At 42.4% G+C, this 144,179-nt stretch overlaps 1 protein-coding gene and 1 pseudogene across 7 annotated transcripts; both read right to left on the bottom strand.

Annotated features, from left to right (window-relative positions):
• Nucleotides 1-35,463: 35,463 nt before the first annotated feature.
• LOC147458624 (dihydroneopterin aldolase 1-like) lies at nucleotides 35,464-77,356 on the bottom strand. 7 transcript variants are annotated; one of them, XR_015187765.1, is made up of 5 exons: nucleotides 77,200-77,356; nucleotides 48,804-48,994; nucleotides 38,016-38,090; nucleotides 37,702-37,890; nucleotides 36,070-37,544 (listed from the first exon to the last, which is right to left on the bottom strand). XR_015187765.1 is itself a non-coding variant. In XM_086510090.1 (3 exons), the coding sequence occupies exons 1-3, from the start codon at nucleotides 77,254-77,256 to the stop codon at nucleotides 35,793-35,795; spliced, it is 441 nt and encodes a 146-aa protein (XP_086366216.1). In that variant the 5' UTR covers nucleotides 77,257-77,354; the 3' UTR covers nucleotides 35,464-35,792. The 7 variants fall into 7 exon arrangements, 2 of the variants coding, with proteins under 2 accessions (XP_086366216.1, XP_086366217.1); XR_015187764.1 differs by lacking the exons at nucleotides 36,070-37,544; nucleotides 38,016-38,090 and adding an exon at nucleotides 35,848-35,985 and having other exon boundaries at nucleotides 37,702-37,886; XR_015187766.1 differs by lacking the exon at nucleotides 38,016-38,090.
• Nucleotides 77,357-82,219: 4,863 nt separating this feature from the next.
• LOC147458623 (chlorophyll a-b binding protein CP24 10A, chloroplastic pseudogene) lies at nucleotides 82,220-82,954 on the bottom strand (annotated as a pseudogene).
• Nucleotides 82,955-144,179: the final 61,225 nt, after the last annotated feature.

Raw genomic sequence — 144,179 nt, 5'->3', positions numbered from 1 at the left:
TAGAAGTTGTTTCACAAAGCAGTATCAACATACAACAAACAAATCAAGGGGAGAAAAAGTATGCCAACCTACTTGACAAATGGTGGCATCCAAGGACCAAAACAATGCAAGAGGCCTAAATCTCAAGAACCTATGGAATTGAGTTTTTGGCATTGAGAAGGTACGTCCAAGTCGCCATTAAAAATACATAGCATAAGAGCCATAGTTGGGCAGCTAAGCCACTAAATGAGTGAAACATTAGTCTCAAAGCTTCAAGTAATATTCTATGTGTTCGAAGAGTCTTAGCTATTCTAGGTACTACTCAAGCTAGAAGAGTTGAACATATTTACATTATGTTGCTCATTCTGTTGAACATATTTACAGGTACTACTCAAGCTAGAAGAGTTGAACATATTTACATTATGTTGCTCATTCTGGTATAGGTGAGTATAAGAGGAAAAATCTATTTATTTTGAGTCTATTGAAGTGAAGGAGGAAGTCCAAAAGACACTTACGCATTGAGCACATTGAGGTATGAGTGGGGAAGCTTCTTTATCAAAGCCCTTCTTGGAAATGTAGAAGCTATTGCGACATCCTTTGATGTCACATTTGCTATATTTGTTCCTTGAAGCACCCAGTAACTCCATTTTTCACACTGTAAGCTTTTGTTTGACAAATTTCTCGTATGTATATAGAGTGTTCCATAATTGACACTTGCATTAGACACTCCTCCTTTGTTTATCACAAGCACTCACCTTGCATGAACAAGTACTTAATGTCCAACTGCTCAACTCCAATAAGAGCGTATACCAAAGGTTTTTTTTTTCCACCAGGTTTTTTCCCTTTGGTCATCAAGGTTTTAGATGCTAAAATAGAAAACCTCATCACTATCCTCTTGTATATATTACTTCTACATCAGCAATAAATAATGGCTACCCATATCATTTATCAAAGAATCAAAGCAACAACTACATGTCTCCATGTGCTTGTCAAGAGCAACTCTTATCTTCTACTACAACATCAAAGCTCCATTAAAAAACTGCAAGTTGGAGAATGGCATTCAAAAACAATTGGCAAGCAATGACAAACTCAACAATAGGACTATGAACAACGATCATAAGGCGCTCACATAGTGCTTCCAAGTTAATGAAATATAGCGGAGAACTTACATTACAATGGAACATGTGGGCAAGATCCATCATAAAGTCAACGATCCAAAGAGGCTCAGTTCCCGAAAAGGCAGATGACAGAATAGCCATCTTCACTATAAAAAGTTGCAACTCAAAGGAGAATGTGCAACCAGAGCACAAGAGATATCAATCACTCAAGGAAGGAGGGAGTGCCATCAACTACAAAGCAATTTCAAAGTTAAATTCCAACCTTCAAGACGAATGTGAAGATAACCCATCAGATTGCACATGGTCGTGTCAAGGGATGACACAAACTAGGAAGGGGGGAGTGTTTGGCAGATTTAGCATACGGGCGCCCGCCTAATCGAACCCCACATTTTTAATGAATTTGCACTCTGTTATTTTTTCAAGCTAGTATAGTTACAATGTGTGTAAATCTAATCCCAGAGTAGTAAGTCAATTCTCTAAGTTGTAATTCTGTCATGATATGTGTAAAGACCCATGTGAGCTGGCCATTGTCCATTTAGAAAGCCCTAGTTATAAGAGACAATAACACTTCAAACTCTTGAACTTGAACTAAGCATAATATTCATAGTTTATGTGACTCTTCTCCATTGCCTTAGCACCTTGTCTCACATTTGAAGGGAGCGGGGGCTAAGCCAAATGGCCACAAACATGTGATCACTAACAAGGGGATAGGATCAAGCATGTATGGGGTATGGTTTCTTCTTTTGGTGAAGAATGTGGTTTAACTTGGGGCAATATGGGTGTTGTAATGTGTGAAGAGCAACCCACTTGATTCCTCCAAAGCCATAATACATTGGTGTTGTAGAAAGTCTTTGTTCACTTGGGATTGACACCTCATGTAGCATGTGTAGCACATCCCATCTCCCAAACCGCTTCTTTATCCCTTACATCCATCTCAGTTCAAGATCTTGCTTTAATGCATCTTTTGAACTTTTTTTCGTACTTCCCATGCAATTGTACAAAGTTGATGTGAGGGGTTTTGATGCATCTTTATCATATACTCCACTACCCTTTCCATGCCCATAACATCAATTGGAAGAGTTTTTGGATCAAGAATTAGGAGCATATATGGTGTTTGTGTCTTCACTTGGAGAAATTTTGTAAGAAAACGCTTTTGAATGTTCTCAAACTCTTTCCAAGTAGGCTTTGAGATGTTCCTAGCCCACACTTCAACTCCATGAAGAAGAAACGATTTCACCAATGTGTCAAAAAGATACTTCTTGAGAACCCAACATTTGACATGCATGCATCCCCTGCATTACACATGTTCTCAAATTTTATAGTGTGCTCTCTTCCCAACGTCCATATGATGCATAGCACATTCATGCCACTTGAGATTGATTGAAACCTCAAGGCCAAGATGCTTAAATCTCTCAACAACTTCAAGTGTCTCATTGTTGTAAACAATGCTTTGCTTTTCCTAATTATTTTTTGTTGTCACAAGCATAACCTTTGTTTTTGGATTCATTCACTATCAACCCACTATGCAAGAAAAATATATCAAGGACAACCATAAGCTTTTTTGCACCTTCTAAAGTATGTGATAGAAGCAATTCATCATCTACATACAACAAAATCATGATTAATGCATTGCAAATAATAACCTCTTCATTGCCTTCTTGTCGAATAAAGTCAAGTACCATTTGCCCAATCGATCAATGCATGGATTAAAGAGATTTGTTGACAATTGACATCCTTGTTAAATCCCGATAGTGCTTGCAAAATTTTTTAAAATTCCTCTTCCCGTGCAAAATTCACATATCACCTTCTCATAGGTATGAGCAAGGATATGAGAAACTACAAGCATAAACTCACTTGACAGATGGGATTTCTTCCATCCTTCTCCACAAATTACTACATGGAATCGTATCAACGGCTTTCTTGAAGTCCTTGAAGCAACAATACAATCTTTTGTCTTTCAAAAAATTGAGTTGTTTCAGTGTTAATGGTTGACATGAAGCAAATGAGGTAGTCAAAACCACCACATGCAGGCTTCCCCCCCATGTGGCTTGTTCGTCAACCAGATTTTCTCCATGAGAACATGATCCTTTGACATGCACAGATGCCTGCCTATCCTTTTACATGATTTCTATTCTTTTTAGCCCATTCACTCAATTTTATCTCCATTATGTACTCAAATAACTTTTCCATAAGAGAGTCAATCATTATAGTCCACTAGTTAGTTACATTCTTCACATCCCCTCCTTTACACAAAGGCTTGACCCAATGATTTCTCAAATCATAAGGCATATCAAGTTGAACTGAGGGGGGGGGGACGGAGGGGACACTATACGTAAAACTTATACTTGATTACTCTAGGGATGGTTATGTTCATTATGAGCCAATTGCCACATTAGGAGGGTTAAGAGTTGTCTAAAGGAAATAGTGTAGGTGGGACTTTCTTTCGTTGTTGAGCTTGCTGCTACGATAGCTTTCCTGCCCTAACACTATGTGTTCTTGCAATATTCTTCTCTTTCTTGGAGTTCTCTCTGTGGATTTTGTGTGGATGCGAGCATTTATCTTGGTGTAAGGATTTTCATTTAGTTTCTTGTCGAGCATCTTGCTTGAAGACAAAGTTTCTTGTTTTTTATGTTCTTCTTAAGCCATGTGTGTGTGCGTGCGTGCGTGCGTGTGTGTGTGTGTGTGTGTGTGTGTGTGTGTGTGTGTGTGTGTGTGTGTTTGTTTAAATCTTAACTAATAAGACATAATTGAATTTTTACATTCAAAAGACAGCTGGCCAAGGAACAATGAATAGATAAGTACAAAAATAACTCAGTATTAGAATTATTTAGGTACAATGATTGTAGGAAAGAGATCCTCTTCCAGTTAAACAAGTAGTAAAAGAACTTCCCCGGTCGTCAGTGAATGCTTCATTAAAGTAGGGTAGCTTGCCAAAGAAAAGAAAAACCCTCCAAGATAAGATAGAGTCCTTACCTGCATCCATATAAACAAGACAACAATTCAGTTAGCCTTAGATGTGTTTTACAGGTATCAATGGACCATATCAGTTGGTATCCATGTCCATCTTATAGGTTTAAAAAATTTAGACAAGCTAGGTTATTCATTAGAACTTGTATGTTAGCAGTCTTTTCTTATTACTTCACAAATGAGTGGTACAATCTACTTTCTAATCTGAGTGGTGAAGTCCACCAAGAGTCCAACCATTTCAAGAGCCATAGCTCGGTAGCTATGCTTAAGCCCAAAAAAGCAACCATATACTTACCTTCAGAATTAGCAATCCCATGGTATCATTGGTATCCCTTTAGACAAAGAGATGTCATGTCCGACCTTTTATGTACAAGATGCCTAATCATTTAATGACTACTTTTTGACAACCAACGATATCAGATGAGGGTGATGATTACCTCATTTTTATAACCAATAAGACACCATTATAACCAGTCAACAGAGTCTCTTTTTAATGTGGAACCTCATTTTATGAGCCATACCTTGGAAGCTATACCAAAGTCAAAAATACCAGCCATATACTTACCTTCATAATCCCAACATGTCATACTACTTAATAAAAAGAGAGTAAATTAACGTGCTACAGCGGCTAAGAACGGAGCCCATGTAACAACCAGTATGCGCACAGACAACGTGTTAAAAAATCAATAGATTAACGTCCTATAGCTGCTACAACAGAGCCAATATGTCAACCATTAGTGCAAAAACCTGTAGCGGCAAAAACCAGAGCCCATAAAACAACCCTTAGCGGCTGAAATAGAGCCCATCCTGCAACTCATAGCAGCTACAATAGAGCCAACCCAACATCCTGTAGCGAAAGAAACCACTCCATGCATGTGCTTGACAGAGACACTACCGCTTTTTGTGCAAACGAGGTCTCAAGACCCAAAAAAACCCGGCACAGCGTTTTGTGATCAAGACCAATCAATAGTATATACAACAACCAGTATAGTACCATAATCATGCATAGTACCACAACGGAAACAAACTGGAACTGATAGTAAGGTAGAACAAACACAGCACCTGTGATGTTTGAGCAGCAAGCTCCATCGCTCAGCAAGTTTAGACAGTAACGACACACAACAGAGAGAAAAAAACCCCAATCCAAGGCTAAGTGAAGGCCAAGGTGTGCCCTCACCTCTGTTTAAATAGGTTGGCATGTACGCTTCCAGAGTGGGTGACGTGAATGCGCCCGGCCGCCCTCTACTGTGAGAGCCCCGTTCTCGGCCTACGAGTGCCATCGCCTGGGGAGGTCTATAGTCAGTGAGCAGCAGGGGCCGCCTTCCCCGTATAATGATGGCATGGTCTTATTTTCACGCTTCAGTTAAGCAAGGGCATTGCCCCATTATAGTGTAAGTGGCATAGCAATAAAGCTCTATAATGCCTATTTGGGGGGGGGGAACCCGAAGGGGGTGAGAGATAGGGTTGTAGCAAGCAATCACGAGTACTTTTGTGTGTGTGTGTGTGTGTGTGTGTGTGTGTGTGTGTGTGTGTGTGTGTGAGAGAGAGAGAGAGAGAGAGAGAGAGAGAGAGAGAGAGATGGGAGCTACAACTAAGTTGTATTCAAAGAGGGCATTGACATTTGAGATTCTGACATGGCCAGATGAGCCCTCCATGTCATCTTCTTTGCACAAGTAATAATCAGAGCTACAAAAATTGTTTAATGGCCCTCATTGCTTCTGCCCTCACCTTTGTCAACCTATGCCTTGGATGAAGAACCATAAGGACCATGCTCTAAACCGACGAGGTGCGTATTGATGAATTGGACAAGCGCATGCGACCTTGAATAGAAGAAACTGCGCAGTGGTGTGGGTGAAGCATTGCAAGCATGATGAAGTGAAGAACGTAGGGTCGTGTGCTGGTTCTTTTTGCAACTATTTTGGAAGATCTGAATAGGGGAGCTACTGCATTTTGTTTGGCGAGAAGGCAACATGAATTGCATGCACATGCAGTCGACAACATTTTTTACTATCCACAAGATTGTGACGGTCATTGCTTGCTAACCTATAGGGCTATGTGCACATTCGTGACAATTTTTGGGAATCGCCACACTGCACAAGACTCCAGGCCATTTACCTATCGCCCTTAAGTTTGACTGGCGGGAAAACTAATCAATAAACCAGCTGTTTCACATTTTTCTGAGAGGTTGTTAGCATTATAAAAAAAAGGTGCTGGCCCTGAAAAAGGTGGAGGTTATTTAACCTTATTCTCTTGAAACTTGGCAAAGCTCCTGTTCCCACAACATGCCGGCTCAAAAAGGGGTGATTTATTTATTTATTAATCTTGGCAAGTCACAAATAAGAGGGTAGAGAACTCTACCACTAATAAGTGAAGTGATTAATGAGGCTAAAGTGAAGCTATTAATTTTGAAACCCACATCCCATGTATAATTACTTGCAATGTGTGTGTGAGTCATAAAAAGGGTTTAGACACTGCCAATGTGATTGTGCACTTGATAAGACCAGCCACTATTCTTTGTATGCCATATTTAGCTTCAAAAGGCTCTCATGTGCACAATTAGACATTGCTCTTGTGTCTAGATGCACAAGTAGAAATACCTTTGTGTTCACACAAATTCAAGGACGAACATGGAAAAGAAACTTGATGAAGTGATTGCTGCACTTATGGAATTTGATTTAAAGCACATGATCGAGCTTGAAAATGTGGCTCTTGCAGAAGCACAAAGAGATCGAGCATTTTTTTTTAAAGGAGAGTTCAAAGGAGGAAGAGCAACGAGGACCAGAGGAAGGGGATAAGGCCGAGGTGGGGGCAGATGACAATTTACTTGCCACATATGTGGACATCCAGAAAACTTTGCTCAAAATTCCCCTTAGCAGGAGGAAAATTTCATTTGAAGAAGAGAAGAAGAAGAAGAAGAAGAAGAAGAAGAAGAAGAAGAAAAGGCACTAACAAGGGCAGAGGCTTCTAGGATTGTTTGTGCATATGAAAAATGCTATGTGTGCTATGTTTCTCATGACAACATTGATACAAGATTAAGAAATCTACATCACTTAGCCTCAGATGAAAAGGTTGTTGACTCTAAGGAAATAAACTACATGGCTAATGCGTTGGGGATGTTGCCTTGTCTTGTTCTAAATACCTAATGTGGCACAAAGAGGCATCGCATCTAAATTGGTATGATTGGTGTTGATATCTTCTCATTGCTAGTATTTGGAATCCTTTTAGGGCTAGAGTTCATGGAGGCAGGCAAAGCGGCCTCAACTTATGTCTATTGTCGGTAAGTTGGAAGTGTTTTGGCTCACTCTCAACAATGAAGTGAAATTCTCTCTATCCATAGTAAGAGCGGATGTGAATGGGTGGATTAGTTGATCCCACAAAGGGTTTGGTGCTTTTACTTAGTCATTTACAGTTTTAAAGTTATGGTATACCTAACTTTTGATAGCATAAATTCATTATTTTCTTGTTTCATTTAGATGTGACATTGAAAGACTCTCTTTTGCAATTCTCTTGTGACATCTATGCACTATATTTTTCCATCCACTTCTCTCTCTCTCTCTCTCTCTCTCTCTCTCTCAGCAAACCCTAGCTCTGTCTCTGCCTCGTGCCTCCCTTAGTCTCCCTATGGGTGAGGGGCTTCCCTATGGGGGGCATTAGCCTCTGCCATTCCCTGCATAAACTCAAGCAACCCCTAGCCTCTAAAAAACCATGCTCCTTGCCTCCATTCTCTTAGAAAACTAGCACAAACAGCGGCACTCACAAACCAGACCAAGGCAACAGCCTCTGCATCACCACACCTCTTGCTCCCATTCTCTCAGCAAACCCTTGCTTCCATAGTCACACAACGGTGGTATTGCCATGACGGCAATGTGGTGTGCCCATGGGATGCCTGGAGTTGGATGCTCCAATTGACTTTGATATCCACTTCCACAAGGACAGAGTCCCACAAGTTTTCATCGAGCTTCAAGGGTGCTCACACCCCTCTCACAACAGTCAAGGTTTGACCTCCACTTCCACAAGGGCAGCCATAGGTTTTCATTGAGCTTCAATGGTTTTCACACCACTCCCACAACACTCAAGGTTTATCTGAGCCATGTCTTCCTTCAACACGCCGACCCCCAACATACACAAGAGTTTTCTTGTTGTGGCAGTTGCACCCAAGAAGGATCCCACCACTCACCAAGACGTGAGGATCATGGCCCTAGAGGCTCAGATCCAAGCACTTGTTTTGGAGAACACTACACTCAAACAATGCTTGAGTAAGCTCGAGGATGCGGCAAAGGAGAACAAAACTCTGCTCGCAAAAAAACACGAAATGGAAGCTTCTCTCAATGAGACTATCAAGGGGGCTCAACAAGAAGCCAATGCAACAAGTGCGTAAGAAGATTGACAGTGAAATTCAAGCAGCCTTACAAGAATGCTAGCTACAAGAATCCCTTGCCCTCAAGATTAGAATTGGAGGACTCTCCTCACCATGGTGCACCAAAAAGGACACCCTCAAAGAAGCCATCACCAAGCTCAATGACACTCTTCAACCAATCAACATTGAGCTCGACAGTGTCTCTTGGATCAACGACACACATAGGCATGTACCACCTGGCCAATGCATCCTCACTTTCAAAAACAAAGAAGAACGGACAAGGCTGCTACGTCAATCCTACCACCTCAAGGGGACAAAGCTTTGGATCACCGAGGAATTGACCGGAAACCAACTCAAGCATAAAGCAAGCGAGCTCAAGAAGATGCATGAAGCTCATAAACGAGGTAAATGGGTAGTCTATTGTGGTGGTAAAGCCATCATTCAGGAGTTTCAAACTCCCAAGACAACTCCCCCTTTACCTAACCCCCCCGTAGGTTTTGATCTTGTTTCTTTCCCCACTAATGGACCCTCAGTCCCTAACTGATATGTATTTAACACCTCCACCCCAAAAGAACAGATGTAATGTTTTGTTTTGGTCACATGGGTCATACCTGACCTCCATGGATGATAATCAATCTATCTATCTATCTATCTCTATTCCTACAATGTGGTGTACATATATATTAACCCTCCACTTGGTCATTTCTCTTGAGTACGATTCATTCATACACATTCAGGCATAACACTAGTCGTTAGGTACCTTTAGATGAAGTCCAACTCATGGCTTGAACTCCATGTGAGGTCAAGTGTTGAGAGCTCCTCCCTTATGTTATTGCTTTTGTACTCTAGTGTATATTGAAATATTTATATTAATGGAAAAATGTAAATTGTATAATTCTTGCATAGACCCCATGGGGAGGGGGATCTCATTCAAGACTAAAGTAGTCTAAGTAGGTCAGAAGATTATGAGCGGAGCTCAAATTTTCTAGTTGTTCTCTAAGTGAGACATCAAGGATGTTCTATAACATCTACAAGATGTGCAAGCCTAATAAAATGACACTATGAGTGTGCAATTTTACTTATATCATTGATCATATGTACAATCACAATTGGTAGTTTATGGGCTATGGTAGTCTAAGCATACATGTTGTTTGATCAAGAGAAAGTACAACTTGTGTTTTTAGTTTTACTTTTTAGTAAGTCTATTGGAGTGTATCTAAAAGATGATATGGTATACTGTGAAAGAATCTTGAGCAAACTGCACACCAAGATCATTTTCTCTACATCAAGACACTACGTGTGTGCACAGTCATGTTATTAGTTTTGTTTCACACTAGTATCTCTCTTTCAAATATTTTTGTGTATATATGGCTATGACATGGCACAAGGTATGTGGATAATTTTGTTTTTTCTTAATAGCATTACTATTTCAAGACACTACGAGTCTATAGTTTGAAGTCATCCTTGACTCTATCTAGTATCATGTTTGGTTACTCAAACTAGAGGCAATACATAGCCATAAGGGCACAAAGTTTTAAGCAAAGGGAAGCTTCAGATATTTTGTAGCCTTGCTTGGGCACACTGTACCATTACTTAGATTGTTGAGTTAAAAGGTTAAGGGATCTTGTTAAGTAGAAATACTCCATAGAAGTCTCTTCTTCTTCTACTCAAAACAACACCAGCAAATCTAAATGCTCATCAATTGCTTGATTGATGTGCGTTATTAAGTAGGCATTCCATTTTTTGGAAGGAATTTCTTGAGAAGAGAGAGCAATAAGTTTTTCTCAATTAGAGCATCTCGATTAAGGTAGGCTCTACTGCTAGTATGAACTCCAAGTAAAGGCTCCTTTTAGTCAAAGGGATATTCTCTTAAAAGGATGTGTGATTCAATTCATTTAGTTCAAGTTTTGCTACAAGGAGGTAGTTCCACATATGAGTACAAGTTTTGGTAATTATCAAGTGGTTTAGATTGGAAAAACATTGATATTCATACAAAGAGTTGTTTCACTGATGTTTTGGAGGATGGAAACTCTCCTTTTGTGGGAGTAATGTCAGTACAAAAGTAGGACCAAGGGGAGGCATGGCCCCTAGGAAAGTCTAGATAGGCGTGCAAGTTCAGGTGCTCTTAAAGATAGGTTAAGTGGCCTATAAGAGGAGGTGGTTTGGCGGAGAAGAGCATGCACTAGTGTCCTTATGTATATTCATTGATGTGGTAAAATAATCTCAATCAATGAAGAGGGCAAGGAGGGGTAGCATGTATGATTAAGAAAGGATTGGAAGATTTTTCATCAGTTGTAAAATATGAAAACAAACAACTCTATGTATAGCTGAAATTTTGTAGTTGATTGCTACATTTCTCATCTCATGAGTTCACCTTTTATGCTTATATGGATAGAGATCAGCCATTTTTTGATTTAGAGGAGGACATGCTTATTTTAAAGGCAAGGGTGATGTTATTGTCTTTGAAGATTTAAATGCCCACCTAAAAACCTTGCAACATGAAAGCTAAAAAATATATATGCCATTCATTTCAAGGGAATTGGAGGAAGTTTGTTTGTATGATCGTACTTCAATGGATGAGAAAGAGCCAGATCTTTATGGAAATATACTTCTACATATGTGTAATAGACGGGTATGTACATTGAAAATGGTGTATCTTTATGAAGTGGAACCAATGAATTTTCATGTTAAAAATTTGAATAGGGATGTTGTGATTGGACTATATGCTACTATTTGAATCCATTTTGTATCACATGAATTGTTTTACACTGGGCCAATGGAGCATGAAACCATACCATCAAACCTTATTACATGTTAAGAAACAACTAAAGGTGAAAATATTTAGCCCAATTGAAGAAATGTTTTCTCTTTCCATGTATTTCAAACGAGCACCAATGTATATTGAAACGATGATGGAGCAAAAGACGTCATGCACACACTCACACACCGAGATAACTCAACACAACACAAGGAATTTACTTAAATTCCACCCACACACACCACCACTCAAGATCTCAATGAAAATTCTCCCCATAATCCCTATTCAAACTCCAAACACCTCGACCTACAAGCGCTTGCCTGCCCGCAGACACTACAAGGTGAGTCGACTTGATCAACACTTGAAATCACACTTTATGGTGACCAAAATATACAAGAAAAATCATAAAAATTTCAAAAACTCCAGCCACAAAAGGCCCCTCTCAAACCATCGTAAACCCTTCACCAAACTCCACCCTCTTGGACTCTTTGGAGTAGCCCCAACCCTAATGGCACCGATACAGAGTCACATAGTCTTGCAAAAAGCCGCACCTTCTTCCCTCAATTACTCACACACACACACATCCATGGAAAACTCAAAACTTCCATAAACTCTCCCAAGTGCAAAATTGAAGAGAAAAATCTCTCATTCACTCCTCCACACACTCAAAAATAGGATGCGAACACGACGGGACTGCATTAGACCACCTGTAGGAACCCTGCTTCCTCCCACACACAGAGAGGTGAAAGTGCCAAGAATCCACTCCAAAAATCCTCCTTCAACTTGAACACACATGGCACCGTGAGTGAAGCCTTTTCACACCATTTTCGAACATTTCTTGACCTTTTTAGCCCCAGCTTTGACCAAATTTGACCCTGGACGGCGGGCATTTTTGCAGGTAAAATACCAAACGAACTCCAAAATCCACCAATTTTTGTAGAGTTGGTCCTTGACACCCAAAAATCATTGACAAATTCTCACATACCATTTTTGACCACTTCTAGGGACCAGACACCGCAAATAGACAATTACCGCATGTGCCAAACTTCCCAGGCGGGATGAGAGTGCCCACACTTGTTGCTTGCATTATTTACATTCTAAAAAGCTAAAACACATTCCCTAGAGAAAAAATAGGGACCACATCCAAGGCTTTGATACCTTGTCCAGACATGTGCATGTGCCTGACCGTTAGCACGCAACATGACTATTTGACATACATACATCGTTTGTCATCCTTGAAACCAAATATCACATTAGAAAATCTTGAAAATGCATGTAAGCACCTCTTTTTATACACATTTCCATGCATATAATCGCTACTATGTACAGACCAAAAGTGGTTTATCATCATTGCCCAACCCCAAGTTGAGCATTTATGCTCAACACTTGCATCAAACAATAACATAAACCCTCGAAAGTGACCCCAAAGCTCCTCTTGGATCATATGGAAACTTATCCATCTACGTAGAGTCAACTACATGCTTAAGAAAGACACCCCTATCAAAGAGAAAAGCATCCTTTTTTTGGCCAAAATGCCACCGCCCACTTGGATCCCAAGCATGATATGGATCACCTCAAAGGTTGTTACACGACATCTCACACCATAAGCTATCACAATCACTCAAAATGCATCTCATGACTTGAGATCATCCCATTGATAATTATAAATCTCACATCACCTCCTTGACGCAATAGTTGCTCTTCATTTCCCATGTCCAAGAGACCATCACTCCAAGCATTAACAAATCCACTGCAAAATTGAAAACGCTCTTCAAAAACACTATCTTTAGCATCCTCTTCTTCCACAGAAGGAATCTTCCACTTGAAAAGTTGGAAACATGCATACAAAGCCACATAGCACATCATAACCAATTCCTCATCATGCCAACCTGCACCAAGGCTCACTAATTGCCAATTAAGATCTTTGTAGATAAAAGGATATGGCCCATACATACATTGAAGCATGTGAAATGCATTCAAAAGATCGCTGTGTAAGAAAAATATCACTTACACCTCCTTGTCTATCACATCCTCAAGATGTTATATTGAGCAACCACATGGCACGTATCATCGATGACATTTCTCAGAGATGGCACTAACATCAAATCCTTGCACACATAGATCTCATTTCTATCACCTTCATGACCCAATACCTTTGCATCACAACCACTAGAGGGTTGCCCAACACCTAGCTTTGGTAAAGCACATGTACCCAAGGTCAAATTACCCAGCATAGCATCACTCTCTTCTATGTCATCCTCACATAATGTGGAAACCCCACAACCATAGCCCATCATCTCATCATCAACACAAGTATCCATGCCATGTTGCTGAAAATCTCCTTCCCAAAATATACATTGCTCTTTGTGCAAGGCTATCGTATCCTTCAATGGATCTAGGGACTCTATGTCATCATCGCACCAACTCTCACAAGCATCAAATGTGTCACCATCATAGGTTTCCTCATCCTTTGTCAATTTCACTCTCATCATCTTCACTTTCCATGCTAGTGCTCAAAAATTCACATTTATCTATTTTGTCATTTCTATTTAACACCATAGGCACGTGTATGGTCTCCAAAGTTGCTTCTTCTTCATTTGCATAGCCTTTGCGCATATGGGCATCCACACGTGTATCCGAGGTATTATCCTTGCTAGCATGAGTACATGCATTTGTGATTTTATGCACATAAAGGTCATCCACACTATCCATAAATTTCATGCATGTAGCAACGCACAACTTTCTCTCCTTCCGTAGAGCTATTTTTAATTCTTCACACATAAAAGTGGGCTCTTTCTCTTGCAATTTCATCTTAAGGGCTGTCGGCCACAACAGACTCGTTAATACCTATATTCTTTGGCTATTTGTAAAAGAGGAATAAAATTCCTCTTTTGACATGGCTTCTACATGCAATAGATCATCTTTCCACATTCTCAAGGAATCATCAAATCTTGACCGAAAAATTGAAACAGACTCATGCTCTTGCATAAACAAACTAGAACATGTTTCCATGCATCTTGCTGAAGAATCACCTTCTTCAACCACTTCAAAAAGCATCTCTTAATAAGCATGTTCCAATTCAGTTTGTCATCATGTGACAAGCCCTCAAACCATTCTCTTTCATTCACTTTGACCACCAAATTGATACCTTCAAGTTTTTGCGCGTCGCTTGGAACTGCACCGCATAAACATGTCAAGTCGAACTCATAAGATGCAAGCCAGTCGTCTGCATCCTCGCAACCTGTGAAAATTGATGGTTGGAATGCACTACCATCTTGAAACTCCCTTCAGTACCCAAAATGTAGATACATCACCGCTTGAACTCTAACTTCTGAGTGCACAGTCAGCAATTCTCCGCTCCCCAGCAGATCACCAAAGGATGATGGAGCAAAAGATACCGTGCACACACCCAGACAACTCAACACAACACAAGGAATTTTCTTAAATTCCACCCCACACACACCACCACTCAAGATCTCAATGAATATTCTCCCACAATTACTATTCAAACTCCAAACACCTTGTCCAACAAGCCCTTGCCTGCCCGCAGACACTACAAGGTGAGTCGAGTTGATCAACACTTGAAATCACACTTTATGGTGACCAAAATATAAAAGAAAGAACATAAAATTTTCAAAAACTCCAGCCACAAAAGTTCCCTCTCGAACCATTGCAAAACCTTCATCAAACTCTACCCTCTTGGACTCTTTGGAGTAGCCCCAACCCTAATGGCACCGATACAGGGTCACATAGTCTTGCAAAAAGCCGCACCTTCTTCCCTCAACTCCTTGAACACACACATCCATGGAAACCTCAGAACTTCCATAGACTCTCCCAAGTGGAAAATTGAAGAGAAAAAATCTCTCATTCACTCCTCCACACACTCGAAAATAGGATGTGAACGCGACGAGACTGCATTAGACCACCTGTAGGAACCTTGCTTCCTCCCACACATAGAGAGGTGAAAGTGCCAAGAATCCACTCCAAAAATCCTCCTTCAACTTGAAAATTCACATCACCGTGAGTGGTGTGGAGATTTAGAGCCTTTTCACACCAATTTTTTTACCTTTTAAGGCCCAGTTTTGGCCAATTTTGACCTCGGACGAGCATTTTTCGCGAGAAAAATACCAAACAGAATCCAAAATCCACCAAATTTTGTATGATTGGTCTCTGATACCCAAACATCATTTCCACATGCTCACATACCACTTTTGACCACTTCTATTGTGGTGCACGCATCATCGCAGGCTAGACACCGCAAATAGACAGTCATCGCATGTGCCAAACTTTTTGGGCAGGATGAGGGTGCCCACACTTCTTTCTTACATTATTTACATTCTTAAAAGCTAAAACACATTTCCTAGAGGAAAAAGAATCCACTTGGGACCACATCCAAGGCTTTGATACCTTGTCCAAACACGTGCTTGTGCCCGACTGTCAGCACGGAACATGACTATTTGACATATGTACATCGTTTTCCATACTTGAAACCAAATATCACATTAGAAAATCTTCCAAATGCATGTAAACACCTCTTTATATACACATTTCCATGCATATAACCGTGTACATACTAAAAGTGGTTTATCAACGGTTGAGCAAAAATTATGGATGACAAAGCTCCAAGATGATGCACCATTGAAAACTAAATGGGAAGATTTTAAGTAAGTTATTTGTCCTTGTGTACCAAAGAATGCTCTTCCATAAAGCATATCAACGGCATTAACAAAAGAAGTGTTGGGGTATAAAGCCCAATGTGGTCACCAAGGTAAGTGGGCGGGCCGCCAGGTATGTACACATATTCTTTTGTTAAAACCTAATAAGAACTCACTATGCTCTACACATTACAGTAGAGCGAGTTCACCATATCGTCGTGCTCTTCTTCTCGCACTCTCTCTCGCATCGCACTTCCGCTCGTACTCCTTCAACTGGTATCAGAGCTCAGATCGAGGCTCGGGGCAGCATTTGCAGGAAGCCAGAGTCACCTGCTCAGATTGGAGTGAGATTCGACAGACGAAGACACGGCCTCAAATCTTGTGGGAGGGCCCCAAGGGCTTGGTGTTCTCAGAATTTCATTCTGAGGTCATCTCGGCCACCGTTTGGCTTCGACAAAGTTCTACGCAGGCCACTTTCGACTACGTGGTCTTGCCGGGTGCACATCTGACTCTGCAAATTTGGGGTTTCGGCCTACGACTGCAAGTGCTGAGGATATATGCACTTCCAGAGTGCTAATTTCTGGCTGTCTACACAACGAAGAACGGCTCGCAGTTCTTGGAGGCGTGTCACATACGACACGGGCGCATCTACACACAGACTGTAGGCGACATCCATTAGTTCATCAGGTAGCTTGTGTTTGCTGCTTGATATTCCAGATTTCATCCTGACATTGCAGGTACTTCCACATGGGATGTATTGTCAGAGATGATGTATGTCTGTTGAGGGTTTGCTGGCTGTGAGTCACGCAGCAAACAACCGCCGCAGCAATTACAACATACAATGGGAAATTTGTGGATGTATGACTTTGTGGGAAGTCTATGTACTGTCAGATTTACTGCAGCCTTTGTTGAGGGTCGAGTGAGGTTTTATTGATCTGGGGGATTCTCGAATGTTGAGATCCTTTCGGTGATACAGGTCTTTGAGCGATCCCTCAAGCACCCTTAGATAGGCAGCTAGGATGTATTGACTGTGAGTTAGACAGTTGGGATTGCGTCTTTGCTTTACTGCCGTTGAGGCATTGTCGTAGTCTATGCTTACAGGACAGTGACAGGACAGTGACAGGACAGTACAGGTGCAGGACAGGTTTACCCGCACCTTACAGTGTTAGAGAGACAGTGTTTTTGAGCTGTTTTTGGTCTATGTTTTAGTACACCAGAACCATTTTACAAAGGAGACTCTGCCAAAATTTCTGCAGAATATGAAGCTTTCTTGGTTCATTTGACAGGTTGATATTGGTTCAGAGGTCAGTTTACAAGGGAAACTCTGCCGAATTTTTTCCCAGGAAAGTAAACTACTGTGAAGTGTAGCTATGGCTAGATCAGAGGACACTGCTCTTTACAATATCAAGAAGCTGGATGGAACCAATTTCCCATTGTGGAAGAAGCAGATTTGGCACGTGTTGGTACAAAAGAAGCAGATAAAACCTATAAAGCTCAAGGGGATAAAACCAGAGGATATGGACGAAGATGAATGGAGCGAAATGGATGAGTTGGCACTTTCTACCATTATGCTGACTTTGGCAGAAAGCGTTTACTTCAATGTAGCAGACGAGATGTCGGCTTATGAAGCATGGACAAAGCTGAGTGATCTTTATGAGAAGCAGAGTGCAGCTTCACAGGTATACTGGCTTAAGAAGTTTGTTGAATTGAAGATGAAAGAAGGGACACCTATGTCCAATCATCTGAATGAATTCAACACCATCTACAGTCAGTTGTCAGCTCAAGGTGTCAAGTTTGATGAACCTGTTAGAGCTATGTTCCTGTTGATCATATTGTCGGAAAGTTGGGACACTTTTCGCATGGCTTTGAGCAATTCAGCACCTCCAGATGGTTTGACCATAGCAGGTGTAGAAGGCAGTCTACTTACTGAAGAAACCAACAGAAAGACAATGGACAAAGGCAAAGGAACAGCCTTGTTTGTCAGGGGAAGGACCAAAGAAAAGGACAAGGGTGGAAAGAGGAATCAGTCTCGTAGCAAGTCCCGCAGTGCTAAAGGCAAGAGTGACATAGAATGCTACCATTGTGGCAAGAAGGGTCACATGAAAAGAGACTGCAGAGAATGGAAAGCAGAAAAAGGAAAAGAGAAAGCTAAAGACCATCGTGAGAAGAACAAGTCCTCAGTGAAGATTCAAGAAATAAATGTGACAAACACTGTTGCAGAGGATGACAGTCTAGTGTCAGGAGACATCTACTTCTTGAAGAATACAATGGACTCAGCTCTTCTTACAGCATCTGATGGACATGCACTGAGTGAGTGGATTATAGACTCAGGGGCATCCCTTCATGTGTCTCCAAACAAGGAGTGGTTTACCTCTTATGTGACCACTAAAGGTCATGTTCGGCTAGGCAATGGGCAGACATGTGAGATCTTAGGTGTTGGAGATGTTCAATTGAAGTTTCAGAATGGCTCTTCTTTCACGATAAAGAATGTGAGACATGTACCTGCAACTACAAAGAGCTTGATCAGCACAGGTTTACTTGATGATGCTGGCTACGTCACCACTTTTGGACAGAACATGTGGAAGATATCCAAGGGTTCTATGACAGTAGCACATGGAGTAAATTCTGGAGGACTTTACATGATTTATGTATCAAATGTCTCTAAAAATGTAATCAATGTAACCGAGAAGCCGAACGTTTCTTTGTGGCATAGCCGGTTAGGACATATGTCCAAGAAGGGATTGGAAATCTTGTCTCGTTCTGGTTATTTTCCTAGCTTTTCATTTAATGATTTTGAATTCTGTGAACATTGTCTGTATGGTAAGCAAACACAGCAGCCACATAAGCATAGAAGCAGTAGAAGAGATACACAATTGGAACTTGTTCATAGTGATTTGTGTGGACTTATGCCTAACCTATCACTAGGGGGAGCTTCTTACTTTATGAAATTTATAGATGATTACTCGAGGAAAGTATGGGTTTACTTTCTCAAGCACAAGGATGAAGCGTTTAGTGTTTTCAAAACGTTTGTGACACTTGTGGAGAATCAGAGTGGCAAGAAGCTTAAATGCTTACGCACTGACAATGGTGGAGAGTATGTTTCAAAGGCCTTTCAGGACTTTTGTGAGTCAAAAGGTATAAAATGTGAACTTACTCCTCCTCAAAATGGTGTTGCTGAGAGGATGAATAGGACCATACAAGAAAAGGTCAGAAGTATGTTGTCTAATGCACAGCTGCCAAATGGGTTTTGGGCTGAAGCTGTATCAATAGCTGTTCATCTTATAAATAGATCTCCTAGCAAGGTTTTGCAGAAGGATTCAGTGGCAGAGATGGTATGGTCAGGCAAAATGCCCTCATACAAGCATCTCAGAGTCTTTGGTTGTGAGGCACATACTCATGTTCCAAAGGAATTTAGGAACAAACTTGAGCCAAAGAGTAGAAAGTGCACCTTTCTAGGCTGTGGTAATTCTGGTGAGATGGGGTACAGACTTTGGGATCCCGAATCCAGAAAGGTTATCCACAGCAATGATGTTCACTTTAATGAAGCCAAATATCATTCTAAACCAGAGAGGGCGGAGGAGATTAGAAGAGTTGTCTTCCAAGAAGATGGACCTGCACGTGCAAGACAAAATGTCAGGGCTCAGGAGGAGAAAGGATAGGATAGAGTGGAACCACAGGTTGTGGCTGAGCCTCAGCCACCTATTTTGCATAAATCTGGACGTATCTCACGACCTCCTGATCGGTTTGTTCCATCATGTTGACTGATTGCAATGAGCCTTCATGTTACAAGGAAGCAATGCAAATGAAGGACTCCAGGAATTGGCAATTGGCCATGCAAACAGAGATGACAACTCTGCATAAAAACCCGACATGGAGGCTAGTTAAATTACCACAGGGAAAAAAGGCTCTACCTTGTAAATGGGTTTACAGGTATAAGATCACCACTCATGATAGTCAGCCAAAGTACAAAGCAAGGCTTGTTGCCAAGGGCTTTAAGCAAGAACAAGGCATTGACTTTGATGAAGTCTTCTCTCCAGTGGTCAAGATGACTACATTGAGATGCTTTCTTGCATTGGTTGCCATATTAGATTTGGTGTTGCACCAAATGGATGTCAAGACAGCGTTCTTGCATGGTGATTTAGATATGGAAATTTACATGCAGCAGCCAGAAGGGTTTGTTGAGAAAGGCAAGGAAGATTTGGTATGCCAGTTGTTAAAGAGTCTTTATGGCTGAAAACAATCACCGAGGGCATGGTACCATAAGTTCCACAAGTTTATGCTTTCTCAAGGCTACAAACGTAGTGAGTTCGATCACTGTCTGTATACAAAGAAGGCTAGGGATGGCAGTTGGCTGATCCTTATTTTGTATGTGGATGACATGTTGATTGCTGGCAAGCACTTGGAAGAAATTTCAGCTTTGAAGTCAAAGATGGAAAAATCGTTTGACATGAAAGACATGGGTGAGGCAAGTCATATACTTGGTATGTGCATTGAGAGAGACAGATCAAAGAAGTTGATTTGGTTATCTCAAACAGAGTATATTGACAAGGTTTTGCAACATTTCAATATGGAGATGGGAAAGGCATTGAGTGTTCCATTGCCACCATATGTGAAACTTAGCAAACAAGATTGTCTTGTGTCTGAGGAAGAACGGGCTGAAATGGATAAGATTCCATATGCGTCTGCAGTGGGTAGTTTGATGTATGCAATGATTGCTACTCGCCCAGCCATTGCATTTGCAATGGGAGTAGTAAGTCGATACATGTCAAACCCAGGCAAGAAACATTGGGAGGCAGTGAAAGGAATATTGAGATACCTGAAAGCTACAAAGAGTATGCGTATATGCTATGGGAGTCAGGAGCTAAGTGTAAAGGGTTTTATAGACTCAGATTATGCAGGTGACTTAGACAACCGAAGGTCTACGTCAAGGTATGTCTTTACATTGGCTGGTGGAGCATTATCATGGCGTTCTAGATTACAAGATTGTGTTACTCAGTCTACTACAAAGGTTGAATATGTTGCAGCATCAGAGGCATGCAAAGAATCGATTTGGCTTAATCGACTAGTAATAGATTTGGGAATCAAAGAAGAGATGCTTGTGTTATATTGTGATAGTCAGAGTGCTATACAATTGGCTCTCAATCCAGTTTATCACTCAAAGACAAAGCATGTGGATGTGAAATATCATTTCATCAGGGAAATGCTCGAGGATACGCAAATTCAGCTTGTCAAAGTTCACACCACAAAAAATCCTGCTGATATACTTACAAAAGGACTTCCCTCAGAGAGCTTTGCGCATTTTCGCAAGCAGTTAGGTGTAGGGTAGTACATCACTTCTCTACATCTCTTGTATATTAGCTTGTATAGTAGCTTCTATCACACTTAAAGTACCACATTGGACTTTAAGTGGGAGGTTGTTGGGGTATAAAGCCCAATGTGGTCGCCCAGGTAAGTGGGCGGGCCGCCAGGTATGTACACATATTCTTTTGTTAAAACCTAATAAGAACTCACTATGCTATGCACATTACAGTAGAGTGAGTTCACCATATCATCGTGCTCTTCTTCTCGCACTCTCTCTTGCATCGTACTTCCGCTCGTACTCCTTCAAGAAGATCACATAAGATGCGGTTTGATAAAGCATATCAACGGCATCAACAAAGGAAGATCACGTAAGATGCGGTTTGATAAAGAGTGTCCCTTTAAAAGTTGGTCACTCAGAAAGTAGAATATCTTCAAGGTATCAAGCCCAAAATGATTAAATGGATGGGATAGTCATCACATCATTAGATGTGAGGCTCGGAGTCATCACTACAATAAAATAAATTCCTATCACTTGGGTTATTCTATATTTTTTCACACTTTCACGTATATAAGGGATTTGAAAAAATGATCTTGAAAAAAAAATTATAGATTGAATAGGAAAGGATCCCTTTCATTGGTGAAAATTTCATAACTATGGGGTTTTATAAATAGTCGTTGAATGCATGCGATTAAAAACCCCTAATCTTAGTCTAATGAACACCAATATCAACACTAACTAATACACCATGCTCTCATACCATGTTAAAACAAGGATCAATCTAAGCTAGGGTAGATGAATCATAAGCTCTACCATTATGCATGTGTGTAAGATATGTCTGAACAAGTAGTGTGATTCTAGCAAATTAGGTTCCAAGATAGATTAGCTTGGACTCATAAACACGATCTTGAGTTAAGTGCAAGTGATCACAAGTTTATAAAAAGCATCGCATCTCATGTACACAAACTTGGACGACTTGTCATTGAGCTATAGGCCTCTTTTATACTTGGCCATACACAAGTACATTGCATGTGGGATTAATGCCCCTTTCTTTCCTTCACTTTCTACCAAACTTGACACAAACCTTCAACATAATCATTTGGCAAAGATCCATGAGCCATACCTTGAGATGTGGTGTTGTACATTCGATACATCTCCACAGTTTCTCTCAATCTCACTATCGAAGGTGTTGTAATATTTCTTGCGGTTTGCATGTCTCTAAGTTGAGTAGAAAACCCTAGTGGTGGATGATTTGTCATGGTTAAGGCCCACTCAATACTCTCAAGATAGTATTTGATTTTTCATGGTTAAGGCCCACACAATACTCTCAAGATAGTATTTGACTAGCCCACCTTGTCTTAGTGCAACTTATCCCTTTTTGTCTTTGGTTAGGTCTTTCAAAAGATCTAGTCTTTGTGACCCTTTGGTCAATGGAACCTATTTTGGGTACCCTAAAAGTTAGGAATTGGGAAACCTGAAAAAATTCAGCTCTAAAACCAAATCCAACTCTTTGCTGTGTTCTATTGCTCGCAAGATTTTCTCCCGACTTTACCTGACTCAGTTTGGAGTTGTGTAGCAAAACTTAGAGCAATTTTGGTAAACTATATTTGAAACATCACTCAAAACAATCTCAAGACCAAGACACAGGAAGTTTTGCTTGTATCTTGGTCTCTAGAAGGTATTTTTAGCTCAAACTTGAGATATAGGATTTACTCAAGTATGTCTACAGGCTCATCAAGTCAAATACCCCCACTATGAAGAGGTACATGGATTGCGATCCATGTTCCTTTGTCAAATTTTGGACTTCAAATTTTGACGATAGCTAGACAAGGTCATATGCAAGCTCTGTAGCAATTATCACCAATTTCTGAGGTTTTTCTACATGGATTGTGGAAGATCTCAAGATCAAGGTCTTTGGACATAAAATAAGAGTTACCTTCATTGTTATGGATTTCTCCGAGCACACTATGGCATCTGAGATGATCTTCGGATGTCCTTTCATGAGGGAAGCAAAAATGGTGCATGACTCGTCTAAAAACCATGTCTACTTGCAGTTCCAAGATTGTGTCATTCGAGTGGATCTTGTAATTGGTTGAGCACATTCTCTAGGAAACAGGTTTATAATTGATCGCATATCTGACACCACAGTTCACTCGACCCCATTGCAGTATTGTTACATGTGTAAAGGAGACACTGATGTCGGGGAAGATTCTCCTCATATGGATGTACTACCTGGGATGACTGAGTCGGACAATGTGGATTGGGTCCACCTCCATATATTGAGCTTCATACATGAACACTCCCCCTCAAGCTGAAGACCATCTCTCACTTGAAATCATTGAAGCTTCTTATTTCTCCAGACCCCATCTCTAATTAAGGGTAATGCACCTCAATGTGCTTTGTCCTAACATGAAAAATTGAGCATATATTTGGAGCCACATTCTCCTTTACATGAGCCCCAATATCATCTTTTACCTCAGCATAACACCTCTTTAAATTTATAAAAACGTCCTTGCTCATAGGCTCACTTGATGAGTGACAAGTTTTAAGTATTTCCTTTTCCTCTGTAAATTATAGAAAAATGTTTTTGACGAGCTATGTTCGTAGGTCTTGCAATAAATTCTACACATGTATTATTCTCTACTCATAAAAACAAGAATTCAAATTTTCATCCTAGTCTCTTCTTGTCTATAAGTGACACGGGCAAAGAGTGAAGGGATCAATGATTGGGGGTATCTACAAGACACATGAGATTGTGGATGTATCACGTCCAAACTTTCCTAGACAATGCACTTTTGGGACACATCTTGTCCATAATTTGGCCAACAACAATGAATTTGGGCACACATCCATAGTGTTTTGTATACATCATGTTGGTTCCATGCTAGATGGATGTGCCTTGAACTCCGACCCACAGGTTCAAACATTGATAACTTGAGCTCCAACACATGGGTCCAAACCATGTAAAGGGAGCTCCTTTCACCCCTCTCTATCGCTCATAAGCCTCCCTCTAGTTGAAGCTAGTTGCCGCAACATCTACCAGGCTAGAAAATTGAAGCCGAGGGCATTGTGGTGTGCCTTATTGCTTTCCTAGGTGAAATCGCCAACTTTGCTATCCTTGTTGAATTGTCTTGCCTTTGTCCTCTTGCGAGCTCTTGCATTTTCCTTTGGATTTACATTACCAAGCCAAATAAATTGATGGCACCCTTGAGAACTTCAATCATGTAGAGGCTCTAATTAGGTGCCAATTTGAGAACATTCTGTAGCCAAGAGTTGATCTTGGTTCACCTTCACTGCTAGAGAAGTCAAGACAACGCTTTTTCTTATCTCACCAATGCAAACACTATCTTTACCGTCCTCGTCAAGCTTGCCTTTGAATTTTCCCTTTATCGAACCACAAACCTTGCCCTTGAAGACCTAGACAGCTTCCACCTCCACGAGAAAAGAGTTGAGATCTTTGCAATCTGGATTTTCCTTCATGGTTTGAAAGCGTAATGGCCTAGCCAACTTCTCATACTCCTTAATAAATTCCAAAGCTAATAACTAAGGATTTGGCAATGCACTATCCATAGTTGAGTATTCAAATAGGTTCACCTTTGCTGCAAGACAAGACAAATGTGGGAACAAGCCACGAAAACTTGGCCAGAGGTTGGAACTTGAAAGATGTTCCCTCGAGGGCCTAAGCCACAACCTATCAAGACTGGGCGTGAAAATTTTGGTTTCTGGAGAGTGATTTTTTCTTCACGCACGATGGCTTCTCCTCATAATGGGGGCTTTACAAATGTGCATTTTTACCACAAAAAATTACAAGGGGTAACCCAGGCTCCATACTTAACAATCTCCATCACAGGTTTGGTTTGGAGACTGATCTCCAAACCAAACCTGTGATTGCTTTCCATCCTAGCTTCTTATCCTTGAATGCCGATTGAAGATGAGAAAAAGCTCAACTTCTCCTTGTTGACCACCTTTGTAAACATGTCTGCAAGATTTTCACTTGTATGCACCTTTCCCAGCTTTAGTTGTCCCTCTTCCAAAAGAGTGTGTATGAAGTGATATCTTACCTCAATGTGCTTTGTCCTTGAGTGAAAGGCTGAGTTCTTCACAAGATGGATAGCACTTCGGCTATCACTGTACAAGACACAATTGTCTTGTTTGAATCCAAGCTCTCCTAAGAATCTGTGAAGCCACAGCATTTCTTTGCTTGCCTCCATCATTGCTACATACTCTGCTTTTGTGGTAGAAAGTGAGACCACTTTCTGCATCTTTGAAGCCCAACTTACTGTTGTGCCTCCAACCATGAAAACATAGCCACTAGTGCTCCTTCGAGTATCTTTGTCACCTACCATATCTGCATCAGCATACCCTTGAAGAAAAATATCAGCTCCTCCAAAATACAAAGCATTTGTTGTTGTCCCTTTTAGATACCTAAGTATCCACTTCACAGCTTGCCAATACTCTTTACCTGGGTTGTCCATGAACCTACACACAACTCCCACGGCATGCGCAATATCTGGCCTTGTCCAAACCATAGCATACATTAGAGAACCTACCGCTGCATCATATGGAACTTAGACATATAGGCTATCTCCTCTTGTGTCTTTGGACACATATCCTTGGTTAGTTTAAAGTGACTAGCTAAAGGTGTAGAAACCATTTTTGCATTTTGCATTGTAAACCTTTCTAGTACCTTCTTGATGTAATCCTCTTGAGATAGCTTTATTGTCTTCTTCGTCCTATCCCTTGATATTTTCATACCAATTATCCTCTTTGCAGCACCTAAATCTTTCATTGAAAAATATTTTGACAGGTCCTCTTTTAGGTCTTTGATGTCCTGTATGTTAGCACTTGCAATCAACATGTCATCAACATACAACATTAGGATGATGAACTTCCCATCTCCCAAATTCTTCGTGTAGATGCAGTGATCCGAGTTGCATCTTGTGAATCCATGATCCAACATCCATCAATCAAACTTCAAGTACCATTGTCTTGATTCTTGCTTTAAACCATTCAATCTCTTCTTTAATCTGCAAACCATTTTCTCCTTACCTTTTACTTCATACCCCTTTGGTTGAAGCATGTAAATTTCCTCCTCTAAGTCACCGTGAGGGAATGCCGTATTTACATCCATTTGCTCAAGATTTAAATCATGAGCAGCCACAAGGCTTAAGACAAGCCTAATTGATTTCATTTTTACAACAGGAGAAAATATTTCATTGAAGTCAATACCTTTCTTTTGAGAAAACCCTTTTACCACAAGCCTAAACTTGTACCTTTTCTTCCCACCTTCTTCTTCCTTCAGCTTGTACACCCATTTGTTTTGAAGTGTCCGCTTGCCTTTAGGCAACTCAACCAACTCCCATGTTTGGTTGCGATGTAGTGAGTCCATCTCCACTTGCATGCTCTTCATCCATTCTTCTTTGGATTCATGATGCATAGCTTCTTCGTATTATTCTGGCTTTCCAGAATCTGAGATCAAGAGATGGTTGAAGGAAGGAACAAACCTTTCTGGAGGTCTACTTGCTCTTGTGGATCTTTGAGGAATAGGTTGAGGCTCCTTATTTGGTTGATGATGTTGCACGTTGTCACCATTTACAGTTCTTGAGTCTTCACCGTCCTCAAGCTCCATGTACTCAAATCACCTGTTTCTTTTATTTGTTTTCTTTCCAAGTACTTTGTACATATTTTGTTCATTGAAAATTGCATCCCTACTTCTAAAGATTTTACCATCTTCAGGATTCCATAGGCGATACCCAAAGTCACCTTCTCCATAGCCGATGAATAAACACTAGCGCTTTTAGAGGCAATTCACCGATGCCCTACTTTTCCACGAGCTGCTCTTCTTCAGCGTGTGCGAATTTTGAAGGGATCAAAGATCTATCTGCTTTGATACCATGTGTAAGTCAACAATGCGGAATCATAGAGCCGAGAGAGAGAGAGAGAGAGAGAGAGAGAGAGAGAGAGAGAGAGAGAGAGAGAGAGAGAGAGAGAGAGAGAGAGAGAGAGAGAGAGAGAGAGAGAGGGGGGGAGAGTCTATTGAACCAACCAACTTGGCAATGAAATAGATGATAATTCAATGGGGGATGGGGTCGTCTTGTATACTAGCCTAGAGGCATTATGTACCCCACTAAAATATTATCAAATAAGTAAAATAAATACCCAAAGACAAGATAAATACTAGGATCGCATTCGGCTATTCACTTGAGATGCTATAATTTTAACAGGTCCCCCTTGTTGCCCAACTTAAGGGCTATCTTTTTGGTAGTTAATCCACTTGTGTTCTCAAGGGGTGCACCTTCTACAGTTGTAGGTGTATCATGTACAAATTTACATTAGCAAGAGAGACTTATTAATTCAAATTTTTTGTAATCTATAATTTATGAAAAAAGAGGGCTTGTTTTACTGGAATCTGTAAATGTGTAGAGGAGATTTTTATTATCAACCTTCGATCGCATGTGATACATAGGATATTTAAATATGCACTCCCCGAGCGAGTGCCACATTGATAATTGGAGAGCCAGCAATCCCTTCTCTCTTCCCCTATCACTTAGGGTCGAGGTTAGCCTCGTAGAAATGTATGTGTGCCAAATAAATATTAAGAAAGCCTCAAGCAAAAAGAGATGAAGCAAAGTGTGAATGCATGCTACATACTATAAGAGAAAGAGAGACAATTGAAAGCCCACTACCTAGTAGGACCCTATCCAATTTAATTGAAAAGTACAACGAATATTACGTAATGAAAGAATTGAATGCTCTTAATCATAGAGGGAATGATATTCTTGATATGTATGAACAAAAACAAAGCAAATTGCCTGAGCAAAAAAAAAAACATGCTCTTACTTCTTGAGTCCAGATCAATTCCCATTGAGGTTATGGGTATGGAGAGAATTATGGAGTACATTCTTATGATGTGGCAAACCCCTTCACATTGACTTCCATGAACTTCATGGGGAAGTAAAAGAGTCCAAAGATGCACAAAAGCAAAATATTAAATTTAGGATGGAAGCAAGACATCAAGAAGTGGCTAGGAAGCTGGGATGCATGATCTTTTTTGTATGATGCCTGGATAGAATCCACATTGAATGAGGCTTTTTTACACCTCCAATGTATTACAACTTTGGAGAAATTTAGAGGGTCACACTTCATACATCACACCACATATGTTGCCCCAAATTGCAAAATCATCTTCTTCTCCGAACAAGAAACCGTGCCCACCCTTTCTTGCTCAAGCCCATCCCCTTGAGTGTGACCCCCACTATCGCCTCCATTTGGCTTAGCTCGTGTTCTCTATAATGTGAGATAGTAAATTAGGGAAACGGTAAGGAGTCTCAATGACTATGCACTTTATGCCTCCAATAAATTCACGACTCTAAGTATCACCCTACTTGAGTGCTCATATTTGATCCTGTTAGAGCTTGTTTTCCGCACATTTTCAGCCATAAGTTCTCCCTATACACATTCCTCTCCCAACCATGATGTGGACTCTCAATTGCGACAGTCATTTTCACAATCCTTGAGTATTGACAGTCATTTATCAACTCCACACACCCCATCTATCTCACTCTCTAGTTTGGATTCGCACTCTCTCTCTCTCTCTCTCTCTCTCTCTCTCTCTCTCTCTCTCTCTCTCTCTCTCTCTCTCTCTCTCTCTCTCTCTCTCTCTCTCTCTCTATCTATCTATCTATCTATCTATCTCTCAAGAGACAGTAGCCAAACAACCCTACTCAAGGAGGGAGTAAACAAGGGGGATCAGTGGCTCAAACCACCCTACAAAGTTTTGAAATATCAAGTTTGCAATAATGAGCCAATCTCTTGGGGAACAAGGCTATGGTGGATGAGGGCAGAGCTTAGCCCTGGTAGGAAGGGCATGGAGCAGAAGGGAACGAGGTCTGCATATGTCTCTATCTGGGTAGCTTCCCATGGGTAAGACCAAACAGGGCATGAAACCAAAAAACCCCCCTCAAGCCCAAACCAATGATGCTCTTGCAACACTTCCTCAATTCATGCTTGTGGAGAAATTGACAGTCAACATATTTTGGCCTTTTTAAGTGTAAAACTTTAATTATTACCCACCCTATTCTTGAGCTTATTGAAGTCAAGTAAGGACAAGTGAACAGATTGGGATGGCAAACGGACTTCCACAATCAGACTATAGAAGCTTCACCACCACTGCCTTAGAGTGACCATGGGTTCTACTTCCATTTCATGAAATGAAATGCACAATGATAGTTCCAAACAACATTAACTTCATTAAATTTTTCCCATTTTGGATCGATACAATCTTGTATGCAATTGCATGTGCAAGCATCTATTTTGAAAATAAATATTTTTCAACAAAAAAGTTCAATTTTTGGCCTCTTTGGCTCGTCTTAAGTTTGAAGAGGGCTCTTTTTTACCACTTTTATTTGACTTGGTTTGTAGCCATCACTTTGAAACTATAAAGAGATGATCACGATTTTCTAGGAAAAATAGCACAACTTCACCACATGACTTCTATCCACCTAGGTGCACATGCCACATAAACATCATATAGCACATACATTCAATAAAAAGAAGTGGACCCCGGAGTTTTGCCTTGATGAAGATATTATGCGTTCGTCTCCGATGTGGGTCACCTTCAAAAGTCTCCCGATCTAGCTACATGATCACGTTAAATCCATTGCCGCCAAGTTGGGACGGCTGCTATTTATGCCCAAGCCACAACGGATGAGATCAGGTTTGGACATCAAGGTATGCATTCTCTGGAGCATAGGCAGGCCCATCTCTCAAATATTGAATATCTTTTTCCACTACATAGGCTGAGTACGTTGCAACGTTAGATGCTAGCACCAAGGAATCTATATGGTTGGTATATTTAGTGGGAGATTTAGACGTTCAACAAGTTCCAGTGTTGCATTGTGATAGTCAGAGTCATTGCTTTGTGATAGTCAGAGTCATTTCTTTCGCGAGACATCCCGTGTTTCACTCCAAGTCTAGCTTCTCAAGGTCCACACTGATGATAACCTAGCAAATGCTCTTACAAAGAGCCTGGCTACGAAGTGGTTTGCACATTGCATCAAGTTAATGGGTGTAGGGTGAATATAGTGGTACAAGGGTGAAGCTATGCATTTCACAGTTGTACATATTAGCTTTAGTTACAGTCACATTGGCCTTTAAGTGGAAAATTGTTGGGGTAAAGTCATGTGCCCACCCTCATGACTAACATCCTATAATTAACTCATCTACTTCCCATTCATCTACTAAAAAAGGATTCACACACTTGATTCCTTAGTGTGCTTTTTCTCCCAACCATTCATCTCTCCTTCATGACCAACATGACTAACATCCTATAATAAAATCATCTACTTCCCATTCATTTACTGATAAAGGATACACACACTTGATTCCTGAGTGTGCTTTCCCCCCCAACCATTGCTCTCTCCCTCTTCTTCTTCCCCTTCTGGCGCATACACACGCACAGGCATCGCCGCCCTTCCTTTAATCACAAGTTTAAGTTCAAGCATAATGATGGTCACCTTAAGCATGATGCACATATGTATGATGTCAATATGTCTGCTCCACCAATGCTGTTGATTACATTGATCATGGTTTGGCAGAAATGCAATATTTCGAAGTGTTGTCAACATGAATGTGCATACATGAGAGATGATTTCATGCACATGAATGCAGCTTTTACATAGATCGTTGATTTACTCACACAATTGTTAAGATCTTCTTCTGTGTGGTTCAGTTAGTGAATAGACCCAAGGTAGGGAGCAAGGTCTCCCTACACCTAGGGGGTCAACCTAAACCACAAGTCTCTACTCAAAAGCACAAGACCCCATTGCTTAATCAAGATCATCAAGCAGTAGGTCCTTCGTATAAAAAAGGGCAAGAATGCAAGAAAATTGGCTTCTTCTATGTTAAGATTTGATGGGAAAGTTTGAGAAGACAATATATGTCCATGGAAAGCGTGAAGCAAGCTACATCAAAGATAAGAGGATGATATCAGTGTACACGTAAACAAACTTGAGGCACCACTATAAGGGCAAGACCAAGAACAATAGCAAGGACAACATCAAGCTCAATTACCACCACAATTCGCTATGGGGAGTAGTTTGGAGGCAGTTCATGAGGATGATGGATGACGGTAATGTTTTTGCCAATAAAAGAACTAGAGCTCAATGATGAAAGAGTGAGGGCACTTTGAAGGAATAAAAATCCAAGACAAATCCTAGGAAAGCGATGGATAAAGGTGAGGAGCAAAGAAGGTATCAACATGTTGTCTAGAAGTTAAGGAGGCTTGGGACTGTCCAAAAGCCGCTAATAGAGAGGAGGTGAGCAATCCCTTAAAGGGAGGTTTTCTCTACCATTTGGATGATGTGGAATGGGTCTCTCATTTTGGCATAGTTCCAAAAGGAGGGAAAAAATGAACGATATGTATAGATTACGAGACATTGATTGTAACAAGGAAGAGGCATCACTATCCATCACCTTTCTAAAATGAAACTTTGGACACAGTTGTAGGTCATATAAGGTTTTACATATGTGATGGCTTTTGTGGATGATTCCAAATTAACTTAGCTAAGAAGGATGAAAAAGAAGCAGCTTTGTCACCCCATGGGGGTGTTTTGCTACATGGTGATTACTTTGAATGATAAATGCTCACACGGGCTTTCAAAGTTGGATAGACAAGTGTTGGAGCCTTACTTGGAATAGAACAATACGTGTGCTTAAGATTGAACTAGTTTTTGAGGATTGATGATGATGGGTTTGAATGCAATCCTTTGGAGCATAAAATTGCAAGACATTTCTCGTTCATGAAATAAGTGAGAATGAGATATTGCCAAACCCAACAAAAGTAGAGAGTTTGCTTATGCTAGAGAGTCTTGAGAGTAAAAGGAGCTTATGAAATTTGTCCAAATCTTGAGTACTTCACAATGTCTTTTTGTAGGCTTACTGCATCTGTTGCAAAAGGCTACATAGAGAGACGCCTTTATGTAGACACATCATGAACAAGAAGCTTTTGAGAATGTCAAAGAGAAGCTATCAACATTGCAGTGATTATGCCTCTGTATTGGGATGAAACACTTTATTTGATCTTGAGTGTATCTAAGCTTGGTGTAGTCTTGATGCAGAAGGAAAGAAAAAAGCCTGCACAAGGGTAGTTTACCACATAAGTAAAGTGAAGGGTGATGCTCAAAAATCTTAGCACAAAATTGTGCAACTAGTTTGGATCTTGGGTCTAAAATTTCCCCTTATTTTCAATCAACATCATGTATTTTGCTACCTTATACACTAAAGATAATTGGGGATACTCTAAAACTATAAAAATTAGTGCTTACTTTGTAGCAATTTGATAGATCTTTATAAAAGCGATTGGTGTGAGAGCACCTCCTCCATGGCACGTAGCTATTGACTAGTGATAAGGTCCATTGTCTAGATATCTCTATGGGAGGAGGTATTCTGTGGTGCCATAGTGTCTATAAAGGAGGACTATCAGGGTCTATCAATGGCATACAATGGCCACATCCCAATGTGTAAAATCTTGTATCCTAAAAAAATTATATACATATGTTGCACACACAACGGTCTCCAAGGGGGTTCCAAGGGTGGAGCAAATGCTATGGATATATTAATAGATCGAAGGATGTATTGTACACCCATTGATGTATGAGATAATGGACCTATAGCATTGATTACCCATTTTTGAGAAGGGCAACATGAATATATGTGACTCTAAGGCCATACAAAACCTTCCCATCACCTCTTGTGGGTATGTTTTACAAGCCACGCAACAATAGTGAACATTGTGTTGTAGACTAGGCTTGATAAAACCCCAGAAATGTAATCATAACATGGCACATATTTTCTATCTATTTCACCCAAGGGAATTGTGGTAAAGATTTGCTCCAATTAGTTGTTAGCTCAAATCTTTCCTCGCTAGTCTTGTGTGTTCAAACTCTCTCAAATTGTTCTAGGTATTCACTCGGGACTCTTTGAACTTGATGGCTCCCACCACCTTCAAACTAATCATACTATGTTGTTTGCTTCCTTGTTCTTTTGTTATGACATATGATCACCCAATGCAATTTTCTAAGCACAAGATCTTTTATTTTGAGGTAAAGATGTGCTCCAATTAGTTGTTAACTCAAACCTTTCCTTGCTAGTCTATGTGTTCAAACTCTCTCAATTTGTTTGACATTTACTAGGGGCTCTTTGAACTTGATGGCTCCCACCACCTTCAAAATTGATCATTTGCTAGGTTGTTTGCTTCATTGTTCTTTCGATATGAGATATGATGAACTTGAAAGGAACCAAACTTCTTCATGAGAGACCTAAATTCTTGTAATAACCATTGCAAAATTTTATCTTTCTACATCTTAGGTCCATGCACTTGTCTCACAACTAACAATACATTATCTTTATCGAGTAGCCTTTTACTCCCAAGTTTTTGTATTCTTGTAAGCTTTGCTTAGGATATGCACACTTGGCTTCTGTGTGAGTGTGCAAAGTCTAGTTGTATACCTTCCTTGTAAAGCGCTTTCTTTGTTTAGGATAATTATTGGTTTCCTTGTTGACTTGTTCTTGGTAGGATCCCAAAAAAAGAGAAAGTATAGGAACCTTCAAGTCCACCTTGATGAAAGATACTCCTCTTGCACGTTATCTTCTTTCAAAGATAATAGATGAGGACACCTCTAAGGCTTTCCCTAATGCTTTTTTTACCAAAAAATAGCTCTTGCAATCTATTTGCAACTCTTATAGCTCCTAAGGCTATTTTATAGTTTTAGAGAAGATGATTAGACATTGTATAACATAAGATACAATCTGGTTCTGGCGACAGATAGGACCAAGTTTTTTGTTTGAAGACATCAATACAAGAACTAATTGAGAAAATATACCAATTTACAAAGACATTTATGTCTCAACTGAGCAGTGTTGCTGATATCCTTGATGGAATTGCATATGTATGATCAAAATCCACGTGTTTTGGCTACACTATCATGTGTGCTCACATGTACTTAACAAGCGTCCTAAAACAGCCTTGCAGTCTACCACTCTACATGAAACTTGGCATGACAAGAAGCCTCCAACTGGTCACTTGCAAATCTTTGATTGTTTGGCCTATGCTTTAGTGCCTAAGAAAAGTGAAGGACATAATCAAGTAACATTAAGATACAAGTGCCCTTTGGACTCACAAGATTTCAACTATACATTGTTAGCAATAAGACCTCCTCCATGTATTAGGTCTTCTCAAAATAGGCACCAAAGGTTGAATGGTTAGGGATTGGATGGTGTAGGTCAGTGCTTGCATAAGCCTTTATAGCTGGCTTTACAGAAGTCTTTGTACATCTTTAGTTTTGATAGAGAGAGTTTGTTTTATACATTCAAATATATGGTCTCTGTTGAGTCTCTCTCCTTGTCGTGATCTCCATTCTCCACTCTTTGTTCACCATCATACAAACTGAACTTGAAACTATTGTTTTTAACTTATCTTAGGCACTTCATTTCTATTAGATCCACAAAAACACAATCCGAGAAGCAACATAATGATCCTTCATCAACGGTTTAGAAAGCCATTGTCTCTTCTAGTAATTGTGAGCATCATCCGCACCCCTCAGCAATATGGATGACTTCATCATTAGTACTATTTTGTCTCTTATCTATACGGCTCCCTCATTTAATCTGTACAAATCCAATACTGCATCCCTCTGAAGCTAGCAATTGAAAATTCCTTAGTACAATTTCAAATTCTCAGGGGACACAAGACACCACCTTGAAAGACCCAATATGCTATACTAATCGCTTTTTACCTAAAGGACACTGGAAATAGTACGTTAGAATTAGGAAATTTTGCTCAAAAACTTCCTTTAAATTGGTAGATTGCTACCACCCTTCTGCATAAGTTCTAAAAGTGGAAATAATAAATATGCTCAGTTTACTTTCATACTTTGGACAAGTATTGAGAGGACTATAGGAATACAACCTATCATGTTGAGTGTGCTTCCAAATCCACGACACAATTGTGGAGAAGAATCTAGAAATCCAATCTCTAATTACATGCAACAATTTGAAGTCTCGATAAAGCTTAGGCATACTACTAGAAATTATGCAATGGTTCATATGTAGCAATAACAAGGTTATAATCATAAATCATTAGTCAGAAAAATAGAAAAACCTCATCCATCGCCATTACTTAGCTTCCCAGGGATGCACTTCACAATATAAAAAATTGCACATGGAAGAATCCTCCACGATTCATCTCTCCCTACTACGCACGGAGGTTATATATAATAGAAGGTACTTTTTATTCATTGAGAGCAAACCTTGCGCATTGCAACAGGACAATGCAACCAAATCCAAACTTGTTGTTTCATTTCTTGACATGATAAAAATATAACACACAAGCCCTAACATGTAAGGCCAACAATTGCAAATATTACAAACCCAACCCTCTACAAAATTCAAGAATCTTTAGCTCAGCATATTACATTCTGCCATATGAGGTGAGCACCTATAAAAGCTCCCTCAGCATCAACTTTCTCAAACACTTTGAACTTATAAAAGAGCCACAAAGCCCTAGAGCTTTCAGTAAGCTTCCTTCTCTCCATCCTTGGCATAGCTTATTGTGAGAAAAGAGCCGCATGGTAAACAAAGAAATGTGTGATGTCGCACATGCTTAAGAAGGTGCACTACGAAAAATTTCTAGACCAACATAATCTGCATCTTTCTTTGCTGCAACTTTCGGCTTACCAATACGCACCCGCACATCCGTGATGGTTCGAAATCTTTGGAATATGGTGGTTGCTATAGAGTTGGCCAAAGCCTCCAAAAGATCAAAATGTGGTCCCTCCACAACAACTTTTATTGCCCTTGAAAATCAAGAGGAAACATGAGAGAGAGAGAGAGAGAGAGAGAGAGAGAGAGAGAGAGAGAGAGAGAGAGAGAGAGAGAGAGAAATGAAATGAAATGAAATGAAATGTTATATTAACGTCTTCAAAGGGCCAAAGTGACCCATGAGACCAGATAGTTACAATGTGGTGGATCTGATACAAAGTCAGAGTAACAAGATGACAAAATGACAAAATAAAATAAAATACTATGGAATCCTAGACTGCTTAGTGTGGACTAAGCCGCTAAAACAGCTAGCTGGGATAACTAGATCACAGGAGATCCAACATCGGTCGCTGGCGGATCTCATCAATCTCCTCCATGGTCAATAGTCTGACCAAGTGTCATGCATGTCAAGCCAAAGTGACCGGGATCCTCTGCTGCAGCCTCTGTTGATGTTGTGTAGTCCTCCGCAGTCGTGGGCGTTCGCGCTGCCCCTCATGCAGACCCATTCAACCACTGTTTGGGCCCAGTTCCACTGAGATGATGTGTAAGCAATGTGAGGTGATATGCAGAGATGTGCTTTGACTTCTTTTGATTGTGAGCAAGGGACTTTTCTGCCTCATCACCTTAGTGATTTTGCATGTAGCTGCACATTTTCTTAATAGAGCATCCCTTTTTTGAGTTTCAAAGAAATGCATTTTCATTGTTTCAGTTTTGATGATCTACTGCTGAGAAGACAAATGTTCAGCTCGAGACAGTAGTGGGGCATAGAGAGCTTTATGGAGTCTGGCCGGCGGCAATTCAGCTCTCAGTATGAACTTTCTTCAGACAGTCTTCGAGCAATCCATGATTTACTGACTTCATGAAGGCTTGCTGTTTCATCTGTAAGGTGGTTGGTTACACCACTGTCGACGGGGCACCTCAGAGACTATCTTAAGGCTTCTTTGGTTGCCTAGCCTTATATCAGGATTGTGAATCTCTCCCCTAGGGAGAGCCGGGAGTTAGAGACATTGGACCAAGCAATTCATTTCCTAGCACAAAGCCAGCAGATCTGCTGAGAACCGCCTGGATCTATCTGGACTGGGCGAGGGTCTTGCAATTCCAGTGAAGTTGCCTGGTCTCCTCATATAGTTCTGGCTGCATCTTCTACAGAGTGGGAGGAGTCTTCATGTTCTTTTAGTTGAGCGTAAGGCCCGATTTGATTGAGATCACAATGGATGTCAACCCTCACCATCAAAGTTATCTTTCCTCTCTCGTCCTCACTTGATCTCTATCCCGGTACTTTGGAAGGATCATAACAGATGTGAAAAGAGCTAGAAAAAGAGGGGGTAAAAAAAGAAGAGACAGACCAGAAAGATAATCAGAGGTGCCTCAGCCACAGTTGGAATCTTCTTCACATGTCCCCTCTTCTTCAGCAACAATACCTTCTCTATGTCATACAAGGCATGATGGCATATCTACCCCCTGTTTGTTACCCCATGGATAGCTCTAACAGATGAGATTCCTCTTGCCATTCTCACAACACAGTATGAACTTTGAAGAGAATTGTTGGCCTCTTGTATCTGATCAGATTGTATATGTTAGGAGATTTGAGAGGCTGAAAAACAACAACTGGATGTATTTAGTTATATTTTGTTTCACCCCCTCTGATATACCAACAATTGTATGCCTTATCTTGGGGATTGTGCCCTAAAGACGTTTAAGTTATTTATAAAATGTTTTACTGAGAGAGAGAGAGAGAGAGAGAGAGAGACCGTGCAATGTTGGCTATCTGCTCGGTCCTCGCAGCCCGTTGCCATATCACAGCTCACCAAGCCTTGGGGATGCTGCCACGCACGTGCACCTGCCTGTTGCCACCTTGCTTGCTGCGCACAACGGCCTGGATCTCCTGCTGATGCCTCCTTGTCAGCTGCTGCTCTTGCATGCCGCCGCTAAAGCGCTACCTAGGCGCAGATTTTACAATGTACACAGATAATCAGATTTTATGATACTTCTTGTTCCAGAATAAGCTTTCAAAGAGAGAAGCATATGAGATGGGAGAATATCTTGTCATTTCATTTCCACTCACTGTCACAAGCTGCTGACGTGTCAAGCCACTGAAGAACGGAGCCAAATTGCAGATCCCAGTCGAGGGGCCTAAAGCCTAGAATCGGCAGAAGAAGCAGAAGAAGTTTTACCAACTTGCAAAGTCTTGTCAAGTGGCCTATTTTTAAAGAGGAGTTCCCACCAACTTACGGGACCCCGTCCGGTGGGGCCCAAGTGACCTAAAGACATTAAAATAAAGCAGGAACTTCACACACAAATTCTCTTGCTTAAATTGCTGATGACATGGCAATGTACGGACGCCCGCGTTTTACGCTAATGACATGGCAGCTATACAGATTTTCATGAAACGCGCTGGCAGCTTTGGGGACCAAATTCTGTTAGAGCTCGAAGCTTTTCACGTAAACTGCTTTTAGAGGCCAAGGACCTTTAGATATGACCCATGGGCTCTCGCTCTTGGAGTCTACCCACGGAAGCTGCAGAGCAGAGCCATGGCAGTTGTACCATGTTGAAGAAATATAAAGAAATAACGAAAGGGGCACCAAGGTTTGGGGCCATTGCTCTCTTGGGGTGGAACTCCGCCACTCCGCGTCTCGTGTGTCGTGCATCTCTTTCAGTTCAGTGTTATTTGAAGTCCTTAAAGTTGTTCAGTCTGTTCTTTTCCATTCGCACATGGTGCCCGTCATGTTTCACATAATATATAGTGATAGATGTATTGTCTCACAAGCCACAGATATCCATTGTCACTTCCGTGCATCATCAGGATTTTGACGCAATGCAGGAACTGTATGCTATGGACCCGGATTTTTTGTGCAATTTTTGGTAGAGAACAGAGTGGGGAGACGCTGTCAGGCTATTCTCTCAATGAAGGGTTTTTTATACGAAGGATCGTGTTGTGTGTGACACATGGAGGTGACACTTGAGGGCGTTGAGAGATACTTCTATTGGCCACAACTCAAGAAGGATGTAGATGAGTTTGTGCGTACTTGTTTGATATGTCAAAAAGTGAAGTATGACATGCCCGATTAACTTGCCTCAGGCGGAATAGACGGTTCGCTGCTCGCTGCCCGCCATGGCCGTCGCCCAGCCCCCCTTCTCCCCTTCACGCAGCCTCTCCCTGCCCTCCCTCGCCTCGCCCGCTGCCCGTTGCGCGCTGCCTGCTGCGCGCTGCCCCTTGCCTGCCTCATCCTCCCCTTCCCCCTCCCTTTCCCCCTTGTGCACGCCCCCTTCCCCCGCTCCATTTGCCCCGCCTTATCCCCCCTCCCTCCGAGTCACGCTCTCAGCTCGCAGACAGGCTGTATTTTCAGCTTCCTTGTGAGCGCCTCGTCACCAACGCCCTTCTCGATTCATTAACAAACACAGGATGGCGGCTTCTGCTCCACCTCAGAGGGACTCCACAAAAGCCCCCTCGCCCGACACCGCGGAGCCGACCCTTCGACTTGCTCTTCGCCAGAAGAGCAAGTGAGCTTGATGGCAGAAGTGGAGCGCTTGCAAGCCACTTCGGTTATTTGTAAGATCATTGGCACTCGGCCCAGTCGGGGCGAGGTTCGGGATTTACTACAGGCCCGTTTTCTCTCCGATGTGGGCAAGATCACCGATGTCCACATCCTCGGGAGAGGGTACTACCAGGTAGAGTTCGAGTCTACAGATATGACGGCCAAGGTGATTTCAATGAGCCCGCTCGGCATCCGAGCAGCTTGAGCTTACTTCCGACGATGGCATCATGGTTTTGACCCTACTACAGATGTGCTCGAGGAGGAGGCAAACTTGCCGATTTCGGTCTGTTTCCCAGGCCTGAGGCGAGAGTACCTCCCTCTTCTCCCCAGGATTGGTTCCATGTTCGGGACAGTTCTGGAGTCTCCGCGCACTGCAGCTTCACATGTGGCCAAGGCCGCAGGTTTACCTACTGTGCCGGTTCTTGTTCGAGACACACTCTCCCTCCCCAAGGTGGTATTGCTACCTCGGGTGAGTGGGGGATGGATCAAACAAAGTGTGGAGTATTCGGGTCTCCCGGACCAATGTTTCATTTGCAGGCAGATGGGCCATTTGGCAACGGCCTGTCCTTGCAGGAGACCTCAACCCACAGTGCATGCGCAGCCTCCCAAGGCTGAGCAAGCCAAGCAGTCGGATACACAGGACGCACAGGCTGGTACCTCGACAAAGACCAGTGATCAGACAGTTGACGATTGGCAATAGATGCCTGGTTGCCGTCTCGACAGGGACAGGCTCGCCCCACTGCTCCCCCTAGTGGCCGACCTTCTGCAGCTCAGCAGCACTGGGTTCCGATTGGGAACCGTTCTGAGGAGGCCCCGTCCACTTCAGTTCCTCCACCACCGCTTCCTCAGACGCTGCCGCTCCGCCTCCTCCGCCTCCTCCCCCTCCTCCACCTCCACCTTCGCCTCCCGCCCCTCCTCTCTCGCCGATGGGGCCCACAGCCTCATCTCCCGACCCCTCCTCCACTCCTCCTAAGACGCGGGGTACTCGACATGCTTCTGCCGCGAAGCGTTCTCTTGGTAGTGCTTTCGCTATGAGCCGTGTGGCTCGAGAGGGACAGCCCCACCTGAGGCTGCCTTTTGTGGTGCAGACTTCTCCCTTTGCAGCAGTCCCTAGAGGTTTGACTAGCTTCGACATTCGCAGACGTTGGGACCTCTTCGACTACAACTTCACTCGATTTCTAGGTGACTCTTCTCCTGACCTGGAGGAGGCTAGCTTTCGAGTCCACGTCCTCTTTCTTGCAGCTAGAGGCATTGAGGCTCTGGACACAGCAGTGGGTTTCTCCTTTCCGTTGTGTGGTAGGGATCTCACAGAGTGGACCCAGCACAGAGTCCTTGACTGGCTCCAGATTCAAGCTACTGAGTTCTCACCCGACACAGGGGACTTAGGGGTGACAGATCTGGTGCAGACACTTTGGCCTCTTGCCAAGTTCAGCGTGACGCCTCCGGATGCAACAGGTTGCAGGCAAATTGTGGTGCATTTGTTTGTTGACACTCGGTGCCCTCCTTGTTATGTATTTGTGCATGAGGATTCTTGGACAGAGGATGTAGCCCTTCGGGCTGCACGCTCGGTTTGGGCTTGGGCGGGACAGTCACTTTTCTTGCGCTTGTCTAGAGGTCGTTTGGATGCGGATTACTCCCCATCCAAACCGGCCTCAAAGATAGCGAGGTTGGCTGCTGCGGCAGCATCTGTTTTCTCTCACTGACTCCATGAGGATCATCTCATGGAATGTGCACGAATTAAGAGGGCCCTAGTTTCAGCTTCAGAGGGGTCGGCTGCGTCAGGAATGCTATGGCGGCAACATCTGTTTTCTCTCACTGACTCCATGAGGATCATCTCATGGAATGTGCAGGAATTAAGAGGGCCCCAATTCAGCTTCAGAGGGGTCGGCTGCGTCAGGAGCTTCAGAGATGCATTGTGGGTGGTGAGATTGACATTCTTCTGCTACAGGAGGATCATCTTTGTGAGAGACGCATTCGACGGTGTGGTCAGATTTTGCGTGGTTGCTATGAGACGTTTTGGTTAGCTGCATTTGGACCTGGAGGCATCCAGGGCGGCGTATGTATGACTATTGCGGACTCTTTGCAGCACATCATAGAGGACAGAGGGATTATTGTGCCAGGTAGGGTTCAGTGGATTACTATGCAGGTTCAGGGTTGCCTCATGGGCTTCCTAAACATCTACGCGCCCAATGTGGCGAGCGAGTTTTTAGCTCACATTGTAGAGTCTCTGCCGTAGGCAGAGCAATGGTGCACTGTGGTGCCTTCAACAAGTTGGAGGACCCCTCGGAAAGGATTGAAGGTAGCCATACTATTGTGCATGGAGTCGAATTGGCAGCTTGGGAGAGGTTATGTATGACTCTACAGGTTTCAGATATGTGGCAGCATTCTAGCTTTGTGAGGCCACCTGACAGCTTGGCCTTCTCTCGTTTGGACCGTAGAGTGAGAGGAGTCAGATAGATCGCTTCTACACTAGTGACCACTTCTGTTACTTGGGTGGGTCAGTTTGCATTCTGCCTAGGACTTCTTTTTTGGACCATGCACCAGTGATCCTCACAGTGACAAATAGACAGAGGAGGGGGAGCACGATGCTTCGCAACCCTGAGAGGGTCTTGCTGGACTATGCGCTCAGAGAGCGAGTGGTGACTCTTTGGACAAAGGGATTAGACTTGCAGGACTCTCCTGCTGACAGAGTGGCCTCTGGACTTGCTCAGCTTAGTCGGCTATTTCTCCAGGAATCTACGGCCCGCCTGGCTACAACGAGAGAGGAGTAGCAGCGTCTCCGACGAGGTGTTGCTTCCCTGCAGAGGATGCAGGAGCAACATCCAGACAGTCCTTGGTTGGAGGAGAAGTTACAACAGGCTCGCCAGGAGCTTGCCAACACAGAGGAGAGGCGCTAGGAGTTTGCTTTTCATCGTCAGGCATCTCAGTGGACCCAAGTGGGTGACAGAGTGACAGGGGCTTTCTTTGAGACAGTGGGGCCCCGGCAGACGCATGCCAAGGTCAGCCAGTTGAGGAGGCCTGACAGGTTAGTTGCTTCAGAGCCAAAGGATATGTGTGTTGTTGCCACAGACTTTTACCGTGACCTGCTGTCAACAGAGCCTCAGTCAGAGTGTCAGGATGCATGTAGAGAGGTGTGGGCACACATGCCTTGTCTTGTGACTGAGGAGATGCGCCGGAGTCTTGAGCTACCTCTACAATTAAAAGAGCTCCACGCGGCCCTCAGAGCACTTCCCCGTGGTAGCTGTCCAGGTGAGGATGGTCTTACTCCTAGCTTTTTCTTAGAGTACTGGGACGTGCTTGGCTCAGATCTCTGCAGCGCTTTTAGTACATCATACACACAGGAGAGATGTCTGACAACATGAGTGAGGGCATGCTCTACCTCATTCCCAAGGAGGGTGGCTCCTTGGATGAGATTCGACAATGGCGACCCATCACCATCCTCAACTTAGCCTACAAAATTCTTGTCAAGGCTCTGAGTTTGAGGATTCGGCCACTTCTAGAGAGCATCATACATGCAACACAGACACGTTTTGTCAAGGAGCGTAGTATCTTTGACAACATCTTTACTTTTTGGGAGGCGTCTGCCCTCGCGCGCCTCCGTGGTGAGGATCTGGTGATACTTCTTCTCGATTTTGAGAAGGCCTACGATAGAGTTGGCTGGGATTTTTTGGAGGGCACTCTACGCAAGATGGGCTTCTCAGATGCCTGGATCATAGGTGTGTCAGCTCTCTACAGATGGCCACACAGTTAGGTACTTTTGTCAGGTGGTAGAGGAGATCGTTTCATGCTCACACATTCGGTCAGACAAGGCTGCCCTCTTGCCCCCTTCCTCTTTTCGTTCTATGCTGAGGCAATGAGCGGGTTTTTGGTTTCACAGCACGTTGGTCTACGTGGCTAGATGAGCTACTAGATGTTGAGTTTGCTGACGACTCAACCTTGTACTTGGAGGGCCAAGAGGCCAACCTTTACAGGTGTGAGCAAGCTCTTGAGACCTTTTGTTGTGCATCAGGCGCATTGATCAACTAGAGAAAGACAGTGGCTTTCTCGGTTGGTAGTGCTCCTACGCTTGATTGGCTACCAGGTGAGGGTTTCACATGGATTCCCTCAGGGACTGCACTTCGGTACTTGGGGCTGTCATTGGCTTGGACTTGTCTCCGGAGCAGCAAATTGCTCCCCTCCTATCCATAAAGAGAAAGTTGTTACATTGGAGCTCCGCACGACTTTCTTTGGTTGGCAGAGTTGTAGTGGCCAACCAAGTGTTGTTGGCTACTATGTGGTACATCACTTCTTGTTGGATCTTTTAGAGTTCATGCATCAACCAGGTCGAGAGGCTGATCAGGAACTTCCATTGGTCAGGACGTGACACCCAGATAGCCCGGGCCAAAGTGGCCTGGTAGGTCATCACTCTTCCTTGTTCTCAAGGAGAGATGGGAATCATAGACCCAGCACAGCAGAGTAGATCCCTTGTTGGGAAGTTTGTTGTCAGAGGATTACTTCCAAGGGAGGAACCCTGGAAGGAGTTTTTGCTTCAACGGCTTAGTGCTAGAGTGCCTCCGGCTGGAGGCCCCTGGCGACCTTCGGCCAAATGGATTTTCACAGAGATGCGCAGAGTTGGCCTAAGCAGGAGATTGGAGGACCGTTTTTGTTGTGAGTCTACTCCGTTCCTGGGAGCAGCTGCAAAGAGGCCTAGAGTAGCATCAGTCTACTTGCACGAAGGAGCGCCTGAGATAGCCCCTGGTTTGGAACCCCATGGTTAGCACTCAGAGAGGCCACTTGGTTGGTAGTAGGCCTCATGTTTCTTGGGGTCCCATGGCAGAGGGTCCAACATGCACTTTAGGTGACTGGCTGCAGTTTTCAGTCTTGTCAGAGGAGCTTCAGAGCATCCAGCTTCAGGGCATGAGAGGGGTGCAGAGCATGTGTCAGGACATCACAGAGGCAGTACCAGCTGAGTGGCTCGCGCCTCTCGAGTCAGCAGCGCCCAGATGGATGGGAGCCTTCACACAACTGGAGGTTCTCATCGCAGTTCGGGCTTGCTCGGAGACTATCCCCTCCCTGTTTTTCGAGCTACACGGTGTGGGTCGTTTACACCATGTTTCAATAGAGGCCTCACAGGTGGCAGAGTGTTGTTTTCACACGATCCGTGTTGTAAGCATCTGTGGGAGGACTTATGTCATAGATCTTGACCCAGTAGCTCTTAAGACTGTTGGCCACTTGAGATTGTGGGCTTGGGAGTGTTGTCCACTCACACGAGTGCAGCGGGATCCTAGGGAGTGGTTTTGGAGGGACCCTTTCTCCTCAGCCGACCACCCAGGTGTCCCTTTCTTTCAATACACTGTTCGTCTAGGACGTCACATACTGGCAGCACGGAGAGAGGCTCGTCCTTCTGCAGCACCTCATTGACAGGAGGAGGGTCTCACAACTGAGTTTTTATCAGCTTTTTGGGCGAGGTTGTGGGACTCCAGACAGCCGCGGCGAGTCACTTTGTTCCAGTGGTTGGTTGCACATCAGGCTACAGCAGTTGGGAGCTGGCTTGTACATAGTGGTCTCTCGGCAGCATGCGCACCTTGTGACCATCCTGTGGAGAGTCAGCGCCATTGTCTTTGGGATTGTCCATTGGCACATCAGGTTTGGCTTCGTGTCCTTCGGCTGATGCAAGATCTTTCCACGGCACGGCAGTACACTTGGGGGGCAGCTGCTTGGTCCACTCTCACGGGCCCGACGCTTCAGTTTGAGCTGTCCTCCACCAGCAGGATGATAGTGATGCCGGGGGGTCGACCTACACCCCAGCTTGCTACAGAGCTTACTCCACATGAGTAGTGCAGTGAGAGAGAGGAGTGTTGGGATCTCATCTGTGGCCTGACACTCTGGTTCATTTGGCGGGCCCGCTGCTTTCGCATCTTTGAGGCTCGCCCTGTACTACCAGCAGAGACTGTTCGAGATCTTTGGCTAGAGCTGGTCCATACTCTCAGAGGATAGTTCGAGAGACTCCAGGGCAGCTCCATCCACATGCTGGAGCGTAGAGAGGCTTTCCTTCGACTCTGGCGCCCTGGGCCTTTCTTTGCCATGGTCCAGGGTGTGATCAGATGGCACTACCGTCCACCTGTGTGGCTTTTCCCTCCTCCAATCTCTTGATTTAGCCTCATTGTGCATATGTTGTTTTTTCATTGGGAGTCTCCCCCTTATGATTGTTGTAGCCCTCTCTAGAAGAGGTGGTTGTAGCCCTATGGACAGTTTCATTAATTAATAAAAGGATCTTTTTCTCGAGGAAAAAAAAGTATGACAAGCCCGAAGTGACAAGACTCCTAGAGTCTTTACCAATTCAGATCGACCATGGGAGAGTATAGCAATTGACTTTATTATTTATCTTCCCAAGACTCAAAGTGAGCATGATGGTATTTGGACTATTGTGGATAGATTCAGCTAACAGGCTCATTTTGTACAAATGAAGACATTGAAGGCCGATCATTAGGCAAATCTATTCGTCTCGCACATCTTTCAATTGCATGGGATGCCTACGTCTCTCGTGCCCATAGAGACCCCCAATTTACAAGTTCGTTTTGGATAGCAATGTGTGAGAATGTGGGCATATTGTGCTCAAATTCTCTTTCTCATTTCATCAAGAGACCAATGGATAGCCAGAGATCACCAACTCGATGGTTTTTAACTTACTGAAGCGTTATACCTCTAAAACATTGTTCACATTTCGCACCATTTGAGATTGTCTAGGGTGGCAAAAAGGTTTCACCTATTTTGTGCACCAAGGACAAGATTTTTGAGGCTCGTTTCATACAAGATCTGGAGACTACTTTTGCCAAGGTGAAATAAGAAAGCTTTGCAAAAGTCTCAAGCACGGCCTAAGAAGGCAGCACACAAGCATCGACACAACCTACAGCTGGAGAAGAATGATTGGATGCTTCTTTGATTTGAGAAGGAATGCCTTAGAAAGAGAAAGGGTAAAGAGAGGCTTTTCTTAAAGCTAAGTATGCGATACTATGGGCCCTTCGAAATTTCGGGCAAAGATCAATGATGAGTCCTTCAAACTGAGGTTGCCAAATACTTGGAAGACTCACAATGTTTTCCATGTGAGTCTGTTGAGGCCTTTCAAGAGTGACGTGCTAGAGGACAGGGAGCCAAAGGAGTGTTACCATACACATATGGTAGTGATGTGTGTGAACATACTTGGGACCGTCGGGGCATTTTTTCCCTCACTAGGAGGTTTTTTCCCCCGTGCATTGTATATACGCCCATCACTCTAGGGCTAACTTATCTTTCCATTGCACACTAAGTAATACACTCTCTGTTGTGGGCCTAGAGATTCCTTCATCTTCCCCAAGCTGTGTGTTTTCCTGCAACCCTAATTCCAACAATTGGTATCAGAGCAGGTTGCGTCCTCCCGGGCTTAGTTGTCAGCAGCTCGAGCATACGCCTACTCACTTTCTCCGATTTTTGTGCGCTTTGGTGAGCGCCAACAGGTCGACAAATATTTTGGGTAGGCACGTAGAGCTTGGTCTACTCAAAATTTTCAATTGGGCTCATTTTGGCCTCCGTTTCCACTACAGGCAGTACTGCGCAGGCTATTTCTTCATTTTGTGTAGAAATTCTGTCATTGCCGTTTTCTGCATAGCAGGTCCCTTATAGTCTTCCACGGTTTGTGCTATATAGCACGTGTTGTTCCCGCTTCGTTTCTCCTCTTTTCGAGCAGTTTTCACATCAGGTGCAGCATTTGCCATGGCTGACAACAACACAGATGTGTTCGAGGTGTTTGCTGGTGAGATGGGGACAATTACCCTATGTAGGCTTATATGATGCAACATGTCCTTGTGTCAAACGGTGTCTGGAATATTGTGCATGGCATTGATGTATGTCCTAGTTCTGAGGATGTAGGCGATGTTAGGGATGTTGCAGGTTTTGGTGGCATGATTGGTGCTGTCAGACCTGTTTTGCCTACGGTTGAGCAAGCTCGTTGGGATCTAAAAGATGCGCAAGCTCATGCATTGATTGCGTTGTCTGTGAAGCACACTATTACTCCTTACATTTGTTCAGCGAAATCTACAAAACAGGCTTGGAATATTCTTGTTGGTCTTTATGCAAGTCGCAATGAGGCACAAATTGCATTGCTACGTAAAGAGCTGGAGTCGAAGATTATGCATGAGGAAGATGATATGGACACTTTCCTTGCTGGTGTCAAGGATAACAATGAGTAACTTATTTCTGCAGGCAAAGTCAATCAGACAGTTCCCTTCTACAGACGGTTCTTGATGCTTTGCCAGATTCTTACCACACTTTTGCTAGTACTTAGAGACTTATGACCCAAGGAAATCACGAAGTTGTCAAGTTTGATGCATTATGCACATTGTTGTTGCAAGAGTCATTTTCCAGAAAAAATAAGACTAGACAGCGTGCAGTTGAACACACCTTTATTGATGCTCAAAGAAAAGGTGGTAACAACAATGTAGTCACTTCTCATGGTTCTTCTACAAGCGGTAAATCATATGTTCCTAATGCTTCTGCTGGCAGCAATTCGTATGGGACTTCTGGTGAAAAAGGGCAACAAGAAGATGCGTTGCCATTATTGCAAAGCTAATGATCACTTGATCAAGCAGTGTCCTAAGTTGAAGGCAAAAGAGGCTAAGAAGAAAGAGGTTGGTTCCACTACAAATGCAGCTATTGTTGAGTCTTCCGTGAAAGGAGATGGTGATGCTGGTGTTGATGCAGAATGGGCTTTTAGTGCAGAGTGCACTTATGATCCTTCTGTCCATGATGCATGCATGTCAGTTGCTGCAGATTCACACGTGTGGTATTTTGACAGTGGTGCTTGATGGGCACCTTTAGTGCAACAGTTTTGGTATCCTCTTCAACCTCTTCCCACCCATCCTTCACCCTCCTGTGCAATGGTTGCTTCTCAACGCATCTTTGAGGTTGTCTTAGGCTTCTTCACTCACGCCCCATACTTTCCTTGGGTGGTTCTCCTCTTCATAGTAGCTTGGAAGTGCCTGTTTTTCATAGGGTTTTGGTGGGTACCCTCTCCTTCTTTCCTCCTCCCACAAGTAGTTGCTAGGGCACGTTCTACCCTCATTAGGAGGGGTTTCCTCCCCTAGTGTGGCTATAGTATTGTCAATTTTTATGGTCTTGGCCTTTGGCCCTTGTACTTGCATATGGTCAATCTTATAACAGTTTTTACTTCCCCTTAGGGTCGGCACCATTTTGAACACTCCAAGGGCGTTCAAGTAATAGAATGTCAGCTATGTTCTACGAGAGAGAGAGAGAGAGAGAGAGAGAGAGAGAGAGAGAGAGAGAGAGTTGCTAGTAGGAGTTACCTGTGCAAATCTGTGTAACTAACTGTATCATTTAAATTGTCTGTTTCACCAGCCTTCTCCGTATTCAACCACGCATCCACATCTACGATGAAAGGTTGAACAGCTTTCTTTTCATCATCATTGACCCCATGTACACCAAGAAACCTTAAGCCCCTCAATACAATCCTGTCTCCAAAGGGCTTGAACCTTGGCTTAAAAAACAAGGGAAAAAATCAAGAAACATTCACTAACTTGTAATTACTCAAAACATGAAAAAAAATCACAAAATCAATCTCTCTCTCTCTCTCTCTCTCTCTCTCTCTCTCTCTCTCTCTCTCTCTCTCCTCTCTCTCTCTCTCTCTGTGTGTGTGTGTGTGTGTGGTGTGTGTGTGTGTGTGTGTTTTCAAGAAAAGAGGCTGATTCTAATGCTTGAAAGTCCCCCAAAACGCCCAAATGGTGCCTATTCCCAGGGCAAGTACATCATTGTTTACATAGCAGGCAGGCATCAAACAAAAAACTGGAAAACTAGATACAACTGGGCACATAGCCAAACAGTAAAAACAGAATTCCAGGGTTAAAACCCTCTCTTAAAAGAATAAAAAGTGCCACAGCAAGCTAATTGAAGAGAAGATGACAACAATCTCTGAAAGATAGGCACTTCCACCAAAAGCCCAATCAGCAATTGAAGATCAAGAACCTGAACTGCCAGAAGCCACCAACAACGAAAGATGACAGAGAGCAATTGCAAGAGCTCAGCGTCGGACAGATGCCCACCAACTCATAAAATCTGACAGCAAGGGGCAATGGATGAACAGAAGGGATAGAGCATTTGATGAAAAAGATGAGGGGGAAGAGACCACTGACATCATCAAGGAACTGCAGGAGGATGGCATGAGGTGGGGAAGAAAGCGTTGTACCAAAACAAGCAAGGAGTTGTCATCCAGAATAGAGAGCAGCCCACTGCTGAAGGTGGCTCCTGAAGACCAAAGCTGGGGAGGGAACTCCAAGAAGACAGTGTAGGAGGCTTTGAAGAGCGCAACCAGGCGGAAACCTGCTAAAGAAGCTTGGTAGAGCAAGTAGAGAGCACAGAAGTGAGCCAACCACTTAACAAACTAGCAACCAACTAGCCACAACAAACAACCTAAACCAAAACAACAAAACCCCAACTAAAAGAGAAGGAAAATAAACAAAAACAAAAGCAACACAAACGAAAAAGCAGGTAAAACAGACTGTAAGGACAAGATTTCGCGCACATACACTTGCATGCACACACGCACCAAAAAGCAAGCCATGAGGTAAACACACCACACAGAAACCCGTGCACATACACACACACACACACACACATACACAAAAGCGAGGACAGATCAGAAACAAGCAAAACATGGAAAGGGAAAAGCAAGAAAAGAGCAGAAAGAAACCAAGCCCAAGACATGGAGGGCACCAACAAATCAGCAAGATCAACATAGGGAGAAACGCCTGAACAACTGCCAAGGTGTCTGTAGCACCAAGAGGAGGAGAACTAGTGTGGGAGGATAGGTTGAGCAAGCAATCTTCTCCAGGCGGAAACAATGGTCTCGACAGGCTCCATCTTGATGGAGGTGAGGCGGCACCACAGGAGTCAGACAGGGAGGCTGAGAATCTTTATGAGTATGAGCCGAGGGTGAGACAAAGTTCATCACAGGAGAGGAGGGAGGCAGGTGCGGACCTAGGCCCTGTAGCACTACAAAGTAAATGACATTGCGAGGCTGGTTTCTGCAGAGAGCAACACACAAGGTAAACACACTCGCAGTAGAGGGGCAGGGGCTATGGGCTAGCTAGATCTAGAGTGGGTGCGCCAGCCAACAGACAAGTTTGCACAGCAAAGAAGGTGGGGAAGACGAGGTCGCGGCACATGCAGGCAACATCGCTACGTAGCAGGATGCCCTAGCTAGCGCTCTCTCTCTCTCTCTCTCTCTCTCTCTCTCTCTCTCTCCTCTCTCTCTCTCTCTCTCTCTCTCTCTACACACACACACACACCCACAAACACACACACACAAACACACACACAACAAAATAAAGAAAATACTAAAATATATAAATTAAACTTCTCAAAAGGAAATTTACAAAAGATAAATTATACAATATAATTGGATAGGAACGGAAGAGAAGTTGGGTCCATTTCTCTAACTATGTGCATGTGGACAAGCTACTTCAGGTCTAGGGTTCAGGTCAGCTTAGGAAGTGTTGTTGCACCTTTGTGAGCCTGTGACCAAGCCGTGCATGTCCAAGCACTTAGAGTAGTTGCATATCCTCTGGTTGCACACAACATGATCATCAGCACGACATTCAGTACCCATCATGAGCATTTTACAATGCATAGAACCCATTTTTCCTATTTACTCATTTTTCACTTATTATTTAATAAGTGACTTTGTTGGAAAAGTGAGTAGGGAAAATTTGCTAAGTCACTATATAAGAAACTTAGCGCTAGCACTTTCTGGCAGAAGAGGCAGAAGAAGTTCCAGCAACTTGCAGTGCACCTTCTCAGCAAGACCGACAGGAGGCCTAGCATTTCCAGCCAATAGAGGAGATTCCCTAGCGTTTTTGCTATAGATCAGCCTAGCATTTGCAGATTCCGGCGTCAGACCAGCCCCAGCACATCAGCATTTTCAGTTTTCAGCACTTAAACACTGCAGATTCAGCCATTAGCCCCGCAGATCTCACCTACCCGCAGCAGATCCTCGTCGTACCGTCAGATCAGCCAACATTTTCAGATTCAGCCCGCTGTCCGCAGATTTCAGCATCTACGTTTCCAACGCATCGTCGTCGAGTCGTCGTCGTCGTCGTCGTCGCCGTCCTCGCCGACACAGTGTCAGTATTCAGCAGAAAGTCAGAAGATTGCAGATTTCAGCTTTTCAGCCCTAGCGTTTTCAGATTTCAGCCCGTCCTCGTCGTCGTCAACATCGTCGGCAAGTCCATTGCATCAAGACCATTGTACCAGATTTGTGCAATCAATAGCATAGACCTTTCTCGCCATAGAGAGGGGGGCCCTTGGAGGAGGGTTTGAGAATCGTCTGGTGTCGTATTCCTCTCTCTCTCTCTCTCTCTCTCTCTCTCTCTCTCTCTCTCTCTCTCTCAGCACCTTCATTCACAGTAGCATTCACTTTGTTTGTGATCATTGCACTCTCACTAGAGGAACGGAAGGCTCTCCCTTCCGTAGTAAAAGGAACCCTTGAGCACAGTTCCGAGCACTCATCTTGAGCCAAGCAACATTCACTTCCGCTGCACCTTACAAAGGAATGAAGGGCTGAAAACGCAGATCTCGACGATGCCGATGATGGACAGCAGTGGAGCACTCAATGCCGGTGAGGGGAGGCTCGATGGGCTGCCGAAGTACCTGACCGCAACGGGAGATAGCAAAGGCAGATCCAAGCCATTTTCGGCGACGGAAAGAGGCTGAAATCTGAAAACGCTGGTGCTGATCTCGCGATTCCAGCAAAACGCTGAGGTTGATCTGAAAATTGAAAATGCTAGGCTGCTCTTCTACTAGCGCTAGGTGATCTGCAATTTGTGCAAATGCTTGGTTGCCCGGTTCCCTTTATAGGGATGAATTTTGAGTTATAAACTCCCTTAGGCTTAGGTAGGGCAAATTGTCCACTAGACCCAACAAAAAAATGATTTATTTACATGTTTGCCCAGGGGTTAATTTCTAGATGCAATTGTCGTACATCTGCCAATTGTCGCACATCTACCCACCCGAGATTCCAACTGACGCGGGGAATGACTCGTTGGATTCCTCTAACCTAAAACTATATGCACGTCAAAACGCGTGTTCAAATCAAATATGCAAGAGGGTTCCAAAATTGAAAAACCTAATCTAATGGACTCGTCCGAACATGCAGATCCTGCGAACAGGATCACAAAATTACGAGTACTAATCCTTCTAGGATTCTAGACACTCCTAGCTAGGAAGAAGGGGAAAACTGGCTCTGGAAGTCGATGAAGCATGTCTACGTGGCACACAGAGCCATGTGCACGTGACATTCCCTCCTGCTTAAGGTGAGGTACTGGTACCGAACTCCATGCACACCATAAGATGGTCTTCGATGAAGTTCCTTCTAGATGTTGTCCTCCACGGCGACTTTTGAGGAAGACGCTCTACAAGGTGATGTGGAAATGTCCAAAACACAAGGATGGTGATGTTGCATCTACTCGCAAACAATGGACTGCCTCTTAGATCAATGATACCCTTGTTGGTTACCAGCAAACAATAACCTTTGTTGCCCCAACTTGGATTGTGTGAACCAAATTGCAAACCGGATGGATGCTCATATAGCGATGACGAGATATGAAAACGCCGATGTCCACAAAGGTTACCAAACAGCCTATGTTGTTCCTACGCGAGAAGATTGGCGAGAGCAACGCCTAATGGGAGATGAAGATGGATATGTCTTTTGGAATGCCCCTAAACCATGGCAAGTCCTTTGTACGATGTCTCATGAAACCGCTAAGTAACTCCTCAAAGATAGGGGCTCCTCTTGAGGCGTCGACTAGATTGCCGTATGATGGAAGCTGTAGATGAATCCTTGTCTCTACAACGGATGTGGCTGTGAATGTAGGCTCACAATGCTTGCAAACTCCCAAGGTGGTTGCCTCGGATTGGAGCCCTTTGGCTCCGGATTGATGGCCACCGATTGCTAAGAAGATGCAGATGGTGTGAACCTGATATGCTGCCAAAGACGTGTACAGATCGATGATGATGCAACGTTTCTTCTAGAATGATGGAATTCTCCAAGCACGTGGGAGAGTCGGTCAGGTGAAAGCGGAATTGAATATGGGGAAGATCTAGGTTCTACACTTCCACAATCCTTTACTTCCTTGCCTTGCGTAAGTGATTCCTTTTAGTTTGAATGATGGTTCCTTTTACTTTATCGAGAAGAGACGGAATGAGAGAGTACGGTAGAGATGTGTAGAGAGAGAGAGAGAGAGAGAGAGAGAGAAGAGGAGAAAGGCACTCGATGGAGTCCCAAGCAACCCTCTCAAGGGCCCCCCACACCGTTGCCGATGTGGAATTTGCTTTTGATTGCATAAATGGAATGTACACACATGCAATACATCAAGTGCAAACTCTACTGATTGGAATGATGACTATCGCCACGATAACTCCTCAAGACCAGGCACCTCCGGAGCTGATTTGATGCACCTTTGGATCCTTCTCGATGCGGGATTGTGGATGGCCACCAAGGGGTAGATCTGGGGCTGAATTGCATTCCTGATGTGAGAGGAATGAAGGGCTGAAAATGCAGATCTCGACGATGCCGATCATGGACAGCAATGGAGCACTCAATGCCAGCGAGGGAATGGTTGATGGGAGGCTCGATGGGCTGCCAAAGCACCGGATCGCAACCAGGAGATCGCGAAGGCAGGTCCAAGCCGTTTCCAGTGACGGAAAGGGGCTGAAATCTGAAAATGTTAGTGCTGATCTGAAAACGTTGGTGCTTATCTGAAGTCATTGGCTGCTGATTTGAAAACGTTGGTGCTGATCTGAAAACGCTGGTGTTGATCTCACGATTTCCAGTAAAACATTGAGGCTGATCTGAAAACTCAGAATGCTAGGTTGCTCTTCTGCTAGCGCTAGGTGATCTGCAACTTGTTCAAATTCTTGGCTGCCCGGTTCCCTTTATAAGGAATAAACTCCCTTAGGCTTAGGTAGGACAAACTGTCCACCAAACCCAACAAAATAAATCATAACAATGATTTATTTATAAGTTTGGCCAGAGGGTTAGTTTCTAGGTGAAATTGTCGCACAACTGCTACACGGGAATCCAATCGACGTGGGGAATGGCTCGTTCTATATGCACGTCATGCTAGATGCCCACTATAAGTGTAATAATATTTGTCAACCCATGTACAAACCATTTATGCAAGAGGGTTCCAAAATTGGAAAACCTAATCTAATGGACTTGTTCGGACCTGCACGTCCTGCGAACATGCTCACAAAATTGTCAGTACTAATCCTCCTAGGATTCTAGGCATTCCTATCTAGGATGAAGGGGAAAACTAGCTTTGGAAGTCGATGAAGCATGTCCATGCGGCACACAGAGCCATGTGCGCGTGACAATGTATGTGACTCTTATCCCAAGCGTGTGGGAATTTTTGGCTAAATGGCACTGCATGAGAGAGAAAGAGGGCTCGTAAAATCTCTACGCTAGCTTGTTTCAAAATCTTACGTTGCTTTCTAATTTTTTGAGTCTTATTTTAATGTTATAAAATGTGGCCCCTTTCAAACTGACTTAGCCAATCATTTTTTAAAAGTTTTAAGCTTTAGGCTTAAAAACAAGTGTTAGAGTGTGGGTTTGTGGCTAATCTAAAGCATGTTTGACTTTGTTATTTCCACGCCCCTCATGACTAAGTCCGCCTGCTTCTGCCGAGACGTATTTATATATTGTCTGGTTGGCCACTTTCTTTGGCCGGACATAGTCACAAATATTTATTACTAAATCGTGACTTTCTGAACAAACTGGGCACACCATCTTATTCATGTGTTTGTCCTGACACGTTCTGCACTGAATCGGGCTATTGTTCTACTTATCATACTATCCGGACACTGATAAATTTCCCAAATGGTACATTTCCCCGGAAAACTTAGTCGTCTATTAAATTATTAATTGTTTTACCAATAGATTCATAAATTATTTCTGTGTGCACAAAAATCATTTCTATTCATTTATAGTCTTAGCTAAAACTATGACATCCCTCAGGCTTCCAAACCATTGTCCTCAATTGTACATCTTCATGATAATTATGCACGATGTCTAAATAATTTTTCAACTATGATTTTGTCATCCACTGAGCATCTAGAGGAGACTAATTCTTCAACTTCACTAAGTACTTACGATGAGTAAATCCCGATTTTAGTTGTCCCTTTGAATTACTTTTTAGGTTTTATTCTGTGTGGATTCTTAAACGGTATAATTGAATAGTTTGAAAAGTCTTATGCACACTCATCACCAGAGAGGTGTGATCCCAAAAATCATAAAATATATAAATACCGGCTGGGGGCATTAGAAACTTGAGATCACACTCACATAGAGAGCGCCATTCGTAATTTCAACCTTGGCTTTTAGTTTCCTAAGCTTTGTCCATGAATCAAGACCAAGTCTGTTTCTTTGTTCTCAATCTCTCATGTGATGGGTTTTAGGGTTAGGATTTATGGAGCGCGGTCATAAACGCATATGATCATTGCATTCCTTTGGCCAGCTACAGACTCTCTCTCCCTAAAAAGGTGGTCCATGCCAATCCCTTTGTCAGAGCTAGAATCCTCTATGTCGTGCACTAACTCTCTCTTCTCTTTTACGACATGCACTTGCAACTGTGATCATCTGTGAAACGAGAGACACTGAATGGCTCTAGCAATGACCCTTGGGTGAACTAACTTGATTGAGTTTTACACATTTCGACCGAGGGGGCCTAAACCTAGCAAAAAAGGAAGAAAACAAAGGGTTTACCAACTTACAGATCTCAGTCGAGTGGCCCACAAATTATTTTTTATCCTAACCCCAACAACTAACAATATCCCAGTAGATGGGGCCTAAATTAATAAAGCGTACACACATACACACACTAGAAATTGTGTAGCCAAAAGCAGACGTGGCAGCTGTACGGATGGCCTACAATTTGCAAAAATCCTGCCACATGGTAGCAACATACAAAAAGCCCCAAAGGGTGCTAGATTTTGGGTCCAAAGCATTTAGACTTGCTGCTTTTCATATCAGAGCTTTTGGTTTTGGCCAAGGGCCTTTATATATGTAAATTGGGGTCTCTCTGGCATTCTACCACGTGGAGAAGCACAACAATGTCATAGATTTGTACCTTGTTGAAGCAATAATAAAAAAAATACCCAAAGGGGCATTAAAGTATTTGGGGTCAGTGCCATCTAGAAGTGGAACTCCGTCACTCCGTGTCTTGCGTGGATTCTCTATCTCTTTCCCTCTCTTTTACAACTTTCCAAGTTGTTTTGAAGTGCTAAATTGTTGCCAAGAGTGTAGATTGCAATTATCTTTGTGCTTCCATCATCCCTCATTGGAAGTGATTACTCAGCTATCAGAGCCACCTTGCTTCATTGCCCACTACAAACCAAAGCATGATCCTAACAACATGATCGGAGAACAGGGAGATCACACCGTAGAGGATGGAAGTCCACCCAGTCCCTCTCAGAGCCCCGCTGAAAGTTGCTGAAGAAGTTGTGAAAACTTGCAGAACCAATCCGAGAGGCCACATATGAACCAATTTTATAAGCTGTTTCAGCTTATGGGGTATTGTCCGATGGGGCCCAAAAGGGACGAAGGCTAAAATGACCAACGTAAAGGACTGATGACGCAACAACTAGACGGACCTCCGCAATTTGTGTTGCTGACATGGCTGTCATACGGATTTCCGCAAACGTGTTGTTGATGTGGCAACTATACAAAAATTCCGCGATTTGTGTTGGCTAGCTTTTGGAACCCAGATGCTTTTAGACTTGAAGCTTTTCATGTACACTGCTATTGGAAGGCCCAAGGCCTATAAATGAATTGCCAAGGTCTTGGTTTCGGGTAGATTAGCTTGGGAGCAGCTAAGACGAGGACCCTTGGACATTGTACTATGTGAAGCATTAATAATAAAGAAATACAGAAAGGGGCGTTGTAACAGACTTGGACACCCCAAGTCAAGAATCTGGCACGACACACGAGAGAGAATCACTTTAAAAATACTTCACAATTAATACTTGAGCAAAGTACATTTGCGTGCGGGTCCTCTTTGCAGGGAGGCTCGGCAGCACTTCTAAGCCAGAGAGTGGCCCGGGGTCTTATTTAAAGGCCCTTGGCCATGGAAAAGCACTTACATCAAAAGCCTTCAAACTCAAAAGCAGCTTCCCCCAAAAGCTAGTGCTAATTGCACCTTGCGCAAATTGTGGAATTCTGTACGCTGCCACGTCAGCACTACCAACACAAAATCCAATCGTCCATACATACTGTCAACGCGATTTCGGATCTCTACAGTCAGCCTGCCAGCTCCCTAGTTAATTCCTAGTGTCCTTAGGGCCCTGTCGGCAGGTACCATACGTTGGAACAACTTATAAGTTTGGTCTTTGTCCGTTAGGCATGCCACGTCATCAATTTGTGACATACCCCTCTCTTGAAAGAATTGTAATCGCTCTCAATTACGCCCACAAAACATACAGAGGCCATAAACCAGTTCAGTAGACACTGACTCCAAATACTAACGCACTAGACATCACAAATCTAGCACTTGCACAAAGATTACTCAGTCACTGCACAGACAAATCAAAACAAAATCAAATCGCATAGAAATTCATTCCAGATCTAAGACCATGATTCCTATTCCGGCAATGCCTTTAGCAATCACATCTAGATCCACACCAGACCTCACTGATGTCAGATTAGCTAATTCTTATTACAATCATGTCTATAGAATCTCAAGACCGAAATGCTGCAGTCATTTCGTCTTTCAATCCTGCACTCAAACAAAATCACATGAGAGAGTACACATCAATCAGATTCAAGTTTGAATTCCCAATTCCAATTTCCTTATTCATAAAGTCATACGGCAGAATATTGTCAACACAACAGTATCCCTAAAATCCAAAGGAAAATCGGTGACTTTATTCCATCTAGGTAATCTGTGACAAAGGAGCGGAATCACTCCCCTCTCGTGTTGTCCTGTCTGCACCAGATTCAATCCTGCTAATCTGCAGAATCTTTCGAAATAGACATAGCTAAGCCGAAAGCCTCAAGGTAAAGTTCCAATATCTGAGGAGTATCTGCTAGGTCCTCCTCCATCCACTTCGCATCCAATGCCGGATAGTTCTTGAATTTCACTAAGAACTGTCAAACTTTACCTTTCACTTTCCTTTCCTTGTGGACCAATATCTATTCTGAACGAGTATCTCCTCGCTCTCTTCCACTTCAAGTTGCTCACCAGGCTCCCTATCAACTGACACCTCACCCTTAAAAGGTTTAAAGAGACTCACATGAAAAGCATTGTAAATCTTCCAAGTATCTGGCAACTTGAGTCTGAAGGATACATCATTTATCTTTTCTTGAATCTAGCAAGGGCCATAATACCTCATGTTGAGCTTTGAAAAAGCCGCTCCTTTCCCTTTCGTTTCCTTAGGCGTACCTTCTCAAAACGTAAGAGCACCCCATCATCTTCCTTCAACTTCAAGTCGTGTCTATGTTTATCTGCTGCCTTGTGCTTGAGACTTTTCCAGAGCCTCGCGAAACTTGGCAAAAGCAATGTCCAAATCCCTCGTGTACTGATCTGCTTCAAAAATCTTGTCCTTGGTGCTTAGAAATGGAGGGACCTTCTTGTGCTCTGCTTCATTCTTGGAGAAAACTATAATGTCGTCAAAGAAAATGCCCACAAAAGATCGATACTCTTTGAAAATCCTATCTATCATTCCATTAAATGTTGTTGGAGCATTCGTAAGTCCAAAAGGCATAACCAAATATTCATATAAACCAAAGATTGTCCGGAAGGCTATCCTGTGGACATCCCTTGGAGCAATTCGGATCTGATGATATCCACTCTTCTGATCAATTCAGTTAAAACAAGAGGATCCCTTTAGTCTGTCGAGAATATCTTCGATCCTTGGGATAGGGAATCTCTTCTTGATGGTGATTTTATTGAGAGCTCTATAGTCAATGCACGTTCTCCAAGATCCGTCTTTCTTTAGTACTAGCAATACCAGAGAGCAAAAAGGTGAAGTGCTAGGTTGGATGAGACCCTTTTCTAGTTCTTATACTTCATTCATTATTTCTCGGCTAACTCGATAAGGTGGTGTAACAGACTTGGACACTCCAAGTCAAGAATCTACCGTGACAGCACCAAATAACCACTTCAAAACAATTCACAGTTCACAATTTATTCGACACTGGCCCGGCAGAGTTCCGTGCCTAGAGATATTGGCCCCAAATACTAGCGCCCCTTTCGGTATTTCTTTTGTATTAATCTGAGTTCAAAGTACAAGAGTGCGGACAGGCGCTCACACTCAGACTCTGCGTCCAGATGCTCTGAGTTGTGAGAGGCCATCCCGTTTATTTAAAGGTTACATGGGATGCCAAAAGCAAAGCCCAAAAGCTGAAAATCAAACGCCTAAAGATAAAGCACTTTTTTTTTCTCTCACGAGCTCTCTCTTGAGCCAATAGAAAATAAAGCAAAAAGGCTTCTCTCTCTCTTTCCAATTTGCTTAAAGCAAATAAAGCAAAAGCTTTTTAGCTCTCTCTCTCTCTCTCTCTCTCTCTCTCTCTCTCTCTCTCTCTCTCTCTCTCTCTCTCTCTCTCTCTCTGTGTGTGTGTGTGTGTGTGTGTGTGTGTGTGCACGCGCAGGAAAGCAGAAAAAAGCAATGCCAAAATCTATCGCTGACAGCCCGTAAAATGCGCCGTAAATCGCGGATGTCAATACTGCTGCCACGTCAGTTAGTCAGCCTGCCACGTCAAGGTTCCCGCTTGGCTGTTTTCAGCAGAAGGCAGAGGCAACCACGTCATCATTTCACATCATCTGCCAGAGTGTGTGTGTATTGGGCAGCCACGTCATCACTTTGTGACATACCCCCCAATTGAAAGCATTGTAATCGCCCTCGATTATGCCTGCAAAACAGACAGAGGTCATAAACCATCTTAGCAGACACTAACTGTTAGTATCTACGCACTAGGGACACACATCTAGCACATGTACCAATCGACAGTCACATCACAGGACATCACTTGAGATCACAGGACATCACATGACATTCAACATTCATTCGGATCTTAGACCATGATTTATCGCCAATGCAGTTAGGAATCGCATCTAGATCCACTCAGGAATCTCATAGATGCCCGATTGACTAACCCCTATTGCAACCATGTCTATTCGAGATCATTTAGACCAAAATGATACAGTCATTTAGTCTATCAATTCCTGCACTTCAAAACAAGTCGAGAACAAATCAGTTTCATATTCAAGAATTCCATTTCATAAGTCATACACCAAAATAATGTCAGCTCTCAGTATCCCTGCTAGGTGCAACGGAATGATTGTTTGCGCTTTGCTCAAGATGAGTGATCCATATTTACTCAAGGTTCCTTTTAGTTCTTATGGCAGGTAGAGCCTTCCGTCTTTAATGGAGAGTGCTATGATCACGAACAAAGTGAGTGGACACTGTGCGTGCAAGTGAATGAGATTGAGAGATAGAGAGAGAAGAGAGATACGACACCAGAGACGACGTAAAACCCTCCTCCGAAGGCCCCACTCTCGTCGGCGAAAGTGGTCTACTATTGATTGCACAATCTGGTACAAATGGTATGCATGAGATTGATGCAAGTCTAGGCTATGTCGACGATGACGACGGTCATGACGACGACGACCTAAGGGCTGAAATTTGCAATCTTTCTACTGTTGTCCAAAAACGCTAAGCGTTGAAATCTGCGACTGAACCAAAAACGCTGATTTGGGGGCTGTTTCGGTGGATCTTTGACGCTGAAAATCTGCAGGTTTAGGGCTGAAAACTAAGGTTCTTCATGGTTGAAAACTGAGGTTTCTTAGGGCTGAAAACTGATGGTCTTTACGGGCTGAATCTGCTACACTTTAGGTGAATATTGCCGGTCTTTATTTGCTGTTGAAATCCAAAAACGCCAGGGCTGAAATTGGTCCTTCTATCGCTCGGGTTCTGCAAATGCAAAAACGCTAGGCTGATCTGCTGTGTAGCAATGGCGTCGGGGCTGATCTGCTGTGCACCAACACGCCAGGGCTGATCTGATCCAAAACGCTAGCTTTAGGCTTGTGAAGCAAAAACGCTAGGTCTCTTGGGGGGGTCTACTGAGAAGTTGCCTATTGAGCGTGGAGCTCTTGCTGCCTCTTCTACCATTGAGTGGTAACTTGGGTTTGCTTATATATTGGCTTACCCAATTTGCCCTACTCGGTTCCCAACAAAAGTCACTTAATAAATAAGTGAAAAATATCAAAAATAGGAAAAATAGGCTAAAGTCACTGGAAAAATCCCCAAACTGATTGATGGAATTTGATGGAAATGCTTATGCTCATGCGGTGTGCAACCAGAGGATATGCATCTACACTAAGTGACTGGGCATGCACGGTCTACGAATAGACTCACAAAAGTGCCAGATCACTTCTAAGCTAGACTGACTGATCCCTGTTATGCTGTAGCTTGTCCACGGACACATAGGGTTGGATGTGTCACGTGACAATCCCTCAAGCTCAAAGAGACATCAGTGTAGTATTCTAAAAATCAAGGCATCTGTTGACAAAGGAGCGGAGTAACTCCCTTCTTGTGCATCCCACTGCACCAGATCTGCGGCCAAGTTGAATTCTGGGTTCCATTTGGAATAGACTATGCTAAACCAAAAGCTTCAAGGTAAAGTTTCACAATCTGAGGAGTATCTGTTGGGTCCTCCTCCTCCATCCACTTCGCATCCAATGCACGATAGTTCTTGGATTTAACCAAGAACCGCCTACTTACTTTACCCTTATTCTTTGTCCTGATGTGCCAAAATCTGTTCAAGAACAAGGATCTCCTCGTTTTCCTCCACTTCGGGTTGCTCATGGGGCTCCCCATCTTCAGACACATCACCTTTGAAAGGTTTCAAGAGACTTACATGAAATGCTTTGTGAATCCTCCAAGTGTCAAGCAATTTCAGTCGGAAGGAGACATCATTGATCTTTTCAGAGATCTGGAAAGGTCCGTAGTATCGCATACTAAGCTTTGGAAAAAGCCTCTCCTTTCCCTTCTTCTTTCTCAGGCGTGCCTTCTCAAAACGTAAGAGCACCCAATCATCCTCCTTCAATTTCAAATCGCGACGATGGCGATCCGCTGCCTTTTTTTGTCGTTCTTGAGATTTCTGCAAAGCCTCGCGGACCTTGACAAAAGCCGTGTCGAAGTCGAGCGTATACTCATCAGCTTCAAAAATCTTATCTTTCGTGCTTAGGAAGGGTGGAACCTTCGCAGGACCTTCAACAATCTGAAATGGCGCCTTCCCCATCGAAGAGTATATCGTGTTGTTGTAGGCAAATTCCACCAAGGGTAGATACTTTTTCCATTGAGTCTTCTGATCCGAGATATAAGACTTCAATAAATCTAAAACCACTGAATTGGCAATCTCAGATTGCCCGTCAGTCTGCGGGTGGAAAGATGACGAGAACTGCAACCGCGTGCCAATGTTCTCCCAAATTGCCTTCCAAAACAAACTCGTAAATCTTGGGTCCCTGTCAGAGACAATCGTCTCAGGCATGCCATGTAATCTGAAAATCTGGGCCACAAACAGTCTCGCTAAGGGATCCAGCTTTATTGTTTTCTTCATTGGAATGAAATGAGCCTGTTTGCTAAATCTGTCAATAACAGTCCAAATACCATCGTGACCGCTCTGTGTTCTCGGGAGATCAAAAATGAAATTCATTGCAATACTTTCCCAGGGGCAAGTGGGTGTCACGTGACACATCCAACCCTATGTGTGTATGGACAAACTACAGCATGACCAGGGTTCAGTTCAATCAAGTCAGTCTAGAATAGGAAGTGATCTGACACTTTTGTGAGTCTGTTCGCAGACCGTGCATGACCAGTCACTTAGAATAGATGCATATCCTCCAGTTGCACACAGCATGATCATCAGCAACCCATCAGAATCCATCAGGGGAATTTTACAGTGCATTAAACCTATTTTCCCTATTTTTGATATTTTTCACTTATTTATTAAGTGACTTTTGTTGGAAACTAGGTAGGGCAATTTTGCTAAGATAATATATAAGAAACCTAAGGCTAGCACTAGCTTGCAGAAGAAGAGGAAAGTGCACACGCAAGGCCCCCTTGCAGCAAGCGTCTCCCTCTCCCTCTCAGCAAGAATAGACCCCCATCAGCCTGGCATTTTTCATCATCTGGACTTCAGCGTTTTCAGCCTTGAAACCTCAGTCCTTCAGCGCTTGTGAAACCCAGCAAGATCAGCGATTCCCAGCCATAGAAGACCAGCAACTTCAGCCCATGAACCTGCGTTTTTGGAACAGCCTCACTAGCGTTTTTGGGGACAACAAACTTAGCGTTTGCAGCATAGTTACCCGGAACAGGAACGGGAGGGTCCGGAACGAGACGGGAACGGGGAGGAGGAGGGGGGCTCGGAACGGGAATGGGGCCCGAACGGTCGACTAAAGTAAGGCTTGAATTACCTCCATTCAGCTTAGTCCCAAATCAACTCCTAAACAACCCCAAAACTGTCCCCAAATTTGCCCTCAAACTGCCCCAAATATGTCCCCTCAAACAGTCCCAAATCTACCCCCAAATGCCTACTTTTTCCTGTTCCGCCTTGCTTTCCGCCATTCCGCCTCGTGTTCCACCCTGTTCCCCTCGTTCCGAAGCACCGTTCCAGTTACACCTTGTTCCGGAACGGTGTTCTGTTCCCGACTCCGTTTCGGGAACAGGACTCGTCCGGAACGCCGTTTCGGAATGTTTGGGCTGTGTTCCGCCCATTCCCTCTTACACTGGTTTGCAACAGCCTATAGTCGACGTTTTTGCAGTAGAAGTTCAGCAAGCAGTTGCAGATTCAAAGCACTCAGTTTTCAGCCATAGTCTCGTCCTCGTCGTCCACATGGTTGACATCGACATAGCAAACATTTAGATTTGCATCAGCCACTGTACCAGATTGTGCAATCAATAGTAGACCACTCTCGCCATCGAGAGTGGGGCCCTTGAAGGAGGGGTTTGACAACATCTCCGGTGTCGTATTCTCTTCTCTCTCTATCTCTCAGTCTCATGCACCTTCACGCACAGTGTCCATTCGCTTTGTTTGTGTCCATTGCACTCTCTCACTAAAGAACGGAAGGCTCTCCCTTCCCTAAGTAAAAGGAACCTTGAGCACAGTTCGGAGCACTCTTCTTGAGCAAAGTTCAACACTCATTCCGCTGCACCTTACAGTGGGTATGGGAAAAGGCTGTAACAATCCCTGTGCTTTATGCTTGTCAAACTTGACCTTTTGGCATACCAAGCACCTGTGCACAAACTCGTCCACATCCTTCCCGAGTCTCGGCCAAAAGAAATATCTCTCTACCCCTTTCATGGTGGTAGCAATGCCGCGATGACCCGTAAAAGGTGGACAGTGGCATTCGGTCATAACCTTTTCCCTCAACGGCAGTGTAACGCACAACATGGTTTTCCTCATCAAGTAGTCATCCCAAATGAAATATCCCGCTACTGTCTCCCCACGTCCCTACACCCCTCCAACACATAAAATGCAGTTTTGTTGAGTAAATCTTGAGTTATGAGTAGATTAACGACAACAACAAAAACACAGTTTTACCACGAGAAATGCACAATGTCACGAAGAGCTTTCACCTATGAATGCAATGAAGCAGACGGCAATTCAAGCGGACACTTCATGAGGGAGTTATGAACTTGAGAAGAAAGCAAGACAGTACACGGTGCTCTATGAAACATTCAGGATCTGTGGCATACTGGTCAACCATATCCTCGAAGCTCCTATGATGTATCGCGGAAATAGCCAAAACTAACGGCTTCCGAGACAAAGCATCTGCCACCAAATTCTTATGTCCCTGAACATGGACAATCTGGAAGTGAAAGTGTGACAAGATGTTCGCCCACCGCATCTGCTTTTCCGATAGTTGCTTTTGTGATAAGAAGTAGCGATAACTCTGATGGTCTGTAAAGACAGTAAAATCCGCTCCGAGTAGGTAGTGCCGCCACTGAGTAAGAGCATGGATAACCGCCAAAAGCTCTTTCTCATAAATATGTGCCGTCAATTCCAGCCTTGAGAACAATCGGCTCTCGTAAGCAATGACATGGCCTTCTTGCATTAAGACCGCACTCAGACTATGACCACAAGCATCACAATATACTTCAAATGACTTCTGCAAGTCCGGCAAAGTCAAAATTGGTCCCGTAGTCAATTTCTCTTTCAAAGTCTGAAAGGCAGTTACCTCTGTGGGTCCCCACCAGAAAGGAGTCAAGATATGCAAAGGGGAAGCAACCTCTGTAAACTTTCGAATGAACCATCTATAGTACGACCACAATCCCAAGAAGCTTCTAACTTCATGGACATTCTTCAAATCGGGCCAATCGCGGATAGTCTCTATCTTGGCTGGATCCATTTGCACTCCTGCTGCTGACACAATGTGTCCCAAAAAGTGTATCTCTAGTAGGAAAAATTCACTTTTCTTCGCATTAATCACTAACCTGTGATCTCGTAATGCCTGAAAGACCTGAAGCAGATGATCTCTATATTCTGCCTCATTCTTGGAGAAAACAATGATATCGTCAAAGAAAGTGCCAACAAATAGCCTATACTCTCAAAAAATCATGTGCATCATCCGGTTAAATGTCGCAGGAGCATTGGTTAGGCCAAAAGGCATCACCAAAAACTCAAATAACCCAAAAGTCATCTGAAAGGCTGTCTTGTAGACGTCTCCCGGCGCGATTCGGATCTGATGATATCCACTCTTCAAATCAATCCTGCTAAAGCACGAGGATCCCTGTAATCTGTCAAGTATATCATAGATCCTAGGAATCGGAAACCTGTTCTTGATGGTGATTTTGTTGAGAACTCTATAATAGATGCACATTCTCCAAGATCCGTCTTTCTTCAAAACCAACAACACTGGAGAGCAATACGGTGAAGTACTAGGCTGGACAAGACCCTTTTCTAAGAGGTCTTTCACTTGGTTTATAATCTCTTCGTTCTGTGCTCGACTCACACGGTAAGGTGGCCGGTTCGGTGGTGTGCTTCCAGGAATCAAATCAATGGTATGATCTTCAGGACGAGCAGGTGGTAACTCGCCTGGTAGGCCCTCTGAGAAGCAATCGGCATGAGAGTGGAGAAAATATTGGCGTTCTTTATCAAGTTTATACATATTTGTCTTATCCTCATCACTCAACACTTTCAAAAAGATCGAATAAACAAACAGACTGGATTTCATTAATTTAGATATAGCCGAAGCCAATACAATAGGGACAGACTCACCCTTCAGTTTTATATCGAGTACATAAATGAAGAGGCGGGAGAAAAGAGCTTCAGAATCTCTCGCAATAAGCGTCCACTAGATCCTTCTTGGTCATCCAAAGCTGGTTCCAAGCAGTTCATATGTTGCGTTCATACTCTCGAGTGAGCCAAGAAGAAATAAAAAGCCTCTTGAATTTCAGCCATTTAACTGGCGCAGTCTTGCTTAATAGAAGCGTGGACCACCAAGTTCAAGCATTCTCCTTAGAGTAAGAGGCAACTCTCCGAATCTTAAAGTGCTCTGAGTAACGCCCTCCCGCGAAAGCAATGTCAAACTGTTGTACAAAAGACAAAGCCTTCGAAGCATCTCTATAACCAGAAAATGTGTCAAATTTAATTGACTATACCTAGATGAATCCAAGATAAGCCCAGATTCACCCTTAAAGGAAAGTGCAAGGTATAGACCCATGGTAGTGACCCACAAGACAAAATAACCATCAGCTCCATCATGCATAGTATTGACTAAATACCACGACATCCCCACTAACGTCGTCAGTGCCCAATAGTGGGTGTAGAACAAGGTACTAGTATATGCTCCCAAACACAACACACACCACACGCACACACACATGAGCATACATCAACACAAAGTTCAGCGTACTGAGTTTCTGTCATGACTCCGGAGATCAAGGGCAGACTCAGCCATAATGAAGCCTGTCCACCTTCCTTAAACTCTCGGACTTTCTTGCTTTTGTCTTCCAGAAAGTCATACTGGTTGGCTTTATAAAAATTCTTCTTCTTTGCATAAAAGTTGTTGTTATCAGAGTCTGAACTGTCTGTAGACGAGTCCTCTGTAGAACTGTCACTCACGGGGCGAGATTTAGACTTCTTTGCCTTTTTCTTGCCCTTTCCGAAGTGTTGCTTCTTGCTTCGCTTTTTGCTTTTTTGGTCTTCTTCGCTCGATTCAGATGAGCTAGCAGAACTATCAGAAGAAGAAGAACTAGGTACTCCTTCAAATCGAACACGCTTCTTTTGTTTCTTTGCCTTTTCAAATGTCGACTGACGAGCCAAATAGCCCCGGAAGTCAATGCCTTTCTTCTACTTTTTGCCGTGCTTTTTAGCTTTGTTTTGCGCGTTAAAAAGTTGAGCAATTCGTGCATTAACAACCTCTTCTAATTCCTTCTCTGTATACTTCTTGGGAGCAGGAGGTTTCTTGAGAGCGGGTTTTGGGGGTGGTGGTGTGGTTTTCTGCCACTGCACATGCACCTTCTCCAAAGAGGTCTTGCTCATATATTTTGCCATTTGCGGGTCCTTAGCAATATTTTGCATCATCTTTGTTGTGTCGCTGATCAATCTTTGACGCTCCATCTCTCGACGCTCCGCCTGAGTAGGCTGAGGCGGGCCATACTCCTTGCCGGAATCTTCGTTGTGATCCCTTCCCGCATCTCCGGATGCAGAGGGAGTCGACTGATCTTTGCCTGAAGCCATAGGTGCCGCCAAAAAAAAATTGGGATCGGATGTCCCGTAGAAGAGAAATCAGCCGTGCTCTGATACCACTGTAACAGACTTGGACACTCCAAGTCAAGAATCTACCGCGACATCACCAAATAAACACTTCAAAACAATTCACAGTTCAAAATTTACTCGAAACTGGCCCGGCGGAGTTCCATGCCTAGAGATGTTGGTCTCAAAGACTGGCGCCCCTTTCGGTATTTCTTTTTGTATTAATCTGAGTTCAAAGTACAAGAGTGTGGGCAGGCGCTCACACTTTCTGTGTCCAGATGCTCTGAGTTGTGAGAGGCCAGCCCGTTTATTTAAAGGTTACATGGGATGCCAAAAGCAAAGCCCAAAAGCTGAAAATCAAAAGCCTAAAGATAAAGCACTTTTTTTTCTCTCACAAGCTCTCTTCTCTTGAGCCAATAGAAAATAAAGCAAAAAGGCTTCTCTCTCTCTTTCCAATTTGCTTAAAGCAAATAAAGCAAAAGCTTTTTAGCTCTCTCTCTCTCTCTCTCTCTCTCTCTCTCTCTCTCTCTCTCTCTCTGTGTAGGAAAGCAGCAAAAAGCAATGCCAAAATCTGTCGCTGACAGCCCGCAAAATGCGCCGTAAATCGCAGATGTCCATATTGCTGCCACATCAACATGCCACGTCAGCTGGTCAACTTGCCACGTCAGGGTTCCCGCAGGGCTGTTTTCAGCAGAAGGCAGAGGCAGCCACGTCATCATTTCACATCATCTGCCAGGGTGTGTGTACTGGGCAGCCACGTCATCACTTTGTGACAAGTGGTCGGTTCGGTGGTGTGCTTCCGAGAATCAAATCAATCATATGGTCCTCGGGACGGGGTGGAGGTAACTCGCCTGGTAGGCCTTCAAAGAAACAATCAGCCTGTGTGTGCGTGTCGTTCCTTTTCCAATTCAGACATATTGGTTCGTTGTTCATCATTCCGTTCTTTCAAGAAGATCAAGTAAACAAAAAGACTGGATTTCATTAATTTGGAAATGGCCGAAGCCGATACAAGTGGGACGGACTCGCCCTTCAATTTTACATCAAGTACAATTTTCTTGCCCTTCTCATTCTTCAAAGTAGCTTTCTTGGCCCGATAATCAACCAAGGGATTCCTAGGAGGACGTCACACCCTTCCAAAGGCATGATGTAAAAGTCCTTGTGCCCTAAATATCCCTGACAATGCAAACAGAGTTTGCCAATGACAGGTGTAAAGGCAACATCCCGTCTGGGTGCCGCTAGAATTGCCTTCGCCTGTAGCCCCATTCTATTGGGCGTAATTCCAAGTCGAGCCACGTGAAATGAAGTTTGCCTTGGCTCCTCCGTCAAAGAAGATGAGGGCTTTTTGATCTCGTACTTTGTCCCATGTGCGGCAAAGTTATGTGCTTTCATCCATCTAATCTAGATCGGTCCCCACACAATCTGATTCTAGTCCTGCCTTCATCTTTCCTTTTCTACCGCGTTCTTCGACTGCTCTGGAACTCTCTTGCCTATCTTCTGATTGTCCTCTCTGTGCCTTTTTGGGGTCAAAGCACTTCCTTTCCTTGAGGTGTTCGGATTTCTATTCCTCGTTCAGTCGGGGTCGTGCGTCCTTCTTTTTATGAATCTTTCTTATTCTTATGTTATCATTTGTCGAATTTTGTCCGGTCCTTGGTGTTTGAAATTGATCAATGGGGTAAGCAACGTTACTCGAATGCATAGCAAATCCTTGCTTAGCATGTCCCATCAGTTGTTGTATGGACTCTGACTTCTGCTAAAGGTAGTAATCTCAAATTTCTTTGGGAAGTCCACAGCAAAATCGCTCAATTTGTTACTTAAAAGTGACGGCCTTAAAAGAAGAGGCAAGTAGAAAAGCATCCCAAAATCTCTCACAATAAGTATCCAAAGTGTCGGCCTTGGACATCCGAAGATGGTTCCAAGTGGTAATCACATCTCGTTCGTACTCCTGAGTCAACCAAGAGGAAATAAAGAGTTGCTTGAACTTTAACCACTTTGTCAGGGCTTCTTTCCTTGAGAGAAGAGTGAACCACATGTTCGTGCATTTCCTTTCGAGAATGATGATGTTGCCCTCTTGATTTTGGAGTGCTTTGAGTAGTGCCCTCCAAAGAACGCTATATCAAACTGTTGAATAAACGCTAAAGCCTCGGGAGCATCTCGAAATCCTGAAAAGGTTTCAAACTTTACTGCCTGTCCATCCTCCTTGAATTCCTTGGTCTTTTTGCCATTGTCCTCGAGAAAATCATAATGGTTGGCTCTGTAAAAGTGCTTCTTCTTTGAATAAAACATTTGGTCATCGGTGTCCGAACTCTCAGAAGAGGATGAATCTTCATCAAAACTGTCAGAAAAATGTCGAGATCTGCGGTATGGTCTGCTCTTCTTGGTCTTCTTCTTGTTCTTTCCAAATCTTTGCTTCTTTCTTCGTTTCTTGCCCTTTCTGTCCTAATCACTCGAATCAGAAGAGGAAGAGCTATCCGAACTGTCAAAAGAAGATGAGGACGAACTAGACCATCCTTCGAAGCATACATGCTTCTTCTCTTTTCTTGCACTCGCAAAAGAAGATTGATGACCCAAATAACCAAGGTAGTCAGTCCCTTGTTGCATTTTTTCGGTTGCTTCTTCGACCCCAAAAGTTGGTTGACTCGTCTTTCGACAACGTATCAAGTTCATCTTCAGTAAACATCCTTGGGACATAAAATTTCTTGAGGGTTGACTTTAGTGGGGTATCAATGGCTTTCTGCCATTGAGTATGCACTTCATCGATCAGGTGCCATGTCAAAAAGTTGGCATACTGTGGATCCTTCGCAAATAAAGCATCTGCTTTGCACACGCATCAACCTGCTGTTGACGTTGCATCTCCATTAGTTGATACTCCGTAGGCCAAGGTGGCCCATAATCTTGATCTCTTGATCCCTTCGAATTTCCCGTGCTGCCTCCCGTTCCAAAAGTGTCAAAAGGGTTCGTCTGATTCTTGCGAGAATCTCGTCCTCATCTTCTTCTGACAGCTCAGATAGCTCATCATTTTCTGACTCGAGTGATGAGGACAGAAAGGGTAAGAAACGATGAACGGACTCCATGTTTTATTCAAAAAGGAATCACTTTTCCAAAGCTAATCAGTATGATTTTCTCCACGACAAGGGCAAGAAGGCCAAGGAATTCAAAGAGGGTGGACAAGCAGTAAAGTTTGAAACCTTTTCAGGGTTTTGAGATGCTCCTAAGGCTTTAGCCTTTATCCAACAGTTTGACATAGCATTTTCTGGAGGCTGCTATACAGAGCACTCCAAGATCAGACGGGCAACATCCTTTTTGAAAGGCAATGCACGAACATGGGGTCCACTCTTTTGTTAAGGAAAGAAGCGCCGAGAAAGTGGTTGAATGTAAGGTGCAACGGAATGAATGATGATCATGTTGTGTGCAACCAGAGGATATGCATCTACTCTAAGTGCCTGGGCATGCACGGTCTGCAAACAAACTCACAAAAGTGCCAAAACACTTCCTGAGCTAGACTGACTTGATTGACTGAACCCTGGTCATGCTGTAGCTTGTCCACGGACACATAGGGTTAGATGTGTCACGTGACATCGAAATTCAAGAAACTTTTTATTTCTTCATGGCTCACTCAAGAGTATAAACGAGATGTAAGAACCGACTGGAACCATCTTCGGATGATCAGGGGTGACACTTTGGATGATTACTGTGAAAGATATTGGGATACTTTCCTTCCGACCTCTTCTTTCAAGAAGATCTGTTTTTAGGAACAAATTGAGAGGTTTTGTTGTGGACTCCCCAAAGAAATTAGAGACTATTATCTTGAGAAGAAGTCAGAGTCCATTCAACAATTGATGCGACATGTTAAGCGGGGATTCGCTATGCATTCGGGTAACTTGACTTACCCACCAGATGAAACTTCGACAAGTCAGAACAGAAACAAACGACAAAAGATACACAATCCCGACTAACAAAAGACCAAAAAGATGAGTATTTCAAAGCAAGAAAGTGTTTTGAATGTGGAGAACAAGGAAATATCGTTGCTCGGTGCCCCAACAAGGCACAAGAAGGAGAATGACTGACAGAATGGAAATACAACGGGACAAGGAGATACTCGTTCCAGATCAGATTTTAGATAGAACCTTATGGATGAATTGGCATTATTTTTGTTGTATGAATTTATGGAATAAGAATTTTTGGAAGAAGATCTTGAATTCTTGGATGAAACCAATGTTGTATGGAAGAACCTGTTATTTGTGAGCATATAACATGATTATGAATGAGTTGATGATGATGGTTTTGGAGCGGTGATAGCTCTCGGATGAACTTAAAAAGAGCGAGAAGATACTCCTTCAGGAACAGATATTAACTTTCCAAGATAGGAAAGAGAAAGGTAAAGTGAACGGTGGATCTTAGATAAGAACCATCCGGCATTGAATGTGAAATGAATGGAGGAGGACCTAGCAGATACTAGCAGCCACATCATCATTTTGTGACATACCCCCCTCTTGAAAGAATTGTTATCGCCCTCGATTACGCCTGCAAAACATACAGAGGCCATGAACCATTTCAGCAAACACTGACTCTAAGTACCGACGCACTAGACACGACATTTGTACAAAGACGACAGTCACATCACTGCACATGACACCACAGGACATCACATGACAAATCAATCACAAAAAAATTCATTCCAAATCTCAGACCATGACAGCGAGCAACGTATTTAGTAATTGCATCTAAATCCATCCCAGACCTCATTGATGTCGGATTAACTAATCCCATGTTGAGATCATGTCTATAGAGATTTTTGACTCAAGCATTGTCGTATGCGAGTAATCATTCGCCTCAAGCACTGTCGAGTGCGAGAAATCATTTTCGGGGATCCTAAGTTGAAGCACTTCTCTCATAAAGTCATTCAGTAGAATCTGTCAGCCCATAAGTATCCCTGAAACCCAAAGGTAAATTAGTGACTTTATTCCATCCAAGTAATTTGTGACAAAGGAGTGGAGTAACTCCCCTCTTGTGCACTCTCGCCCGCACCAGATTCTGATGTGTGGGAACTCTTGGAATAGCCACTGCCAGACCAAAAGCGTCAAGGTAAAGTTAGGCCGTACGGAATTGATGACGCCACATGCTGACGTGGCAGACTGTACGGACGCCCGTAATTTGCGATGCGGGCATGGAGATTGTACGGAATTCCGCTTTTTGTGCTGGCTGTTTTACTGGCAGATTTTGAGCCACTTGCTTTTGGGGACAGTTGTTTTTAAGTTTCACTACATTTGGGGGCTCTGCTTTTAGCATCCCTTTGTAGCAATAAAAAGAGCCCAAGGGCCTCAATTCTCAGAGCATCTGGACGCAGAGTCTGAGAGTTGAGGACCCGCGGGAGTTTGTACTTTGATTCTTGTTCACAGCGAGGATTCCATGGAGTTGATTCCACATATAAGTGCTCCAAAGCACATTATGTCTCCGCAAACGATGAGCAAGCTAGGCATGGAGGTGATTTTCACAGAGGATGCGTTGTCCATTCGGGATCGAGACTTCAGTAAGGAGGTTAGAGGGGGCATGATGGAGAATGGTCTCTACACGATCCATGCTCTTTATATGGTGACGCACTCCCAGAGGTGATTTATGGCATTACATGTTTGGCCATTTGAACATTCACGCTCTTCGCCATGCTTTTTGTGGGAAGTACTATGGTTATAGTTTCCTATGTTGAAGGCCAATGCGCGGGCACTTCTAAGGTTGAGTGCCCATTGAAGAAGTGGAAACACATGGCCTTGGCAAAGCAACAGCAGCCACAGCAACAACAATCTCTTAGGAACAACACTAGCAGTTGCAGGAGGCACAACCGGTACAATCGCAGCCACAGCAGCAACAGGAGCAGCAACAACCCCCAACGCACTCAGTAGCACCATCCCAGGTTCATAGCCCTGTGTCCCAATTCTCGGCGGCAATCATACCCTATCTCTCACCCGCAACAGCCTGATGGGTTGCACCGGGACACTAATACTCTTTATTCATTGTCCAATCCACTTATGAATTTCCTCCTGCCCATGTTGTAGATTGCCTTCGTTTCTCTTGTAAGTGAATGCTTGATGGGCTCAGATGTAGACAGGGCACAATCTCTAGTGCCAACGGGAATGTGAAATTCAATCCACAGTTGCTCGCCTTGAAATGCAAAAGACAGAGCTGACAAATCAAGTGGCAGATTTGCAAGAAACAATTGCATGCAGCGCTTGCAAAAGAGGCCGCTGTGCAGGCACGGAACAAAGTCCATGCGGCCCAAGATGCAATCGATATCGTAGCCACCCGGCACCAAGCTGCTTCCGCCCTACACCATGTATACATTGTTGGTGTTGCGGAGGGCGGTGTAAATTTCGATGGATCGAAATCCATGCCGCTCCAGATGCGGTCGACACCGTTGCCACCACCGAAGAAGCTATTGCACAATCTCTCATGAGGTCTTGCTGCGACACCGAGCTAATCGGGCCCTACACCATGAATACACTATTGCTGTTGCGAAGGGCACATTTAAAATTTGGATGATCTTGAAGAGATGGTTAATTCCATGACCTTAACGCTGCAATTGGCGGCGTGGAAGGTAGCCTTGTGCCCATTTTGCGAGCCGCCAATGCCTCTGTTACCACCTCCTCCTCCACTGCCACCTCCACCTCTTCCTATGAATCAAATGAAGCGATTCAAGAACCTCTTCTTTAAGACTGCTTTCTTTTTTTACCATTGCGCAACATCTCTTGGCCTTCATCTTCCTCCGTGCCCTCCTTGGTGGACCAAGGTTGATAACCTGTAGCGACTGCATTATCCGTGACACCTCCTTTTCTTGACATGCCGGACTTTGCTCTGCGGCTCCTGCAATTCTCTACACACCTATGCAACATGCTCTCGGTGCTCCTGTACGTGCACATCCAACCCTATGTGTACGTGGACAAGCTACTTCATGACATTTGTGCAATCAATAGTAGACCGCTCTCGCCATAGAGAGTGGGGCCTTCGAAGGAGGGTTTGACAACATTCTAGTGTTGTATTCTTCTCTCTCTATCTCTCAGTCTCAGCACCTTCATTCACAGTGTTTACCACTTGTTTGTGATCATTTGCACTCTCTCACTAAAGGAACGGAAGGCTCTCCCTTCCGTAGTTAAAAGGAACCCTTGAGCACAGTTCGGAGCACTCATCTTGAGCAAGTTCAACATTCACTTCCATTGCACCTTACAACTCCACTTTGAATTTAAAGAAAACAATGATATGATCAAAGAATGTGCCACATACTTCTTGTGCTCTATAAAAATCCGGTCCATCATCCTATTGAACGCTGTAGCTCCATTGGTAAGCCCAAACACCGTCACCAAAAACTTATTTCATCCAAAAAACATCCTAAACGTGGCTATCTTGAGGAGAGATCTTGATCTTATGGTACCCACCCTTTACATTGATCTACATCTATTGAGTGTATCATAAATCTTGTGTGTCAAAAACCTATTCTTGATGGTGATTTTAATAAGAGCTTAATAGTCTTCACCAAGTCCCACATTCTTTTGCACAAGTAGCACAGATGAACAAAAGGGAGAGGTAGAAAAACTTGGTTGGATCAAACCCTTGGCCAATAGGTCATTCACTTGGCTCGTGATCTCTTCTTGTGCCCATCTAACTTTTACAGAGCTTTGTTTGGAGGTGAACACCATGGAAATCGCGGTGAACAGCCCCCAATTGTGGTGAGCACTCGCAGGAGGGACACTATGTCAACAATTAGAGCTCCGTATGATTTCTTCTACTTAGCACTATCGACTCTCATACGTTTTGTTCACTTCGTAGTACTTGCTACCTTCTGCTGCTCACAAGCCACTACTTTACTACTTGTTACCTAGTCTTTGCAGGTTACTTATGTTTTTCCCCTCAATTAAGGTTTGTCCCTTGCTCATGTATGTCATGGAACAACTCATATAGCTTCTTTTTTGCATGATACTTCAGACTTCTCTATTTTGATCCCTGCCTTGGGCATTTTTCTTCAATCTTCTCCACTCTCAAGTCTCTAGGATCTACTTGCGCTATAATGTAGCTGATTACAGATTTAAAACAACAACTAAAGTTACAATTCATGGATATGTCTCTCTAGACTCTAGAATTTGGAGTTTGGGTGTTTTTGAATTACTCTCTGCACTTTAATGATATTCATGAGATATATAGCATGTTTTTCCTGTACTTTACAGTGACATAAGATATGTGCTGTATGGAATTTATAAAGGCCCAAACCTTACGCGCAAATTTCTGTGACTGAATACGTTTGTCATAAGGTTTCCATCACAGCTATGCTCCCATCTTAGGCTAATCTTCACTTTAGTTGGCGTTTAAAATCTCGCACGCAGTTGACAACCCCTCATAATTTACTTGCATTGAAAAACTGTAGTTACACATCTCATTCTAAAAACGCTTCTACTCGGATATGAATGGCGGTAGATCCATGCAAGCTCCCAACCTTCACCCCAGTAGGAAAACGATAAAACTTGCCTACTTCCTAGCCTTCTTCTCAGCCATAGGAAAGGAAGAGCCACACATGTATTCTGTTTCCATTTCACAAAACTTTAAGGTGCTCAATCAGCGGAGGGATGTTGGAAAAGCAGGTTCAAACGTCCTGCTGCCTGCACGTTCTATCAACGAAACTGTAGGCAGGCACAAAGCTAAAATGCCCAAATTCAATGTTTGTCATAATGGCTAGAAACACGCCTGCACAACTCGAAAAAGAAGAAAAATGTGCGTTGCCGATGGGCATTCATGCAGAACTCCAGTTGAATAGCCATTAAGCGTCTGGTAAGACAAGAAGGAAAGTACAGGAAACTTGCTTTACTAGATGGGATCGCAGCTGTTAGATAATAATTTTACAAGTAGACAGCACGCAGACACCCCATACACATGCGAAGGCGTTAAAAACATTAGCCTACCGCAATAGATTTGGAAACATTCTCGGCGCCAAGGTGAATGCAGCCCGTGTTCGACATGCTTCGCAGCTCCCTCACGATAGGCTAGCTGTGGAGAGAGAGAAAGGGCGAGAAGCAGCGTGAAAGAAATCTTTCACTGGCACTCCCTTTATTTTTCATGAGTATGTAGTACTGGTAGGTTCATCATTATTTTATTCATATGAATCTATGCAGATTCCTCTAATAGCGAGACATACTACTACAAATAATCCTCTAGGAGCACCACCGGTTAAAATGATAAAGCCGTTTCGATGCAGACGACGGACTCCAACTCACGACCAGACGAGCGCAGAAGCATTTGGCCTAAGCTAGATCGCCTCCAGCAACTCGGTGCCGTATCAATAGTTTTTTCGATACAATATTTTTCATAGGTCTCTGCCCCTTCGTCACTACCTGCTCTGCGCCACCTGGAGTGCCCCCCGCCGTGCGTTTCCTGCACGTTGGTCTACATCGCAAGTGTCACCTTTCTCGCATGATGCACCCTTCATTTTTGTTTTCTCACACTGCCAATGCAGAATCGCTGTTGATTCACCACTTTCTTTCTTTTTTTGAAATCGTTCGCACATACTCACACTATATCTCTCATTTCTCTATTCTTCCTTTAGAATGTCTTTATGTATGCATGTAAGTATGTACCTAAGTGTGTATGTAAATATATGTATATATATGTGAGTGTGTGTGTATATATGTGTGTGTGTGTGTGTTTATCTTTATACATCTCCTCACGACACACATCACATTTTCTCTCTCCCCCCCCCCCCTTTGTTGTTGTCATCCCTCACCACCCCCACCCCACATCTCTCTCTCTCTCTCTCTCTCTCTCTCTCTCTCTCTCTCTCTCTCTCTCTCTCTCTCTCGCACGCGCGCGTATCGCATAGGTCATGTTGGCCTCTATGTTTGCTTTGAGAGGGGGGGGGGGGGGGGGGGGGGGGGGGGGGGGGGGGGGAGATATATGTTATATGCTACTCATAGGTTTAAGAATGTGGTAATCAAATAGGTTTCTGAGGAGCTCTATAGTAGAGCATTGGTCATTAGAAGTGTCGGACACAACTAATATGACTTCCAGAGACATAGGGCCCTCACATAGGTATGGTGTATAAGTAAAATCAATTGGGTTGATTCATACGATCGAGAGAGTAATGAAAGCTCGCTCTCTCTCTCTAACATGTACTTTGTAAATCAATAATAAATCAAGATTTACTTGCATGAAATTAAACTCAATGAAGTTACCGTAAAGTAATGTATCTACTCTACAACATATTGCATTACAACATCGTCTCCTCGATTGAACCATAATTAATGGCTTTTTCTCAAACCATAATTAATATCAAACAAGGAGTGTGTGTGTGTGTGTGAGTGTGGAGAGAGAGAGAGAGAGAGAGAGAGAGAGAGAGAGGAGTACATTCCAAGATGTATGTCAAGCTACATAAATGACAAAGACTAAGAAAAAATATGTCGTCGTCATCAATAAAATAAGCTCCTAGAAGCATACGTTGTGTTTGCACTATCCAGGGTCCACTATGATGCACACTTCACACAAGGCATCGGGGAGGGTGACCCAAAAACGAGAAGTTATACAAAGTTGCAATGCTGGAGAAATTATAGGCTTTAACTTGAACGAATCCTCTCCTCTTTAAGTGTATAGGCGCTTGAAAGCACTCATGTAGCAGAAGCAGGTTGTGAGAAAGCTTCCCAGTTTGCTTCTATTTAATTGGAACACAATATATACTATAAGCATCATGTAATGTTTTCGTGGGAGAAGGAGTGACTAAAGGTATAGAGTTGTGGAGGGTCCTTTTCTTGCTATCCTTTACAAATTATCCTTATGCAAACCTCCTTAACATGAGAATCTCTTCAGTCCACAGAACTCTTTTGTTCAGTACACTAGCACCATTTGCATCTTAAGTCCAAGAACCCTTTCAAAGGCAAGGGGAAAACTCCTTAATGTATGCAAGAAATGGACACATTTTTGCAGGCATTAGGGTACGATGTATTGAATCCCTCGATCATAGGAATGGTTTTATTGCACACAAAAGAACGGGGGGGGGGAGAGAGAGAGAGAGAGAGAGAGAGAGAGAGAGAGAGAGAGAGAGAGAGAGTCCATCAAGTGCCTACAAAACAAAAGGCACGTGGTGATACCTAGAGGGGTGTCAAAGGTGGTAGTTGTAGTCACCTAGCACTCCTCTTGGAGGGAGTTGGCTTTGCCTTTATAGATTTTATGCCTATTTGTGTGTGCAAGCAGTGCTGGAAAGGCATAACGATAGAGATTTTTGCATTGAAAACTACTTAACAAGTAGAATAACACCACAAATGCTTGTCTGCCTTAGCAACACAATTTGTTGGCAAGGGTAGTCTCAAATTGTGGAGCATTGATTAACGTCCATATTGAGCATCACCTACCACCAACTTACTGAAAGGCCTAGGGTCTTATTGCATGCTCATCTCCACCAAGTTGTACTCCTTTTATAGGCCCTTGGCCCTCCTACAAGACCCCTTTGCATGCATGGGTAGTTTAGGTCCCTCTCTGGTCCTACCATAGGCCTAACATTACTTTCCCCATGGAGAAGCATTTTCGTCATCAAAAACAAAAGTGGAAAAGTTTCTTGAAGACAGTAATGTATTCCAGAGTGGCATCTCCCTCAGGTCCAGCTATCCACTTGATCAATACCATGATAGTCAAGATATTGTGCATCTTCATACGGTTCAGTAGGAGGATCAATGAAACCAACAACAAAATATTGGTCGTCTACATTGTTGTCCCTTTGTAAACGTTTTCTAAAATGGCTTATATCTAAATTCAGATGGATGCAATAGTGTGTAGACTCGATTCATAACTCACTTGTATTTTTAACGAGTTACCACAATCAAGAGGTAACTAAATGAATGACCAATTTTTAGACTTTTTGAAGGTGTTGGAACACATAAAAATACCTCTTCTAAACTTTTTGTGAAAGTGTCTTGTCGATGGGGATTCTTTTTTGGCGAGCATTTTCTAGCAAACACGTTTTGGAATCTGATAAACGGATTCCAAAAGGGTGAGAGAGAGATAGATAGAGAGAGAGAGAGAGAGAGAGAGAGAGAGAGAGAGAGAGAGAGGAGGATGGGAGGAGAGAGAATGCATTCCACAAAGACCTATCTGAGTTGTTTCCATGTGTATCCCACTCACTTTCACCCTCTTCATTTGGAATCATGCGAGTAGATTCCAAAATGATTTTAGAGATAATTAGAGAGAGGAGGATGGGAGAAGAGGGAATGCATTTCACAAAGACCTATCGCATCTTTTTTCATGCATATCTCACTCTCTTTCACCCTCTTCATTGAGAGAAAATGGGATAGACAGAGAGACAATAAAGCATGTGGACATACCTTGGATAAAATAAAAATAGATCTTATGAGACATATCCAAACTTTTCAATTCTTTCAAAACACTCCATGCCTTACCCATTGTACAATTTGATCAAAATATCAAAAAGATGAACATTCATTTTTCATAGGAAACATTAAATTTCATATCAATGTAGTACATAGGACATCACTATATATGTTGCCCCCAATCGCTCAAAAGCCCTTGTTTAGTAGTGATGCTCTCTTATACGGGCAAGAAATTATTCACCACGCACCCTATCTACTCCTTTAGTTTCTCTTCATTCGTCTCTATGATGATTCCAATTGTCTTCCACTAAGTGATGGAGAATTTACCCTTTTTGTTTAAGCTTTGCAACGAGCGCATTTTGAGCTCCGTACGCATTCGATAAAGGCCATACATTTCCACTGTTGTATTGACAGCCTCCTTGAACCATTGCTTTCCATATATTGCTTCTCCGTTTGGGATGGCCTCCAAGGCATCCCAAGCAGATTTGATGGACATCTCAAGATCCTCAGACATTATGGAGAGGGAGTAGTGCACAACGTTAGTTTTTAAGTGGTGAACAAAAGAAGATATGAAAACAAAGCTATTTTATAGCATTTGAGAGGCTATTAAATTAATATTTAATTGAATAGATGATTGATTTGACACCTCAATAGTCTCATTCCTTACCACACTATGTAAAATAAATATTTCTAAACAATGCTTTGTACAAGTGAGCCAAACAAAAAACACATATTCAAAAAACCTTCATGGATGGAATTCTAACATGGCAAAGACATTGAGGAGCGATAACAAAGAGGTAACTCTTTGTTGAGTGTATTGAAGACTTGGACATCACCAATAATTGGTTGGTGGATAAACATATTCCCGCTCTGGCTTAAGCTTAAGACACACAATTGAAGTAGATGTGCTTACATGCAAGATACCGTTCTCTTGTGTGCAAAACGATTTTGAAAATCCGGGCATGTACAAGTTGGATCTTTGCAAATTTGAGCCACATGATTAGGTTCTCCATGTGATTCAACCTTGAAAACTTTGTTCACTTTTCACTCTGAAAAAATCTTTTGCCACCCTTGCTTTCAAAGCTAGAGACGAAGCAATTTTGTGACTTCCCTCCAATGAGATTGTGCTACAGTACTTTGTTCGCACCCCATCTCAAGTGTCGGAAGGACAGTTCTGCATGGGATTATGTGATGACCCCATCGCATTCTCATTGGCACTCAGAGTCCCCAAAATATCTAGAGCACACTCCCCTATAGCTTGTTCCACTCGATGCCCACATCATACAATTTTTGTGTCTCCTCCAGAGAAAGGTTTTTGCCAAATTTCATTGGCCAAATAGTCAGTACTGCCCCATGTTGTGTGTCAATATTTATATTAAAATATGACGATTCAAAATGTGCTCGAGACAAAACCAAAAGCATTGACAAACCATTTCCTTTGAATGTTTGCGATATACTTTGAAAGAGGGAGAAGGAGCTCCCACACTAGAACTTGCAATGAACCTGCCACACCTTCTCTCCTCGCTAGGCATTTCACTACAAGTCACTTTGTTGCGAGTCTTATCGTAGCCCGAGCGAGATTTTTTGAGCAAGATAAAACCGGAGCAAAGATCTAAATGGAATGGACCCATGTTGTGCTATGTGGTAAGGCGAGCATAGAGACCATGGCAAAGTGAGCATGCTTGATCTCTACTAGTTGTAACCTCTCCAACTTAGAGTAGTCACAAATGTGCTTTCCATTCTTCAATTCACTAGCAAACACAAGAGGGTCAAAGAACTTGCCACCGGGGTATCCTTGGAGACCTATGACATTTGCAAAAAAAAAATGATGTGTAAGACCAAGGGGTAGCCCCCTCAACATATTGGGAACCAGTGTCAAAGAAGTCAACTTGTCTCTTGCTCTCAACCCATTGCATCAACAACAATTGAGTACCCAACAACATTCCAAAAGAGAATGGAGAAACTGCTCTAGTTTGAGATCCAACTTGGAACCAGGGGACTCCATTCCATGCTTGCCCCACAAAGATTACCATGACCCCTAGCATATGTATCCTTTCAAGTCGGAGGGGATCAAATCCATAGTTAGCGACGAGAGGTGATCTATCAAGCCATTCAAGATTGACAAGGTTGCCACCTCCCTTAACCCTAGGAAGCCACAACTTCTTACCGGAGGAGGGTCGAGCAGAGACCTTCTTGTTGGCCATACTTATAAGGTGAGATCCATTGAAAGGGGTGAAGGAGAGGGAGGGACAGGACTCCAAGGAGAAGTTGTTGATGAAGAGGGCATGCACATGGCAACATTGTGCAAAGAAGAGATGGATGAAGAGCTTGCTACAACGGCCACCATAGCTACACATAGAAGCAAGCTTGCCAGCTAGCTTTCCTCACTCTTTCACTTGCAATCAAACTTTTGTGTGTGTGTGTGTGTGTGTGTGTTGCATGTGCCTATACTTTGCTAATGAAGCATGTAAAAAAAAGTGGGCACACCTATGAGCACACACCGGCATGTGCTCCTCTTTGGAATCCTAGAATTCAAAAGACCACTCTCTGCGTTTCCCCGCCCTGACTCTCTCTGGGCCCGCCTATGATGTCCATGCACCTCTCGACCTTGGCCCTTGCTACTGGCTGAAGGAGAATGGAATGGCTCTCTCTTTCTATGTGCCATCTACTCTCTACTCTCCCCTCTCTGTGATTGCCATCTCCCTATTCAGCTCTTGCAAGGACATCAACACGCACACACTTCCTCACAAGAAGACATCCAGCCTATCATTTCTTTGTCTCTCCCGTGGTATCCCTACGTGGAAGGACACAACAAGGAAGCCTCCTATCTCTCTATCTTGGCACGAATATAAAAATGGGCGCCTTCACTCGAGCCCTTCAGATGATCATGAGAGAGAGAGAGAGAGAGAGAGAAACACGCGACATATCTCTCTTTGTCCTTGCGCCCAATCTTGACACATCGTAGACCCAAAGGTCTCTGGAGTCTCTCTCTTTTTTGTTCGATTTGGTTGCACCTCTCTTTCTAGAAGTCTCTCTCTCTCTCTCTCTCTCTCTCTCTCTCTCTCTCTCTCTCTCTCTCTCTTTCCACATCTTTTACTTCAATTTTTAGAGGGTATATTTTGAGATACCCTCTACTAAAGCAACTCAAAAAACTTTTGTGGCTCCTACTTCAAGCTTGAGCCTGGGTGCAAAGACAATATAGTAACATCATTGATTGAGCTTGGGGGACATATGCAGGATTCATTGAGTAGGGTTTTGTCGACAGAAGATATTGGCGTAAACACAAATAACATGCATGGAATCTTGGTATAGGGGGGAATTGGCTACAACCTATGGTGAGGGAATCAAGGCTATCGGAGCCTCGTTGTGAGGCGGAGGGGTTTTAGGAATTCCATGCAAAGGATTGGACATCATAGATTACGGTTGTCTGTGGAGGCGAAGAGGGGGTGCGCAAACAGGTGGGGGAGCGCAAGCTGGTGAAGGGGGGGAAGGGGGGGTGATATTTCTTTCAATATAATAATTACATAGTTTACCTTTTTTAGACTTGGGTTTGCTCAAAAAATCTTGTTCGTTGTCTTAAATTGCTTGATCTTGCTCGGTTTCTTCTTTGCTTGAAAAATTTTGCTCGGTGTATGGGACCTTTGTAGGTGTGTCGAATAGCCCACATTTCTTCATTGATTTTGATTTCCTTCACCATAAACCCTCCCCTTCTTTCCTCTTAAGAGGTGTGTTTGACATCCCTTCACTTGTAAAAATTTATCTTCCTTGGCCCACCTGGCCGACGGTCCTTTGTGATTGAATTATACTCTTGTCAATGAGTTGACTCATCCTCAATATTAATCCCCATTGTTGGCAACCTCTTCTTTCAAGAAGTTTCCTTGTTGCCCATTAGAGTCAAGGGAACCTTGTAGCACGGTGTTCCCTTGGTAGCTTCATTCACAAGGTGTGTAACATAAGATGGTCGATTACTAAGCCGCTCGGCAAGCCTTTGTAAGGACAGGCCCTTTCCTAAATGTTTTCCCTGTAAGCATGAAATAGCTTTTGTGTTGTACAAAAGTGCATTAGCTAGGTCGGTGATGTATGCATTGTACAATGATATCCGCCTTTTGAATCCCTCTCGTGCCAGCCAACTCCCATGTTTTCTTTTAGCAAGATTTGTGAGTGTCCATGCTATTTTTAATGGATGTCATGATGCTATCCCAATGGGCAATGCACACCTTCCACCAGCTTAGCCATGAATCCATTTATCAAAGGTAGTTTCCACCATTGTTGTATCAATCGATCTTTGACGACAACTGCCTCCTTGGATGGTGCTTGTCCCCACTTTTCACACATTTCTATGTGTGTGCTTGTGACAATGCTACTATGCACTTCATCGTGTATTGATTCGTGCTTTGCTTCCAATGAAATAGGTAGGAATGATCTCGACACTTTATCACATTTTCCTTACCACCATTGAACACATGGCGCATTGCATCCCAATTTTCTTACGCTTCATTTGCCATGAATCAAAAGAAATTTGTGTGTTCACACCCATGTTTGACTAATGTGTCATTGAGAAATTCCCCAAAGAGGCATTGTGAGTCCACGTCCTTTTCCTTAATTTCGCATGTGGATATAGTGAGCAAGTCTTACATGCTATCCCACAAAGGAATAAAAATCAATTTCTTGCAAAACAATGCAATATGTAGTAACACATAGTATTAAAAAAACATGCCTTGGATCATATACATGGCATGCCATTGTTACCCAATATGTGACCCATCTAGTGTGATCAAATTGGACCCTAGCGCACTATAGCTCTCTTGTTCTATTTCACCTCATGTGGTTCACGAAATCGATGCCTGATGATGGACCCACTGCGGACATTTTGAAAACAAAGCACTTCTCCTCTTCCTTACCCAGCCCTAAAAGTTGGATACCTTGCAAGACGTCATAAGTGCAATCTCTTTTCAACTTCAGAAGTGCATCGCGATACCAAATGATTCTTTAGTTGGGGCCACTATGCATTGAAGAATCAAATTGTCAAAACCTAATGGATAAATTCAATGAAAGGAGCATTACAAACATATTGCTTCTACATAACATAAATTACATTTTGAAAAAAAAAACTACTACACTTACTTGCTAGTTGTCTTGCACCAAGGGACCCGGCATGTATCATTGGATTGAAGAATAATCATCGAAACTATTTCTTTTGCCACACACACTTGGACTTTCTTAGTGCCCACTTGTCAACAACAAGTACTCGTTACACCATTTTCTTGGTTTTTTCTGTGAGAGATTTTGATGCGCCATCGTGAATTTTGTGGGAGTGCATGCCTCAACGAATTAACAACCTACTGCATGTCTCATCCGATGCCATCACATAATACACAAAAAATTCACAAGTTCCAATGCGCAACATTGGAACAAAAGTGGCATGCTACTTTGCCTGATGAAGTGTCACACACCTTGTCGAGTGTCGGTGCTCTCAATAAACTACCGCGAAATGTGCAAAATTAATATACCCATAGTTTGGAAGTTTGGGGCAAACCTCATTGATGCATTTCAAAGAACCAACACATTGGCTTTGTTGTGCAACCCTAGAGAAGACTATGTTTGAAGTTTGTGGCTTTGTGAAGAGATGAGGGGCATATCGATGTTCCATTGAGTCCATTGCATGAACTTCTCCCTTGGTCGATGGGAACAACAAAATGACATTGCCATTGTAAGTGTTGGGAATATCTATCAATTTTGGATATGATCTTTGTTAAGGTGTTCTTATTTGATGAGGACCTCAAAATATCCACAAAACTAGTTTCACATGTTGTGAATAATGAAGCTTGCAAACAATCTTGGGCCGACACATGTTTCCCATTGGGGGTGCTTAAATCAATGAATTTTGCCATGCTTAGTTCACAAACTAAAGGGGTGCTGGCAAAAAGGCACTTAGGAGATGATGGCTCTGCGATGTTAACTTTGTAAACACCAAACAAGTGCTCCTCCAAAACGTACCCACCTTCTCCAAGATGATTGACTATATGCTCCAGAGGCACATATATTTGCTATGTTCCAATATCAATAATAGCATTTAGAGAATATAAAGTTGAGAGGAGAAGCTTGATCAATCAAGAAAATTTCAAGTATAATAACTTTCCCATCAGAAAATGGAAAAGATTGAATGAAAGCAGGGAAGTTGAGAGTACAAGCCATAAGAGAGAATGTTTAGCAAAAAGTTGTTTAGTAAATAGAGAGTACTATTGTCATTAAAACTAATATCTAACCAACCCAAATGATTTTCTCATATTAAACTGATCACTTAATTAGGGTTAAGGTATTGAGACGTGCTTATAGATGGATCTCAACACGGGGCCAATGGTAAAGGGGCCCAAATGAGAGATGGACTATCAAAGAGAAAAGCTAACCAATGGAGCATAAGACCTTAGGGTTAGCTGCATTGAAGACCTCCAATAGTTAGTGTAAAAGTCCTTTGACCTAAGGTAAGCTTGAGGTGGGAACCCGACCCAGGCTTAAAGTGCTTGAGGTGCTTGAGGATTGAGGTGCTTGAGATGCTTGAGGTGCTTGATGATTGAGATGCTTGAGGTGCTTGTCATGCGTGAGATGCTAGGGCTGCACTTGACGTGAGAACCCAACCCAAGCTTAAAGTGCTTAAGGGCCAAGTTTGTGGTGGGAACTGGGCCTATGTATGAGGGTCTTGAGGTGTCAAAAGGTCAAAATTCAATCCCTACAAGGAGGGGGAGAGCCCTACAAGAGGGGAGATGAGAGAGAACAACCACACACTCACACAAGGCATGCATTGTTCAAAGAAAGCAAAAGGGACACTTGTCAAGTTCCTCCTCGTGTTGCCCCCATGGTGTGCCTGAATCCTATTGGTTGGCCACCCAAGGGGTCCAATGATAATTTAGGAGATTTAATTAATTGATTTTGCATTTATCAAGTTCTCTCTCTCAAAAGGGAAAGGGGGACACTTGTCTCAAGGCTACCCTTGTTGCTTGTAATGCCTCTTGCTTGTGATTGACTAGGCCTGGAGGGGTCCAATGAGCTTCAAGCATGAGCTACAAGGGGGGGTCGACCCAAGCAAGCTAGGGGGTTGCTTAGGGGGTATACTCACCCACACACACTCACAAACACTCTCATTGTGTGCTATGCAAAGTGCAAGAGCTCCATCTCCTTGTCCAAGCTCCTTGAGAAGTTGAGAGCCTACACCAACACTCTTGGCTATATAGTGCAAATCCAACCAAGAGCCATGCTTCAATGCTTAAGCTTGCCATCTCCTTCTTCTTCATTACTATGCTATTATGTATGCTAGCAAGAAGAGTTATGATAAGTGAGGAGTTAATTCTTTCTCCTATGAAATGTTTCTTCTTCCTCTTCCCTACCCTCATTCCCTGCTAGCTCTCTCCACCTTCAAAGGTGTTTGAGGTCTTGGGACTGAGGCTTGGGATAGTTAAAGCTTTCTTCAAGTTTATGTTATGCTTGTGATGCACGAAGCTTTCCATCTTCATTGCATCACCTAGGTCACAAGGAACACAAAGATTGTATTGTAACAAGTCTCTCTTAATGGGAGAAATCATAATACAAATGCCTATTGGAGGGGGGACCGGCTCCACATAAATCCAGTCCTCAACTGTTGTCATGTTCTCTAAATTCTCTCTCTTGCAAAAGTATTGTTCATGCCAAGTTAACTAATTGCTATGATTATGTTGCTATCTTCAATCATGTTCACCCGCTATGCTCACAAAGTCATTTCTCAAAAGTACTCTCATTAATTTCCGCTACTCTCAAGTTAAATAGGCCAATTCCATTACAACTATAGCATAAGTTCCTCTTGAAATTAAAAGAGATTAAGCTTATATAATAAGTAAAAATAAGTAGTCATTAGAATTAATTAAATAATAAAATTTGAACAAAAAATTAATACTTTTTAATTTTTTAAATAAAAATTATCTCTCTCACTCGCTCCCTAATCCACGCGTTTCTCTCTCTACTTTATTTATATATTCTTCTCTCCCTCTCCCTACTCCTCCATCTCTCTCTCTCTCTCTCTCTCTCTCTCTCTCTCTCTCTCTCTGTGCACTTCCTCTCTCACTCCCCCCTCCATCGCTCTCTCTCTCTCTCTCTCTCTCTCTCTCTCTCTCTCTCTCTCTCTCTCTCTCTCTCTCTCTCACAAACACACACACACACGGTTGTCCACTCGGACGGCACCCATCTATGGACGGTTCCTTTTGTGTGGCATGCCATGTGGGCATGCCTTCCACATGGATTGCCCCTTGATGGGTGTCGCCCGCGTGCCATGCCATAGGGCCGACCCATGGACTGCACAAGCGTAGCCCGTAGCCACGTGGATTGCCTTGCTCGATCAATGGTCAACCAACCATTAGGGGGAACGTCCCCTATAAAAGGGGGCTTCCACCCCCATTTCCCACTTTCTCTCAAGAGGCTCTCTCCCTCACTCTCACACTCTCTTGCACGCTCTAACCCCCCTCCATTCCCCTCTACTCCTCCCTCCCACCCTCCTTCCATTCCCTTCTACCTCTCCCTCCTTCCCTTCTTCCCATTCTCTCTTGCCATCCCTCCCATCCACCCACCCTTTATCACTCTTTCTCTCACATGTCCATTCTCTCCCTCTATTTCTACTTCTACCTCTCTAGTCTCTCTCACCTACCCTTTCTCTCCCTCTTTCGCCATCTCCTTCACCCACCCTTCCCTCTCTACCTTTATCTTCCACACCCACCTTCTACCATTCTCTCTCTCTCTCTCTCTCTCTCTCTCTCTCTCTCTCTCTCTCTCTCTCTCTCTCTACCTTGCACATTCTCACTCCCTCATTCTTACTTTCATTGCAAAAAAAGAACCAATTCTTACAAGGTTTCTAAAGGAGTCGACCGTCAATAAGAAATTCAAATCAACATGACTCAAGAAAGTGGTTTGTCGCAAGCAACGCCATCTGCAATTGTTGGGTCTATGCTGACGGTTGCACACGTAGCTCCATTGATGGGCGCAATCACAATGGTGACCATAGAGCCACAAAATACTGGTAATGATCAATTAAGTGATCTCTTTGGATCCGTGGTTGATGCTCACATTTATCGAGGTGGATTGATGCACATATTGTGCCATACAATCACCTCGTGTCAAGAGTTTGTCTTTGTTATCTTTTAACCAATCTAGCCATTAGAATGAACAATGATTGTGTGGTAGAATTCACAACTTCTGTAGCTGGAAGAGGCTATCAACCTACAATGACACGTTTTATCATGTCCAAAGCTTTCCCTGGGCAAGATCTTGTACCTTTGGATAAGCGTGGCATTTATGGGAGAGAGTCGGTGATGTCTGCCACCTTCAATGATCAAATTTAACCCTTTCCTGACCTCAACCATGTGGAAGAGAAAATGTTTGTTGTGTGAGATGGAAATTATCAACTTCACACATGGAAATATTGGGCATTGTATGAGCGGTTAGATGAATTTTGAACCCCAAAAATTGAGTGCACGCTAGTGAAGTTTGACCCTCATTAGCTAGCAGAGTTTCTATTAGTACTTTGCATGATCAACAAGTAAGGTTCTTTACATTATCTTTGCTAACGAACTTGAATTTTAAATGTTCACTAAATTGTTACTAAAAAAATTAGGGTTACACGAGTTCACGTGCTTTACACCACTGTCCACGACATCTTCGTGATGTTGCGGACACATTGTCCTTGTTGGACATGTTTAATGAGGAGGACATGGAAAACGTTGAGAGGGCACTTCATGGCACGGCCATAAATCGTTCAAGATGTCTTAGACTATTGATACCTTTGCTAACACGGCTAATGTGAAAGGTGAGTGACTTATAATACACATGAATTGGATGACTTGACAATATTTTGTTTAAAAATCAAATTGTCTTTATGCTACGTACTATAGGAGGATTTTGATGTAATGTATCAGTAAAAAATGCTTATTTGCTAAGGAAACTAGAGAGTACCTTTCAAGGGAAGTGGAGTACAAAACAAGCTATGACATGGCTCTAAGTAGACGGAGAACTTCTTTGTTTGGAAGGGGTTGATAATAACTATCATTTCCAATCCAGACAATGGCATGGACTTCTTTTAAAAGTGTATTTTAATTGTGGGTTAGGGAGATAAGGGGTGCAAAATGACCCCCTTCGGAGTGTCCGAGGTTGCACTTGCATGCATCAGCCCTGCGGAGTGAGTATTCTTTTCTTGTAATTGTATTGGTTTTTTGGATGTTTATCTAACATTATATCCAATGAAACATTGTAGGACATGTCGTTTGGTGGACATATTGGCCAAGGGCAATGTTTCCATAGCCTAACCATATATTCCAACACAAGAGAAGCCATTCTTGTAGTGGTTGAGAATGCACATCTACTGGTGACAGTTGGAAAGGTGGGTATAATAACATTAGACAATGGGATCATATATATGAGTGTGATTTTGCTAATGCTTGAAGTGCAAGGGTGTATTGAGCTTAACGGAGAAGATGGAGGCCAAGAACTCAATGGTGAAGAAGCTCTACACACATCCTGCACGCAGTTATGGCCTATTTCTTGGAGAGGCAATGCAAGCTTTCCAAGAAGATCACTTCATCAAAGCATTTGTGCGGTGAAAGACAACCATACAAGCCACACATAACGAAGAGGAATAGCTTACTTTGCATGCACAATGTGATGCCTACTATACATGTATTTGACTATTAATTTTCTTGGGTGTGTATGATTCATAGTGTACGTTTTGGTCAATGGACTCATTATTGTACATTATAGATGGTGAATGGGTTCCCTCAAGAAAGGCTTGTATAGTCTAGCAATGCATTGGTGGAGTCTGAGAGAGAGGAGAGTGGGATCTATCCCAATGAGGAGTGGATAGACAAGATCCATGGTAAGCATGTGTGGAGAGACTGTCCACGGTTCTTGGACTATGTCGAGATTCATATATTACTTTCTCAAGTAGTGAGTTAGTAAGGCATATTCTATTGCCATGGAGAAGATAACCATCTTGTAAAGTAAATGGTTCCTCTTTCTTCCTTAATGCAAGGGCTGAAATCACATCTCTAAAATCAGGATCAATGGCATACTCATCCATCATAGAAGATAAATCATTGTGAGTTGCTATGGAAACCGCATTCACTCTCGACCATCTTGAGAGTGCTTGATTATGCTTGCCAACAGTGTAAGCAATATGAAAATGAAATTGCGAAAGGAAATTTTCCCACCTCATTTGTTTGTCGGAGAGCTTGGTCTGCGTCATGAAGTACTTAAGGCTTTGATGATCTGTCCGCAGAATGAAAGGAGTCCCCAGTAAATAGTGCTTCCATGAGTCTTAAGGCATGTAGAACTGCAAGGAGTTCCTTTTCATATATGCCTAGAGCTTGCTCAACACGGTTGAGCCTTCAAATTTCATAGGCTATGGCATGCCCTTCTTGGAGCAAAACAGCTCCAAGGCAATCACCACAAGCATCACATTAGACCTCAAATGGCTTTGAGAGATCCGACAATGTAAGCACAGGTTGAGAGATAATCTTTTCTTTAAGCTTTTCGAAAGCACTGTTCTCCTTGGCAGACCATGTATACCTAACGTTTTTCTTTGTTAGGTCATGTAATGGTCCTGCCATTTGTGAGAACTTTTCTATGAAGCGTCTATAATATGCACACATACCTATAAAGCTTCTTAGTTCATGAAGATTCCTTGGATTAGGCCATCCTTTTATTACCTCTAACTTTGATGGATCCATTTGGATGCCATCTTGAGAGATAATGTGACCTAAATATTGAATCTCTTGTAAGAAAAACTCACTTTTCTTTCAATTAATATATATGATAGAATTCATCAACCTCCCATTGTGGTTGAGAAGCACCTTGAAAGACCTGGCAGCCTTTGTTTGTTCCATCAAGTAGAGCATCAGGTAGTACTACCACCAATAAGGTGTGTATTTGGTGGGAACTCACAAAGTCCCAGCCTAAGAATCTAGTAGTAAATGTGGAGGCCGGTCTTAAGGTCATTATGTTGAAATTTGGCATCTTGTTAGTTGCTTGCTTTAAGTGTAACAAATTCGGGCATTTTTCCAGGTCATGTTATGTTGCCTTGGCCACAGCCCCAGGATCGGTAGTTGGTGAAAAGTCACTCCGACAATGCTCCAGAAGGATACTGAAATAGAGACTCCTCCACCGAATATAATGAAAAGGCACAAGAAGAAGGGTAGTCTAATATAATAAAAAGAAAACCATAAAGAATTCAGAGAAGTCGGTCAAAGCCCATCATAGCAATGAAAAGATCACCCCTAGTTACCTCTTCACATCCACCACCCAAGAAAAAATGACATCCCCTGTGTTTCAGAGGATTGTGTTATCACCCACATTTAGTAAGAAAGATGAAGGATGGCAGCAAATCTCCAACATCTCATGCAAGTAGTTCAAATGCTAGGTGTGGGCGGCTGGACGGATGAAAGAAGCCCTACCAGATATTCCCAAAACCCCCTTCCTCTATAATAGTATCTTTGAGATCTTTGGGATGCCAACTTGAAAAACCTCATGGTAATTGACGAGAATGGGAAAGGACCTACGGAGGAGGTCAACAGAAAAGAGGGCACACAAGAAGAGTTCCTAGAGGTGGAGGAGTTTGTACCCCTCTTTCAGTAATGGAAGAGTTTGTTCTCCAATCATGGAACTTGAAGGGGCTTAAAACCCAGAAGAAGAACTCCCTCTTATGGGAGGAAGTCAGAAAAGGCAAGGAAAAAATCTAGCATATCCAGGAGCATCAACTCAATGCTACAAGAAAAAGAAAGCAAGCAATGGGGAAGAAGCTTGTCTTCTATGAAGAATTTGTTGATGGGAACATTAGAGAATCCTCTCTTTTGTGGATACCAAAGGTGGTGTTCAATCATCCCTCTGGGAGAGCTCTAGGTGTAAAGATCAAGTGAGGAGATCAACATATTACCATCATAAACGTATATGGATCCTGATTGGCATAGGAAAGAGCAAAGAAATGGGAGCACTTGAAAGGCATCCATGTTGAAGAGGGATGGCTCCTGGTGGGAGACTTTAATATGGTGGAGGAGAAAGGATTGAACAGGATCATCGAACATGTTGGATGGATCCAAAAGATCCAAATGGCTTAGCCTGTGCGAGAAGTGGGCATTAGTGGACATGTGGGATGGGCCATTGGAATAGCATGCTAGGATTCATGTACACCAATCTGTAGTATGCCAACATTGCATCTTGGCTAGATCGATGCTATTGTTCTCATCAAGCTGATTGGCTTCCATCATTGCTTGAAATGAAGGTGGTAACTCCACAGTGCCTATAGGATCACCTATCGCTGTTAAGCATGAAATTAAAAAGAAACAAAGGAGAATGTCATTGCCTCCAAGGGTCTAAGAAGTTCCTTACAACAATGGTTTCACCTTTTCAAATTTTAATCAGGAGGAGCGCTAGGAGCAGCTCGTCGATGAAGTAGAGCTATTAACCTCTAAAGAAAAAACAAAGAATCTGCCTTTGAAGATGAGCATAAAAGGTGGCTTGAATCTAAGTATGACTTGATCGAACAACAACTCGAGGAGGTGAGGAAGGCCATAATATTGTCCAGAGAAACCTACCTCCAACCGGAGGAGGCTAATCAAGCTCACTTCTTCAAAGCCCTCAAAGTTAAGAGAAATTGGGGCCTTATCTACTCTCTCGCCTATGGGGAAGGAAATGATGTTAATGACCTAGATGAAATGGCTCAACTGATGCTTGATCACTTATGACATATCATACGTCAACCTGAGGCCTACTCTTGGGAAGTGGAAGGAGCGAGAGCTACTCTTCTTGGGAGTGTAAAAAAAGACAATTTCCTAGTCAAACACCAACCTTTTGGAGAAGGCGTTCAACGAGGAGGAGTGCTCTAGCACGTTGCAAGATTTAGGCAAAGAGAAGTCCCCTGGTTGGAACGGTGTCATAAAATATAATATCTAACTATATCAAATGATTTTCTCATATTAAATAGATCATTTAATATGGGAAGATAAAAGGGGAGCAAGAGTTAAGATATAGATATGTGCTTCTAGACCTAACTCGACAGGGGACCAAAAGGAGAAAGGTTGCATCTCAATAGGGGTCCAAAAGGAGACGGTCTACCAAAGAGCAATGTGCGATAAGTGATTCTAGATTTACCTCAGCAAGGGACCAAGAGGAGAGATGGTTACATCTCAATAGGGATCCAAAAGGAGGTAGTCTATAAAAGAGAAACGTGCATCTAATGGAGCTTAAAAGACCTTAGGGTTAGCTTCATTAAAGACCTCCAAAAGTTAGTGTTAAAAGTTCCTTTGACCTTAGGCAAGCTAGGGCTGACCTTGAGGTGGGAACCCTACCCAAGCATGAGGTGCTTGTCGGCTTGTTAACTAAAGTTCTTAAAATGTTTGTGGGAACCTTGCCCAAAGCTTGAGGTGATTTTTATGCTTAAAATAACTAAGGTTGTCTTTTATTAAGTATTTTTTAAAATTAATTAAACTAGATTTACTCTAGCTTAAATTTCATTGGTCCACCTCTAAGGCCATCCAATAGGAATTGGGCACACCTTGTGGGCATCTGGGCTAGGGAGCTGACATGAAGTGTTCAATTCAAAGATAAACTCTCAAGAGGCATCAACTATTTCCATGCTTGATTGACTAAATGCTTGAAGTATTCAATTCAAACCAAATGACTTAAGAAGCATAAAAGACACATGTTCAAATGATCCTCCACATGTGGCCCTCATGAGGTGCTTGAATCCTATTGGATAGGTCTTAAAGGGGTCCAATGAACATTTAGATGCATAAAAATAAATAATTAAGTTCTTCTCTTAAAGAGAAAAAAGAGGACACATGTCCAAATGAAATAATTAAATAATACACGAGATGGAGAGAGAGAGAGAGAGAGAGAGAGAGAGAGAGAGAGAGGTGTGGAACAAGCATGAGAGGGGGGTATACTATCCCACACGCACATACACACACACACATCCTCTCATTGTGTGGAGTGCAAAGTGCAAGAGCTCCATCTCCTTCTCCAAGCTTGTTGAGAAGTGGAGAGCCTACACCAACAATCTTGGCTATGGAATGCAAATCCAACCAAGAGCCATGCTTCAATGGTTAAGTTTTCTATCTTCTTCATCTTCATTACTATGCTATTATGCTATGCTAAGTAAGAAGAGTGATGATAAGTGAAAAACTATTTCTTTTTCCTATGGATGATTCGTCTCCACCTTCGAAGGTGTTTGAGGCCTTGGGACTGAGGCTTGGGATAGTTAATGCTTTTTGCAAATTTTATGTTATGCGCGTGATGCATGAAACTTTCCATCTTCATAGCATCACCAAGGTCACAAGGAACACAAATATTGTATTGTACCAAGTCTCTCTTGATGGGAGAATCTATAATACAAACGGGGGACCGGCTATAAGTAAATCCGGTCCTCAACTATTTTCATGTTCTCTAATACTCTCTCTCTTGCAAAAGTATTGTTCATGCCAAGTTAATTAAGTACTACGTTTATGTTGCTACCATCAATTAAGTTCACCCTCTATGTTCTCAAAATGATCTCACAAAAATGCTCACTTTAATTCTCATAATTCTGGTATTCTCAAAGTTCATAGGTCATTTCCATTACATTGGTATCATAGCATTTGGTTTCTCTTTTCTTGCTTAAGAAGAGAGGTCCTTAAGTAGCCTATTAATGGTTGATTTTTTTAATTGTATTAGGGTAAGTGGGACTAGGATCTATTATTGGTTTTTCTAAGCCCACTATGTGGGATATGGTGCACACCTCAAGAGCTTTGGTATTAATAATGGGGTCTTTTTAAACTTGCCTTTGGCTTTACCATTATTGAGCCATAAGAAGTCCAAAAGGAGCTATCCCTGGGCAATTCTACTATGCTAGAACCACTCCACTACTCTCTATAATTAACCAATTCGAGCCGTGGGCATAGATGCTTAAGTGTTGATTTTCAAAGGCTAAGAGGAGTAGCAACTAAGGTTTTGAATTGCCAAAGAATACACTAAGTAAACACATAAGTATAATTAGTATGGCTGACAACAATAACCAATGAGTAGAATGAACATTGATAACTTTGATTTTTATCATGAAGGTGTTAATGATGATGCCACTATGTTTATTAATTATCTTATTACTAGGTTGCATCAAGCTATGGGCAACCCTACTTTGCAAGCTGAAGTTACCCAAAAACTTCGTGCTTATGGGATTTCCCTTTCTCTCCAAGAGGAGAGAGAGTTTAGGAGGCCTCTTGATGAGAGAAGACTCTCTCCCATAAGAGAGGAGGAATCCAAAGAACGAGAAAGAAGTGAATCCCTAAGTTCCTCTGAAGATATGGCTCCATGAAGACGATGGTCTAGACTATCGCCAACTCCTCTCAAGAGGAAACGGTCAACCCGTAGTCCATCTCCTCGTTACTCCAAAAGCAAAGAGAGGAAACAAAGGAGGAAAAAGGCAAGAAAGAGGTCACCCTCTTCTCTTTCTTCTTCACCTTCCTCCTCTGCCGATGAAAGCTATGGCTATTCTCAAAGAGAATACAAGAGGGGAGGACATTGCAAATCATACACTGCACAGCAAAGATCTCAAAGGCTCAAGAAGTTCAAAGAGGGAGGAAAGAGTATCTCTTTTGTCACCTATGATGGCACCTTTGGTGCCACAGAAAAAGTATTGACCTTCATCCAACAATTTGATGCTGCCTTTGGAGATGAGGGCTTCACGGAGTCCTCCAAGCTACGCCATGTAGCTATGCCCTTCCAAAAATCTACTCGTCAATGGTGGGCTAGCCTTCGTGGAAACAACAAAGCCCCAAAGACATGGAAAACTCTACGAGTTTCCATCATGAAGAAATTCCTTGCAAGCGATTCAAAGGAGAAAGTGCTTACCAAATGGCGGAGCTTGAAGCTACTCTTCAATGAGTCTATCCACAAATCTGTAGACAAGTTTTGGGATTTACATCTCAAAGCTACAGTCTTTCAAAGGATAGACTTAGCCAAACAAAAGCAACAATTTAGTGTGAGATTACCTGAAGAAATGACCGAGTATGTTAACTCACAACGGCCCAGCACTATCACCGAAGTCATCCACCACACTATGGTTGCTTCAAGGATCAATTTTCAACAAGAGGGGATAAGAAATTTCAAGCCCATGGAAAACAAGGATCGAATGAAGCTAAAGGGAAGAGCAATGCTCAAAACTCTTTCCAAGGCAACACCAACACCAACAACAATAAGGCCAAGGAGAAAGGAGCTTACAAAGGTGAAAATAAGCTCTCTCCCAAAGAATTAGAGGCCTTTCTTAAAGACCATAAAGAAATGTACGCAATGACACTCCTAGAGCTTCCATGGTTGAAGCTCCAAAAGAGGATACTCATTGCAAAGGCTCATTCCTCTCCTATGCTTGGGGAAAGGTAAGGGAACATGCACAGGGGACTCACTAGTAGTAATAGGGGGACGCCACCTGCGTGTAACGAAATTGCCTTTTTAACCCCTACATACGAGACCCTCCTATGTAAAATCTATCCATTTGGCCTTAGAAAACCCCCCTATTGTACACTCACGTGATACCATACGGTAACCCTTAGTGAATACCCCGTGGGAACATGATGCCTTCATCTTGTTTGACCCTGGCTCTACTCACAAATTCATATCAACGGAGTTGGCCACCAAGTTGGGCATTCAAGATTTTGAGATGGGAGATACTGTAACTACTGACACAAATTTCAAGGGATAGCAAGCCTCTGTTACTCCCTTGATTGGAAAGTTGAGGCTTCATGTCCAAAGCTACGTCAACAAAGAAGACTTTTTTTTATCTCTCCTCTCCAACATGAGGATGTTATCCTAGGGGCACCATGGTTCAACCGCATGGCTGCCAACATGAAGTTCCCTAAAAGGAGAATCTACTTCACCTACAGGGAAAAGAGCATGTACATAGATGCTAATGAGTCGAGGAACACCATATCCCTGCTAAATACGCTTGATTTTGATAAGTCAATGAAAAGCTCTATTTTTGCGTATATCATTTTTGTTAGAGAATCTGTAAATGATTCTAATGTTTTCACAAGTAGCAATAAAGGGGATCAAGAGGAATTAGAGTTGTCTAATTTCCTAAATGGATTCCAAGATGTTTTCATTGATGACATCCCTAATGAGCTACCTCCAAAACGAGGGGATGATGACCATGCAATAGAGCTTCTACTAGGAAGCTCACCGCCTAATAAACCTCCTTATTGAGTTTCACAAGCTCAACAAGAGGAGATCATGAGACAAGTGCATGGATTGGTGGAAAAAGAGATGGTGAGGCCTAGCTCCTCTCCATTCTATTCACTAGTACTTTTAGTGCAAAAGAAAGATGGCACATATCACATGTGTGTCGACTATAGAGCACTAAATAAGATCACTAAAAAAAAAAAGATTTCTTGTGCCGCAGATAGAAGATCTATTTGATAAGTTACAAGTTTTGGCCTGGAAAATGCTCCAACCGCATTCAAACTCACGATGGACAAAAATCCTCAGGCCATTCAAATTCTCTTGAGGAGTACAAGTGACACCTCCAGGTAATCTTTCAAGTTGTGAGAGATAATCTTTCAAGTTGTGAGAGAGAATTAGCTTTTCATTAATAAAAAGAAAAGTGAAATTTTCCTACAAAAGACTCAATATTTAGGTCACATTATCTCTCAAGATGGTATACGTATGAATCCATCAAACTTGGAGGTAATAAAAGCATGGCCTAATCCAAGGAATCTACATGAGCTAAAACGCTTTATTGGTATGTGTGCATACCATAGACACTTCACAACAAAATTCTCTCAAATAGAAGACCATTGCATGACTTGACAAGGAAGAACATTAAGTACTCATGGATTGCTAAAGAACAAAATGCTTTTGACAAGCTCAAAGAGAAGCTTACCTCCCAACCAGTCCTTATGCTTTCGGATCTCTCAAAGCCATTTGAGGTCCAATGTGATGCTTGTGGTGATTGCCCTCGAGCAGTTTTTCTTCAAGAAGGGCATGCCATAGCATATGAGAGCCGAAGGCTCAATGCCGATGAACAGGTCTTGGGCATATACGAAACAGAGCTTTTAACTATTTTACATGCCCTAGACACATGGAAGCACTATCTCTTGGGGGCTCCATTCATCCTACAAATGGATCACAAATCCTCAAGAAATTCATGATGCAAACCAAGCTCTCTGACAAACAAATGTGGCGGACAAATTTTCTTTCTCAATTTAAATTTCACATTGCTCACATTACTGGCAAGCACAATCAAGTGGTCGATGCACTTTCACAACGGCCAAGGGTAAATGTGGTGTCTATAACAACTCACAATGATCTATCTTTTATGATAGATGAGTATGCTACTGACCAAGACTTTAAGTAGGTAATTACAGCCTTTGCATTAGGGAAGAAAAAAAGAACCATTCACCTTGAAGGATGGTTATCTTCCAAACGGCAATAGGCTATGTGTTACTCACCAATACAATAAGTAAGTCATGTATGAATCCCATGCTTCTCCTTATGCGGGGCAAAGAGGGATTCCATAATCTACTCTTTGAGGAGTAGAATTGTATTTTTGTTGGTCTACCATGTGAAAAGTAAACATACAAGAGTATGTTTCAAATTGCGTGGTATACCAAAAATTGAAATTTGATCGAGGGAAGCAACTTGGATTGTTTCAATCGACAAGCTTAGCAAGAAAACACACTTTATGCCTGAAAAAAAGACTATTAAGGCACATCAAATGACAACCCTCTTTAGATCTCAAATTTTCAAGTATCATGGCTTGCCAACATTGTGCGCGTCTGTCGCACGTGTCAATGCAAGGAACTTGCCCATACACCGTGTGCGATCCACAAATGGCTCCAAGCACACAACAAGCCTAAACTAGTAAGCTCAAAGATGGCGTTGGTGTGTCACTCACCGCTCTACGCTTCCTGTCGTGGAGGATTCCTTGTCGCGAAGAAGAAGGAGCCTCTGCCGTGTCGTGCTGAACCGCTTCGCCGCCGCCGTACCGTCGTCGCAATGCTCGATCACACACACACTCTCTCTCTCTCTCTCTCTCACACATACACACACACACACAAGGAGGTAAAGAAGAAGAAGATGGAGATGGAGATGGAGATGGAGCAAGAGCACTCTTCTATTGCATAAATGAATGAATGAATGAATTTTAGGTTTAGTTGAATTTTATATGAGCTCACCCCATTCACACTTGGGCGCCCATGCTTAGCCAACTAACCCTTGAATGTTCCAGTTCGAGTGCGCCTCTCATCGACGATCACTCTACCCATTTCCTAGTGGACCGACAAGCCCGGTACCTGACTCTACCAAGTAAATAATACAACGTCCGTCGTAGGTGATAGGGTGTCTGTGAGCCATGAGGGTTAACATGCCCCCCTTCCTGATGTAGATTCCGTCCTTGGAAGCTATTGAGTTGCAACACGTTCGTCGAGGTGGAAGAGCATTTGAGATGAATGTCCTTAGCCTTCTTTAGTCACTACAAAATCAAACAACATTGGCACAGTAATTGCATTCTCATATACAATTAAAAAGCATATGCAGTTTTAGGTAGACAAATTGATTGGTAACATAATTTTAAACCATTTGTCAGCAATAAACATTAAATTGCAATATAATCAATATGCATAAACAGGTGTAAAGGTAAAAATTAAACAAGTCTGGGGTCGCTAATTTAACGGTCGAAAGGTACTAGAGATCGACTATTAATACCATGGGTAAGCTTCTTAATTTTCTCTGGTCAATTAAGTGGTTTAATCGCGAGAGCCAAGTATTTCATGTTCGGGGGCTGACTAGAGGCTATACCTACAAGACCTTGTAGTTAAGCTACGATAAAAGGAATTTCTCATGAAATCATCGCCTGACTGATTAATTTTCTTTGACCCCCCAAAGTCTTTTCACAGTGATTCAATTTTGATGTGTGTGCTTATTTTGTATGCCTTGGGTTTTTTGCTTTTCAAGGAAAAGCGCCCACACTAGGAACCTCTAGGGCTCTAGTACCATAGGCAATACATGTGAGTGAAGTAGCAAATCAAGCTGAGATTTCTCTTCCAGCTTAAGATTTTACATTGTGGCACTTTGATTTTTTGTTTGTTCGTTTTCAGCATTTTAATTTTGTAACTTTGGGGGTCATATAACATTGTTACCCTCCCCAGGCTCATCACACTAGTAAACTCCCTTTATAATACTTAAGCTAAAGGTCAATAGGGACTAAGCCCACTAGAAGCCCTAGTACATTTCACACAATGCTGCCTAAATTGGATTAAGAACCTAAGTAACCATTAATTATTAGGAAGGCATTCCCCATGGTATTAAGAGAAGATCTTTAACACCTAGCTTGGTCAAACTAGCTTAGTCAGACTGCTTGATTTACACCTAGACAATTGATTATGACAAAAAATTACATTGAATTTAATGTTTGATACTCAGCAAATGTGATGAATATAATGCTACCAATCACAATTAAAGCAGACAAACATAGATGCAAAAAAGATAAGGGGCAATGCTAATGGACAAGAAACACCTGTTTGCGTTGATAATTGCACTTGATTTGAAGAGAGAGTCAAGATAAAGATTCCATGAAGGTCCATATCCTAACAACAGCAACACGTTCCTGTATACACGAGGAAACACAAAGAATACCTCTAGGAGGCACATCAGTGGGAAAAAAGAACTTTGCTTATCACTAAACTCTAAAACAGAAACACTCCTATTGTATTAATCCTACCTACCCTCCATCACTTGAGTGTTGAGGATCAAAGGTGTTTGATAACATAGGTTTCTGTTTCAGTGTACCGGATGTGAATGTGTAGGTCTGGGTCAATGTTTTGACTTTTATTGTGCATACTCGTTTGCTAATTGCTCTTGCTCTTTATTATTTTTGTTTTTTGTGAGTATAAGTCTTTATATATACATTCCCTAAGATCGGGAGATTGAGAGCTCAGGGAGGAAGGTTGAGAGGGAAGCAAGTAAATGATGGATGTCAGCAAACAGTCCCCCCTTCCTTGGGTAGATCATACTGTTTGAAATGAGCTCGTCACCCTTTGAAACCAATTGTTCCAATTGGTAATAGGTGAGGATCTTTGCCAGTAGTTTTCTATTACCCTAGGGACCTCATCGAGTTGCAAGGGTGGTAAGGTACTCTCCCAGGATCGAACTTGAAGTGGTTCATCAGGTGATTCTTGAACACTGGGAGGTGTGGATTCCTTTGTAGCTTTATGGAGGTCCACTATTGTAGCTGGAGGCTGTGGAGAAGCTTTTACCTCTATGGATGCATTACATGAGGATCTAGAAGCTTCATGGGACTCCCCCCTTCCTAAGCTAGGTGGAACAAATCGTTCTTTCTTCGGTACCCAAACTAGCTCTGGATCGGGTGTGTAGCATTCAATGATTTTTTTCTTTCCGCGATCGTTAATTTGTTTTGGAGCTACTGGATTGGTCTCACATGGGTCAGGTGACAGGTAAGAACACAATCTACGTTTTGGCACCCAGATTTGATCATTTCCTTTATATTAGCCTTGGGCTTCCAATAGTCGTTTAGGAATCCATCGCAACATTTTCTTACTTTTCTTGGAGCGAGTGGGACGTTTCTTACCAGGCTTTTGTTTTTTAGCACTAGCTATGGTCGCTAAAGAAGCTTTAAGGACCCACTTATATGTTTTCTTTGTTACATGAGGATGAGTCTTGTCAAAAGCGATATGCATTGCTTGTAGCATATTTAAGGGTACGAGTGGTGGCATTTCATCTCCCTCAGGTGTTACCCAGGTCGTCCCCTTGTTTCCCCAAGTGTCTATGGTTGCTGCTAGGTGGACCCAATCCACATTGTCCGACTCAGTCATCCCAGGTAGTACATCCATATAAGGAGAATCTTCCCCAACATCATTGTCCACTTTACACATGTAACAATAATTCAATGGGGCCGAGTGAACTGTGGTGTCAGATCTATGATCAATTATAAACTTGTTTCCTAGAGAATGTGCTCGACCAATTACAAGATCCACTCAAATGACAGAATCTTGGAACTGCAAGTAGACATGGTTTTTAGACCAGTCATGCACCATTTTGGCTTCCCTCATGAAAGGACGTCCTAAGATCATCTCAGATGCCATAGTGTGCTTGGAGAAATCCATGACAATGAAGGTAACTCTTATTTTATGTCCAAAGAACTTGATCCTAAGATCTTCTAGCATCCCAATAGGTTTAACAATAGACCCATTGGCCATCTTTACTAATATGGTTGTGGTCACCAGGTGAGGTCTTCCCATAGTTTCCCAACAATTTTAAGTCACAATGCTAACCCCAGCGCCACCATCAAGGATTCCCTTCACAGTTAATCCCTTGGTAGTGATTGGTATGGTTTCATTGGATTCATCTCCCTCGAAGTATTGTCCCAACTTGTTAAGGGATATTTCTACAACAGGGTTCTCATCTAGGTTGGGTGGTGGATCTAAGTGTTCCTCCTCTATTGGCATCTCCCTAGCTCCATCCATCTGTGCAATTTGTGGTAGCCCGCCGACCTTCAGTTCTCCATTGAGGAAAGCTCGAAGAGCTAAGAATAGCTCAGGGTCTCCATATAGTTTGGACATGATGGTGGTTCTAACTTCGGAAGCCATGAAATCCATCAATTTGGAAATATTTAATGGCATCTTTTGGGCTTCAGTCCCTTGACGCGGGGAAGATGGGATCTCCATTTCTTCGATAGGGTCAGGTAGTCCCTCTGTAAACATTATTTCCATCAAGAAGTGAGTACGCCCACTTTCCCATGACTTTAAGTCACTTTCTTCTTGGATGACACTAGGTATGGCTAAGGGTCTATGGACTTTCTAAGGTTGTTGTTGCGTAGGGAACACTGTGTCTGTAATCTGGATCTGCCTAGGTGCTGGCTCTAGATCCCTTTGGGTATCTTCTACCAAACTCCTTAATTGCTTGACTCGCTCGATCTCCTCTATAGGGTTTGGATAAGTTCCTATCTTTTTCTTGGATCCTGGCCATTGTGGCTCATGACGATCTCCTTTGTTGGTTTCTATCTTAGTGGTCATTTTGGTCTCCATGGTTTCACCTGAATCAGAATCCTCTTCAGCGTCGTTCATATATACGAGGTCGTCACCAGTTCCTATGTTGGTCTTTGAGCTGGGGTCTGACTTCGCTGCTTTTTGCGATCTCTTCCTTCGTGTTTTATTCTTCTTCTTAGATTGGGCAATTGATGCTGTTTCTCTTTCTTCAAGAATATAATTTTGTTTTTGGAGCATCGATCGTGTGAGTACGTTCACTGGTACCACGGGTGTACTTTGTGATGGCTCCTCGATAACCTCAATCAAGTTTAATGGCGTGATCTTCTGTGCATTTGGATTATTTGGACATTGGGCAATCAAATGATCTATGCCACATCGATTACACATGAGTATTGGCATTGTAGACGTGCTCACTTGATTGGTTTGCATTAGTGTGGCATTCTTTTCTAGCCTAATAGGACACTCGGCCACACGATGTGGACCTCCACACTCATAGCATTGAAGAGGTGGTCTCTTGGCAATGTAATTGATATTTTGGCCTCTTGCAGCAAGAGCAACTACTTGATAGACAGGTTTGACTTGTCCCCAATAGTGCTCCATGTAGTACTGTGGACTCTCTTCAAGCGCATCCATCCCATAGGCAATATTAGGATCTATATCTTCCTCATAGCCTTCCAAACAAGCAATAGATGACTCACAACCCACTTGATTCATAGAAGTGATTCTCGGATGTGGTGGTTGCGGTCCTAGCACTGGAAGTGGTAAAGGTGTTGTTTGAACAACATTTTGGGCCCTAGGGACCATGTGTTGTGACGTTTATTCAAGAGATGGGGCCGGCATCAATGCAGGCACTCGAGGCGTGTCTGTCCATGCTAAGGTTGGTCTATTGGCCATCGCGCGCCTAAATACTATGCAATCCTTAGCTTGATGACCATACCTCCCACAGGCATTGCAATTCCCATTGAATTTCACTCTAAAAGTAGGGCATTCACTGGTACTATGCAGACGATAGCATGCTGAGCACCATTGTTGCTCCCTTCTTGGATACATATGATTGTTTTGCGGAGCACGATTGTCTCTAAGACTCTTTTGAATAGCCTTGGTGAGATCTGCTAAAGTCATCTCAGATATCTTTGGCTCCTTAGCAATAGGCTTTAGAGTCTTTGGTTGATGCCCCGATGCTTGTGAGCTAAAAGATCTAGGCTCAACAGATACTCTTTCTCCTTGAATCATTAAATTATCCTCCAATTGGATCGCATTGGTGGTGACTGCTTCCCAAGTGGTGATACCTCTAATGACTAGGCCATTGTAGATATCCCCGTGTCGTAATCCCCTAATGAATCTATCAAGCAATTGATTATTATTGAAGCGCTCATTTGGATTACAACGAGAATTCAAATGCTTTAAGCGACTAATAAAGTCTCTCACCGACTCTCCTTCTTCTCGTTGGGCTTTCTGGAGTTGAGAGGAAACACCCCAAAGCACTCCCTCTCGTATGTATTCTTTAAAAAACAATCTCCTAACAGTCTCCCACGCTAGTAGCACCCGTTGTGGATTGTAGGACATCTAACCAACCCACGTGATAGGTGTGACCTGTGTATAGGTCGGTTAGAGTTTCTGTTTGTAGTTCGTACTCCGAGTTCTCATTTAAGAACATTCCATCTATGATTGAGGTGCTAGGGGTGTCCTTTGAGCTAGATGCAATGTTGCTTTCTAGGGGTTGGCCCTTAGCGGTTGCTAAGTTAGGAGCACTCGATTGCTCTCTTAGCAAAGATATTGACATAGGACCTTTCGATTTTAACTCTCTTCATTGCTCCGCCTTACGTAAGCTCTCGAATTCCTTTTCCCTCGCTGCAAGGATATATCGCTCAACCTCTTGCACTTTGGCAAGGCTTCTACCATCGGGTAATATGACCTCGGAGGGAAATAACTCTGAAGATTCAGGAGGTGCAGTGAATGAAGTATTCACGTGCACATTCTCTAACGGTATAGGGTCTACATTGGTCACGAATGGAGAATTTACTTGCCCACCACCCTCATTTACATCATTAGCTCCATGTTCGGAGCGAGTGGCTCTACTAAAGGTTTCCTTCAGGCGCCTAAGCACGCTTGGCCCGGACCGTTGGCCTATGGCATGCATGTCTTGGCTTGAGCTATCGGGATTAGGTATTGGGAAACCCTACATGACGTCGTAGTCAGAGGAAGAGTCACTAGCCGCTATGTTCGGGTCTTGGCTTGTACTACCTTGGGTCCCCGCCGAGGGCCCGGAACCTAAAGTAGGTGGATATCGAGAACTCGCGTAAGTCACAATTCTCTCTATTTGCTCCGTCTCTAGCACACGAACAGAGTGCAGATGCATGTGCCTTTGGCACCCTACAAGCGTCGACGAATAACCTCGAAGGTTAACCGCTTACCTTTTTTAAGCGTCCGTTCTCACTCGTGTTTTTTACGTTTTTAATAATTTTTAATGTTTTTTTAAAAATTAAAGTGTGTGATAGCTCAAAATGAGCGTATCACTTAGAGGGTTGCTGTGTGCTTTACAACACAATTTTCGGGCATCTGAAGTTTCGTTGGTCCTCAAAAAATCAATTTTTAGCTACGTGTGAAGCTAAAATTCGTAATTTTAAAAGGCGATAGATGCCTAAGCCTGAGCGTGAGCTTGGGCTTGGGTCTGGGAGATATTCCCGAACCCGGTCCTACCTTTAAAATTTTTATTTAAAAAAATTTGATTTTTTTTGGATTTTTTTTTTTTTTTGGGATAAGGTCGCCGTGGCCTGCGCGTGAGCACACACACACACACACACACTCTACCTACCTACTAACCACTAGTACACCTACTGTTACACACTAACACACTCTATTAGCTCTCTTAGATCTACTTCCTACTTACTGTACACAGAAAACTAACAACCTAAATACACAGAGAATAAACACAGTACCTTTGAAAACTCCATTAAAAAAGAAAACTAACAACCTTAATACACAGAGAATAAACATGGTACCTTTGAAAACTCCATTAACAAAAAAAATACACAGTACAACACCAAATCCTTCTTCTCAACACACACACACCCTCCTTCCTTACCTTTCCTACAATTGAAATTGCACCACAAAAGAAGCACAGAGTGCCATTCAAGCTTAGTGTATGGCGTTCCCCGGCAGCGGCGCCAAAAATGTGCGCGTCTATCGCACGTGTCAATGCACGGAACTTGCCGATACACCGTGTGCGAGCCACAAATGGCTCCAAGCACACAACAAGCCTAAACTAGTAAGCTCAAAGATGGCGTTGGTGTGTCACTCACCGCTCTACCTTCCTGTCGTGGAGGATTCCTCGCCGCGAAGAAGAAGGAGCCACCGCCATGCCGCGCTCAACCGCTTCACCGCCACCGTGCCGTCGTCGCAATGCTCGATCACACACACACTCTCTCTCTCTCACACACATACACACACACACAAGGAGGTGAAGAAGAAGAAGATGGAGATGGAGATGGAGCAAGAGCACTCTTCTATTGCACAAATGAAAGAATGAATGAATTTTAGGTTTAGTTGACTTTTACATGAGCTCGCTCCATTCACACTTGGGCGCCCATGCTTAGCCAACTAACCCTTGAATGTTCCAGTTAGAATGCGCCTCTCATCAGCGATCACTCTACCCTTTTCGTATTGGATCGACAAGCCCGATACCTGACTCTACCAAGTAAATAATACAACGTCCGTCGTAGGTGATAGGGTGTCTGTGAGCCGTGAGGGTTAACAAACATCCATAGTGTCAGACAAAGATCCTAGAATCACCAGTAATTTCTAGAAGGATCTCTTTGAGAATCTAGGAAGTAGATTAAATTTCTCTTTCGGCCTATCATCCACAAATGGATGACCAAAGTGAAATAACTAATCTAATCATTCTTGAATCTACTAAAAGCCTATGTCATGGAAGTAGATCAACGTTCTCAATGAGAGAAGTGCCTACCTCTTATAGAGTATGCGTACAATGACATTGTACATACTTCTATGGGGAAAGCACCTTTCGGGGTTAAAGAGGGAAGATCCAAAAGTCCCTTACTAATTAAAGTATATGGGAAGATCTTCGATGTCGATGAATATAGCCGAGACTCACAAGAACCTTTTCCAAAGCTTAAAGAGGTTATATCCATCTCAACGCAAAGGCAAAAAGGGTTGTTGCTAATAAGCACATAAGAGCCTTAGCCTTTAAGGAAAATGATTGGGTCTTGCTAAAGTTTCTCAAGGCTTGTCTTTGGCATACTATGGGCAAGAATCCTACGGGCCACCGAGAGTATTATGCTAAACTAGCAAAAAGATACTATGGTCCTTTTTAAATTCTTAATCCAATCAATAAGATGGCTTATCAATTAAAGTTTCCCAACCATTGGCTCATTCACAATGCTAACCATGTGAGCCTACTCAAGCCTCACAAAGGAGAGCCACCAAAAGAACCAATAATGGAGGACCTGAAGATCAAGAAGAGGTGTTGCAGCTCGAATCGATTCTTCGACACGAAGACAAGGTACTAAGAAACAATAACGTTATCCAATGATATCTTGTTAAGTATCCTTTTAAAGATGCTAAATGGATGCAAGGAACCTAGCTTAAGGATAATATGAACCTTGTCAATGCTTACAATGCTACACTAGAGTAAGCAAATGAAAATGCATTTTAAATGAACAATGTTTTTGTCTTATAAGACTCATTCTCTTTCTTTTATTGTGCACAAAATTTAAGAAGCATGCATGCTTAGGATCATGTTTGTGGTGACGACGTCTCCCAAACACCAAGTAGAACTTGTCACTCTAATTTGAAAGTATGATATGGACTAAAGAGAAGACATACTTGCTGTTGGGATTAAAGCCCAAGTGGCCTCTTATGCGGATGTGGCCGGCCGCCCGCCTAACTCACTTACCTCTAACTCTTTGTATATACTAACATATTCTTTGTGAATACTAAGGAATTGGGAGATAACCCTTCTAACATCTCTCTGCGTACTGTACTGTGTAAGCTCACTGTGTGTGTGTGTGTGTGAGAGAGAGAGTCGACCCACGCTCCGCTCCGCGACTTCAATTGGTATCAGAGCCTTGGTTCAGTGCGGATTTGCGCAATCGCGCGCGCGCGCACTTTTTCGGCAGATTCTGGATCCGGAGTTCGAAAATTCACACTCGGCGTTCCGGGAGCGTTTCCACCAGGCGACCTGGGGTTTTACCCCCCTTTCGAAGCCGTTTATGCCCTCAGAATTTCGTTCTGAGCACTACAGCAGAAGATAGATTTCAGCCGCAAAGAAATCCGTCTTGTGTAGATTGGCAAGCAGGAGGTGGTCGACATCAATATCGACATCGACATACATCACTTATTCGTCTTCAGAGCATCATCTATAGACCAGGTACACATATATATCATCAGATATATATATTGCAGTCTGCATTGCTACTTCTTGTGCTTGCCAGGTTCCAGGGGAGGTGTGGCCATACGACGGCTTGACACCACTGGCATGTATTGCAGATTGATGTACTGTGATTGTGGGTCTGCTAGTTGTGAGTCACGCTAGCAGACAGACCGCCGCAGCGGTCATAGGACAGTGATTGGTCTATTATAGGATGTATGCTAGTTCTGGGCAGTTTGCTGAGCCATCTGAGAGGGTCGTGTGTGAGGTTTTTTGAAGCCAAGCACTGGGGGCTGGGTTACCCAGTGTGAGGTGGATTAGGTTGCTGGAGTTCCCCTCTACACGCATCCTCTTCGGCGACTTTTATCCCTTAGGATGTATGACTTTGTGTAGACACTGGATTGCATCTTATGCGTCAGGCCGTTGAGGCATTGTTCAGGGTTCAGTCTTGAGACAGATACAGGTTCTGTCATCGCCCAGAGAGGAGACAGTGTATGCTTACAGGACAGCATATTACAGGGATTTTTTAGATTTGTCATTGGTCAGCTATTTATGATTGTTTCTTGAGCTATCTTTTGGTTCCCAGAGCTCAGTTTACAGGGGAGACTCTGTCAAAAATTTTCAAAAATACTGACAGTTCCTGAGGAGAGGTGTTCAGCTTGTTGATTATAGCTTGTTTACTGTGTACAGAGGCCAGTTTACAGGGGAAACTCTGCCGGATTTTTCTCAGGAGTAAACAGTTTGGCAGATATGGCATCTTCTCACAGTGAGACTCTTTACAACATAAAGAAGCTGGATGGCACAAACTTTCCATTCTGGAAGAAGCAGATTTGGCAGGTTTTGGTGCAGAAAAAACAAGTGAAGCCACTGAAGCTCAAAGGGGAGAGACCAGAATTTATGGCTCAAGATGAGTGGGAAGAGCTTGACGAGTTAGCTTGTTCCACAATCGTGCTGACACTGGCAGAAAATGTTTACTTCAACGTAGCAGAAGAGACTACAACGTATGGCGTATGGCAAAAGCTATGTGATATGTACGAGAAACAAAGTGCTGCTTCTCAGATTTACTGGCTCAAGAAATTGGTGGATTTGAAGATGAAGGAAGGGACAGCCATGTCAAATCATCTGAATGAATTTCACTCAATTTTCAGCCAGTTAACAGCACAGGAGATAGTCTTTCCAGATTCAGTGAAGGCTATGTTTCTCTTAATCACTTTGCCAGACAGTTGGGATACTTTTCGTACAGCGTTAAGTAATTCTGTCGCGCCAGAAGGTCTTACAAGTGCCAATGTAGAAGGCAGCTTGCTCACAGAGGAAGTGAACAGGAAGAACATTGACAAAGGCAAAGGCAATAGTGCTTTGGTCGTTCGAGGGAGACAACAGTTTAAAGAGAAGAAGGGTAAGAAGGCACAAAACCGAAGTAAGTCTCGTGATTCGAAGTCAAAGGATGACATAGAATGCTACCATTGTGGCAAGAAGGGTCACATGAAGCGAGACTGTACGAAGTGGAAACAAGAAAAAGGCAAAACAAAGAGTTTTGAGCAAGATGAAAAGAAGAGTTCAGTGAAGATTGAAGAGGTGAATGTCACAGGATCTGGTTCAGACAGTGATTCTGGTATAGCAGCTGGTGACATCTTCCTTACAAGCAATCTTGATTCTGTTCTCTTGACTGCAGAGGATGGACATGCTATGAGTGATTGGATTATCGACTCAGGGGCATCTTTACATGTTTCTCCGCACAAAGAGTGGTTTACATCATATGTGGCTACTAAAGACTATGTCAGACTTGGCAATGAGCAGGTTTGTGACATACTTGGAGTGGGAGATGTGCAGTTGAAGTTTCAGAATGGCTCTTCTTTATGGCTCAAGAATGTCAGACATGTTCCAGCAATCCGAAAGAGCTTGATTAGTACAGGGAAGTTGGATGATGCGGGTTATGTGACAGTTTTTGGGAACAGCGCTTGGAAGATCTCCAAAGGTTCGATGACTGTAGCACATGGCAGCAAGTCAGGAACTCTGTACACTTTACATGTTTCAGAGGTTAAAAACCATGTAATTAATGTGATTGAGCAGCCAAGTGTGTCACTGTGGCATCGTAGGTTGGGACATATGTCAAAAAGAGGAATGGAAATACTTTCTCATTATGGTTATTTGCCTGGATTTTCAGTTCAAGATTTCGAGTTTTGTGAGCATTGTGTTTATGGTAAGCAAACACAGGAACCGCACAGATCAAAGAGGAATCGTAGGGACGAACGGTTAGCTCTTGTACACAGTGACCTATGCGGACCAATGCCTAGTTTGTCACTAGGGGGAGCAACGTACTTTTGTACATTCATAGATGACTATTCTCGCAAAGTATGGGTTTACTTCTTGAAGCACAAGGATGAGGTGCTCAAGGTCTTTAAGACATTCTTGCAGCTGGTGGAGAATCAGAGTGGTCAGAAGCTGAAGTGCTTGAGAACTGACAATGGTGGAGAGTACGTTTCCAAAGCTTTTCAAGACTTTTGTGAAGCAAAAGGGATTAAGCGGGAACTTACTGCACCATATAATCCTTCACAGAATGGGGTTGCAGAACGTATGAATAGGACCATACAAGAGAAGGTCAGAAGCATGTTGTCAAATGCTGAGTTGCCTGATGGATTTTGGGCGGAAGCAGTGGCTACAGCAGTCCATTTGATCAACAGGTCTCCTAGTAGGGTTCTGGATAAGAGTGCAGTGGCCGAGATGCTATGGACAGGCAAGGCACCTTCGTATAAGCATCTCAGAGTCTTTGGTTGTGAAGCTTATAGCCATATTCCTAAGGAGTTCAGAAATAAGTTAGAACCAAAGAGCAAGAAGTGTATATTTCTTGGCTACGGAGAATCGGGCGAGATGGGTTACCGGCTTTGGGATCCTGAGTCCAGAAAGCTTATTCGTAGCAATGATGTGCATTTCAATGAAGCCAAGTTTCACGCTAAGCCAGAGAAGACAGAGGAGATCAGAAGAGTTGTCTTCAGGGAAGATGGACCTAGTGCTAGCACATCAAGACAGCATGGTCAGGCTCAGGAACAGCCTATAGTGGCTAGAGAGGCAGAATCAGTTGTGGTGAGACGTTCTGAGCGTGTCTCCAAACCACCTGATCGTTATGTGCCATCTCTAAATTATGTCATGCTCACAGATTGCGGAGAACCATCTTGTTACAAGGAAGCATTACAAGTGGTTGACTCGAAAAAATGGCAGTTGGCCATGCAGTCAGAGATGATAGCTCTGCATAAAAAACCAGACATGGAAGTTGGTTAAATTACCACAGGGCAAAAAGGCTCTACCTTGTAAATGGGTTTACAGGTATAAGATCACCGCTCATGATAGTCAGCCAAAGTACAAAGCAAGGCTTGTTGCCAAGGGCTTTAAGCAAGAACAAGGCATTGACTTTGATGAAGTCTTCTCTCCAGTGGTCAAGATGACTACATTGAGATGCTTTCTTGCATTGGTTGCTATATTGGATTTGGTGTTGCACCAAATGGATGTCAAGACAGCGTTCTTGCATGGTGATTTAGATGTGGAAATTTACATGCAGCAGCCAGAAGGGTTTGTTGAGAAAGGCATGGAACATTTGGTATGCCAGTTGTTAAAGAGTCTTTATGGCTTAAAACAATCACCGAGGGCATGGTACCATAAGTTCCATCAGTTCATGCTTTCTCAAGGCTACAAACGTAGTGAGTTCGATCACTGTCTATATACAAAGAAGGCTAAGGATGGCAGTTGGCTGATCCTTATTTTGTATGTGGATGACATGTTGATTGCTGGCAAACACTTGGAAGAAATTTCAGCTTTGAAGTCAAAGATGGCAAAATCGTTTGACATGAAAGACATGGGTGAGGCAAGTCATATACTTGGTATGCGCATTGAGAGAGACAGATCAAAGAAGTTGATTTGGTTATCTCAAACAGAGTATATTGACAAGGTTTTGCAACGTTTCAATATGGAGAAGGGAAAGGCATTGAGTGTTCCATTGCCACCATATGTGAAACTTAGCAAACAAGATTGTCCTGTGTCTGAGGAAGAAAAGGCTGAAATGGATAAGATTCCATATGCGTCTGCAGTGGGTAGTTTGATGTATGCAATGATTGCTACACGTCCGGATATTGCATTTGCAGTGGGAGTGGTTAGCAGATATATGTCAAATCCCGGCAAGAAACATTGGGAGGCAGTGAAAGGTATCATGAGATACTTAAACCATACAAAGAGTATGCGCATATGCTATGGTAGTCAGGATTTGAGTGTCAGAGGATACACTGACTCAGATTATGCAGGAGACTTGGATAAGAGGAGATCTACATCAGGCTATGTCTTTACATTGGCTGGAGGTGCCATATCATGGCGATCTCGATTACAAGATTGTGTTACGTAGTCTACTACAGAAGCTGAGTATGTTGCAGCAAATGAGGCATGCAAAGAAGCTATTTGGCTTGGTAGATTGGTTGCAGACTTGGGAATCAATGCAGATATGCCAGAGTTATATTGTGATAGTCAAAGTGCTATACAATTGGCAAAGAATCCAGTGTTCCATTCGAAGACTAAGCATATTGATGTGAAGTATCACTTCATTAGGGAAGTACTTGAAGACAAGCAGATACAACTGCTGAAGATCCACACCAAGGACAATCCTGCTGATCTACTCACAAAGGGACTTCCAGGAGAGGGCTTTGTGCATTGTCGTGAGTTATTGGGCATTGGATAGATGGCAGCCATGTAAATCTTTGTACATTTATGTTCATAGATTTACAGTTACTTAAAGTGCCACATTGGACTTTAAGTGGGAGGTTGTTGGGATTAAAGCCCAAGTGGCCTCTTATGCGGATGTGGCCGGCCGCCCGCCTAACTCACTTACCTCTAACTCTTTGTATATACTAACATATTCTTTGTGAATACTAAGGAATTGGGAGATAACCCTTCTAACATCTCTCTGCGTACTGTACTGTGTAAGCTCACTGTGTGTGTGTGTGAGAGAGAGAGTCGACCCACGCTCCGCTCCGCGACTTCACTTGCGGCAGCTAAGTCTCTCAAGCACCAAATGGATTAGTCATCCATTCTGGAATGATATCGTAGGGTAAAAATGGACCCTCTACCCGCTTAGAAACATGGACTTATGACTAGGATTTATCTTCTCTACCTCATACTCGAGGACGACTATGATTTCAAGAGAGAGGTAATGTCATAAAATAAAATATCTAACTTTACCAAATGATTTTCTCATATTAAGTTCATCATTTAATATGGGAAGATAAAAGGGGAACAAGAGTTAAGATATAGATATGTGCTTCTAGACCTATCTCAACAGGGGACCAAAACGAGAAATGGTTGCATCTCAATAGGGGTCCAAAAGGAGACGGTCTACCAAAGATAAATGTGCAATAAGTGCTTCTAGATTTACCTCAGCAAGCGACCAAGAGGAGAGATGGTTACATCTCAATAGGGGTCTAAAAGCAGGTAGTCTATAAAAGAGAAACGTGCATCCAATGGATCTTAAAAGACCTTAGGGTTAGCTTCATTAAAGACCTCCAAAAGTCAGTGTTAAAAATTCCTTTGACCTTAGGCAAGCTAGGGCTGACCTTGAGGTGGGAACCCTACCCAAGCATGAGGTGCTTGTCGGCTTGTTAACTAAAGTGCTTAAAATGTTTGTGGGAACCTTGCCCAAAGCTTGAGGTGATTTTTATGCTTAAAAGAACTAAGGTTCTTGAAGTGTTCAATTCAAATATAAACTCTCAAGAGGCATCAACGATTTCGATGCTTGATTGACTAAGTGCTTGAAGTATTCAATTCAAACCAAATGACTTAAGAAACATAAAAGACACATGTTCAAACGATCCTCCACTTGTGGCCCTCATGAGGTGTTTGAATCCTATTGGATAGGTTTTAAAGGGGTTCGATGAGGATTTAGATGCATAAAAATAAATAATTAAGTCCCTTCTCTCAAACAGGAAAAAGAGGACACGTATCCAAATGAAATAATTAAATAAAACACGAGAGAGAGAGAGAGAGAGAGAGAGAGGGAGGTGGACCAAGCATGAGAGGGGGGTATACTCTCCCACCCACACACACACACACACACACACACACACACACACACACACACACACACTCATTCTCTCATTGTGTGAAGTGCAAAGTGCAAGAGCTCCATCTCCTTCTCCAAGCTTGTTGAGAAGTGGAGAGCCTACACCAACAATCTTGGCTATGGAATGCAAATCCAACCAAGAGCCATGCTTCAATGCTTAATCTTTCCATCTTCTTCATCTTCATTACTATGCTATTATGCTATGCTAAGCAAGAAGTGTGATGATAAGTGAGGAACTATTTCTTTCTCCTATGGATGATTCTTCTTCCTCTTCCCTACCCTCATTACCCCGCTATCTCTCTCCACCTTCAAAGGTGTTTGAGGCCTTGGGATAGTTAATGCTTTTTGCAAAGTTTATGTTATGCGCATGATACATGAAGCTTTCCATCTTTATAGCATCACCAAGGTCACAAGGAACACAAAGATTGTATTGTACCAAGTCTCTATTGATGGGAGAATCTATAATACAAACGCCTTTTGGAGGGGGGACCGACTGCAAGTATATCCGGTCCTCAACTATTGTCATGTTCTCTAATACTCTCTCTCTAAAAAGTATTGTTCATGCCAAGTCAATTAAGTACTATGTTTATGTTGCTACCGTCAATTAAGTTCACCCTCTATGTTCTCAAAGTGATCTCACAAAAAATGCTCACTCTAATTCTCATAATTCCGCTATTCTCAAAGTTCATGGGCTGTTTCCAGTACAAACGGTATGACTATCTGAGTTTTTCAAAGAATTTTGGGGTGATCTTAAGTCCCCAATCATGCAAATGGCTAACCAAGCCCTAGTCAATGGAGTTCTTGATTTAAGAATTAAAAGAAGCCTCATCAAACCTATCACCAAACAAATTCCAACTTAAACATTGGGGTCCCATCACTATGATGTCAATGGCCTATAATGTCATTGCCAAAACCGTATCCCTCAGGCTCTCTCCCCTCCTAGACAAAGTCATCACTTCCCACCATCATGGAGTTATAAAGGGAAGTTCAATCTATGATAACATTCTGGTAGCAATGGTCGGCATAGAGTATGCAACATTCACTAAGCAAGAGTGTATTTTGTTGTTGTTGGATTTAGATAAAGCTTATGAAACGATCACTTGGTCATTTATCAAAGATGTCATGAAATCGTTGGGCTTTGGGCCAAGGATGTGTCAGTTGATTAGAACCCTTGGGGTTGGTAGCCAATTCAAGCTCTGTTCAATGAGATAATTGTGGATGCATTCAAGGTCAAAAGATCACTCAAGTAGCGCTGCCCACTATCCCCATGTGTGACATTTCTTGAAGATTGTGCTGCAAGAGGGGAGATTCAAGGGTTGTATCTACCTAACAACAGCCAAGTTTTGGCAAAGCTGTTTGCGGATGATTCCCTTCTCTTCTTCAAAGCTTGCCCCCAAATAATTAGGAAGGTTGTGTAGATTGTGCAATGTATGCCATTGCGTCAAGGTCAAAGTGTAGTATTGAAAATCAAGATTGATCTCACTCTCAGAAAACGACTCGTTCAATCTGTAAGGAGCAAGATGCGAAGGTGGGAGTATGTGCTTCTCCCTTTCCCAAGTAGGGTGAAAGTGGTCAATTTGTTTATGCTTCCTTACACGCCTTCAACGGTTCACTCCTAATGTTAGCCAAATGCAATTGCAAAGAGTTCCTGAAACCGGTGAATATATTCTTATGGAAACACAACACTAAAGACTCGTCACCCTAGCATTGGGTAGGATGGGAATCCATTGCAAGACTTGTAGAGAAAGGTGGTATTGGGATGCTTAACCCTAGTCCTCATGTGGAGGCCTAGTGTGCCAAGTTTGTGGTAGCGGCATGGCCTATCATGACAAAGTCCATGATGGACAATGCCAAGCCGTGCTCGTAAGGTGGCCAATGTAAAGGGCTTCATATGCATGACAAGTTGCTTGCCCCTCAATGGTCTAACCTGAAACTTGGGGGCACAATAGGCAAGCTAGTTCAGAAATGAAACAAAGGCCTTGGAATGGGGAGAGACAAAAAGGTACTTTCACAACTCTATAACTCTTTGGTCCCCTTGGCTATCTAAGGCAGGAAGCATCCTTCTAAACCCATTCTGGAGGGAAGTTGCATGAAAGATCAATAACAAAGGGCTATGCCGACTGGGCCAATTTTGGGATAGCAACAACAATAGCTGGAAAGGAACATACCAACTGGCCTCCCAGTTCCACCTCAGTCGGACTAAAAGATCGTTGGTGGTGGCCAATAGAGCTTTAGAATGGCTAGATAGTTGTCATCTACCTACCTGTGAGCCCAAGTTCGAGTGGAAAGCATGGCGGTGGCCCACAGACAAACATTTTCTTAAGACGCAAACCAAGGACGTGTACAACACCCTGATGGCCTTGACGGATTGGTTTCCCCCCCTGAACAAGCAGTGGGGCAAGCAATGGTTGGAATCAAGATGTGTGACAATTGTGAAGAACATCCGGTACCCACAATGAGCGCTTAGGATGAAAGTCTTTCTATGGACGGCTCTATGGGGAGCCTTATCTACAAGTGTGAAGGTTCTAGCCATAAGTATTGGTCCAGGTAGATGCTTGCAATGGAGAACTGCTAGTGAGGCCCCCCTCACTTATCTGACGATTTGTAGCTTGGCAGGAAAGATTTTCAAATGGGTTTAAAAGACCTGGAAGATAGGTTTCTTCAAGAACGATTTATTCATGGGTAGGAAGATGTTTAAGAGCCAAGCGTTTCTAATCAGCATGCAAATTGTTAGATTTTGCTACTTCAAACACGTGTGGAAGGCTAGGAACTGTCGGGTCTACTTCAAACACGTGTGGAAGGCTAGGAACTGTCGGGTCTTCGAGAATGCCTTGAAAATAGGTTCGCGAAGATTATACAAGAAAGCAGGGAAGCGATTGTCGCCATCGGGAAATAGATGGAACAGGGAAATTGGTGCGACAATGACTGGTTAGTATCTGGGTCTTTGCTCGGGTCGAGGTCTGCTCCATGTTCAACCAAGTTTCCCTCTGGTGTCCTTTTCAATGTCGTGGGGTGGCTCCTTGTCAGCCGATGTATCTATGGTTGCTATGAGACACCATGGCTCGACATGAGCATGTGTAGAACTTGTAATTTTTTGGTTATGCTAATATAATTTACTCACCATTGTGATTTTTTCTTTAACCAAAGAAATGAATAAATAATATTTAAACATAATAAATTACAAGTCTTTAACCTTTGACATTCTTTTTCATCAACACAACAAAATTAGTGATTCACTTTCAGGTAAGCCAGGGAGAAGAGGCATTGCTATGGTTTTGCCCTTTGGGCAATTCACTTCGGCTAGGTTTAGGGGGAGCTAATTCAAATCCTTTTGGTAAGATGAGCAAGAAGCTGACATTCAGTCCTCCATTTTTATCATTTGTGAAGACTTATTTTATCCATGTGTCGTAAGGAATCTCAACAATTCTCTCGAATACAACATTGGGAAGAACATATTGTGATACATCCAGATCAACAATTTACTTGGCTACATGACAATTGACCCACACAGTAAGAACCGTGGCCAGAAAATATAGAGAAGATTACCAAAATATCCCTGAAATTTGTGGAAATTCCTAAAATACCCTTCAAATTACAAAAATTCCAAGCATACCCTTGCATCATTTTGGGATGGATTTTCCCCGATCTTTTCATAGTCTAATGTGACAATGTAGATCTATCATTGAAGCAGGTACAAATCCTTGAGCTAACGTATTCAAGTCCATGATCGACCTTGGTGGAATGTTCTGGAACCATGTCAAATCTTTTCCTTCTAATGTCATTCCAAACCCCTCGAATTGAGTATGGAAATCGAATATTCGCTCTGCTCTTAGCACTTGCTTAAAGCTTGCTAAGTGGTCATATGGATCCCCTGATCCATTGTATTTTCTGACCCATTTTTTAAAATCAGCTGGTCTGACACGTCTATTTGGTTCAACTTCAGGTCTTTTGGGAGTTGGTCCTGTTTCGAGTCCTTCAAACCAGTCTGTAGGAAATAGTGACTCATGTAGCCCTGGACTGGCCTTAGTGTCACCCGGTTTTCTACGTGATGAGGTGGTTTTTGGTTTCTTCACATTACTCTCAGATGATCTCTCACAATGTTCGTCTCTTGGAGCGATTTCTAGCCCTTGACCCAATATCCAATGCCGTATGGAATACCCCCAGTATTTAGTTTGTTCTACCTCCTCAGGAGTCATCATAACAAAATTATTGTTATAACAATCCCTAAACAAGTAAGTTGGTAGATCCGCAGATCCCTTATCTTTGATCTTGAAGATATAGATGATCTTCATGGCCGTTAATTGTCCTGGTCTAGCATGAGAAGTCCACAAAAGATCTTTTATGTTTCTATCTTCCCAACAATAGACTCCGATCCTAGGATTATCCGTACTAAGACATTTCAAAGGCTTTAAGTTTACTTGATCATATCCCTCGAATTCTAAAGTTGGCGGTCCTTCTTTTGCTGACATAACTGGGATTATAGTATTTACTTCTGATTCCCATTTGTCAACCACATCAGGATTTTCGACTTGTACATATTGAGTTCCGTTTTGATCCATGTACATTTTTCCTTGTTTGTTTGCCCTAATCTCTTCTTCGAACTCAATTTCATCGTCATCAATGCGAATAGCATACTCTTCGTTAGGATCCAAGTAAACCTAGGCTCCATGACGATTAGTCTTGTAAAAAGAGAGTATATGCTTATAACACATTGTCGTTCCGGTTTCTGATTGAGTCGAGTAAGAAGACATTTCGGATGTTGAATCTGGAAAAGTGTCTGAGACTTCTTCAGGAATTGTGTGCAAAGAGTTGCCTTGATTTACGCTTTCTTCACTGGATACTCTACTGGTGTTTTCTCCGAATAGGCCTTGATTTCCTATTATGCGCCCGGATCTAAGGTTCATATAGACTTATGAAGCCCTGGATAGAGTACTCACCTTGGATTGACTTGTCGTCAATTTCCACTTGATTCAATTGCAACTTTCTGTCAAGCCATTGATTCCTTGTCTGCAACCTGATTCCTGTACAAAATTAATCCAATTAGCTATTCTTCTATAAGGACAATAGAGATCTTGAGAACTCTCGTGATTGGTCTCTGCATATCATTTCAAATCATGTTATGGAAGTCAAAACTTTGACTTTCAGATTCAGCGTAGCAAAATCAAAGGTCTAATCTGCAACCTGTAAATTGAGTGTATCTATACCAATTTTGATCCGATTGAACCCAAATTTTTCCTATGGCCTTATATTATGATGATCTAACACTGTCTAAGCCCAAAAGTCAAAATTGAAGTCTCTGGCCAGCAGATGTAAATAATCGTGATTATTTACTTTTGCTAGTTTTTGGCACTTTTTGGATTGGTTTGGCAAGTATACAACTTGTTAAAGCCCTTGGGTAAGTTTCAATAAGTTTGGACAAAATTTGATCAAATTTACCCACTGTTCCGTGTTCGCAGACTCTGATTTCGAGAATCTGGCTTAAGGCTCACTTTTGTGGTCCAAATTTCACCAAAATTGATTTGTGGGGTCTACTTGATGTGCTTGACCTTATGGTCTACTCAAATTTGCAAAATCACCAGGTTTTGAAGCAGATGTAAATAATCGCGATTATTTACTCATAATAATTTTTTGCAAATTTTTATCCCAACTTTGACACAGATTTGTTAAGCACCTTATGTTAAGGTCACTAGCCAATTTTCATTAAGTTTGGACAATTTTTGGTCAAATGGTCATCAACTATCTGTCCGCAGACTAACTTTGCAATTTTAGTCACAATTTTTAATCCAATGATTCAAATCTTACCAAATTTGATTTGTGGGCTTATTAGAACATGGTAAAGCTAGTGGTATGCCAACTTGGTCAAAAAAGTTAAAAAACAGGGCAGATGTAAAGAATCGCGATTATTTACTTTTGTCAAAATTTTGCAAGTTTTTGGTCAACTGAGCATATACACATGTTTATCACATCAATATAAGCCTATGAATCAATTTTCAACAAGTTTGGATCAATTTTTCCTCATTTCACACTCAAGATTCAAAAAGTCATTACAAATTTTATTTTTTACCCAGTTTTTGGCCAGTTTAGTGATCCAAATCTCTTGGACCTTTACAAAAGTTGTTTGTACACATGTAATGAGCCAATGGTATGAATCTTGGCCAATTTAGAGCAAAAATTTAATACTTGCGATTATTAACTTAAGGCTTGAAATGAGTACTTTTTTGCAATTTTCTCAAGGACAGTCTTTTTGTGATGTTTTTTAAGCCTATAAATCAAATCAAAACTTAATTTGGTCTAAAATGTCAAGAAAAAGTAAATAATCTGAGTTGGTCAACTTCTTGAAATTTTAACCTCGAAGTGTCTTTGAGCTTACCCACTGGTTCGGACAACTCTTAGGCTTACTGTCCAGTCGGATTGAGTGAATTCGAGTCTTTTCAACCTATTTCTAGCCGTAGACCTGAAATTCTACAACTTTACATAACAACTCACACTTGATTCTTTCAGAGAGAGCAATGTTTCGAAATCCACCTCGGATCCTACTTACCCTACTCCTAGTTTCTCATGCAATGGGGTTGTGAAAAGTGTCCACAAACACTCGTTTTCTTGTGTTTTTATGTTTTTCAGAGTCTTGATATTAAGACTTGTCTCGTCTATCAATCATCCTCCAAAACCTAATCTAAATCTACAATCCTACAGTCCTAAAGGTACTAAGCAAATACGATTACTTCCAAGCTACCTCTACACAACAAAAGACGACAATCTTAGGCTATGCGGTTTCCAAAAGAGAGTTTTGAACTCTAGGCAAACCTAAAGGAACTTAAAAGACAATTACACAAGACGCTCATGTTTTTCCCTAGTTTAGGTCTCTTCGATCCCCGTGCGTTGTATATACGCCCATCACTCTAGGACTATCTATCTTTCCATTGCACACTAAGTAATACACTCTCTATTGTGTGCCTTGAGCTTCCTTTGTCTTCTCCAACCTGTGTGCGTTTCTCTGCAACCCTAATTCCAACATGGATCTTACGTGCTCTTTTTCCGAGTTTGATTCTTCCATTGTAATTGTTTCTTCTTCCAACTCATTCGTGGCATCATAGTAGTAATGATCAAAGAAGACCTACTGCTCCTCAATCATTTTGATAAATACCATCTGGATCGGGACTATATCGTGGCCCTCTTCATCACAAAAATATGTGGGTGTAGATTGATTAATGCACACATCCATTGTGGCCAGAATCTGGGTCCACTCAAAAGGTTCAGAAAAATGCTTAGGGAATGGTTCATGTATGTAACCTACATCATTCACTCCTCTATCTAAAATGCATTCTCCCTTTGTAAACTATACAATTCAAAAGCCCCACACATCCAAATTGGAGTGTCGTTATGATTTACGATGACAATTTAGTCTCCGCTGAGGTTTTAGAGTCCAATTCCTGCATAGGTGTCATGAGGACATCCTTATAGGAATGGTCTTTCAAGTTCACTTGAGTAATCGCCCCTACTTGTTTCAGGTAGAGATAATCATTGCCCCAACCTTGGATTAATTGTATCCGTCTCATGAACGGTCTTCCCAAGATGATTTCATAGTTGAATTTCTTTCCAAAATCTACAATGGAAAAAGTGCGCTGGTAGTCAATCCCACAGGAGTTGACTATAACATTCTCTAGTAATCCCATTGGTTTCTCTATGTGTCCATGTGTCAATTATAGTTTCATCCTTATTTGCCTAATTGTTGGCTTTTCCCAGGCTTCCAAGATATCTTTGGTTGCTATGGCAATGCCTACTCCACTGTCTAAAGTAGCCATGGTCGTCACGTCATTGTATTGTACTGGAAGGGTAGTGTTTCCTGCGTTCCCTTCATAGTAATCTCCTACCTTGTTCATGGGTACCGAGTTGACAAGTTTAGGTTGTGCCTCCTCGTTTTGTAAAATTTTCCAATTCTTTTGAGATATTCCCTTTAATCCCATCTTTTCCATGGTGGTTTGCAAATCTCCCCATAGGTGTGGTTGTAACTTCAGTAGCTCACCCAAAGTGATTGGGCAATGAATTGGTGTTGACATTATGGATTGCAAATTAGCCAGATCCAAGGTTTGTTTTGGCCTATTTAGTTTTGTCATTTTGCAGACCATCAAATTCTCTTCATTCTCACCTGGGTAAGAAGGTAATGTGCATCGTTCTAGCTTTTGTAGAGTCTGACTGCTCTGATCCCCAATCTCCATACAAAGATTGTTCATCCATCTCCGTGGGTGGTCTATCTAGCTGAGCTTCTTCAATTGGTGCCGATTCTAGAGTCAAACTCTCGTCTTTTGCTTCCCTAACTCGTTCCCATAGGTGGTTTGGCCAATCTTCTTTGACTATTGGCACTCCGTCCCATCCTTCTTTACTATCAAGAACTATCAGTTTAGGTGACTGCGTGTCATCATTTTCCAAGGTTTTCAATTCACCCTTTTCTTGAGCTTTTTCTCTGATGGTTTTGGTCTCAAGTTTCGTTGGTTTTCCTATGACTTCCAAATGAGCTCTATGTTTTTCGAGCATGGTTTGCGTGATTTGCACCAAGTTTTTGTAAGCTTCTAATTTGGCTACTTCCATATCAGGTGCTGGATAATTTTTCCATTTGGTTTCCAAAGTTTGATTGGCTTTTAATCTAGCATGGAAGGCTTCCAAGGCCACGTTAATTGGATTGTAAATTTTATCGATAGTACTGATCTAGTTGATTTTGGTTCTGGTTCCTTAAAGTTTGTTGAAAGAGTCTGCATCTTTTTCTCTACCTCCTTCTGTATCTTCCCTTCAATCTCCCTTTGTAGTTTTTGTCTTTTGAGTTCGTATCATTTGTGTCTTTCTTTTATGGAGTTTTTGGTGGAATTGCTGGATTTGTCAAATCCACTTGCATTTTTTTGCTTATTCCCCTTGGCTTGTGGTCTAGTCATTCACTACTCGAACAGGAATTGTCGGTTCCCCTTCTGACAAATTACTTGGCACGACTTGAACCACATTTATGGCAGTCTTCCCTTTGTTCATTGGATTCCTAGGATAGTCTTCAAGAAACTTTCCACCCTTGCATCCACAAGCTCCACAATATACCTCTATAGGTCTTGCATTCTTATTTGATTCAGGATATTCATTTTTCCAATGGTCATCCACTCCACAGTTATGACAATTTTTGCTTTTTGGTTTGGGCATTGGCTTGATCATAGGTGGTCTAGCTCCCTGGTTTGCAATGAAGTAAACATGTGCCATATTCGTAGGTGCTGAATACATTGGATCTACAAGGGATGGTGTCAGCTGATTATACCACTCTTCTTCTATTCCCATTGTTACTAAACTCATTTTAAGGTATGGAGTAACAAGTACTAGAGCCTGTTCATCCACCTATCCCTCCTGCAATATATACTTGACTGTTATAACATTATTTCCTAGGAGATCTTTGCATTGGTGCCACATTTGGTGCAGGTATCTATATATGGATTGTCCTTGTGGCCTCATTGGCACGTACTGGATATTTCCATTATATTTGGGCTTGTAGTAGCACTTGTTTGTCTCATGATTTGTCCATTTTCCTTCAATGGCACACTATTTCAATTGTCTTTGTTATCCCATAGGTTGTCCCTGATTTGGTCCCTGTCCCGGGCCTCTCATAGACATTCTTTGCATGTTGGTCATCATATCGTTCATGTGTTTAAGCATTTCCTCTATAGCATTGGTAGGAGTTGCAATAGCTAGACTTACTTGTGATGGTACGATGGATGTAGTTTGCTCGCTCTGTGTATCTTTAGCTTTTGTCTTCTCATTGAAGATCTTGCAATTATTACTCAAGTCAATCGCATCTAGACTACACGCTTTCCAAGTCATGTGTTTCTTACTATACAAAATAGCATGCAAATATTTGTTTAATAGTCCCTCTAAAAACAGTAAGACAAGTCTTTCCTCAGTTGGAATCTCCACCTCAGGACATCTGTCTATATATTGTCTCATCATACTCACACTATCTCTGATAGTTTCTCCTTATTTTTGTTTGAAAATGTAAACTTGTACCACTGTACTATTCTCGTGCCAAAGTTGGTAAATCGGTTATCGACCTTGGAGGTATAGTTTAGAACCAAGTTAAAGCTTTACCCTCTAAGGTCATTTCAAATGCCTCAAACTGTGTATGGAAGTCAGTTATGCGCTCAGCTCTTAAAACCTGTATGAAGCTCACTAAATGGTCATACGAATCCCCTGATCCACTGTATTTTTTGACAAAATTTTTGGAAGTTTGTTGGCGTAACTCTACGGTTATGCTCAGTACCCCCCCTCTCTCTTCTAGCTAGTGTTTCTCCCATTAAACCTTCAAACCAGCTGTTTGGTAGATGTGACTCATGTGGACCTCTCCTTGTCCTAGTGTCACCCATTCTTTCCCTATGGTAGGTGGTTTCTGCATTTCTACCCTTGGTTCCATCATTGATGTGGCTACACCTGGCTGCTCTGCTTCCTCTTTGATTGAACAAGCTATCATAGCCTCTATCATTTGGGGCCTACATATAGTTCAGTTTCATGTACTGTTCCCATAATCACTTCTCGAATCAAATGTCCTTGGTATTTAGTCTACTCAATCTCCTTCGGAGTCATCATAACAAAATCATTGTTATAACAATCCCTAAAGAGATGGATCGGTAGTTCTACTAACCCCTTCTCCTTGATCTTGAAAATATACACTATCTTCCAGGGTGTCCATTGTCTTGGTTTGGCGGTAGTCCAGATCAGATCTGTAACATTGTTGGCTTCCCAACAATAGACTCCAAGCCTAGGGTTATCCGTGGGGATACATTTCAAAGGTTTGGTATCTATCACATCATATCCTTCTAATTCAAGCACAGGAGTTCCTTCTTTCATAGCTTTATTAGGAATTAGGGTATCAACCTCCAATCCTCATTTGTCTACTGAATCACGATCTTGTATCTTGAGGTAATACACCCCATTTTTGTCCATATAGAAGTTGTCTTGTTTGTTGGCCCTAACCTCATCTTCAATCTCGATGGTATGGTCATCTATCTTCGCTACAAACTCCTCATTAGGATCTAGGTAAATATGGACCTCATACTTGTTTGTTTTGGAGAAGTTCAAGATATGCTTGAACTTGGGAGAGGTCCCACCTCTTGATTGAGTTGAAAAGGAAGACATTTCAGAGCTTGATTCAGAATAAGTGTCAGCCAATTCTTTTGCAATAGTTTCTAATTATGGTCTCCCTTGGTTTACACTCTCTTCTGTGGATGCTCTACTCCTATTCTCCCCGAAGGTACCCAAGTTTCCCAAAACTCTACCAAATCTTAAGTTCATATATGGACTCACACAACTTAATTGAAAAGATACTTCAAACCTGGAAAGTTGTCCATGGTTTTGGGTACCGTGCTTCAACTCCTTGTCTCACCTTTTTCGCAAAGTTGTAATTCCATGCATACCAGCACTTCAAACCATATGTGATTCCACAATTGTCAATCTGAAATCTCAAAATATCTAAAAATCCCTTTTTGCAAGCATTAGACACACACAATATGCCCCAACTCTAAAATTTTGCTCAGATTATCTTAGGTATGCCTAAGGTGTCTGTTGAAGGTAATTTCAACTTTTATCACATGGATGGGGTTCCCACAGCTTAACAAAGATTTCCTTGGTGTCAAAATGACAAAATTGTCTTTCTGATGAGAGATTTATCTTCGGCATGCCTAAGATAAATATTTCCTATTTTAGCATATTTTTGGCCAATGTGACTTGGGTTGGTTCTACATGTGATTTCAAGCTTGTACAATGAGTTTCACAAAGTTTGGACAATTTACCTATGTTTTATCACCCTTTTTGATCCCGTAGTTAATATTTCCAACTTTCTTGGTGTTTTTATCCATGCACAACTCCAAATTTGATGAAACTTTCTTAGGGGCTATATTATGGTCTAAATAAACTTTGTGAGTTGAAAATTTGGCAAAATACCAATTCTAGAGAGATTTCTATCTTTGGCGCGCCTAAGATAAATATCTACGAGATTCTAAAAATTTTCAATTTTTACTTCACAAATTGATTTTCCCACAAGTTTTAAGATTTATCCACACCTTGGTTTCAAGTTTTAGCCAGATTTGACTTTGAAGTCTGTGGTTTTTTTTTCAATTTTGGGCTCGACTAAGTGTTTTAGTGATCCAAATGTTTCCAAAATCAAAGGGATTAGTCTACTCAAGTTGGTGTACCACCTTGCAAGTCTAGTTTGCTAGTATTAGTCTCAGAAACCCCTTGTCTATCTTTGGTGTGCCTACAATAGATCTATCAATTTTTGTGGTTTTCCTTGTGCACATCAATTCAGATGCAATCATGATGGTTTTCTACTTACCGTACTCCTATTGAACATGGAAAAATAGTACAAGAAAGTGAAAACTTCAATCAAAATCCCTAATCTCTACTTAGGTGATGCCCTTACCGACCACTAGCTTGTCTCAAGAACCCTCTACCTAGTATGTCTTACTAACTAAAGCTTCCAAGGTCCTTATCGAGTATCCCTACTCTCAAGCACCTCTCAGCCGTGATAAAGTAAAAAAACATATTACTCTAGCCAAAACTAGAGGAAGTGATGGAAATTTAAGTGAATGTTTTGGGTTTTTCTCTAGTCTAAGTTGCCTCGTCCCCGGCAACAACGCCAAAATATCGACTGACTACCAAGCTTGACCATTTCGATGCTAGCAAAACGAGAACCACAGAAATAAAAATTATCAATCCGTGGGACGTAGCTGCCGGCTAGTGCATGGAGGGTACAAGTGATAGCTAATCTCTTGAAAAACCCAAGTCTAAGTGGTTTCTACCTAACTCGATTTCAAATGTGTGTCAGACATCAGAAGCTACTTTCCTTACCGCAAGATTATCCAGACAAATTTATGTAGCTACAAGGCTTAGAACGCAACAAAACTTAATGCCTAACATGACCAAAGTACTTTCAACACTCTCATGTGCTCAAATGTCATTTTTGACACTCAGACAAAATCACACATAAGATAAACATCCCATTTTAGGTCAGTTGGTTTTAGCCTCCGAAGCACTCTATAGCTTCCTCTAGATGTGCTCTATCTATTCTTGACGTCAAAAATCAGTTTTGGTACGTGTATTGTGCATAGGGAGCGAAAACGGGCACGACTAAAGAAACATTTTTATCACGAGAAAGTTACGGTAAATGAAAGAGCTTTCACCTGTGCGAATGCGTTGGTATGCTCAGATTAGCAATGCAACACCATACAAGAGAGACATGAAGGGTTGAAGAAACAATAGAGTCACAGTAAGCTTTTGCAATGTATGCTCACTTTCATTATCCAAAAACTTAGGTCAATAGTTACAAAAAATGGCTTTTATACTTAGCCAAGGTTCAAGGATGGAATTCTAGCTAATTGGGCTCAATAACTAGGCTTAAGAACTGCATAAAGTTACAAATTTGGAAACCCTCGGTCCCTTTACACTCATTGGCAATCAATAATATTCCAACAGCTTTGAACTTTGCGGGATTTCTCACTTATACAAATGGGTTTAATACAATCAATTGGGATAAAAATGAGAGTGGTGTCCCTTTGATGCTCTTTTTCTGGTTTTGTTAGCTGAGCAGCTAACAAAATTAAAGAAATTTAGGCACAATTCATGCTGAGAATGAACAACCAGATTAATGAATTCCACAAACAAGTCTAGCTATATGTATGAAGAACACATCAAAAGTGTAATTGTAAAAGAACACCCCTTGCAATTATTTGAGCCATGTTCACAAAACATACATAGCTTGCTAAGTTCCAACACCACATGAGGTATCAGGAAGAGCATGCACTACACGCCCATCACATAAGAGTAATTCATGTTTGTGAGGCATGGACCTTCTCCCATTGTCAAGCTTCACTCTGAAGTGCCGTTCACAATCAACATGTGACACCTCATGGTCACATGCTATGATAGAACTATTGACTGGGCTCTCACCATCCCATAATTGCAGTAGGTGGTTCACGAATTGGGAAGTTGAAGTCGCGACCAAATAATTTTGAGATAGAGGGAGCTAAGCATGGAAAATATGGCAACACACTATGTTGCAAATCACCAACAAGAAGTGCTTTATTACACCAATGGCGACAATAAACACGTCTCTATTTCTCAAATCGCGCAAGATTTCACTTTCACTGGTGTTTATGCCTTAGGGAACCTACATTTCTTCTGCTTTTCATTGGTTGGGAGTACTCTTAAGCTCATCATCTACACCATCAATAATACCCGATATCTTGCCATGCCCAAGCCGTGTTTGTGTGACATTGGCTTGGATTTGTTTGATGCTACCCCTTCTTGGCAAGCTCAGCTCCTCTTGCTCATGGAGATTATTCAAGTTCTCCATAGAAATTTTTGATAGTCATGCTTTGAATCATGAATATTAATGTAGATTCATTCACCACTTGAATAATAGAGGGATTAGTTTGGTATTGTCAGGAGGCACTAGAAGCTAGCTTCCAAGTCATCCTTGGACTTTGATTGCATCAAGTTACACATTCAATAATAAACATGGTCTTGCATGTCTTTTGGAACTTGCAACAAAAGGTTCTCCACCCATGCCTTTTTTGCATGAAACCAATAGAGCAAGACATGGCATGCAACTTGGACTCAATGGCCCTCATTGTCTTGAGCCCAACAAGCAGGAGCTCCTCCATGCAACACTGAAGCACCAACAAATGAACATGCAAATGGTATAAGTTTGCTCAAGATCCAGGAACATGGCACTCATGTGTAGCATGGAGCACAACGGTGACTTCATCAATGCTTTCGTTGAATTGCACTTGTTCCTTGAAAGGGAAACCACACTTCTTTGTTTTCCTTTCTCTATACTTTTTTTCTCCACAATGCCTTCTTGAACCACCACAATGACAAACATGAATCTCCTCTAATTTACCTTGGCTGATCTTGAGAAGTCTCGCTTTATGCTTGATCATAATACTTATTGGGACATCATTCACCTAGAGTCTATCTATAATAATTTTTCCGCTTAGGATTTTCTCATCGATATCGGCCTTTCATCTAGCCTTCTACAATGATTTCAATTGAGATAGAAGGACAAGATCCTTCTTGCAAACTTGGCAATTTTTATTCATATCTCTAATGAATGAAGTAGGTATGCCATGCATTTTGATGTTTATGCACCATGCTGATTTCACTTGATTTACAGTCTCCAACATGCCCAAGTGAGCCCCTTGTGGGTCGATGTGACATTGTTTTGTAATAGCTACCCACTCCTCCTTTGCTGCAATGGCTTTGGGAGGTATACCCTTCAAGAAGAGCCTAGTTTATCCATGACATGGGGGTCCTTGGATGACCAAATTCTCCTTCATCTTATTCCATCTTTTTACATTATGCATGCCCACATTGTGGACCATAGCCAATGTTGGCTTACAAATCCCTTGAATATGTATCAGCATTAGGTCATAGCTCTCCTAAGAAAAAATGAAGAAATGGTGAGAAGCATGCAAGGCTAGACCCAGAGGGAGCATTACAAATTTCATCCCATGGATTGGATATGTCATGAGATTTGAATGAGAATCAGCATATGCAATAGCTTGGTCATCACCACTAGAATGAAATCATGATTCTTGTCCTTCATTTGGTCATGCATCATTAACACCAAGTGTTGCTACAAAGTCACTACTTGAGTTGGTTGACGACAAGTTGCTTTCCTCCAGCATCTCATTCAAATCAGGTTTAGGATATATATTTCCCATCTTGAGAGTTTCTATTCTACCGCACATCACCCCCTCTCCCTCCCCCTCCCAAGATACATTTAATTTGATCCTCCTGCTACCCTGCATATATCCATCCCTCCCAAGATTGAGGTATATGGCCTACATAACTTGCTCTCCCTCCCAAGGTCCATTGAGGTCCATCGTCTGTCTGCTCTCCGTATCCCTTGTGGTTGCTCCCCCTCAACTTTTGCCTCACCTTGTTGGTGTGCATAATGAGTTTTGAAAAATTCAAATTCAAAACTAACAAGCCTCTCGGCCATTTTTGCTGGTATGGCACTCTCAAGGCACCCCAAATCCGACTGTCTAGGTTTTATTTAAAAAAATCTCTTATTGAAGCCCCTGACCAACCAGCCTAGTAGCCTAGGTTTAGTTTTGGATGATCTAGATGGTCGAGATTGCCTCGATCTCCCCACAAGGCACTTCCCAACCCTTGATTCCCTGCCGCCACCTTTAAGGTAGGGTGTTAGTGTTGAGGGGATGCCACAAAATCCCAAGGGAAGGTACCAAAAAATTCAAATTCTTGGTGAAGACAAAATATTTATTAGGATGAAGTGAACCACTTTTCAAGGTATGAGCATTTCTCTGCCACATAAAGACTTGCCCAAATGCTATTAGAGCACTTCTTGCACAAAAATTACAACCATTCCAAGGAACCTTCACAATACGTTACATCCATCGAGACCCCTTGAAGCTAAACAAACAATAGGAGGACTATTCAAAGATCCTCTCTCTCATGCTCAAAATCAATACTATGAAACATTAGAATCTCACCTGCTCAAGCTTGGAGAAAACAAAATTATTATTGATTGTTATAGTGAACATGCTATGACCCCAAGAGAAGCTCTCACCAGAAAAGCCATTAATCCGAGCATCAAATCAAGGCGCTCATGGCTTTATGCTTGGACCTATGGAGCCATTAAGGCGCCATGTTACTATCTTGAAAGAGTTTCACTCTTTGATGAATAAAAAGGGAGATGCTTATATTATCTCATTCCAGTAAGTAGGCTTAGAATATAAAGTCCACTAACAATTCTAGTTATGACTTGATAGCATTGGATTGGACCAAAGAGACTTCTTCTTCTCAAGAATAAATGAATATGTTATCCAGTAGCCCAAATGAGAGGAGGTACTATATTCTTGCCCATATTGGGCTACTATAAATATTTTCTATTAATCCCAAGATTCCCCCCCCCCCCCCCCCCCCCCCAACAAAACACATGTGCGCGCGTGCACACACACACACACATAGAGAGAGAGAGAGAGAGAGAGAGAGAGAGAGAGAGAGAGAGAGACAAACTCCAAATCCATTGTGTGTGTATCATCTCCCTCATTGATGCTTTGTGTGTGTGTGTGTGTGTGTGTGTGTGTGTGTGTGAGTGTGATTGTGATAAACACACTCTCAAGGATGCACATAAACTCCCAAGGGGGCTGCCTCGACTCACCCTTGTTGCACTACCAAGTTTCCATGCCAAGGTGCCCCATCGCCTTATCCTACTTTCCTTTCTCCCACACACCCTCTTTTTGCAACCCTATGCAAATCAACAAAGGCAAAATTGCACTAATTCCACTTCTCTAACATTTCAATTTTACTACACGCTTGCATCTTTTGGAAGGTCTCAATTACAACGCCGCCATTTTTTATTTCCCAAAAATTGAGCTATTGTAGGCTTTGCATTGCATTTATTTTCCTTAATCCAACACCATCAAGCCTTGTAAAAGAACACTTGGTGCTACTACCTTGCTTTTGAGGATTTTTTCAAGCAAAATTGAGTGTGGCCCTTTCAGTTCATTCTCATACTTTTTCAAGCTCTTTTTTGAGCTTCAATACTCTTCCATAATGTGAGTAAGTACTCAAAACCAATCTAAGGTGTTGAGTGTCCAATTAAAATTCCACTCAACATGACGCAAGAGAGCACATCGTTACAACCTACAGGCTCTTTGGAGTGCACTACCACTTCTATGGTCACATTGATTGTCATTGTTGCTGCTCTTGCCACCCTATCCAGAATCATCAAGTTTGATGTCTTCACCTCCTCCTCTAGTAGGATGGGTGAGACCAATGAGCCATACAATGATATTTTCAGTTCATTAGTGGATAGCTACATCTCATCAGGATAGATTGATCCACACATACAATAACCTCTTGCTACACATCCTGCTATGCCAATCACTTGAAAATCTAGCTATTAGAATCAATGATGATTGTGTGGCCAAGTTGACTACCTCTTTTTCCAAACTAATTTATCAGTCTACCATGGCTTGCTTCATCATGTTGGAGTTTTTTTTAAGGAAAGAATCTATACAGTTTGGCAGATGTGGAGTGCATGGTAGAGAGCTATACATCTTTATAGACTTTGACGATGATCTCTTAGCCATCCCCAACATATATCACAAAGAGAAGAAGGTGTTTGTGGCTCAAGATGGCAACCAAAGGCTACATGCTTGAAGTATTGGTCATACAAGGAGCATCTAGATGAGCATACTATGCCACGTGTGGAGTGCACTCTAGTGAAGTTTGAGCCGCACAAAATGGCGGAGTTTTTGTTGGTGCTTGGAATGATTAACAAGTAAGTTTAAATCTTCATTATATTTTTTATGTTCATATGTATTCAAACTATATTTTTTGATATGACGTTTCCATGGTTATTCAATTAGGGTAACATGTGCCTCAGACTACTGCTCATGACATCTTCATGATGCACAAGTTGGGCCTTGTAAATCCTAAGTCTTTGTTAGACAAGTTTGATGAGGCTAATAGGGTAGAGGTAGAAAGGGCACTCAGGAGCACTACCATGAATCAATCTAGGTGGCTTACTCTATTTCTGTCATTGTTGGCACAACTTTTGTGGAAGGGAACACTTATGTAAATATTATTGCACGTGGGTGTATATAGTTTGTGTGTGGGCCTCAATAAATCTTGTTTCTTTTGATAGGAGGAATTTGATGATATATACAAACAAAAAATCCAAAACCATCCTACAATAGGTAGCAAGGATTACTTATCTAGTGAGAAAGAATACAAGAAAAACTATGGTGAGGCTTTGACGAGCACATAGGCCTTTTTTGTGCGCAAGGGGCTAGAGATCACCATCATTGCGAGTCTTGAGAATGGCTTGGAATTTTCCAAAAAATGTATTTCCTTCACAAATTAGATGATTTTGCCTGCTTTCCAAATTGACAAGCTTCACAAACTTTCTCCATTTTAGTAACTCTAAATGCTTGCATACATGTGACCATCTCTTTAGTTTGCATCATCTTCAAGCCTTTGCAAATTTACATGACCAATACATTTGAGGCAAACCTCAATGTCTGGAACAACACCTACACCTTGTGTAAACAAGGCAACATTCACCTCGGGCACATTTACATCCAGAGTAGACATTTTGTCCACATTCGAAGAAAGTTGGACTCACTTTTGGGCCTTTTAGTTCTAGAGAGAGAGTGGTGCTTGACCAATGAGGAAGAGGCTAACGTTACGTTGAAAATTGGCATTTTAGAGCGAGACTCGTCGAAAAAATAAATATTTTGTTATTCAAATTATACAATTTCACACTTTCAAAGCATAAATTCCATAAACCGTACTAACTTTGTACCAAAGAATTTCAGAACTTGCATTGAAGGCTCCATCCAATATCTATGTTATCGCCCAAATGTTACTTTGAGTAACTCTACTTCCCTCTCAAAACTGTCTTCCCTTTTTCATATTTGCGCTAGCTCTACTATGTGTTCTAGTGCACAACATGACTACCTCTCAAAGGCCTAACACTACAATTGACTATGTTATCATTTTTAATTATTATACTACAGATGAGAAGTCATGGATAAATCTAGAATAACTATCAAGAGTTGGGTACTATTGCAGACAAGGAGGAGGAAGAGGAGGCAACACAATGATTTTGTGGAGGCTTTCAAGGGACAAGTTAAAGAGTTTAAAGTGTGTGCACAAAGCAAGTGGGTGAAAGAGGTACTCATACAAAATGCTTTCCAACATGTAGACTTAAGGTTGCAAACATCTCCTCCTAGTTTTCCACCGAATCAACCCAACTATACGGTATTTTGAGCATATATCTCATTTAGTGCATGTTTATTTTTGAAGGCTTATGGTTGATATCATGTCTGATATGGTGCATTTATTTATCCATCGAACAAGACGCATTGGCAACCACTTGAGAGCATAGTTGGGATTTTTTATGCTTTCCATGAATTTATAGGTGAGCAAATGTACCGAGACCACACAAGGAGCTTGCAAATAATGGAATATTCTTTTATGATATGTCATATTTGGAACCCTGAATACTGTCTGGCTAGGGTCATGTGACTCATTTGCCACTTCCATTGTTTGACAGCAAGGATTGGTCCTTGCCATAACATCCCAAACTAGTGAAAGCTTCAGGAATAGGTTGTTTCAGGATATACAGAAGTCCCTCAAGTATTCTATTGCTACAAAGATTGTTAGGCTCACTCTATTTGTTTTTAGATTTCTTCTTTGATGAGCAAATAAGAACTACCAAAACAATATTCATTTGCAAGTCTGAGAGTTATTTGGACTTTTTAGATGATAATTGGGATAGAAAACAGTTGGAGGGAAAAATCTATATTTCACAAAAGAAGTCCATAATTTGCAAGTGCATTATAAGCTCTCAAAATTTCATAGTGTCATTTTTTTGGGAATTGGATCATGCTAGCTATGGTGGATGAAAGAGACACATAGCGTCAATGTGTGAGTGTGTGTGTAAGCAAGGTTATCACTCAAGTGAATTAGGTTCCAAGATAGAATTAGCTTGGACTCATAAACACAATCTTGAGTATTGACTTAGCTTAGCACAAGCTCACCATAGATAAGCATGTAATGCAAAATAGAGTTGTGTTTATTCATTCATGAAATGAGCTTTAAGTAGCTCTTCAGCCTTGCTCCACAGCATGTGGCATAAATCCACTCTCCTCTCCTTGACTCACACTTTAGGACAAAGCTCACACTTTACAATCCTCCCCTTGAGGTTTGGAATATGACAAGATACTGAAGATGCATGATCCACACAGGATGATAAGCTGGTATCCACACAGGATAGTAAAATCCACACAGACTGACAAAATCCACAAAGGATGTTGATATCCACACAGGATGATAAAATCCACATAGAAAAGTAAAATCCACAAAGGATGATGATATCCACACAGGATGATAAAAACCACACAAGAAAAAGTCCTCCCCTACAAGTAGAGAGGCTGCATCTTCAAAATGGGTCTTCATAAAAGACAAGGTTGCTCTCTCCTTTGTCCTCTTTGTCTTCTACTATGTGAGTTGATCCTTTGTCAGGTCTCTTGCCTTCATTGCTTCTGCTGTTGCTTTCAACTGCTTCATGGTATTTGACTTCGTATCCTCCCCTCGAACGAGTGCTTCTGTCCCCCTTTTTGTTGTGCAATTAGGATTTATTTCATACGTCATAATGACATGCAACAATATCCTAAAATATCCTATAAAAGGGTTTATGCAAAAAGTTAATGCTTTCTCTTCCATCTTGGTCGTACTCCGAGAGCCCAAGCATGCGGTGTTTCTCATACTCATTGTCACAAATTCTTCACACATGGAGAGGTTTTATCAATTTGGAGACTCTCCAATTCCAATGTCTATCCCCTTACAAAAGCACATAATGTTATCCATGTAGACAAATACAATTACATACATTGTAAGAAGTTGTTGTGCTTGGCTGCAAGATTTCAATTTTAATGTCTTCTTAATAAAATTCTCTTAATGTGAAGTACCTCTTCACTCGAGGTGAAGTCACTCTTCACATACACTTTTGGTTGGTGAGGCCTTGATCTTTTGGCTTGGAGATGCCTTTGTCAAAGCTGGTGGAGATGCTCAACTCTTGAGGCCTTTGGTTGCTTTATTTCTTCCACTTGGAGCTTTATGCTTCTTGAATGGACGAGCACTTGGTGCTTTGCAGTGAGCACAATCTCTAGTGCCTTGGCCTTGGAGGGCCTTGGAATTTGAAATTCTTTTAAGATTCTTCAGTCACTTCTGTAGAGCAGAAGAGAGCAGGCTCTTAAAGACTCTCAAAGGTTTGAGGCAGCAACCTTGTGGGAAAGCAGGCCTATTAAGGGCCGAGGGAGATGAAGGATGCCGCGGGAGCCGGTGCTTGTGCCAACAGGCAAGGCGGGCAGGGACTCCAGGTCGGGGACAGTCCGGGCAGTGCCTTTGGGCAGGCGCATAGGTGCGGGCGTGGGACTCTCCCCGAGCGGACCCGCCAGTCCTAAAAAGGTTAATTTGAATGCAAATTCAGGTCCGTCCAGTAAACACACCAAAAATAGGCACACCAAGTCGAGCTCACGACCACCTTACCAATTTTAGGAGTCAATGCCTTAAACCAAGTGTCCTAAATATAGGCAAAATTGGGGATGGAGTTTAAGAGGTTTTTGAGCTCGGATTTCAGAGCTTGAAGGCTCTATGGAAAGCTTGAAATGAGCACTTCAGGATGAGGTGAGCAATGCAAAAAGAAAATGAGTTCAATAAATTTAATTGAAGAGGCAAATGATGCAAAAATTGACGCAAAAAGGCAATCTAAAATGCAATTCAAAGGATGCTAATCCTCTCCCTAATCAAGTCTACCTAGCCATGGAGGGTAGTGGCCTCTTGGGTGTGCCAAGGACATGCCCACACATCTAGATTAGTGCTTAATTAGTGAGAGATGCAACTAGTTATGAAAATGTCAATGGGCCGTAACAACAATTATAAAATGCTAATCGATCTAATGGAGATGCTAATAATCAACACATACTAATGCATAATGACACATCTAGCTAGCATAACCTAAAGCTCTGATACCAATTGTTGGGAATTGGATCGTGCTAGCTATGGTGGATGAAAGAGAAACATAGCGTCAATGTGTGAGTGTGTGTGTAAGCAAGGTTATCACTCAAGTGAATTAGGTTCCAAGATAGAATTAGCTTGGACTCATAAAAACAATCTTGAGTATTGACTTAGCTTAGAACAAGCTCACCATAGAAAATCATGTAGTGCAAAATAGAGTTGTGTTTATTCATTCATGAAATGAGCTTGAAGTAGCTCTTCAGCCTTGCTCCACAGCATGTGCGATAAATCCACTCTCCTCTCCTTGACTCACACTTTAGGACAAAGCTCACGCTTTACAATTTTACTATTTTAGATATCATCTTCTTAGTGGGCAACTTATTCCACTCAACCAAGATATACTAGAGACTAACTCTGAGAGCAAATCTTTAGCAATGGAGATCTACCTTTGAGAGAGCCTACTTACTGTGATGGACACAATGTCAAGTACAACTCTTGCACACCTTAGGGTAGATCTTACATATGAAGACCTACCACTATTGCTAGAAGTGTATGCATTCAGTCTCAACAATAGAAAGGTACTAACTAAATGATAAATTTCAGTTATCTTTAATGCCTTAAAGATGTAGATGCTAACACTGTGTTTTTCTCAAATTCCAAGGCGCAAGGAGAAAACAACATTGTGCAAGGAGTCCCTCTCAAATACACTTCACTTGATTGCTTCAAGCGGAAGCTAGGTCACATACCATGTGCACGCAATGAGTTTTACTACCATGCCATCCAAGATGTATACCCCAAAATGATTAATACAAAGACATTTTGTGCCACTCAAACATTGTATCAAAATTGTAAACTTTGTATTGTCTCAAGACTTTATACATTCTATTTTTTCATTCATAATTTATACAAAGGGGCGACTACCTGTGTTGCTACCATTGCTCCCCTACCTCGGTTGCTACCACTACTTGCTGCCCCCTGCCCCTATTGCTAACACTACTCTCCTGCCCTCTCCCCCGGTTGTTGTTTCTTCTCCCTTGGGAGACGGTCTCGGGTGCCCTTTTGCATCGCTCGAATGCTTGGCTTTGTCCATGGCTTCCCATGTATCTTGAACCTATGAAGCTTCACTCTATTCTCTCTCTCGTCATTGACATGTAATCCAATTCCCTACTTCTATGGAGTCCGTATAATATTGTCATAAAATCTAATATCTAAGCAACCCAAATGATTTTCTCATATTAAACTGATTATTTAATGTGGGAGAATAAACGAGAACAAGGGTTAGAATATAGACATGTGCTTATGGATCTATCTCAACACGGGGCCAAGGTTAAAGGGGATCCAAATGAGAGATGATATGTCAAAGAGAAAGGCTAGCTAATGGATCTTAAAGACCTTAGTGTTAGCTTCATTAAAGACCTTCAATGGTTAGTGTTAAAAGACCTTTGACCTTAGGCAAGCTAGGTTTGAAGGTGTTTGAGGCCTTGGGACTGAGGCCGGAGATGGTTAATGCTTTTTACAAAGTCTATGCTATGCTTGTGATGCATGAATCTTTCCATCTTCATTGCATCACCTACGTCACAAGAAACACAAAGATTGTATTGTACCAAGTCTCTCTTGATGGGAGAATCTATTTAAATACAAAAGTCTATTGGAGGGGGGATCGGCTCCACATAAATCTGGTCCTCAATTGTTGTCAAGTTCTCTAAACTCTCTCTCTTGAAAAAGTATTGTTCATGCCAAGTTAATTAAGTATTATGGTTATGTTGCTACCGCTAATTAAGTTCACCCTCTATGTTCTCAAAGTAGTCTCACAAACATGTTCACTCTAATTCTCCTAATTCCGCTATTCTCAAAGTTCATAGGCAATTTCTATTACAATATTGATTGATTGCTTCTTGCATGTTTTGAACCTCATCTTGAGTTTGCTGGTACCTCTATGTGATTTCGTCAATGCGGGCCTGTTCAAACTCCTCAGCTCGTGTGCTTTCCTCTCTTGACCGACTATGCACCGCAATTATAATATATTGAATGGCCATTACATAAAAATTGTGCGCATCATAGGGGTTGTAGTCATGTAATTCAAGGTCCTGTAGATGCGTGATAATAAGACAGTGAGTAAAGAAGTAACTTATCTTCATAAAGACATTGCAGCGATACAAGCACTAAAACAACATGCATAGTTACGTTTGGTACATCCAAAATTTGGCTTAGAAGGAGCATAGTATTCATACACGTCCAACCATAGCTAAAATCATCAGTTTGAGTGGGCACACTGACCCGTCGATGCTCAGTGGTGGCAACACCTAGATCATGTTGTAACAAAATGTGCTCCACACAGAAAACAAATTTTCTTGCAGAACTACATACATAAGCACTTGCTTCATTAGGGCATTAGAAATAGACACTACATGCAAAAGCATAAAGATAAGCCTTACGCCTTTACACACATATGGAATCCCTTTCTTTGCCCAAAGTTTTCGTAGTAGACAACCTTCGCTTCAATGTCGAATAGCAATGTTCATTACACAAAAGAAAACATCAAAACTATCAACGATGAGAAATAGTAAGATTCTAAATCCAACATAGCTTTGCATACCGACACAAAACTCACCTTTGATTGTATGCAGTGACCAGAAAGCATGCTAGATTCCAGTTTACTCTGTTGAACCAGCCCAGCAACATCAAAATGACATTCCATTGTTTTGAAGCATAGGCGATATAAGCGGATCTATTACATAGATTTTGTCATGCACATTCGCAGGCAGAAGTGAGATAGCGTGCCTAACATGAAAAAGTGCTAACAATTAGATTGTTTATTGGACATAGGTCAGAAAAAAGCAAATACGGATCTTGAAATGGTCATATAAGTCCCTAATCGCTTGGTTCTGATCTGGGTCAATACTGGGCGATTAGTGGCCTTAAAGATTTCGAACTGTTTCTATTCACTTGGTACTAACCCCAACACTGTGACATAATGAACTTAAAGCTTACCATATAGCTAGATAGCGTGCAAGACACGGGTCAAAAAGTAGATAATACGATTCTTGAAATGGTTCGTTTGATCCCTATTCGCTTGGTTCTGACCCCTAAGTGCTAAAAAACACAGGTAAATATCGAGCGAATAGCGACCTTGTAAATATCCAAGGGTCCCTATTCGCTTAGTACTGACCCCAACAGTGTCACATAATGAACTTAATCCTTACCACATAGCCACATGGACGACTGTTAACCCTCACGGCTCACGGACATCCTATCAGCTACGACGGACGTGTATTATTTACTTGGTAGAGTCAGGAATTGGGCTTGTCGGTCCAATAGGAAAAGGGTAGAGTGATCGCCGATGAGAGGCGCACTCTAACAGGAACATTCAAGGGTTAGTTGGCTAAGCATGGGCACCCAAGTGTGAATGGGGCGAGCTCATATAAAAGTCAACTAAACCTAAAATTCATTCATTCTCTCATTTGTGCAATTGAAGAGTGCTCTTGCTCCATCTTCTTCTTCTTCTTCTTCTTCTTCTTCATCTCTTTGTGTGTGTGTGTGTGAGAGAGAGAGAGAGAGAGTGAGAGAGGGAGAGAGAGGGAGTGTGTGGGCGATCGAGCATTACGAAGGCACGACGGCGGCGAAGCGGTTGAGCGCGGCTTGACTGCAACTTCTTCTTCATCACGGGAAAGAATCCACCACGAAGGCGAGCGTAGAGCGGTGAGTGACACACCAACGCCATCTTTGAGCTTGCTAGTTTAGGCTTGTTGTGTGCTTGGAGCCATTTGTGGCTCGCACACGGTGTATCGGCAAGTTCCTTGCATTGACACGTGCGACAGACGCGCACATTTTTGGCGCCGCTGCCGGGGAATGCCATACACTAAGCTTGAATGGCACTCTGTGCTTCTTTTGTGGTGTAATTTCTATTGTAGGAAAGGTAAGGAAAGAGGGTGTGTGTGTTGAGAAGAGGGATTTGGTGTTATACTGTGTGTTTTTTTGTTAATGGAGTTTTCAAAGGTACTGTGTTTATTCTCTGTGTATTAAGGTAGTTAGTTTTCTCTGTATAGTAAGTAGGAAGTAGATCTAAGAGAGCTAAAGAAGAGTGTTAGTGTGTAAGAGTCGGTGTATTAGTTAGAAGTAGGTAGATAGAGTGTTTGTGTGCTTGCGCGCAGGCTGTGGCGACCTTATCCTTTAAATAATAATAATAATAAAAAAAAAGATAGGACCGGGATCGGGAATATCTCCCAGACCCAAGCCCAAGCTCACGCTCAGGCCTAGGCCTCAGTCACCTTTAAAAAAAAACGAATTTAGCTTCACACGTAGCTAAAAATCGATTTTTTGAGGACCAACGGAGCTTCAGGTGACCGAAAGTTGTGCTGAAAAGCACACCGCGACCCTCTGAGTGATACGCTCATTTTGAGCTATCACACACTTTAATCAAAAAAATCGATCATTAAAAACGTAAAAAACACGGTGAAAACGGACGCTTAAAAAAGTAAGCGATTAACCTTCGAGGTTATTTGCCAACGCTTGTAGGGTGCCAAAGGCACATGCATCTGCGCTCTGGTCGTGTGCTAGAGACGGAGCAACTAGAGAGAATTTCGACTTACGTGAGTTCTCAATATCCACCTACTTTAGGTTTCGGGCCGTCGGCGGGGACCCAAGGTAGTACAAACCAAGACCCGAACATAGCGGCTAGTGACTCTTCCTCTGACTACGATGTCATGGAGGGTTACCCAATGCCTAATCCTGATAGCTCAAGCCAAGACATGCATGCCATGGGCCCACGGTCCGGGCCGAGCGTGCTTAGCCGCTTGAAGGAAACCTTTAGTAGAGCCACTCGCTCTGAACATGGAGTTAATGATGTAAACGAGGGGGGTGGGGAAGTAAATTCTCCATTCGTGACCAATGTAGACCCTATACCGTTAGAGAATGTGCACGTGAATACTTCATTCACTGCACCTCTTGACTCTTCAGAGTTATTTCCCTCCGAGGTCATATTACCGGATGGTAGAAGCCTTGCCGAAGTGCAAGAGGTTGAGCGGTATATCCTTGCAGCGAGGGAAAAGGAACTCGAGAGCTTACGCAAGGCAGAGCAATGAAGAGAGCTAAAAGCGAAAGCTCCTATGTCAATATCATTGCTAAGAGAGCAATCGAGTGCTCCTGACTTAGCAATCGCTAAGGGCCAACCCCTAGAAAGGAACATTGCATCTAGCTCAAAGGACACCCCTAGCACCTCAATCATAGATGGAGTGTTCTTAAATGAGAAGTGGGAGTACAAACTACAAATAGAAACTCTGACCGACCTATACACAGGTCACACCTATCATGTGGGTTGGTTAGATGTCCTACAATCCACAACGGGTGCTACTAGCGTGGAGGATCAACAACAAAGAGTTTGTGAGGTCATCCATAGGGTTATTGAGCTAGAGAGACAGAACAAGGGGATCAACATGCCTTCAACGGGTCTCATGAGATTCTTGGATACAGGAAAGGCTAAACAACC

The sequence above is a fragment of the Adiantum capillus-veneris genome, chromosome 4 (assembly GCF_014529385.1).
Source record: "Adiantum capillus-veneris isolate H3 chromosome 4, ASM1452938v2, whole genome shotgun sequence".
Classification (NCBI taxonomy): Eukaryota; Viridiplantae; Streptophyta; class Polypodiopsida; order Polypodiales; family Pteridaceae; genus Adiantum; species Adiantum capillus-veneris.
Note: the sequence above shows the minus strand (reverse complement) of the source record. Positions and strands in the feature narration are given on the sequence as shown.

Excerpts from the sequence above, each read along its gene's own strand:
- LOC147458624 (XM_086510090.1), bottom strand. The coding sequence starts at position 77,256 with ATGTCGAACACGGGCTGCATTCACCTTGGCGCCGAGAATGTTTCCAAA. Across the intron at positions 48,995-77,199 it reads ATGTTTCCAAATCTATTGCG|CCAAGGTTCAAGCCCTTTGG; the intron begins GTAGGCTAATGT and ends TTGTTTTTTAAG. Across the intron at positions 35,986-48,803 it reads AGTTACACAGATTTGCACAG|GGCAATAAAAGTTGTTGTGG; the intron begins GTAACTCCTACT and ends TTGATTTTCAAG.